Source organism: Chironomus tepperi, unplaced genomic scaffold (genome assembly GCF_022539635.2).
Source record: "Chironomus tepperi strain 1889 unplaced genomic scaffold, CSIRO-AGI_Ctep_v1 contig_123, whole genome shotgun sequence".
In the NCBI taxonomy this organism is placed as follows: Eukaryota; Metazoa; Arthropoda; class Insecta; order Diptera; family Chironomidae; genus Chironomus; species Chironomus tepperi.
In genome coordinates this window covers 626,854-754,685 of record NW_027226245.1, presented here as the reverse complement: position 1 = coordinate 754,685, position 127,832 = coordinate 626,854, and the positions used below count along the sequence as shown (strand labels likewise).

The 127,832-nt window shown below is 32.6% G+C and overlaps 1 protein-coding gene across 1 annotated transcript; it reads left to right on the top strand.

The window, feature by feature from the left end:
• The first annotated feature begins 7,461 nt into the window (after positions 1-7,461).
• On the top strand, positions 7,462-107,871 carry beat-Ib (beaten path Ib). The gene is made up of 9 exons (XM_070636292.1): positions 7,462-7,946; positions 23,501-24,239; positions 83,104-83,312; positions 83,498-83,573; positions 84,801-84,860; positions 86,583-86,716; positions 94,385-94,504; positions 95,640-95,808; positions 105,868-107,871. The coding sequence occupies exons 2-9, from the start codon at positions 24,149-24,151 to the stop codon at positions 105,993-105,995; spliced, it is 987 nt and encodes a 328-aa protein (XP_070492393.1). The 5' UTR covers positions 7,462-7,946; positions 23,501-24,148; the 3' UTR covers positions 105,996-107,871.
• Positions 107,872-127,832: the final 19,961 nt, after the last annotated feature.

Sequence of the window (127,832 nt, the reverse complement as noted above, 5' to 3'; positions counted from 1 at the left end):
TAAATAGACAACAACTCGATCGGGACAAATTATGATAAGGGATTCATATAGCGTCCAAGTTGCTGTCATATGGCACTTAAATGGCTGTCATGTGACGTCCAAGTGGCTGTCATATGGCGTCCAATGGCTGTCATATGGCGTCCAATGGCTGTCATATGGCGTCCAATGGCTGTCATATGACGTTCAATGGCTGTCATATGACGTCCAAGTTGCTGTCATGTGACGTTTAAGAGGGTGTCATGTGGCGTCCAAGTGACTACAATATGGTGTTCATGTGGCTGTCATATGGCGTCCAAGTCGCTGTGATATGTCGTCCAAGTCGCTGTCAAATGGCGTACAAGTAACTACCATATAAGGTCCAAATAGCAAAATTAATTTTACTGCCATAAACATTCCCACTTAGAAGCCATTGGACCACCATCTTGTGACCATAAAATACTTGTGACGATCAAACAAGTGACTCATCGATCAATAAACCAGCCTCAGGCCGACATGACTCTGACTTGATCCCGGATCCGGTTCAAAACCAGAACCATGAAGGGTCCATTAGCTAATTTGTGTAAAAGTCCAAACTCATCCAGGAACTCATCTGACATCCCTAACATAAAGGAACATCAATACAGCTCATCAATTCCTTCAAAACATCAACAACAATTTCCTTAAAAAAATCATGCAAATTTACCCCGCGCTGTAATCCAAACTTTGTTTGAAACCTTTCAATCCCAGCTTCGATAATCATCCATTGTTATTCAATATCTTAAATCACATAAACCAAAAGAAATAAGAAGAAGATTAAAGTTCATGACTTGATTTTCTGAGGGAATAAAATACATAAAAGTTTTGCTTTTTTTTTATAATTCTTCTTCATAATAAATTCTCATTAAAACTTTGATGATTCTTTCCCGTTAAGGCTTTTGTTACAGCTCTTTCTGTATCTATTACTCGCTCTTATTAGGAACTTTGTTGGGAGCTTTTCAGTTCTTATTCTATTTGTAAAACGTTGATCTTGATCTTGACAGTTTAGGATTATATGTTTGGGAATGTGTTATTTTGTGTGTATTTTGAGGTTAGGGCTGATATGGAGTTAGAAGAGGTAAATGTGGTTTTGTGAATTTGGTTTGTAGAAGACTGTAAAAGGCGGTAAAACAGTAAGACAGTAACTCACCAATAATTAACATAAACTCACCAAAATTGAACAAAAACTCACCAAAATTGAACACAAACTCACCAAAATTAAACACAAACTCACCAAAAATGAAAAAAGTTTCACCAAAATTTGACGATAAACTCAACTCAAACGAACACAAATTCACCTAAAATAAACACAAAATACAAGAAAAAGAGCATACATGAACACAAACGTAACAAAAATGAACACAAACTCACCAAAAATGAACACAAACTCACCAATAATGAACAACACTCACTAAAATTGAACAAAAATTCTCGACAAACCTGCAATCTACCCAGAATTCACTTTATTTTACAATTTACCGCTCAACCTTCAGAAATCTGCTACAAAATGTTCAAAAAACCTCCAATCAACATTTTGATCCATGCACAAAAGAGCCTGAACGAAATCAAATTAACTCCCTAAAAAGCAGCTCCTATACATTAATTAATCATCATCCTTATCATTAGCATCAACAGTGTTTCCAAGAACCTTAATGATGCTTTTCATATCAAAAAAGCTCGTCACATCATCATACATGCTGTATGCTTATGACTCTGATGATGTAAAATTTCTAGGAACATGTTATTATTAGTGACATGACTGTGGGGTGGAATAAGAAGAATGGCTGAATAATTTTCCAAGTCTGTCATTGTAGCTGCTTACGTAATTATTATTTTGGCTTCTAATTTTAAAGGAAAGGAACTTTTTTCAAGCTTCCTTTGTGGATTTTTCATTCAAGGATTTTTCACAGGAAGTATCAGTTCTTTTTTTGGGCCAACAGACTTTTTGTTAAGAAGTTGGCAGTGAAAATAAAAGAATTAAAAGGAAATGCGGCTTCGGGATTATTTTCATTCTTTTTCAATGAATTTTTTTCCTTACTTTTTTGGAGCTTCACAATTCGTGGATTTTTCTTGACCTTTCTTTAGGATTAATACAATGACATTGGGGTGGGATTAGAGGGTGACTGAATAATTTTGGATATAGGATTTATGATAAGCAGACAGCTGGATGTTAAGATGATTTGAAGGTTGTGTGAGAAAAATTTTGGTTTGATTAGTTTGATTTTGAATTTCGTATTTGAAAAGTTTTGTTCAATTTTGGTGAGTTCTGGTTCAACATTGGTGAGTGTGTATTCATATTTGGTGAGTTTGTCTTTATTTTTTGGTAAGTTTGGTTCAACTATGTATGACTTATGGTTAAAATTTTGACAATTTTGGTGAGTTTTATTCAATTTTGTACAGCTTGGTGAATTTTAGTTCATTTAAATGAATTTTGTTCAACAATGGTGAGTTTTGGTTCATTTATGGTGAGTTATTGTTCAACTTTGGTGAGTTTTTGCTAGCTTTTGGTATATTTTTGCTCATTTTTGTTAGTATTTGTTCAGTTTAGTTGAGTTTTGTTAAATTTCAGTCAATTTTATTCATTTTTGGTGAGTTTAGCTCATCTCATGTCCTTATAACTTTATGAAATTATCTTCAAAACCAAAAATAATTTCCAAAATCTCATTACTCATCCCCACAAAAACTCCTGTCATCACGAAAAATATTTCCATTATTAATTCATTACATTCAGATACAGTCACAGTCTCCCATACATGAACTGCGTGTATGAATAATAAATTTAACAAAAGTTTTCTCCTATTAAGGTAAGGCTTAACATATTACCATGAAAAATGGTTTATTTTAAAGCCTTTTTTTCCTGAATTACAGAAAGTTACATGCTGTGTGTGAAATGAAAAAAGGAAAAATTTTCAAGTTGAAAAAATAAATTTCACTTATTAAATTGAGTAGATTATTAACACATGTGCACGTTATGTAATTCATGCGAGTTGCTTTTGAAATCCTTAAAATGATTACTTGTGAAATTATAAGTGGATTTTTGTAATAACTCGCGAAGTTGTTCCTTGTTTTCTGGATGTGAAGCTCATTTGAGTGTTTTTGTCGATTATATTGAGGATTGAACTAGGCAAGCTAGTAATTTGATAGAATTGAGTATGTTTTTGAGGTCAGAGTCATTTGTGATGACTTGTTGCAGTCAACCAGTCATCTGGCTTGCTGCTCAGACACCTAGCAATCTAATTACTCATCTAGTCACTCAGCCAGTCAAAAAGCCTAAGTTTTAACAGCTAAACTCAACCAAACGCATGTCAATGCCCTCCATAGCCGCCCCACACCCCCTTTCCATCCACACCTTTCCATTTCCCCCTCAAAATTCCTCTTTTGTTCCTTTACAAACTAAAACTTCCATCCACATCTAGTCAAATGGTTAATTCCGCAACTCCTATTTCTCAAAATTTTCAATTTAATTATCAATAAATTAACACGAATCTGTGGTTTCAACCTTTACCCCCTCGACATCGTCATTAATGAAAGCTTATAGAAATCGAAAATTCATTGGCATTGGGTTTTTGGTTAGAGAAATTTTAGATCTTATAATTGTCGATAATTGTTCTCGGAAAATGATTTGGGGAGGTTTAAAGGAGGTGATTTTTCATCAGAATTAAACTTATTATCAAGTCAAATATTAAATTGAGAAGTTAATTTTGATTCAATCATTCATTATAATCGCATTAGGTTGATGATATCTTGGAATGGAATTATTGATCATATATCAGTTCTTCCGAGCGACACAGCGTGTTTGTTAGGGTTTTGTTACGTTGTTGTACATGTTGATGTATTAACGGTAAGATAAAAAGTTGTTCTGACGGCATCAAGACGGCTGATTTCGAATCCATTTTGACCATTTTAGTTTTGTAAAATTTTGTTCATTTTTGGTGAGTTTTTGTAAATTTTTGGTGAGTTTTTGAAATTTTTTTGAGAGTTTTTGTTATTTTTTGGTGAATTTGGTTCAATTTTGACGAGTTTTGACTAAATTTTGGGGAGTTATTGCTAATTTTTGGAAAGTTTTTTTTTTCAATTTTGGTGAATTTTGTTCAACTTTAGTGAGTTTGTGTACATTATTGAAGAATTTGTGGTTATTGCGCTTTAGCGGAGCTTCTAAAGCTTCATAGCAAACCCTTCTTCATTCATGTTGCTCGGGTCTAGATCTGTGCTGTATTTTTTCCCATTTTCTTAAAGTCCCTAAATAAATTCAATGAAAATTTAACTAAATTTCATGTAAAAACACGAAAAAACTTCATTTGAAGACTCTACTTTTATTTCCTCACATTGCTTCCGTTTTTTAGAATTTACAACAAAACAAAAAAAACTTTTGTAATGAATACAAGATAATTAATTAAATTTTTGAACGAAACAGGAGAGAAAAAAAGTTTTTCCTTCTTTCAATGCACTTCATTTGCTTAAACCTACACAGTTACATGTACGCATTTAATTATTTTTAATTTTATTTATTTTTTTTGTGCATCTTTTTGCAAACTTGTTAAATAGAGAGCAATGATGCATTTTGTTCGGTCGTTCGTTCAAAGAATTGGAGATTTTTGAGTTTTTTGCCTCAAAAAATCTGAAAAATTAAAGAATTTTGCTCAAAACTTATGATTTGACGTTAAATCCTCTCACCTGAATTCATCCCTCACTCTAGGACAGATTTGAATTATTAAATGCGCATCCAGATGCAGCCATGCAATTTTTGTTCACCCAGGCCAATGAACCCTGTTACAAAGTCACTAATGAGCGTCAAATAAGACAAAATAGGAATGTATTTCGTGTAGATAGGAATAAAAATTTACACTTTAATGTATTTTTCTCATCAACATACATGTGTGCATCGTTGCTCATTAATTAATGAGAAGTTGTAATATTTATTATACAAATTTACATTTGTGAGGGATTTAATTCTATGAATAGCTGATGTGCATAGCTGTATTTACTGGAGTGGTGGGGTTTAAATCGGTTTAAACTGGTTTTATGGGGGAATTTTTCTCAGAACTCCCAGGTATAAATCCATTAGGATAGCGTTGGCTTCTGTTTCCACTTAGCAAAGCCCTGAAAGCACTTACTTAAGTTGCTGGCCGTACAGATCAATTGTGATTCATTCCCTGCCATGGATATCGCCTAAAACTAGCCAACTGCTTATCAATTCGCGATTCCAAATTCAATATTACTCTAACAGCCAAAGAGTGTGCTTTCATGTTTCACTACGGTACCTAAAAACGATCTCTTTGCCTGCTAGGTACTGTTTCGATCGAATCTTCTTTTGTATTGCTCGGAATACCTTCCGGACATATTTCATCCTTTTCGATTCATAATCCAAAGAAATTCCACTTACAGCAAGACAAAAGCATCATCGTCGACAATAATCGTTATGCTCATTTACATCAGCAACATTACATGTCAAACTTTCCGACAAACTGAAAACAATCTAGCCTGTCATGTCGTTTCCCTCCTCCAAAAGAAACACTCGTAAAAAAAATGTTTAAAACAAAGAAAATTTGCTCAAAAAATTAGTTTATTCCTGTGAAAGTGCAATAACAATTTGCATTTTAACATGGCAGATGATGAAATCAATGTTATTAAGAAGGAACAGAAACAAAAAAAAAGAAGAACTGAACATTTTATGCACGAAACTCAAATGAGAAAGTTTCTACAGCTCATTTGTGAACAGAAATTTCTTTTCTTGTTATTGCAATTTTTTTTTTCATCCTTTTCAGCTCCTGAAAATGCATTGAAAATGGGCAGGAATGAAATGGGATGGAGGAGATGGAGAATTGAGTAAGGGGATGAAAAAAAAAGTTCATAATTAATAATTATGAGTTATGTTTTGTAATTAGTTGGCATTAGTGTAGCTAGCTGCTGTTATGTAAATTAAGTGCACTTTGTGACTTCATTAGCAGTTGCAGTTTGCTTTTTGAGTTGATTGAAAAAAAAGAAATCAGTGAAAGTTTTTTTATGGATTGAATTAGTTAATGGCCATGGATGTGATGATCATATTAAACTCTTTGTGCAATTAACGGATAGGGGAATACATGAAAATTATGTAAATTTTTAGATGTTCAGATCATTAATACTCAGAGCTTCTCTAGGGCGTTTCGCGGTTAATCATTGTCTAATGAGTGAAGGTGCGCCAGATCACATGACTCAGTGGGATCAGAACCACTCCTTTGATGACGCGATTGTCAGCTTACTGTCCTTAATGTACAAAAAGAAGCTGTGCTTTACGTATCCACTGCATATGATTTGAAAAAGGACAGGTGAGAATGTGCCTCTTGCCTAGTCTTGAACGCATAACCATTTGGTCGGTATTACAATAACTAGGAACAGAAAGACGAAACAATACCGCTTCCGATCTGCCCAAGGCATTGACACTCTTCATCCGTTTTCATCCGGCCTATAAAAATTATTCATCCAGATGAAATTTTTGTATGGAGATGAAAAATCCTTTCATCCGGATGAAACGTGTGTCAATGCCTTGGATCCACATCGACTCACCATGTGACATAAAATGACCATTATTGACTTAGAGAAGACCTGCCTTGTTAGAAGTGTGTGGTACTGACCCGGAAAGCACACGATGTAGAAATTGGCTGAAAATCTGGATTCAATGAAAATAAGCTTCAGTTTAGAGAAGTGTGCCGCCAAAAATTTATGAAAATAACATGAACCGTATGTCGTGGGTGGTTTTAGTCGAGGTTAACCACCAAGGTGTTCCGCGGAAAATAAAAGGTAGCCCACCTCTGGGCTGAAGTAAAGTAGACTTGGAGTTGAATTATCTAACAATTCCACGCCAGATTCTACGCCGAGTTGCTTTCGGGTAAGGAACTACACAGTCCTAAAGCTACATTCATAATTCTGTGTATTATCCAAGAATGTAAGTGAATTATTTTTGTTTAATTTCAGTTAAAACCTCAAAATAAATATTTTTCCAAAATATTCTCCGTACTTATCGTCTGCAATTGATTGCATTCATCATAGCAAAAAATGTAATTAATTTCTCAGAATTTCATGTATTTAATCTCAAATAAAAATTCATCATCAACATTTCTCTCTCTCAATTCTTCATTAAAATCCCCAAACATATTTCCATGTAAAAGGTTACAATCACTTTTCATACCTTCCACACACAAAAACCCGTACGTAATATTTTCCTTTTGAAGTTTATTCATGTAATTTTCACTGAAATTAATTAAATATTTATAAAGGATGCACAAAGTGATGCACAAAAATTTCTCTCTCAAAATTTCCAGCTCTGAGAGAGAAAAAAAGCTTCTCTCAAAAAGCTCTGCCTTCACATTCCATTGGAATTACTCAAAAGAGAATCTCATCATTCCATGAGCCATTTCCCTTCAATAACAAAAATATCCTGCATGCAGCATATAGTCTGTGAATAGCTCTCAAGTGTAATAGAGTGTTAATTTCTTTTTTGGTCGATCATTAAACTCCTCACGTAGAGGATATACCCCAATAAATAATAATAATAAGAATATTATATTAAAGTCGGTGCATTAAGCATCAATCAAGAATCTTGTGGACATAGCTAAAAGGCACATCAATAAAAGATAAAAAAAATATGGAAGTGCTTGATTGATGTGCTACACATTTTCAGCTTGTATTTGAATAAATGATTAATTAACGTTATCAATGAACTCGGAACTGAATTTTTAGCATTAAAAATCTCTCTCGTGTGTGTGTTGTGCTGTATGCTGGACTTTTTGTTCATGAATAATAGAATTAAATGCAGTTGTGAGGATATAAAAATATACAAAAAGTTTATCTATTTTTAGTGAAATAAATAAATATTAAAACTAGGAATTTTTATTATTTCGTGATTGATTGGACTGATTCGAATTGTTTACATAACAAATTAAATAAGTGAAAAAGTAAGTGAAGCACTAAGGTTGAACATTTAAAGCGCATTTTATTGGATAAAATTGGAAATTAATTTTTAAAAAAACATAAAATTTCATATTCAATTTTTAATGGAAATTTTGAACACTTTTTGGTGATAAAGAATGAATTTTTGTGAGCAGGTGTCCATGGTAGAGTTGGAAGTCATCTCAAAGTTTATATGCAATAAATTAAAATTTTGTTTAGTTTTTCATGCAAAGTATTCTTGGTCAACTTTGAGCTCTTAGTCATGGAAATCTATTTCTTCTTCAAAGTTCTACAGTATTTTAACTGTATTAGCCTCTTAAAATTCGAAATTTGTGTGAAAAAATCGACTTAAATTTACTCAACTCAGGAGTGTAGTCAGAAAGTCGGGAGTATTGTAAAATATGCAAAAATTTGGCAAATTGATTGGATTTTTAACTTCAGAACCTAAGAAAATTGATGAATTTTGATCAAAAAGGAGGCCGAACTTCTGAATATGTCGCTGGCTTAACTTCATTTGTAATTTGAATTAAACTTGAGGTCTAATTATTGTAGAGTCTAAAAATGACAAAGACCCTAACAGACAATGAGCATCCACATCTAAAAGAGTGTATTCATGAGTATACTTAAAAAATATAATTGAGCGTGTAGCGTTTGTTAGAGAAAATACAGAATAATATGTCCAAAATTCCAATTCATATTATTCGACTATACTTTTGTGTGACTAATTCTAATAAAATATTTATGGAAAAAGTCATCTGATTTCATAAAAATAAATTATTTTCGATTTTAAATATTATCCTTCTGGTATTTTGAAAGCATTTTAAAAATTTTATGAGCTGCAATATTTGTGATTTTTGTTCTGATTTTAGTTCAATAATAGAGTGGAACCTAGAATATTGAGCTATATGTAGGCGAATCTGCCTACATACTCCGGATTTAGTAACGTAGCCTAGATTGACAACAGACAGGATTTCTAAAAGACTTTCTGTTGTAAAGATGTTGGTTTGATTCCCACCAGAGGCGGTTTCCTCAATCTATTACAAAGTGTGCTTGTCGATTAGATGAGGACTCGCGCAATGCTGTTGTCATTTAGACAATACAAAATTAATGTATTTGGGAAAATTCTATATTCGTAAATTCCGTAGATAGAAGTTAGAGAGGGAGGTTTTTTTACAATTTTGTTAAGCATTGTTGTTCCACTCGGCAATTGCTCTCTGCATTAAAAAATTAAAATCCTAAAAATTCAAATTTCTTTTATTTAAAATCCCTTGTAAATTCTAAGAAACTCAAGAATATCCAGATTTTATTCCTAAATCCTGCTTTTAAAAGATTTTCATCATTCATGAAAGAAAATAGTTCTAAGAAATCAGCATCAAAAAAATCCAGCAAAAAGCATCCGTGATGCAGAATAAATATTATCTCCCTAAATATGAAATAAACTTCCAGGAAGATAAATCTCATCAAATAATATCCCTAATAGAGTCTGTTTTTCTAGGAAGTACTGATGAATTTTTGGTCTTTTGAACATTTTTTTCTTGATTATTCATAAAATATGTCAGATTTGGGAATTTTTTTGCTTAATAAAAGAGGAACAAATTCGCAAGAAAATGAAATCATAGAAAATAGGATTTGAGCCTTTCTGAGGAAATTTTTGTGTTGACGACTGTGATGAATAAGTGTTATTTAAGGAACTAAGAATAAATGATTTTTATTGAGATGAAAATTAATTACTGTCAACTTTTGTATGTGATTATGCTTATGGTAAGGTCGATTTGGATGGTATTTAGTTTGATTCCCGAGCAGCACAATGTAGCAAAAAGGCTGTAAAAATGGGTCGAAATCAGCCGTCATGGTATCGTCAAGGCAATTTCGCGTCTTATCGTCAATAAAGTGACGGACCGGTACCCAAGCAAACACGCTGTCCTTTTGAGACTCTAACTCGCTAATATACATACTAGAGCACTACATCGACGCCACACCAGGACATTGGTACGTCACTATACCTCACTACGTTGACAGTTAGATATGACGGATCCAATGATGGCTGATTTTGGTCTAATTTTTCAACAAAAAATTACATTTGCCGCATTTTACTGTTAAGGAAACATCCCGATTGACACATATTATCCATGGCAACCAAGTGGCTGCTATATGTCGTTCAAGTAGCAATTTTCATGCTCACAGCTACACAAATTGCCATTTGGCTGCTTTGTGGGGAGCCCAACTGGTTACCATGAAATACATGTGCCGGTTGTGACTATCAAAAATTGCATGAACTTTTATTAAAAAGATCTAAATTCGAATTCCACCAAAATACCCCCCATTTCTCACCAACCTATCGCTATCCAGCATAATGATTCCGAGTAACAAGCCAAAACTAATCCAATAACTTCAATCAAGTTTCAATTCCCAAAAAATAAAAGTTTATTCCATCGAATATCCATGAATATTTCCCAATCAACGCCCAATAAAATCCATCCAATGTATCAAAAAAACTTTCGATTAATTTTGTCAGCTCTACAGCATTTCCTAAAACATTAATCTGTATTCATGTTAGCTAGGATTACAAAAGCTGACAAATTCTACTGAATAAAAAAACTTTTTTTCTTGATTCCGCACAAAATAGCCAGCAAATATGAGCTTTACCATAAAGTCACAAATAATTCATAATCTCCACATAACATGCACGATGAGGTGCGTACAGTCGACGATATCTACACGCTATTGATTACATAATTCTTTAGTATTATGTTATGGTTTTTGATGAATTGCTTCGACTTCTTCATGCTTTATGTTTCATCTTATTGAATTTATGAAAAAAAAGGAAGAGAAAGAAAGAAAGAAAAGGCAAAAATCAAATCACACATACGCATTTTGGTCACGAAAGGATGTAAAAAGAAGAAATAAAAATGAGAAAAAAATCTTTTCCTTTTTACCTTTTTTCTTTTCTCTTTTTTTGATTTAATTTGTGTGTATCTTTTATGAAATCGCTTCCATGTCGAAACAGTTGTTCATAAATTATGTTTATTAAAAGTTCGGGGGGTCTTTAGATTGATGGACGACTTCATCACTGGAATGTGGAATTTTTGGACAAATATGTATTCAGTGTCAGTTTTTTGCAGTTGGAACCAAATGACACAGGAGTGTCTCTCACAACACTTCAAGTTCTTGACTAGCTCCCTAAGTCTAACGTTGCTCAGAGTGTCAATTTCATCTTGATCTCCGCTCCTTAAGTAACCGAAGCATCTAAATTTCAGAAAAATTACAAATTTTGGCAATGAAAATAATCGAACCTATGACTTTTAAGCTACTAAATATATCCACGACAGAAAATTGTTGGAGTCAATATGTGACGTTTGCCATTTGTACCTATAGGAACATACTAAAATGCGGAACTGATCAGTTGTGTACTTTTAGAGTCAAATCTCCTGGTATTAGTAACAGAAGCGTTTAGTACACAAGTCAACATTCAGATCAACTATAATTCATGTTGTATTCAGGCACCAAATATCATTGTAGCCCATTCAGTCTCACACTCAGTGAAGTGTCCATAACAGGCAAAGAACATGCCTTGATCATACAGAAATACCACTACGGTACCTAAAAGCGGTATTTTCGCCTGTTAGGGTGTCTGTCAAAAACCAATGCCATTCTCTTATCTGAATGTTCACCTTCATAAGCAATACATTGTGTCTATTTAGACCATAACCTGCAATAGCAACCTCAGAATTGAACACCATTCCCATTTTACATGAACTAACCCCATAAATAAATTTAGTTTCTTTTTGTGCTTCATTGCAATATGTTCATATTTTTTTGGTGATTCTGCTTCTGTTCTGCTTTTTTGATCCCTTCATATGGAACAACTTTTCTAATGGCTCATGCAATTAACGACAATTTTCACTCACTTTTTTATCGGTTCCTTCACCCTTGTTTTTTGTTGTGAGACCAACAAAAAAAGAATCTTTGGGCTCAAGTTTTAAAATAAGAAAAATTTTTTTGCTGTGCCTGCCTTGAGGAATACGAGGGTGGAACAAAATTATTTTGAGAAAATTGAGACATTTTTCTTCGTTTTTTTCTGTGAAAAGTTTTAAAGCTGATTAAATTAGCTTCAATTAAATGGAAAGTTTTTAAGAAGGAATTTCTACAGTCCTGAACGTCTGTCTACTTAATTAGTGTATTAATTCAGGATGAGGATGGATAATTGATAGTGAATTGAACAGATTTGGATGCTGATGAGCTTATGAAAGTTTTGAATTTTAAGCGATTCTTAAAATCTCTGCTTTCAAGTCCTACTTCCGGGTAATGCTTATGAAATTTCATGAGAACGCATTTCATTTTGAAATTTTCTTGAATTTCCCCAATTTTTCCAATGAATTCATTATTAATTCATGAAGGGAAAATGCTCTGTAAATTTAGGCTAACGACTGTGCCGTAAACTTCTTAAATGAACTGATGTTGCTTGCCGCTGGGATTTTTCATTTTGAATTATATTGTCAGTTGTTGACATTCGACATTTCTTTTTTTTTCGGGGAGTTTTGAGAATTATTAAAGATGGTTAGGTGGTGTCTTTAAGCTTGAACACATTGAGAGGTTCAGGTTGGAGGAAGTTAAGGATGAAGATGTTGCATATTGCTTGCTTGATAAGGGGACATTGTTGTCCGAACACAGCTCCAAACACTTTGGCAGTAAGCCTCAAATGAAAACGTACTCAGGATGAGGTTCATGACTTTCCAATAAAATTCGACGGCACGCCGCTCTTTGAGTAAGCATGGGGAAGCATAAACACTCTAACCCACCTCTGAATACTCCCCTGAAGTCTGGCGCATCAGACAGAACTCGGATCTGCCAGTATGAGAGTAAGGCCTCTGTAGTCGAGTGGTTAGATAGAAGACCGGCTCTCTGTTTCACTCATTTGTGAGTTCGTGGGTTCGAATCCCACTAGAAAACGATATCTGCCAATATGACGGCATATGGTTCATGGCATCTAATAGTATGTCGCGGCTCACAGGTTGCCTACCACTGATCTAATCCAGCTTCTTAAACTCATCCCAAATTCAAAAACATCCGTAACCCCATATCCTATCTCAAAAATCCCCTCAACCTTATTTAAAACTCAATGATAAATAACAGAAGCTGTTTACTTTCTTTCCATTCCTTAAAAAACTTTTTAAGGCCAATTTTGAAGTAAATGTCATAACAAAAGCATGACAGCTATTCATAATATTAATTAATATCATCAACAGCTGTTCCACATCATAAAAATTGGGTCAAAATAGGTTCAACAACATGAATTTATTATAACGAGCTTCGCCATCCCTTGAAATCAGCACCAAAAGCATTTAGCCATTTTGCATCAATTTTAAACTCGTTTCTGTGAATTGCATTAACAGCAACAGAAATAAATGGTGAGAAAAAAAGGCAACAGAAAATGGATATGGATAAAAAAAAAAGTCCTGGCACCAGCAGATTACTTTTGCATTTAATTTCCATTCGCTTTTTTTCTGTGCTGTCGTCCCATAAGCTCCCCAAAAGACATTTTCCCATGATATGTCTGTAAAGCACATAAAGTAGCATAAAGTACGAACATAGAGGCATGGCAAAGTACTGGATAATTTTGTGATTATATTTTATTTTCTGGACCATTTCCGATTTTATTTATTTCTTATTTTTATGCCTTATACGCAAGTGAATGACGGTGCGTGTGTCTGCCATTCCTTTTTGCTTTCCTTCGACGGAACCAAATATTTGCATAACTTTAGATACAGTATAAGAAAAAAAATTTTATATCTTGAATGATTTGACTCTTTGTGCCCTTTTTTGTGTGCTGCCTACTCCTCCTTTGCCATTTATTTCTTTTGATAGACTTTTTATGTGTTTTGATACGCATATTTTACTGCATGCCTTTCCTTCTTGTCTCATTCTATCGTTTTCTCTATTGCCTTGATATCTATGAGAATCTTTTTTGACTCACTGTGTCTAGATCTATTTCACTTGCTTTAGTCTTTATTATGAGGAAACAATAAGAAGACCAATAAATATTTTTTTTTTGTGTCATTCAAACAAATACCAGTGATGTGGTAGGGAAGTTATGGAAGGTTATGGTATAAAGTGCATATTTTTGACTTAAATTAAATTAAGGCTTAAGTAAGAACGGTTAATAAGAGGGGAACTTAATCCAGTTATCAGCAAGCGGTAGCCAGCGATAGAGCCAGCTTCAGGAACCGACAGAGGAAGGCCATGGATCACACTTGATCTGTACGGCCAGCGAACTAAACTAACTAACTTAATCCAGTGAAGTTCCAGAAATTTCGATCTTCAGTTGGTATAACGTGATACTTCGGGTCCATTCTATCAATATTCTAGGGGTCGGTCAAGAACTGCAGGTTTGCATTTACTGGTGCGCAGGCCTGTTGTCTTCGATTCCACCTTATAGCTCACTGGGACTGTTGATCTACATTTTTTTCTCTGCAGGCCTGTAATTTTGGACGAACCCTACAATTTTCCAATCTTTAAGTAGTCCAGTAACTCTTGTCTCTATGTCTCTTACTACACTTCAAGTTTCAGACCCGTTTCTTAATACAAAGCTGTCAAAAATTCTAATTTACGGTTGATCTCGTACATTAAGCAGTCGAAGAATCGAAACTTCTGAAAAATAACTTACTTACTTACTTACTTTGCAGGTCGTTCAGATCAGTTGTGATCCTTGACCTCCCACAGGTCAGGAGGACATGACCCCCTGAAAAAGAACAAATTTAGAAATGACAGGATTTGAACCAACAATTTAGCAGTAATTTTAAAGCCATACCTTTAAATGCTGCCTTAAACTGCATTCAATAAACATTTCCCATAAGTTAGCCAAGCGAACAGTACAATTAAAACTAAGCAGCTTCTTCTTGGCAATGAAAGACATCTGATAGTAACATGGAAGGTCGGAAATCATTGTCAACTAATTGGTTCCGATTATTGTATCCGCTTTGCTGCCGTGTGGACAATATTTATGTGTGTATGTGATGATTAGATCACAGCACATGAAGTTTAGACATCACACCCTGCATCAAACATGAATTTTACATGACTATCCTTATTTATATCGTGACACTCGAGTGTCTGACTTACTGCAATAAAGTCTGTGATTAAGTATTAAACATGTCTTCTGAAAACTTAATAAAATTTGACTTTATGCTCTAAATTTAACAATCCACTTCCATGAACACAAAACTTTACATACAGTAAATAAAGTACGACTTCTTACTTCCATCAATTTACGCAATATATTCCAATACCAACTTCTTCTTCTCAGATTAAATAACAAGCAAAAACAGCCACAAAGTTGTGCAGTAAATTCAAATTCACAAATCCACAAAAACTTTCATTATATCATCATTTCCTCCAGCACCATCTCCATCGCGCCCCGTCCCCAAATGAACTCATAACCTAAATTTTCAACAACAAAAAAGGAATTCCACCAAAAAAAAAAAAAAAATTATGGAATTTGTGTGCCTTTGTACTTTCCATCACAGTCGCTTTTGTGTTCATGTTTTCTCCACAACCACCACTGCCAGATTTTTTTTTTCTCTACATAAATCCTTGCTGTTGTTGTTTTTTTCGGTAGGCATGTGGTATGATAGGCATTATTTCACAGGAGCAGGCACAGAATATAGAAAAAAATAATAATATTTATCTGTGAATTGCAAAAGAGGAGACAAGAATGAAAACAAAAAAAGAGAATTGGAAGAAATTACCTCATGCTCAATGTCTGTCAGTGGTGTAGCCAGAAGGGGCACCCTGTGGATTTGAGGGATAATTGGGATGGGTTAGGTGGTGGACTTCTTTCTGGCAAGCTTAAATGGCTTAGAATCACTTAATTGCAAGGATATTTAGAATTTTGAGAATTTCTGCATTAAACCCTTCTATTAGCAGTCCTTACATTCACCCCTGACATCCCCGAATGTGTACCATGTGGATATGAAGAATGGAAGAGAAGGGAGGTTGGTCACTTCTTCCTGACAGTCTTAATTAGTTAAGAATCACTTAAGTCAAAGCATATTAAAATTTAGACCAAGTACCTCAATGAACAGCACCTATACCCACTTCTGACATTCTTGGAGGGACACCCTGTGGATATGAGTGATGAAGGGGTGGATTAAGGGCGATTTTCTTCCTAATAAGCCTAAATGGATCAGAATCACTGAATTCTAAGTACATTTCGAATTTTGAGAATTTTTGCACCAAAGCCTGTGGATATATCGGGAGGGGCACCCTATGGATGTGAAGGAGGGATGGTCTCTTCCTCCTGACAAGCTTAAATGGTCCAGAATCACTTAATTCTAAGAATTTTGAGAATTTTAGGAATTACTACATCAAATCCCTCTATCAACACCCCTAAACCCACCCCTGACATTCCCCATCATCGCCTTTTGATGGCACTAACGACAAACATCAGATGAGGGTTGCTCATAAGAAGGCACACAAAAACTGTTTTGATAACTTGAAAATATGCATATTACACAATTTTCGGTTTAATTTATTATAATTTCATTTTTTCCTTGTGGTTTTCCTTTACTCATATACATCCATATCTTCTGTCTATCGTCTTGTGCCGTCATTTCCATCACCACAAGAAGAAACTTTTCCTTCTTTTTATTTTATTTTTTTTTTTCATTTAAGAAGGAAGAAGAAAATATTTTTTTTTTGGTGCCAGCTCTTCGCTCTTTTATGCTTCATTTTATTTTATAACATTTCTCATCCATTTATTCATTCCATTCCATCATTTAACCGCCAACCAGCCGTCAGTTTGTCCCCCCATGTTCTGTTTGTGGTTTTTTATGTTTTTGTCTTCGAAATTTATATTTTCATCATTTTGCAATGTTGAGACAATTCATCTGCAATATTCATTCAATTTGACTTTTTTTTCTTGTCGTCGTTGTGATGTTTTTTTCTCCTTGTTGGTGATGAAGGGGAATGGAATGGGACTGAAATGGATGGAAAATATTCAATAAATTATTTTTGAATTTATTGAAGTCACCTGTTCAATTGTGTACAATTGAAATATTTAATTATGGACTTTAATGTCATTTTTGACTATATTGAATCCTATTGGATAATCTTTGATTTTGGATAGTCCATTTAATAAAGTTTTCTATGTACCCGAACAGCACGAAGCCGCAAATTTCATTCTCGACCTAAAAATGGTCCGAAATCTACCGATTCGCAGCCATTATGACACCCTTACGTCTTGTTGTCATCGTGATGACATAGCGGATCCTTGGAGACATTGGATGGTCGCTCTAATCATTGAAGTTGGTCCAAAAATTATAGAAAAGGAGGGAGCACATATCTGAACTTCCTATAGTTTAGATGCTCAAGTCTGTACATAGTTGCTTAGGTTTTGCGCTGTACCACATAGTTCATCACAGGCTACTGGCCTTCAGTTTTACATGAACCCTACAGTCTGCACTAATCTGCCTGTCTGTGGCTAATTTGGGGAAAATAAAGCAATGTGAAACTAGCATGACTGTGGTCAGTTATGAGTAAAATCAGATTTCTCAGGGTAATGAGATTTTTGACGCGAAAAACTCTAGAAAAGTGAAGAATTTGGTCATAAGATTTGAACCCTAACAAAATGGAGTTCAGTATATGCTACTAAAGTTCCTCCAGTTTACATTTCAGTATTTGGCTGCATGTAACATCCCTAAATAAGCGAGATATCATGCAACATCAAACGATAATCGCTTATCATTTATCCTACCTCTCCATAAAAGATAAAGCTTCAATCCCCACCTATATCAATTGCTGATTCAGTTTTATGAATTTTAAATCCGAAAATGGCAAGGAATATGTAATAAAATCAAGCATTTATTTATTCCGATAACTGTCATAGGTTAACAACCCTTATATTTCTTCAAATTGATGCAATTAAATGCTTCATTCCTTCATAAATTGTGCTTACTAAGCAAACATTTCGTTCCTGTAAACAGCATTTATATCCATTTATCGTCTGTTTTTCAGGACTTTTTTTTATTGCCACTTCCGTGTCAAAATTGTTTTTAAGTCAGTGATGGGCAACCTTTTTTTTTGTGTCATGGTACATTTTGGCGGTAAGTCACGACAGAAATTGCATTCGGTATGCTGTTCATACATATGGCATTATATTATTGTGCCGCAGCTTTATGGATGACAAGAGATCGCGTAGAAGACAGAAGAATTTCTGGATAGGATGTGTAGAAAAGGACGCTAGAGTCCCTAATATCCTGAACTGGCAGGTTCCAAAGGAGCTGTCTTTAGACATTCCCTACGTCCAACAATGGCCTCTCTTGGCTGCGTCCTAACAAGTAACTTACTACTTATTGGAACCATGTTCTGACTTGGAACCTAGGTTGCTACAAAATGCTTTCCATCTGACTCTGTTGCTGGTTGTATCACAAAGTTTTGACATCCAACTGCCATTCCTTCATTACCGTCTTACGACATGTTGCTCTTAGAGCACCTGGACGCCTTTTCCTTTGTGGATTCCAATAAAGGACAGTATAGCAAGCTTGTGTCTCTTCCCAAGCAACAACAATATTCCATTTTAAAACCAACATTCCTAACCAAGGAAGTAAGTAAAAAAAAATGTGCCGCGTCACACAGGTTGCCCACCACTGCATTAAATAACACCATAATGTCTTGCAATTTACCAAAAATTCTTCATCCAGAAAATTGCACAACATTTACCAGAAACTCCCTGCCATAAATGTGTCATTCCCCATCAAAACTGCCACAAATAAAATTAATGAATGAAGCAACTTCACAAATAATTTATCAGCCAGAAACTCCTCAAATTTCCAGACCACACCACAACATCAATCTATTGAATTTGATTGAATAAAAAAAAAGAACGGAAAATATGATTGAAAAATATGAGAAAGTTTTTTATGGTAAAATATCACTCAATTTCATTTTCGTTGCGACACATCCTCTGTCTTCGTACTTATGCCTTAAGCTTATGTCTTCGAAAAAAGAAAAATTTATTAAATTTAAACTCCCACTGCTTTTTTTCTCTCCTTTATTTCCACTTGTTTTTCTCCCTATATGTATTTTTTTTTACGGCACATACGTAGACACATGGAGTACGTACGAACAATATATTTTTCTTTATTTGAGTATGAGAAGACAGAAGGAATTTTTATAATGATGCGGTATATGGAATTTCATTTTTCTTTTTTTTTTTTTGCTACTCTGCGTTCATTCCTCTTGTATATGATATTTTTTTTTTCCATAAATCCATAAAGTATCAAGTTGATGCTTTCGCTCTTCTTATGCCATCGTCTTTCGCCTCCTAAAGAGTGCACACATGTTGTTGAATATAATTTTTTAATATATTCATTACTTTGAGATCGTTGAGAGTGAATTTTATTTGTTGTCGCCTTAAATAAACTCCTGGAGGGGATGATGGTGATGATGATTGTGTGGAATTTTTTTGTTCGGAGGGTAGATCAAATCTATTGAGAATTGGCAAGGAAATAGAACAATGTAGAAGCTTGTTTAAAGTTGGCTGCGTTTTAGCCTTATTCAGATCTAACGTGGCTCAATATCTCTCAGATCGAGCCAAGCTAAGCTGAGCGTGACTCTAAATCTCTTAGATCGAGTGAAACTGAACTGAGCGTGACTAAATATCTCTTAGATCGAGCCAGCTGAGCTGAGAGTGATTCAATATCTCTTAGATCGAGCGGAGCTAAGCTGGGCATGACTCAATATCTCTCAAATCGAGCGAAACTGAGCTGAGCGTGGCTCAATATTCCTCAGATCGAGCGAAGCAAACTTTAGAGTAACTCAATATCTCTTAGATCGAGCGAAGTTAAGCTGAGCGTGACTCAATATCTCTTAGATCGAGCGAAGCTAAGCTGAGCGTGACTCAATATCTCTTAGATCGAGCGAAGTTGAACTGAGCGTGACTCAATATCTCTTCGATCGAGCGTAGCTAAGCTGAGCGCGACTCAATGTCTTTTAGATCGAGCAAAGCAAAGTCGAGCGTGACTCAATATCTCTTAGATTGAGCGAAGCTAAGCTGAGCGTGATTCAATGTCCTTCAATTCGAGCATCGAGCGAAGCAAAGTTGAGCGTGACTCAATATACTTCAGATTGAGCGAAGCTAAGCTGAGCGTGACTCAATATTTCTTAGATCGAGCGAAGCTGAACTGAGCGTGATTGAATATCTCTTAGATCGAGTGAAGCTAAGCAGAACGAGACTCAATATTCTAACTTACGACTAGAGTGACACTCATGCTAACTTCCCACACATATCCGTATATCTTTCCCATTTGAATCGTTTAAAGTCTTCCAACAATCTTTAAGAATTCAAATACAATAAACAGTCGCTATTTAAATAAATATCTCCCAAGACATCTTCAGTTAATAAAAGAAGGAGGAAAAAATTCTATGAAATTTGACACAACTCTCAGCCCATAAATCTGAGCCTTTTTCTGTAGGCTAAAAACATTTTTTTCATCAATTTCAATTATTTTCCGACTTTTTTGTTGTTGTTGTTGTTTGCTGAATATCAAATATCAAACAAATGTCAATCCCAATGCTATGTAATTGAAAGGATATTCAGTTGAAAAGTTGTCTGCTTTACTCATAAATTTGATTTTATTTCATGTTGCTAGTAGTAAAATGATTTTTGTTAATGTCAAACTTATCGGATTTCTGCATATTTTTGTTAAGGATTCAATTTTTTGTTTATTCTTGGATAATAACTTTGTATCATCTCTGTAGGAGTCTGAGCAACATGTAGAGTTGAGTTCTTTGGAATTTGATGAGTCAAGGATGGAGAATTTCGAGTTCTTTTAAGGGTTGTGTGTCATTGAACTCTTTAAATGTGTTTCTGATGATGTAATGCAAAGTATTCACATTTTTGGCAATTTTAGGGTTATTTGAAGTCAACTTCAGGTTGAATAGAAAATCAACTACAAGTCAACTAGCGTTAACTTCAAGTCAGATAACTTCAAATTCAAGTCATTTGTTAACTTTTAATTTTACCGACAATTTGAAATTAATTAGCACTAACTTCAAGTAATTCATTTGATGCCAACTTCAAGTCATTCAATGATACTTTCAAGTTATTCAACGCCAACTTCAAGACATTCAGAGTCAACAACAAGTGATTAACCAATTCAAGACACTTAAAGCCAATTTATTGTCATTTAATTCCAATTTCAAGTCATTCAATGCCAACTTCAAGTCATTCAATTACCAACTTCAAGTCATTCAATGCCAACTTCAAGTTATTCATTGCCAACTTCAAGTCATTCAGTGCCAACTTCACAACTTAAGCTTAAACGCATTTGACGCCAACTTCAAGTCATTGAAGTTGAAGCTAACTTCAGCAACTTCTAATTTGCTTTTGATTCTTTAAATGGAAGTCAACTTCATGTTACTAAATGCTAACTTCAAGTCTATTTACATAATTGACTTAATTTGAATATTTTACTTAATTTCATAGCTTACAGCTTCTAGAAACTGATGTAAAATTCTAAACAATCCTCTTCATCATCCGAAAAAAATCATTCACTCCCACTGGGCATCCACAAAAATTTCCTCCTTTTTCCTATTTCCTCACATAATATACACAGTTATTGTATTTATATTCACATATATAACATTGCTAGTAGCTGTGTTATGGCTTATGTTGTGTCAAGCGGTAACTAAAAAGGAGCTATGAGCTGAGAGTTGTTGTAAGGAGGGGATGAAAGGAAAATTTCTGGCATATGAGCATGCTTTTGTCATAAATAAACTTCCATTCTGCTTAAAAAAAATTTTAATATTATTAAAGAAAAAAAAACATAAAATTTCCTAAAATATTTGCAAGAATCAACGAATTTTCATGTGTAGGAACAAGAAAAAAAAGTGTAGAGACATCACATTTTTAGCATGAAATTACTTTAATCCCAATATGTATGAATAAATTAAGTAATGAAATAATGTAAAACATTTCAGATCAGCTAGATGGGGAAGGAACAAGAACAAAAAAAAAAAATGAAAAGAATCTTCTGCTGAGCATTGTAAAAAAGAATTTTATTCATGTACGATATGAGGGCATAGATAGCAAATCTCAGCAATAAAGCTATGTGGCCCTTTTTATGCTGTGGAACTTGGCTACATATACATGTGTATATGGATGTACATATAGCACATTCATATTACATTTTTAAAATGGATACTGTAAACTATGCTTCATGTATGTAAGAAAAGTAAGAAGGATGAAAGATTTACATCAAAGTTTGATGTTTCTTAGGGATTTTGGTTTAAAGCGCATTTTCAAGCAGAATAGACTGATTTTGAATTTAGTAGAATATTAGAAGATACTTTATGATAATAATGATCATGCTGACTTTATAAAGCCTGTTGCCACTTTACACAATAATTATTAGGGTGGATCTTGAGTACTTGCTTATATTAGTCGATCCGATGTGAACTATATAAGCTAGATACATTTATGAAACTTCAATCTATGGCTGAGATATGCAATGGCCAAAAAAAGGTTGCTTACTACTACACCAGGGCAATTAACCCTAATGTACCTAACTCAATTGGAACTGACAACATTTGATCATGGAACATATCAGGGACATGAAGTATGGCTAGATAAATAGATCAAGCGACACCATGCGATGACTACATAGCAAAAGCATTCGTCACGACAGTTTAGCGATGACTAAAAAATCTTATCAACATTTAATAATTTCATCAAAATGACTTTTTGCTCTCGAACAATCCTAAAAGTATCACATTATCTCAATTGAAGCATGAATCAAGAGAATTGATAAGAAAAGTATTACTAATTATGAATAAACAAAATATGTAATTCTCTGGGTTATTCCGAAAGATAATTATGACAACTGCATGAATATAACACATTTGTGCCTCGCGAATAACACAAATTAAGATTATGTGGCTAGAAACAGAGAATAAGTATACTCAAGTCTGACTTTACGGTATCTGGGATACGAATCCGGATACTCTATCCCGATCGGCACAAAATACATATTCATGGCAGCTTAGTGGATACCAAATGGCATCAAAATTTCAATTTTTTTGACAATGAACATGAAATAGACACTTGGATGTCACTTGAATGCCATTTAATGACGGTTAACATGAAAATTGCCACTTGGATGGTATGTGACCACCATCTGGCTGCCATGAAGCATTCGTACCGATCGAGTACCATTTGGTCATCGCTTTTAACTAGTTGCTTTCTATTCCGAACTAATGTTCACCAAAACCTGATCAAGAGAACTCAAATTTGACTAAAATTTTAGTCGAGTTAAGTCGGCTATCTAACAGGCCAAAGACTGTTTTTAGTCAAGTGATCTTTCTGTATCATGAAAGCATTCTCTTTGTCTTTAGGGCTACGTCAACTTTAAAACTTTAACTGACCATAGAGTCAGTCACCCAAAGTGTTCAAAATTTCCTAACTACTTATAATCTTTACCAGTAATCACAAAACATCAAGCTATGTAAAATATTTCAAATTCCACTCATTTTTCTCTCTTTTTTTCTCTTTTCATCCATCTAGCACATTCCACACAGCACAAAGTACCAAGCACATAAGACAGCAAGCAGCAGCAAAAAGGAATAATACAATTCTTCTTCATATTTCACGATTAAATGTGATTTAATAAAACAAAATAAAATAAAAAGTGAGCAGACGAGATGCAAAGACATATTAAAGTCACTATGAGATGTAAAACAATATGTGAATTTGTGTGAGACACACAGAGAAGCACTAAATAAAGAGAGGAGGGTAGAAAAGAGGAGAGCTTCCTGTGAATAAACAACTAAAGTTTTTCATCTTTTATTTTTTCGTTCCTTTTTTTTATTTCGGTGCTGTAAAAGTGAATCATAAAATATGAAATAAAAGAAGTAAAAAAAAAGCAAGTTTTTCATCTTGAAAATGTGCAGGAAAAGAAGGCGAGGATGAAATATGAAATATTTTAGTATGTAGCACAAAAGTTTGTTGGAGAAACAAATGAAAACAGATGAAATAAAACATATTAAATAACGCTCATTGGAATCCCTTGGAGACGGGTTTGAATTGTGTGAGAAATCAGCAAACAATACATATAAAGGAACGGGAGGAAGCTCAGCAGCTTAGTGGCAAAAAAAAATAATAATAAATATAGATAGCAAGTAGCAACAACTTTATTTAAGTGTATAAGGTGATATGATAGCAATTGTGAAACTTAAAATGTTATTCGCTACACTAGCGAATACACGGATGCGAATCCCTTTATTATGTTTGTTTCTAGCAGCAGGTAATTTTTATTGCTATTTGCTTTTTTACTTCCTATACTTTTTTTGTGAAGATTTGTTCATAAATTACGTAAGAGAATTTATTGTCGGATTTTTTTTTCGACTAGTTTTTTATTGCATTCAGCAGCAAAAATTAGAATTGCTTGTTACAATAAATATTGAAGCATCTGGGACTGGATTTTACTATTTTTTGAGTTGAAACTTCACAGACATCTGTGATCCGGAGACTGTGATGAATATTTTAAGTTGAACACATTTTGCAAGATTTTTGCTGGGTTTATGGTCGAATTGTGAATTGAAAGTTGTGTGGATGAAGTTTTTTGAGCACTTAAGTACTGGAAAGGTTGGGTGGAATTAGAATGAGTTATGTCAAAATTCAGGAAGATTGAAATCCGTTCTAGAATTCATCAGGAACTCTAAAAAATTGAAATTACTTTTGGATTCTTTGTTAAGGTGTGAAAATGCAAAGATAATGAACTTTAGAAAATTTACACATGAAAATGTAAAAAATTACACATGGAAATGTAAATTTTACACTTATTTTATATCATTAACACCTCAAAATGTAAACGTTTCCCATTCATATGTAAACTTTGCACAGCCATATATAAATATTTGCATTTTAACCCTTACAAATGTAAACTTTACACATGAAAATGTAATTTTTTACGTCTGAAAATGTAATTTTTTACGTCTGAAAATGTTAATTGTACACATCAAATTATAAATTTCACGAAATAATCTTTCTTTTACCTAACAAAAATGAGCTTCAAAAATTAAAATGTGAACTGACATTTTTAAAATGTAAATTTTACACATGAAAATGTAAAAATTACATTTTACAAGAAAACTTCATCTCGAAAGCTAATTTACCTCAAAAAAATTCACAAAAGCTTAAAAATCTTCCACAACTTTAAATATTTCCAATTAAACCACAAAATCCAACAACAAAAATCCAAATCCAGCCCCAGGAAAATGTAAATAAAAATCTCAATATTCTCAATTCAAAAACAACAATTTATGCTCCATAGAATGCAATAAAGTTATCGTCTACATCATCAAAATCTCTTCGTGCATTGATAAAACCGAGTGATTCATTGCAATGACATTTTCATTTTTTATTTGTGAACAATTTAAAGTCATTAATAATCTTTTATTTTTTTGTTCCTTACCCTTCTCGTGTTTGTTTTTTTGTTTTCTTTCTCATGTCGTAATTTATGAAGAAATTAAAATAAATTATAATCGGTAATGTTGAAAATTGTAAGAAAAATACACACACATACATGGTGTGGGGGTTGGCTGGTTGTTGCGTAACCTGGGAAGCTACATGCTTCTGTCATGTGTTTAATGCTGCTTAATATGGATGCCCGAGTGACACAGATAAATAAAGCTCCACTGCGGAGCTTTTAAGGCTCCGCTAGACCTCTTTTACTAATACCAAATGGAAGCTGTCTTTATTTTGCAGCTATATGGACACCATTTGGCTTCTTCTTGGAGACGACCTTCGTTTAGCAGCCATGTGGACGCCATTTGTCCTCCAAATGGAGACGATTTCCATTTGGTATTAGTAAAAGAGTTTTGGCGGAACCTTAAAAGCTCCGTGGCGGAGCCTTCTTTATCTGGTCGCTAGGGATGATCAGAGATCTGAAATTGGTGATTTTGAGGTTATGTAACTTCCGCACAACTCCCAAAACACACATGGTGGGGGTTGTTTGGATGTTATTTAGCCTGGGACGCCGCTACTGTCTATAACAGCTGAATAATCTGATTAGTATGAACCAAGCTTGGATGATAATAACAGGCTTAAAATTGGAGGTTTCAAGGTTATGCAGATTACGTAATTTCCGCACAAATCCCAAAAACACACACAAACATTATAAAAAACAAAGAAAAGTCTGCGAACAAAGAAGATCATGTACGGTATTCACAAATTGTGTGAATTTTATGAGGTAGTTGTAACAGCGAGTCACACAATGGCGCTCATATGAATTATTAAGAGCACACTTGGTATAAATTTCATAAATCTTATCTCTCTTTTCACCAAAAAAAAAAAAAAAAAATTGTATATAACAACAACTTTGTTTTGTGGATGTTATTTGCTGAGCTTTTTCATTTTTTTTTTTCTTTTTTTCGGTTCCATAACCATAAGATTTCATGTTGTTGTTCTTGCCACTCGTTTCTCACTCATTTGAAAGGAAATAAAAATGTAGATGAGGATGTGATATACGGTAGTGAATTCAAATGGTGGAAATATTCATATTTTTTTTTGTGATAATGAAATTTTTTATGTTTTTTGGTCGGGGCTTTTTGTGTTGATAAGTTTTGGTGAGAATGTGATGAAAATTTTAAAGTTTTTCTTGAATTTAAATTTGATTTTTTGATATTTTTTAGTTTACGTAAAATTTGCTCAGTTTTTAGTGAAAGTTGCTCAAGTTTACGTGAAAGTTGCTCAAGTTTACGTAAAATTTGCTCAATTTTACGTAAAATTTGCTCAAGTTTACGTTAAAGTTGCTCAAGTTTACGTGAAAGTTGCTCAAGTTTGCGTAATAGTTGCTAGATTTTCAGTGAGAGTTGCTCAAGTTTACGTAAAATTTATTAAATTTTACGTAATATTTGCTCAAGTTTACGTAAAATTTGCTCAGTTTTCAGTGAAAGTTGCTCAAGTTAGCCTAAAATTTGTTAGAAAATTTACGTAAATTTTGCTCAAAAATCAGTTTCAAATCCTCAAACTCACCCCAAACCCCAAACCTGCACCCGCATCTATCATCTCAATTCCATTATACTCACCAACTTCCAATCTCCAAACAGCAAAAAGTAAAAACGACTTTTTTAAAAACAAAAAAAAAAAGTGCCAACAACGCGAAAAATGCCAGAAATATATGGAAATTGTTTTTGGCAGCAAAATTTCATTTGAGCACTTTTCACAAACAGTTGCTTAATTTCATACGTAGAAAAAAGCACAGCACAGAGCAAAAATCAGCATCAGAATTTGTGCTCTTTATTATGAGAATCATGATTATTGTGCAATGTCTGAAAATTATTATATTTTCTTCAAAAAATAGTAATTACCACTGCGAATGTAGAACGCACAATTTCCTCCCCGTTTGATGCACAAAACCAAGAGCCAAGCAAGTTGCATTCTGAGCAACGGCTTTAATGACTTTTAGTATTATTATTATTATGATGATGATGATGATGATGATCATGGTGAAAAGAATAACAAACAAGTCACACAAGCAAAAAAAGGAAAAGAGATGCTCGCAGTCACATAATGACAGCTGAAATGTCGCTGTGCCAATTGTTTCATTCATTCGTCGCCAACATGCACAACTTGCTATTGTTTTTGTTGGGTTTTGAAATGAGAAAAAAAGGGTATAAAGCATCGTACACACAAAAAGCAGAGAACAAAGCAAAGCGTCAGGCTGTGAAGGGAAAGTAAAATAAATGCGAAAGATCTTAAAGCTATTTTTGAAGCTGTTGAGTGCTTTGAAATAAATTGAAAACAATTTATTTTCATGAAACGTGTATGTGAACAAAACAAAAAAAGAATGGAATGGAATTATGGCAAACAGGGAAGACTTTTGGGTTTTTGTAACTTGAAAATTTTGTTGAGATGGATTTGGGTGTTGTCATGAGATCTATGGTAGAGATGGGCAATCTGTGTGATGCGACACATTTGTGTACTGTGAACAATCTCAAGTGACTTTCGAAACTCTTCCACAAATCTTACATGGACAATTATTAAGTCATAAAATTCCAGAGTTTGAGGTGCCGTGTCACATAAAATAATTTTGTCCGATGTATCATTAGAAATGCAGGAACAAGAATGATTCAGAAAATGTGAAATTTAAATATGGCAATTTGCCAAATAGTCGAATAACCCACGGCAGCTCAGGGGTAAGAGCATGCAACCGGAAATCGTTTGACGTGGGTTCGAGTCCCACTCGGAACTCGTAATTGGAATTGTCCTTTTTCAGTCAGATCAATAGTTCTTGACGAGCCTAACTTAATTCTACTTGTGCTCTCGGTTTGACATCCAATTCGACAATATTACAATAATTTGCCGACCGGATTTAAGCACCCTTAATATTGATACAGAAGAAAAATTTTGCTTAAAACCAGGGTTCAAATTGATTATTTTGCGGTGTGGTTTTCCTGTGTCATTAAATTTACCGGCTCTCATGGCTGCCATGCTACCTATGTCACCAGCATCAAGTTAATCTCTTTTTTCTCATTGCTCATAATTCCGTAACACAATATAAGAATCATTCTTAACCTCAAACTTCAAATAATTCAAATTAACCACAAAAACCAAGTCATCAACAAACGTCCTTAAACGTGAATTCCACAAAGTTCAATTCCCCCGGCACCAAGTGTTGAAAAGCTTAAATTTCTCAACACTCACAACAAAAACTGGAACAAGGATCTAGAATAAAAATGGTATGTTATAGCTGGACTGTAAAACTTTTAAATAATCGTTCTTCTCACTTTCCCATCCACATCTGAGCTTAACTTTGGTTTTTTTATTTCCATTGAACATAACTCAGTGAAATGAAATGGACGAGTGAGCCACAAATGATGCATTCCAACAATCTATGCATTTGTTGAATGCATAAAACTTGTATGTGCTCACACACACAATTTATCTTTTTTTTGTTGTTGTTGGTGGTGGAATAGATGTAGGATAAAAAAAAGCAAAGTTGGATGCACTTTTTTTGGAACATGGGAGGTAGAATTGGGGATTGTAAGGATGTTATGTGAATTTGAGTGCATATCGGAGGTATTGAAGTAGAGTAAGCATGCGAGTAGCTGATTGTATGCAGATTATTATGGTGATAATGTAGGGCGGGCATCTGCTGTGTCCCGACAAGGCCTCAATATGTCCCAATTTCTAGTTCTTTAAATATTAAGGCTACAAAAAAGACCAAAAGTATACCAATAGTGCCAAACTTAGAAGCGTCCCGATTTTTTGCGAAAATCCTCTGGCTGTTTCAGTCGCGGGTCATCACCAAGGTGTTCCATGGATTGGTGTCCTATGGATGATCTCAGATTAGTGAAGCCTTTAATGCTTCTTAACAGAGCTTTCTTAATTTTTGTCTCTTAGGCTAGACCATTTTTTCCATTGTGCTACTCGGGTTTATAGTATCACACTTGGAATTGTTAATTGGTAAGCGATAAGCAGCGATAAAGCCAGCTTCAGGAGCCGACTGAGGGAGGCTATGGATCAAACTTGATCTGTACGGCCGACGAAGTAAGTTAGTACTAGGGTTTAAGGCTTTGTTCTCACAATTGCCCCAAAAATTTAATCAAAAAGCTACAAAAAGCAACTGACTCTTCATCAATAAAGAAATTTGCCCAAAAAATAGAATTTTGTCCACAAAACAACACTTTTCTGTCATTTTTTGGACACAACACACACACAAACATAATAAAAGAACCAGCAAACATCATCGAGACGAACATCAGAACAGAAATGAGAATTAATTTATTGTATAAAATAAAAAAAAAAGCAATTTAAATTAATTTTTTTTTTATTCTGTATATGCGGTGAAAGTTCATAAGAGCATATTTTCTTCATTCGTACCTATCTATGTGCTGCTTTGTCGTCTCCTCATCTCTTCTCTTTTTTTCATATCATCATCACATCCTCACATTATGATGGCTGTATATGACATATGTATGAAAAAAGAAAATATTTATTTAAATGTCATAGATATGTATATGCTGAGATGTAAATGACTTTAGGATGGGGTATGTGAGTGTCCCACATGCTGAACAACAAAAGGAATGAAAATTGAAAATCAAAACAATAGATTTTGGTACTTAAGAGACATTAAGGTGCAAAAATTTTACCAAAAATACCTTAATATCATATTCAAGTAAGGTGAAAAAGGAGTCAGATTAGATACGAAGAAAATCTGTGTCAGATATGACAAAACACCTACATTACATTCTTGTGGTAAACAATTTTCATATTATAGAAGCAGTTCTTTTTTATTTTGGTGAATGTCTGAATGAGTTTTGGAGTGGATGGGGGCAAAAATGGAAATATTTTGATGTAGATATAGTGAAAAAAGGACTAAAGTTTGTTTTGAAAAGCTGTAATGGTTTCACTGACCCGTAAACCTCTCTCAGTCTTTCTCGTTTCTATCATTCAACAACAACAACAGCAGAAAATTTCAAGTCCTTTCGGCTTTTACATCTTGAAAGCTGAGGAATTCCTTTCTCTAGTTTTTGTTCAATATTTAGGTGCTTTTGCTGTTTGCAAAATATCAAGCTAGTATATGTTTGTGAGAAGATTGTGAGGAATTTTTCTAGAGATTTTTATAGTTACTATGCAAGACCTGCTAGATGAGGATAGGTATTGGTGTATCTGGAGGATGTCGGACCTTGGCCGGACCTTCACAACCACCCATTCTCACCTATTTTTGAGTTCTTCAACTCTAAGGCTATGCCCAGAGGAAAGGCAAATAGATAGTCAAAAAGTAGGGTCCAAGACCCATGCAAAGCAAGATGTCGCTATGTTAGGCAGCTCTGGATCAACACGCACATCTTTCCTCCCGATTTTTTTGAATAAAATTCTAGAGTTTGCTAGGGTTTTTTACCTTCCTCAAGAGACTATAGGCTACGTACCTGAGGAGAGGCTAGTCAGCCATAATTTAAATAACTGGATCAATAGAGCCCAAACTACGTAGTCCGTAGCTAAGATCCAGTGCACATGCAACATACTAAGTTATGCAGCTCTGGATCAAAATTAATTTTATGTCATATACATGGCATCAATATGTCTTATTTACTTACTTTCCTGACCATATAGATCAACTGACCAACTGTGATCCATATCCTCCCTCAGATGTCCTCCCACAAGCTCTCTTACCATCCACAACGTCTGATTTAAAGACCTTATTTAGTTGAGCTTCTACAGGTCTTCTAATAACCTGTCCAGCCCATCGGAGTCTGATTATTTTGACTCAATATATCAATATGTTATCCACTCAAAATGCGTCTCTTCATCATGACAATCCCAAACTTCCATTTCCAACTTCCAATTTCCAATCGCTTTTTTATCGAAGCTCACGCACAGCAATTGTGAAAAACCCAATGAATTCGAAAAATTATCCTACGAAAACAGCAGACATACAGAAGAGCGGATTAAAGGAAGCGTGAGGGAGTGCAAAAGAGTTCAAAATTTGGTGTATATATATTTTCCATTCTTCTGGTTAAACGCAGTATTGGAAACAAAAAAAAAAAAAAAATGTGGAAAACTGCGATATCAGATCAAGCCATCCAAAACTCTTTTTTCATGGGTTAATTTTTGAAATACGATCCGACTCGATGCCTGAAGAATAAAGAGAAAAAGGAGTAAAATTTTGAGGTTATGTTTGCCTTTTCTTACCCTATTATAACATTCGTTGGGTAGTCTAGGAGGGGCTATATGCTTATATCTTTTACAATATAAACCCCATCCATTAACAATTGGATGTTTAAACAACAAAAGCTGTGAGATGAAGGAACAGAACAAAAAGTAAAAGAACCCTTCTGTCAAAATAACAGTAACAGATAATCTTGCTGCTTTTCTATTTTCTAAGGAATATCATGATGTATCACATTACTAAATCTCTCATTCACTCACTTTAGTCCTTATCATTTCCTTCTCTATTCTCGTTCTTCATTTTGCTACTTAAATACTTTTTTACTTTGATTCCTATTTATGTCTATACTTACTTATGCTTCGGGAAGCTTCACTATTTGTGTGAGAATACAGCATATATATTCATGAAAATTAGTTGGGTCAGTTTACACATGTTTGGCATTTTATTGCTAGAGGCATTTTTCGCCCCTATAATTTTCGCATCGTATGAATGTGGATGGGATATGGGAAAATGGAAGAAAAAACCAATGTATTGGCTATACAAAGCCATCACTTTTATTCAATGCTTTTGAGTTAAATGGAATTAATAAAACATATTCTATCGTACAGTTTACAGCTGTAAACTATGTGTTTGTATGGCTTGGGAAACTTTTAGATGTAAATATTGCTGAGTATGGATAGTGAGAATGCAAAAGTGAAGTTGCTTTAATGCGCTTGTAATGCATGACATTTTAACGAGTTTTTAAAATTTGAAAATCAAACTTATACTTCAGTTACATGTATTTCATCAATATTCAATAAAGTATATCAATTTAATGATGTAATGTCACTTTTGCCACTTTTTCCAAGTCTCCTGCAGCATTTTCAAAGTCTAAATCTCTTCCAAATTCAAATAAAAAGCAAAAAACTTTTTGAAGTGAGAAAAAATTTACCACGTGGTGAACAAATGTTTTCGAATTCAAAATATCCGTTAAGTAACTCTAAAACTCACAAACAAACACCAAATCGACTAATACAAAATCCACTTCAAATCTCAAATTTTCAGCTATCTAAAAACAGTTTGAACAAAACTTTCTACTTTTTCCAACTCCATGAAAGAGCTATTGATTGTATGTAATCGTATATCCTAATCAATGTCAGAGAAAAGTTTAATTAAATGTTGTATGTTTTAGTTTCTCCTCTTTCTATTTATGTTCAACATGCTGTTCGGGATTTTTTTTTTTATTTAAAGGAAGTAGTAAGTTGATACATTATCGGCAGAATTCAGAAGCCACTGATAAAAAAGTTATTTTTTTTAACGAATGAGGCTAATTTGGATTAGGGGATGATTTAGAGTCGGTAATGCTACAGTGAGACAGAGATCAAGACCAGGTTGGAGTCCGATACCGACACCCACTGACACTGATATTGATACTGACACTGACACTGTGACACTGTGAGTCTGTAACACTATGACGCTGTGACACTGTGATACTGTAACACTGTGACGCTGACACTGACAATGTGACGCTGACACTGACACTGTGACGCTGACAATGACACTGACACTGTGACGCTGACAATGACACTGTGACGCTGACACACTGACACTGACATGGGCAAGTCTCACTCTTGAGATCCTCTAACTACAGTGTCCAAGAATTCAAAAATATCTGTCTTATTCCAAGCGATTACTTTAAGGAACCACAATTTATGGCTTCAAAACTTATCAACATTTTCAAGGGCGTCAATTAAAAAAAGGAAACCCAAAGTTTAATATTATTAATAAATTTATTATCATCTTACGTCACTCAATGCTCAATGAAGAGTAAATTAATAATCGAATTAGTAAAAAGAAAATATTTTTAAAGGCAGAACTAAAAAGTTTGAGTAAAAAAAATACAGAAGCCTTTCTACATACAAGATACAAAAGGATTATTTTGGGAGTTCTTCTACTTCCACATTTTCATTATTTACATAAACTTTGAAAAATAATGAGGCACAATCTTGTGTATGTGTAGATATTTACAGTAACACAAGAGACCTAAAAGATGAGCATCAATGCTTTTGGCAAATTTTCGAATTGACTTGTTTAGCGTTACGAAATTGGATTGAGATTTTCTTAAAGGCTCTTGAGTGAGTGGAGGCAATCTTGTGATTCTATTTTTGGGTTTTTGGAGGTTTTGAGAGTTATGAAGTGAAGAGAAGAACAATTGACCAGAATTTTTGTAGTTATTTTGGACAATTTTTTGAAAATTTTGATGAAATTATTGAGTTTCTTATACAAATTAAATGTTTATATGTTGTTTGCCATCTTTTTTAACAATAAAATGCACAAATTTTGATAATTAAATGCTTAAGTTGAGAAAAATCGACAAAAAACTTTTCGAAATGATTTCCACGTGGTTTTGGGAAAATTGTTTGAATTTCAATTAACCGTTAAATATTTTTGAGCATTTAAATTACAATTTCTATCATTTTTGTGGAATTCTATTCAAAAACCCAAATATATTTCACAATAAGATCATATTTTTCATCAAAATACACGTGCTCTTTTCCCAAACTAATAAAAACATTCCCAGAAGTCCTCAGATAACAATTTAAGGTACGAATATTCAATGGTTTTGACACAAAAGCACAAAACCTCTTTCATTACTGTTGGAATGAATTTCAAGATGGTTTCCAAGAAATAAGGTACAAATTTCAATACCGTGACATTCTTTGTTAATGTTTGCGCATTATGAATTTTTCAGAAAATTCAATCAAAAATATTTCAGACATTCCTTAGTTGTAAAGAAAATTGAGCCTCAAAACTTTTCACATTCACTAAAATCTCTATGATATCAAAAATCTTGAATATTAATTACACAAATACTTTCAAAAATTTTCAACCTTTTTTTTCTTATGGCTCACAGCATACTTACATATTAATCCCCTTTAAAATACCTTGTCAAATGAAAGTATCAACATTTTAAAGTCAACAGCCGTCATAATATTAAATGGCAAATGTTATAAAATCAGATATTTACTTGTAAGATAGAAAACTTCTCCGCCATAGTCATCTTGTGGTATTTTCTAAGGGAATTTTTGTGCTGCTTTCTTCAACCTTATCTGATGAAAATTTTGTTTGTCGCATGAAAAACATTTTTTTTTATCGTTGATTCTGGTGGAAATGAAGAGGTTTTTTGAACTAAAGTTTTAAGGATAAATGGTTTTGGAATGGATAATGTTGGGTTGGATATGAATTGGGGGGCAGTAATGGGTTGGACAAGGATATATGATCAGGGGACAGGGATTGGACAAGAATATATGAACAGAGGACAAGGATTGGATAAGGACATATGAGCAAGGAACAGGAATTGAACAAGGATATATGATCAGGTGACATGGATTGGCAAGGATACATGATCAGGGAACAGGGATTGGATAAGGACATATGAGCAAGGAACAGGAATTGAACAAGGATATATGATCAGGTGACATGGATTGGCAAGGATACATGATCAGGGAACAGGGATTGGATAAGGACATATGAGCAAGGAACAGGAATTGAACAAGGATATATGATCAGGGGACAGGAATTGGACAGGATAAGTCCTGCTTCAGACTTGAAAATATTGCGGAATTGCCGTTATTCTATACAAATTGATGGTATTTATGGATTTTGGAGGTGGAATAGCTTGTTTGCAAGCTTTAGCTATGTTGCCACAAGATCTTGGCCAAAGTAAAGCAAATATCACCAAGGGACGCGATCTAGAGTGGGAGTTTTGGGTTTTATCTCGAAAATCCCTAAGAAATTTAAGAACTTTGTCCAAACAAAGGCCGTAGGAGGTTAACTCCAACCATTCTCATTCCTTTTTTCATGAATATAATCCTGATTAGTATCATAATGTTATTAAACTCCATTAATATCACTCCAACTCCATTGATATCACCCCAACTCCTTCCTTTTGCCCAAATTTCCATCAATACACATCCCAAGCCTCTTTTATCTAGAATTACATCAAAATATTCCATAAACATAGTTACTAAGCAACAACTCCTTCACATCTCCCTTAAAAAATATTTCCAAAAACTTCAATTCAAAGATAAAGAAGGAAGCCTCCCCTACCCTGAGGATTAAAAATCATCTCCATCTCCTCTTTTTGAGTTTCACTTCCTTATTTCTGATAATGATAATTAAAATTGTGCCTTAGGTCACTCAATAATGTTTTCCTAAAAGGTTAACGATTGTATTTGATAACCAGAAAAAAGGTATATATTGAGTCTGTACTTATTGTTATCTACAAAAAACCTCTTGAAGCTCAAGTGGATAGATAATTGACAGCAATTTATAATCCATTAGAAAAGCTACACAAAATTAAGATAATTATAGAGTGCATTAACTTGTTAAGCTTTCAAATTCAACACATAGTCTTTAATTTTAAAATCATTGAACATTCTGCATGAGTGCACTAGATTGATGTGATATGCAATAAATATTCATAGCCACAAGATGTTTTACCTGTGAAGATGTAAAAAGGTCATAATGTTATGTTTGAATATGAACCCAATTACAGACATAATATTTGCATTGATGACTTCACAAACATGATTATATATTTGAATATGGATGTGGATATTAATGAGGTATGAGGATGATTACTAGTTAGGGATGCTTATTGCATTTCTTTGGTTGTAATTGGGGTTGATTTGGAATTATTTGCAATTAATAATTCAGGATGTTAATACATTTGACATGATGTCTTGAAGACGGTCAAATGACTGTCATAAGACGTGTTTACACGATGTTTTGCTCGGACCAAAGAATTCCTGGATTGGATGTGTTGAAAAGGACTCTAGGGTCCTCAATATCCCAAACTGACAGAAGGTTTCGAAGGATAGATCGGTCTTCAGACATTCCCTATGCGTAGCAATAAGCCCTCATGCGCCCTAGCCAAGGAAATATTGCTCGGACACAAACTTACTTACTATTCAGTGCTTTAATCCTATCAGATACTATATTCCCAATCTTAAAGTGAATCTTGAATCGACTTGCTCAATAGGATGCCAACACCCCTTGATTTGCTCTGTCTCGAGTCCTGAGTAGAGTAGCTTAGTGTCGCATGTAGATGAATATTTTGACCTTTTGACTTCACTCAGTCGATCTTATTACACTCAGTGCAAGTACTTACTTACTCCTTTCTTGGCGAAGGCGCACGGGGCCTATTGGATCCAAGTCCAAGTACACCGATCTTATATCTACCGGGTTCTTTGTTTTTAAGAGGTTGGTGCTTTGGATTTCTTACCCCTGCATTAATACTAAGCAGGACTAATGAAATGAGCATGCTCCTGTGAGATTATATTGAGATTTGAGAGTTTGGGTTTTGTTGGGAATCGAACTCACGACTTAAGAAGACATAACTGGAGAATTCCGATCTGATGCTAACCTATTCGGCCACAGAGGCCTTAAAATTGCACTGGCAGATTAACCTACATATGTCTTAATCATCAGATACATTGTACTTCAATATATCACACAGAAATCAATCTTGTCAGTATATCCACTCAATTCAATTAAATTCACCATCTCATCCATCCACAAACAATCCAAAAGTCAGCATAAACCACTTTAACTTCAAAATTCATTCCCACCGAGTAATAGCAAAGCTCACACTTAATCAAGCCAACGAGAGAATCCAACAGTTGTTTTTATTATGGCACCTCTGACATTTTAATCAACATTACAGCATTACACAATTCTCCCATGAGATACAGAGCAGAACTCCATAACAACCAACCTCAATAAGTTATTTTTTTTTATATTTTATATTCCACACTTCTACTGTATCTAATTCTCTTATTCCATTTCCTCGCCTTTCATTGTTTATCTTTCTCACTCATTTTCATGGTACCTCATTTTCAATGCCTGCTATACAGCAACAGCAATGAAGAGAAACCAATTTTCATTTTCATTTTATTATAATGATTAATCTTATTACATCAAATTTTGATTAGATTTTCAACGCTTAACATATTTTAAGCAGATATCTCTTCTGTTTTTTTGTGTTTCTTGAAATTATTATAATATTCAATCGCTCCATCTCACTCACTTAGCGTGCTCTTTCTCAACATTTTTTTTTATTGCCTGCTTATTTTTCGTCTCTTCTTCTTTAACTTCCATGTGAAAATTTATGAGGGTTTTATTGGATGTTTGGTAATTTTGTGGAAGAATGGATATGCGTTGTTGTTGTTGACTAAGAAGAAATCAAATGGTGGGTATTTTGGGTGGATATGGCTTGGGATTGAGCTGTAAATAGAGATATTTTAATTTTTTAAGGCGGATGTGTTCATTTATATTTAACATTATGTTATGATGGTTTATACAGGGTTTGTAGAAATGTTTCAAAATATTGAAAAATTAAGTTGATTATTCAGGGTTCGAATCCTAGAAAAGTTGATGGAGATCATTGCAATTTCTCTATGTAAAATAAGTTTTTAGACTTATTTTTCAGAGATATTTCCAACTTAAGAGGATCGGACTTGAAAGCGAAGACTTTCCTGTAGTTAGAAAGGATATCCAGAAGCAATGAATCATAACTTCAAACAGAAACCAGGATGTGACCAGGATATCCAAAATGAGCGTACTTATGATTATACTCAATCAATATAGTAGAAAATGCTCAATTTAATGAGGATATCCGATCGGCAACATATTGGAATGTTGCCGGGATAGTAATGGATACTTATGAGCATGCTCTTTGTCTGTTCAAGGCATCCTATCCTCGGCATCCTATCGTACTAAACAGATCAATTGTGATCTATGGTCTCCCATAGATGTCGCCTAAAACTAGTTCAATCCCTGACTATTAGTAGCTTATTCCCGATTCCAAATTAATACTGTCTCGATAGACAGCAGACCTCTAAGTTGATGCAGTTGAGATGACTTGATCCGATTCAAACCAACTCGACTTCGAGCTCTGATAGACAGCTTCCTTCCATGAGTTATTTGAACCTCCGTAAACCCGGAAGTCTAAAACCAAACAAAATCAATCAGAATTTCCTTAAAATATAAATGAAGAATGTCTTCATCAAACTCTGTGTGTCGAACTGAGGAACAAAAATAGAGACAGTAAGGAAGGAAGTCTGATGGGGGAGAAAAAGAAATTATTTTTGATTAGAAAATTTTCGTCTTAAAACTGAAGTTAACTTTATTAAGCTTCCTCAGATGTTAAACTCCCTTTACCTCATCTGATAAGAGAATCTCGCATCCTTATAAGCATACGGTTGGGAATTTTTAAGAAGTTTTTGCAGTAGATATTTTAAATGAAGATGGATTATGTATTTTAATTAGTGGGAATATTCATTTCACATTTTCTATATCATCAAGCCAACCCCTCTCGTTTTTTGAGAGCAGAAATAGAAACGAAATGATGAAAGTTTTATGAAGGTCTTATGATAAGTCATTAGAAAATTCCCATATATGTAATTCAATTTCATTTCATTTTCTAATTTCTAGAAAAAGATTTTTTCTATCTTCAATTTTGAGACTCATTCATTGACATGGAAGAAGAAGGATTGAAAAAGTTTTTTTTTTTTTCTCCTTTTTGTTTGTGTCGTTACTTTTTGGTTCTGGTTTTGGAATGGAAGTTTGGGGAGGATTTGGTAATATTTAAAATAACATGGATTAATATTTAAAAATTTTAACTTGATAAAATTCAACTTTTTTTTGAATCTTAAAATTAAATATAGGGTAAAAAATATAATTTCTTGCGCAAAATGCAGTTGAAATTTTTAAATGTCCATAACTTTTGAACGGAAGCATGAATTTTACCAAACAAAGTTTAAAAAAAATACGAATTTCGTGAATTTTCAGATTCTGTAAGAAAAATATTTTTTGGACGCTCCAATGCTTCAAAAATCGATCATTTATACTGTATATAATTTCTTGCGCAAAAAATATAATTTCTTGCGCAAAAAAATATAATTTCTTGCGCAATTTTGGACAAGTAGGCGATGTACTTTGACGACACAAAACTTCAATTTTCGGACGATTTATCCTACTATCTTACGTTATTTTGCTTCTAAATGGTTTGAAGATGCTCCTTGATTATTTTAAAAATATTTTAGACGTTGAAAACGCGAAAAAATTACCAAAACAAAATTTCAAAATTTTTGTGTGCAATTTTGGACAAGTAGGCTAACACAAAAAAATTTTGTCGTGATAATTTTTTCGCATTTTCAACCTCAGAAATATTTTAAAATGATCAAGGAGCATCCTTAAACTATTTGGAAGGAAGACAGCGTCGTAAAAGAGGGTAAATAATCAGAAAATTGATGTTTTGTTTCGTCAAAATTAATCGCCTACTTGTCCAAAATTGCGCAAGAAATTATATTTTTTTGCGCAAGAAATTATATTCAGTATAAATGATCGATTTTTGAAGCAATGGAGCATCCTAAAAATATTTTTTCAGGGAATCTGAAAATTCACGAAATTCGTATATTTTTAATCGATTTTGGTGTCAATAGAGTTTATCGCTGAGAAGACATAAGCATTTAAAAATTTCATGTCTGAAAAAAAATTTTTTTTTGGTGAATTTGTTCGCGCAAGAAATTATATAACGCAAGAAATTATATTTTTTACCCTATTAAATATATATTCAAATTAAATTTGAAATCTTAAAATTATTTTTTAAGATTAAACTTTTAAGAATCAAATTTAAAAGTTAAATGAACTGAATTTTAAAATTGAAAATTTGCTAAAGATGTTAAAAATTCAAATTTGAAAGGCTTAAAAAAATTTAAAATTTAATGAGTTTGAGAAAAAATAAATTTAAATGAATTTAAAATCTACAAATTTACATTTTAATGTTTTTCAAAAATTTGAAACTTCAATGGTTTGTGAGAATTTAATTCAAAATTTTGAAAAAATAAATTTTGATAGATTTTAAAGAAATTTAAATTAAATTTTGATAGATTTTAAAGAAATTTAGATTTAAAAGAGTTTTAAAAATTTAAATTTTGATAGTTTTAAATTTTTACAAATTTTAAAGCTGTAACTTTTTGGAAATTCTCAATTTGAAAATTTTTAAAATTTCATTTCTTTACAGATTTTGAAATTTAATTTTCCTTGTTTTCAAGAATATCAAAAAACTAAATTTTAAGGATAAAGATTAATTTAGATTTAAATAAGCAAACTTTTAAACTTTATTGAGAATTTTATTTTCATTCAAAATTCTAAAATTTTCTTAAAACTCAAATTTTAAAAGATTTTGAATATTTAAAATTCTTAATCTGAATTAAATTTTTAAAAATCTAACAAAAATCAGTTTCAAATTAAACATTTTTAAAAATTCTAAGTTTAACAATTTTTAAATAGTAAACTTGAAAATTGTTTTGAAAATCAAAATTTCAAAGGATTGCACTAAACTTTAAAATTTAATGTAATCTAACAAATTAAAAATTCCATTATATGTAGAAATCCACGTTAAGTCTTTACCCACAAAAAGAGGAAAGGCAGGAAGGATGACAAAATTTTACGACTATGACAATGTAAAGCGTAATAAAACCACAAGTCTTCATTAAATTCAAATTAAGTTTTTCTCTTATATTATTCGTGTAAAAGATAATAAACTTTCATCATGTTCTGTTCTGTACGCTAAAGATAAATACCAAAAAAAAAGTAAATTTCAATTTTTTTTGTGTCTGATGAGAAAAAGTCTGTCTTATTTAAATCAAAGATTTTGAATGTCTTGAAAATGGAATTAAAAACTTTTTTTTTTATCTTGAATTCATTCACGGATTACAAATAACAGGAAGTGCTTAACAGCTAAATCAATATTGTGAGAATTGAGTAGAATGTAGGAAGCAGGAAAAAGTTTAATGAGATTTTTTTCTGAGTACTTTTTGTATTGTATTGGCGTGATTATTGCTAAGTTGAATTAATTACTGTATCTTGTATTATAAATTGAATTGTATTAAAGCACTAAGCATTAACAATTATAGAGATTTTATTAAGTGATTTTATTTTGTTCATCGTTTTGTGTTTTAATTGAGGAATTTAGGAAATTCGCAAGTTTAAAAATGGAAATTAACCAACAAAATTTTGAAATATTCTGTCAAAAATTCAAAAATTTTTGAAATTTCTTCGAATTAAAATTTGAAAACTTCAAAAAAATTTTAGAATTTAAATTTGAAAGTTTCAAATCTATAATAGTTTAAATTTGAAAATTTAAAATCTTTTAAATTTAAATTTGGGAATTTTAAAATTTAAAGATTTAGATTTGCCGGAAAAGATTTAAAAATTGTGATTTTTACAATTTTAACAATTTTTATTGCAATTTTAAAGATTCGCAATTTTGTTTAACTTTAAAAATTATTTTTATTAGGTATAATAATAGTTTTGTAGATTTTAAACATTTTACAAATCAATATTTTTGAATTTTTTGAAGGAAATTTTAATCGTTTTCAGTTTTTTACATTTTTAATCATTTAATTCATTTAGTGATAATATTTCAAACATAAATTAATGAAAAATAAGTATCAAATTTTGATAAAATAAACAAAAAAATAATTTTAACCTCAAATTACAAACTTTCACAACTAAATTAAAAACAAAATTAAAAGCTTACATTTTAAATAAAATTACATTGAACTTTCATGAAATGCTTTAAAAACTCCATTGATGTTAAAATAATTACAAATATTAATTAACGAATGCGAAAAATTTTCTAAAATTTTAATGAATTTTCATGATTTTAATTTACATGAAAAGGATCAAATTCCAATAGAAATTTGAAACTATTGTTGTGTATTTGTTAGTAAATTGATAATTAATTTTCATTCATGCATGGAAATTATTTCTGTGCAATTTTGTAGCAACACGCTGCTTTCATTTGAGTATTGCAAAACTTTTGTTAAATCAGCAATTGTTTGAAGAGCAAAAAGAACAAAAAATAAACAGAATTAAGAATTTTGCTGACCTTTGTTGAAGGACATGGAATTTAATTAAGCATTAGGAATTGAATGAGAAGATTCTTTGTATGGTGAATGAAATTATTAATTAGAAGTTCAGAAGAATTGAAGATTTGGGAGCTGATCAAAAAGGTTTCTAGTGTATTAAAGCATATGTATATGAGAATCTGCCATTTCAAGAATCAAGCCGAATAGTTATGCAATAGATCGGAAATCTCTAATTTTCACTTTTTTTAGGTCTTAAGTTCGACTATCATTGTTACAAGGATTCTCAAAATGAGAATGTAGTCTCAATATTGAGGAAAGTGAAAACATTCAACTTATTGTGAAAACTCATCAATGTATGAGGATCGGGGTTGACAAAAACTAAGCACCTCTATGTTTGTAAATAGCCAGATCTCAAAGTTGACTCGGATTTGGCATTGAAAAGTCGGCTAAAGTCAGATCGAATGAAGAGACTTAGAGCTCTGGTACGTGTATACACACATATTTCATTGGATAGATCTTAAATTAATCTATATGTTGCTGCCTACATATTCCTGAATTTTCAAAACGTTTCTAGCAACTCTGCATCCGTTTATACTCATTGAGAAATTACGGACTTACGACAAAAGTGAATGGAATTATTCAATTAAAATATAATAAGGATGATAACATTTAAATTATAATGCTAAGCTTGCCTTAGTTGTGAATGAGAAATTCTACAATCACACAATCAGCTTTTCAATAAAATCTTACAGCAATTGACCCATAAATATTTCAAATATTCCATACAAATCTCAAATCCCGAACAGCACACTGAGTACAGCGCTATGTCGCTGTATTGAAGGCCAGACTCGATGTTGCCCTGACGGCATCGTGACTGAGGTTTCTTGAACTTTCGGTCTCTATAACTCGACTAATGGGGAGGTTTCGGTCTTGGTTTCGATCTCGGCACCGGGAATTGTTAATTGTGATGGCTGATATTCCCACAAATCTCAAATCCCGAACAACAAATCGTGAGCATCATGACGGTGGATTCCGGAAATCTTGATATTGACAACTCGACTAACCGGAAAGTCTCGGTTTCTGGTCTCTGTCTCGTCATCGAGAACTGCTAATTGTGATGGCGGATTTCCACCCAATTTTACGGCAAACAATTGAATTAGCCTCATTGTGCTGCCCGGAAACAAAAACAAATCATTAGCTATTTATTTAATTTGTGAAGAGGACGTCCTTAAAATTTTCCTAATTTACTTTACATGAATCAATGAGCAGTATCTAAATTAATAAGATTTACTAAATAGCATATTCCTCCTTCGTACATACACATTATGCATCACATCAAACTAAGTGAACTGAAGATAAATACTTGTTGATGTTAATAATATCAACTGATGCGTAGTATGTCGATGCATACGAAAGCTTCAATTGCCCCCAAATATTTTGTCATTATTCAATATCCAACTTCCTGAAAATTTAATCAAAATCATTGAATATAATGTTTATTGAAATAACAAAATGTTAAATTAATTTTAGTATATAATGAGACTTTATAGACACAACAAGCTCGAATTGCTAATTTTCAATTTTATTAAAATTGCTATTCATTATCCTCAATTCCTATAAATAGGACTTGATACGCAACACAGTTAAATTGAAATGAATTAAATCATTAACAAAATGCAAATTGTCACTTAATTAAAATGTTTAATTTAATCATACGTGTTGTGTTACATGCTTAATAAACAGAAATTGCTATCATTAGGTCTGAATCAACATGAAAATGAGCTTTTGTGATTATATATTTGAAAAAATTGACAAAAAATTTATTGAACGTGAAATTTTTAATTGATATTTTTTGTGTGGATTCGTCAATGGAAGTGATTGACTTTTTTTGGATTGGAAATTAATGAGTTTATATTGACAAAGTTTTAATTGCAATTTTGATAATGATCAAATTTGTGTTAATATTGATAACAATCTAGTGAAGTGGCATGAACAAATATTTAAGTTGCAGAGCTATAATAGATGTGATTCAAATTGACTGTATGTGACTCAAGTTGACTAGATACGATTCAAGTTGACTAGATACGATTCAAGTTGACTAGATACTACTCAAGTTGACTAGATAATACTCAAGTTGACTAGATAATACTCAAGTTGACTAGATAATACTCAAGTTGACTAGATAATACTCAAGTTGACTAGATACTACTCAAGTTGACTAAATACTATTCAAGTTGACTAGATACTACTCAATTTGACTAGATACGACTCAAGTTGACTAGATGAGCCCCAAGTTGACTTGATACTACTCAAGTGGACTTGATGTGATTTTAATTACATCTAAAAATCCTAAAATTTAATTCTAAATTTTACTCCAATTCAAACTAATCGCACTTAAAGTTGTTTCATAAAACCCACTTAATCCCCAAATTTACCTCAAAATAATCGGTTCTGATTTATGAAGCAAAAACGAAACATTTCAAAACTTTTCAAATCATTCTGATTAGCATTTCAAAAATGTGGAATTAAAAAGTTGTTGTTATTCAGGTTTAATTGAATACATTCAGATCAAAAAATATGGAGCAAAAAAGTGGCAAAATGTTTACATTTGTTGCTAAAGTGAGAAATGGAAAGAACAACACCACACGTATATAAATACATCAACGTAATAATTTTGTTTTCATAAATTTTTTTTCAAATTTAACATTTTACTTACTTACTTATGTAAATATTTCATCATTTTTTTGAAAGAGCACAAAAAAGTTATGGGGAGCAAAGAAGAGGGGTGAAAGAAGCATAACGTTGAATTTTCATCTTTTTTTTTTTTGCTGTTGAAAGTGATTGGCATATTGTGATGTATCAAGTTGACATGCAACATTTGGCATTTCTCAGAGTACATAACAAAGTTAAATAAAATGTTTGTCAATGACATTAACATTTTCGCATGTTCACACATATGAGCTGATGCTCTTTGAAGTAACAAGGAAAAAAAGTGCGGAGAGGAAGTTGGAGGTGATGTAGGTTGGAGGTTTTTGAGGCGCATTTTAGTCAGGATTCATCAAATTCAGTCAGTTTTGTTCATTTACTCAAATCTGTCAGAATTGTATCAATTACACTCATGTAGTCAAATCCGCCAGAATTCAGTCAATTTTCCTAATTCAATCATTTTTAGTAAAATCTGTGAAAGTTCTGACATATTTTGCTAATTTTTCTGATCTTTGATCAAATCCGCCAGAATTCCGTCCATTTAAGTAAGTCTTCATAATATTCGCTAGAATTCTGTCGATTTGGCTAGACTTTGTTAGAATTCAACAACTACTACATCTGCGGAGACTTCAATGCAAAACATCGAGAGTGGAATTGCAACGTAGCAAACAAAGCCGGGACAATACTACAGGATATGTCCGGGGAGTTCATGATCTACTACCCCGATTCACCAACGTATTATCCAGAAGATCCGACGAAATCTGTATCAACAATCGACCTGATGCTCTCAAATTCCAGTCTGAACACTACAGAACTAAAATGCACAGAGGCAATGAGTGACCATTGCGCTGTGTATTTTCAAATCAGGACGTCCAAAGTTGACAGAACAGACAACACAGTTTACAGATATGACTACAGAAATGCCAACTGGAAAAAATTCAAATCGTATATAACTCGTCGCATCGAAGACAGCACTCTGGAAAACCCATGCAACACAGTAGAGGAGATAGAACATCATATCAAAGTATTCTCAGAACTCATCATGGATTCCAGAAACAAAACTGTGAAGAAGAAAAAGATCAACTTTGAATCGACAAAGCTCACACCAGAAATCAAAGACTTAATCAGGACGAAAAGAAGTCTTCGACGAAGATGGCAACGTAGCAGAGATAATCAAATCAAAACTGAATTAAACATTCTACAGAAAGTCATCAAAGACAAAATTAAGGAACTCAAAAATACAAACTGGAATAAGCGGCTTTCAGAAATCCAACCATCAAACCAAACAGTCTGGAGGATTGCAAAGCATTGCAAGAAAGGTTCAAAATCGATGCCACCGTTGATTGATGCAGATAGAACGTCCATCACTAATAAGGAAAAAGCCAGCGTTCACAGTGACTATTTTCGTAAAGCACACGAAAATCCACTTGAGGACAACAACCCAGTACATACCCAGGAAGTAGACAACGCAGTGAAGGAAACATTGGAAGGAGAAAATAGTGACTGCACAGAACTTACAAATGTAGAGGAAATCTCATACATTGTAAGAAATCTGAAAAATCCTAAAGCACCAGGATTAGACGATGTCAACAACATACTCCTCAAAAATCTTCCACCAAAAGGCTTCGAATATTTGAAGTTCATCACCAACACGTGTCTCAAACTTAACTATTTTCCGAAAGTTTGGAAAAAAGCTAAAGTAATCCCGATCCCAAAACCTGGCAAACCAGCAAACGAAGTGAGCAGCTATAGGCCAATAAGCTTGCTTAGTTCCCTAAGCAAAATATTGGAGAGAGTATTGCTGAATAGAATAAACGAGCATCTGGAGGATAACAACATCATTCCGACTCAACAGTGTGGCTTTCGCACAGGACGATCAACATCTCACCAACTCATCAAAGTAATCAAAACAGCAAAGGAAAACATAAGCAGGAAGAAATCAACAGGAATGATCTTCCTAGATGTGGAGAAAGCATTTGACAGAGTCTGGCATAACGGACTCTTGTTTAAAATGATCAAATTAGGGTTTCCACTACCACTTATAAAAACTGTAAGATCTTTCCTAAGTGAAAGAACTTTCTCAGTTTTTATTAAAGGTCAGTTCTCAGAAACCAATGAAATCAAATTCGAGTACCACAAGGAGCAGTGCTTTCACCAACTCTCTACAACATCTACACATATGATATTGTAAGAGAAACAACCAACAATATCGCACTCTTCGCAGATGATACTGCATTGTATCATTCTGCAGAAAACTCAGCCGATATTGTAACACATCTACAACACACTGGAAGAAAAGTACAACAATACATGAACAAATGGAAAATAAATCTCAACAAACAGAAGACTCAAGCCTTATTCATCACAAATAGGTACTCCAGGCAACTTCCAAGAGACAACATCAAATTCCTCAACGAAAACATCAAATGGGAAACCGAAGCTAAATATCTGGGAATGATAATCGACAAGAGAGTGACATTAAAGCAGCATGTAGAATATGTGACCAACAGAGCTCACACTGCACTAAGACTACTTTATCCCCTCATCAGCAGGAACTCACATCTCGACGTTCGAAACAAACTTCTCATCTACAAGCTAGCCGTGAGACCCATCTTCACATACGGCTGTCCAGCATTTGAACGGATGGCAAAAACACATCTACAAAAACTACAAGTACTACAAAACAAATTCTTGAGAATTGTTCTCAACAAAACAAGATATGAAAGGATATCAGATCTACATACTGAAGCAAAAATACCCTCTATTGAGGACTACGTCGGAAAGTTGCAAGCGAATTTCAACACTCGTCTTGCGTCGCGAAACACCGAATAAACCATAACATAAATTAAAGCAAAACAATTTCAAAATAAAATCAAAAACTAAGTGATGAATGCGATAAGCCAGAATCCTTAAAAATTTAAATACAAATAAAATGTATCCAAACTTTGTACATAATTAAGTTAAAAATTTAATGAATAAAAAGTTTATTTAAAAAAAAAAAAAAATGTTAGAATTCAACATTATTATCAACCTTGACTCTACTACAAAATTTCATATTTTCTATTCTATCAGTCATGCCATACTTCCAAGAATTCTCAAAAAATCCCCATCATTGTCCCACAACGACAACGCAATTTCATTAATTATTCCCAAAACTCTATTTCAATTCCTCAAAATAATTTACATTAAAACCACAAACATATCCAAAAACTCCCAAACACACAAATTTTCAATTCCTCAAACAGCAACAGCTTGCATCAAACAATTCAATTTCGCGAACACTTTTCGAACATTTTCTAAATATAATCTATCGAACGAAAAATCACACACATCACTAACTGCATTCAATATGATCACAAAAGCCTCTCATTATTTTGCAACAAAGTCAGCTAAAAAGGAAAAATTTCTCATTTCGTTCGATTTCGCTGTTGGGTGTCGACTCGTGTACATTTGTGTTCACTCACACACACACACACACATGCAACACATCACACACTGATGAGCAAAATGAAATGAAATAAAGAAGAAGCTTCATTTAGAGATAAAAGTTTAAACGGCAATGGTGATAAGCATGAGGAAAAATTGAGGAAACAGGAAAAATGAACGATAAAGAAGAGAACATCAAACTACAAACTTGATTGAGTAATTTGTTCGCTGTTCTAATTTCCCATAGCAAAATAAAAATAAATTTATCAAAATCTTCATCTTCTTTCATTTTTTTTTCATGTCAAATGGCTTGGGTATGTCTCGTAAGTGAAGATGATAATGATGTTGATGGTGCGAGGATGAGAGAGGAAGTGAATGACACAAAAAAATAAGAAAGTTATTCGTTCTATTTCTTTTCGTTGATACTTCTAGTGCCATTTATAAGGCAATAGGAAAGTCTTCATGCTCTTGATTTTGAAGCGTTTGTGTTCTTATTGCTTTTTTGGCTTGTTGATTAGCTTTAAGATAAAGTTTTTGGTGTTATTTCTAATTGGTAACTGGATGGATTGTTTGTTGTTTGACTTTTGCCATTCTGTAGATGCTTAATGGCACTTAAAATGCTATTTCCGTGGTGGAAATGAAGAATTATTCAATAATTAAAGTTAAATATGGGAAATCCGGGGCAGACAACTATGATTTATTTGTAGATTATTTAGTTCGTTGAAATTTGAATTTCAAAAGTTCGTTAAATCGTTAAAAACAGATAATTTATGAATTAACTGCAGCAATACATCAAAATGCGCCATATTTGACCCAAATTACCCTCACTTCCTCCAAAACATTCTTTTTTTGTCAATGCAAGTTTCTTTTTTTGTCAAATTATCATCTCTACTTTATTTCTTGTTCTACCATTCTTTACATGCTTAAGATGAAAAATTGGGTGATATTTACATAAAAGCTCATATTGTATTCCTTATGCTTTATTGGGTGTATCTTTTTTCTTATTTTATGTATGCCATAGAGCACAAATTAGCATCAAGAAAAAGACTTTTTTTTTTTGGCTGACAAAAAAATAGTGGAAATCTACATGATATATGAGACGCTTTTCTCGTTGAACAAATGCATTTACTTTATTTCTGAGAATTTAAGAATTAATTTCAGATAAATTTGTCCTAGATAGATAAGCATGACATTTGTTTTGTGAGAGATTTAGTGAATGTTTTTGTCTTTTTTTTGTGCTTGTGCAAATTGAGGATGAATGAATTGTCTAGGCAAATCTAGAGCTTTGTTTATCTAGTGGAAATGTGGAGATGAATGAATGGTAGATTTGGGTGCTTATAAGCAATTTGTGGGTTAAATCTTGAAGACAAGAATTTGTTGGAACTGATTTCTATGTTATCACACTGAAATCAACCTTAGTATGCTCTAATTATTGGATTGACTGTCAACTCGGATTTTGTATGGAAAAATCAACTGAATTAAATAAAATTTGAGTTGTATGAAGCCATAGTTGACAGGGCTTCAATGTGAAGACACTTACACTGGATTCTGAACCAGAGTTGCAAAAACAGGTGTCTGCGACAAGCACAGTCAACAGATCTGTCACAGTTTCTGCCTGTTTACAGGCAATGTCTTTTACAGTCAACACTCAGACTGCAACACTGCTCTGAAATTAATTGAAGTCGGGACTTCAAACTTTTATTTAGATTCCAGGCACCTTTTTGAACTTTGAATCTGGACTCTTAAATCCTGTCAACACTACTATGAGCTTAACTCCATTCAAACTCGAGAGTGAGCAAACCCCCATGATCTCATCTTGACAATGTCTATGAGGCATAGTTTTACTCATGGAACTTCTAATTTGCAGTCGAGTTTGAGCTAAAAGTTGCAGAACTTTGAACTAAATATACCTTTGTATCAACCTTCTTCTTCATATCTTTGCTGGTCATGCAGAACAACTATAATTTAAGGCCTCTCTCAGTTTGTGTCTAAATCTGGTTCTACCGCTTTATCATCTTTTTACATTTTAATAAAGTGTCTTCCTTCTTAAGTGAAAAGGTTTTTCATGTTCCACAGCTCACTTTGGTGATAAATCACGACTTAAACCTTACATATCATACAGTTCATAGCGTTTCCAAAAGCTTTTGGCGACTTGGCAACACAAGTGAGTCATACACTGCCTAGTACTGATTTAAAGTATAAAATCCTAGTCCCAAGAGCAAACTAATCCATTCTTCAGCAAGAAATCAGCTGATATATATTATGACATCTCAAAATTTTGTCAAAATACTTCAAAAACAATTTAAACTAACTTTTTAAAAAATTCCAATGACATATTTCCTTCATATATTTTAAACAATTGTCGTGCATCAAAACATGACCAACTTTGAGCAATTTATTTCTCAAGCTTTCACAACAACATCACACACAAAAAAAAAGAACTCAAAGACAAGACACTTCAGGAAATTTATGCTCCAGAAGCACACAAATCGTTCAAATAAAGTATATATATACAAAAGCTTGTCTACAGCATTTGAAATGTTAGCAATAGCAATTTAATCATACACATAGTTCATATTCAAGTGTCTTCATACATACCATACATCCCACAAGATGAAAAAAAGCTCCTCCGATGCATAAAAAATTCTATTTTATTTACTTGTTTCATTTCAATGCCACATGTTTATCATCTTATTAGATACAGAGTCATGAAGTATCAAGAGTAAAATTTATTGCACCACTTATTTTCGTAAATGGAAGCCAATAATACACACTTTATGTTCTCTATGTAGATGTGTACGTGGGTGGGTTGTAAGTTCTTACTGTTCCTTACAATAACATCCGTATTCCATACGCACATTCAATTCTACAATTGGGACTATGAAACGAGTGGAAATGAAAGTTTCTTATTTTTTTTTTACAGCATCTACACACAATATCGGAAGTAGAAGATGTCGCATCTAGTTTTTTTCTTTTGTTTTGCTAGTCGAAATAAATACATAAACAGGAAGCAACAAACACAACATTTATGATTATGTTGTAAAATATTCTTGTTGCTCCACCTCTTTTATTTTCAAGTGCGATGATTCTGAATAAAAAAAGCTGTGTATATGCTATAAGTAAGTTATGGCAATAACAATGGCATGTCGTATGCCTACATAGAGAAAAAAAAAATCTATTTTCAAATGCCTTTCATGGGACGCATTTATGGCACAGCTTAAGTAGATAGAAATGTATGTGGGAGAATTTATTTGAAGGCAGTGACACAAAAAGGTTTTCTTATTATTTTGTTTTGTTCTGTTCTTTGCATTTTTGGTCAGTTTCTTTTTGGATACACTTTATGTTTTGTGGCCTTTTGGACCTTCCTTGTAGCTTCGGCCTCTGACATACTCGAGAGAAAGAAAGATAAAAATATTCGATAAATGGAATTTATTTAGGTATCTAGGAAAATTGAAATGAGAAGGGAAGTTAGGGGATATGCTGTATTGTGACGCAGTTTGTATAGGGGATGTTGTGAGTTTTAAGGATGTCAAGACAGTCATATAAATTTGAGAAAAAATAAAAAGATGCTAAAATGTAGTATCAATCAATCATCAACAATCTGGAAGTCACACGACACCAAAAAATGTTCAAAAATTGGAGCAGCCACGTGTAGACTTGTTGCAGGTTCCACGATGAATTGTGCTTGATTAGAAAATGAAAAGTTAAGCAGAAAAGATGCAAAAATTAAGTTTAAGTGATGCAAAAATAGAAAATGATGCTAAAGTTTACTTCATTTGAAAAGATGCAAACATGATATAAAAAATATGCAAAAGTGAAGTATCAAAAGACGCAAAACATTTTGGATGATTTGATGCCAATTCTATTCCGAGTATAATAGAAAAGATGCAGAAATGAAGCAAAAAAATGCAAGAATACAGCAATAAAGATGCAAAATTAAACAAAAAGGCACCAAAAATGATGCAAAATAGAACTAAACCAGAAAAATGATGCGTGAATTTAAAAGAAAATTGACATTGAATTGTTCATGAACCAAATCAAACGACAGCCAATCCAATCCCAACACTCCTAGCTCCTCATTCTTAAAGTTACGCTTTAAAAGAAAAGTGGAAATAAAGGACAGTAAAAGGATGTCTCAAAAAATATAATTGTTTTATTTCCCTCAAAATATATATGTGGACCCAAAGTACCGCATATGGATATGAAATACTATAAACATGTCACAACAATCTTTTGGCATTTCCTCTTTAGCTATTCACTTTTTTTTTCTTCGTCTTCATCTCCCACCCTTAGCACTAGTATAAAAAAAGGGAAATCAATAAGCCTAAATTTATAACGGGGGTTAACATGTATGTGCCGTTACATCTGCTATTTTATGAGCTCTTTAGGGTGATATTTAGAATTATGGGTACACATACATAATCCAAAAACTTGTTTTGTAACTTTTTCATCTATGTAATGCTTTTTTATTTCATTGCCATAGTACTATTGGACCCTGATATTGACACATTTTATATATATCCAGTGAATACATTAACAGATGCGAGGAAGTTTATGTTATGGCCTATTATTAGCTCTCTGGATTTGTACGGAAAGTCCTAATTTTCTTCCTTAATAAAACCGAAACAAATACACACATTTTCTGTTCATTTCTGTGGAACAAATAAACGGAAATTGATGTCGCATTGACTGTGCTGTGTTGTAGATATGAACCAAGTTTTGTGTTTTGTGGACTAGTTGGGGAGACAAGTCATTGATTTTTGCTCAGTGATGAGAAACGTTTTCATTAACTTATGAGGTTTAGATTTATGAGTGTTGACGAAGAAGATAAGCAGTCATGTGTTGGGTCAATTTTTTTTGTGTGTGTGAGAGGATTATGGTCGCCGATGAGCATGAAGTTTGTAATTTAAAGAATTTATTTTTGTAGCTTGAAATTTGGCTTTGAGCTTTTAGATAGAAATGAAGTTCTGAATTTTTGAGGAAGGTTATTAAGAGATACAGTCATGAATTACATCCATTAATAGTTGTAGTCAAGATTCTAAAGAATCATACACTTTCCAACTATAGAGCTAGTGAGACTCTAGCACACGACTTGTTAGTTACATGTTAAATGCTCTAACTTCTTGATCTACTGCAAAAAATGACACAATGCTTACCTAATACAGCAAATTTCAATTATCACCGTCACATAGCCTTCCGCAAACTGTCAGGGTGTCTTCAAATTATGTCATCAACGGAATGATGCCATAGTTACAACACTGTACTGCTTAGGTTACTCAAATTATTAGTATCAATATATAAAAATCCATTGTCATACTGGAAAGATGCTGTCGATCGAGATGTAAATGCAATTGGCAAGCGGTTGCCTGCAATAGAACCAGCTTTAGACGCAAACTTTAAGTTAGTAAATCAAGCTTCAAAATCAGAAAATTTGTTACTTCAGGTTAAATAATAAAGAATATTTGCATCAATGCCTTCATTATTTACTGATATTGCTGGCCATACAGATCACTTGTATGATCTCCTTTAGATGATGCCTGAAGCTAACTCTACCAATGGTTAAGCTTGCAAAATTGCCAATTTAAGCAACTCAATTTCTTAACACAAGTTTCTCGGTCGCCCATGCAATTACATCCTTCCAATGTCTATAATTTGTTCATTTTTAAATGACCCCTAATTCCAATAAAAATTAAGGTCAATTCCACATTGCCATATCCATTAACAAAGCAAACCTTCTGTTGATATTTCTGCCTGATTGAACGCAATAACTTCAATAAATTTCCATTACTATTATTAAAATAAATGGGTACCGACTATTACAAGCCATACAGACATAACAATGCGACCCAACTCCCTCCTAATAAAAGCCATTCAACCAGGCTTTACATCTTAATTCAAGCCATTCTCAGAATCACTTTTATGGATTTATTCCATAAATTAACACAACAACAAAAAAAAAGCACAAATTCCATTTACCCTTTTTAAAAAATTCATTCAAAGTCCCATTAATTCCTTCTTTAACATCCTTATTCATGCACTTTAGTAAGCATATGTGTGTGTGCCTGATAATAAATACGAATCAGAACACAACTTGTGTATTATTCCAATATAAAAGAAGAAAATAATCCATGATATAAAATAATGTATATTGTCATGATGGTAAGGAGTAAATGGACAATGCATGTTATTGGAGAATGAGAAAAAAATCTTTGTTCATTGATATCGCATGAAGTTGTGAGTAACTTCGTCCGAAAGAAAGTTAAGGTATTGAATCCAGTGGTGAGCGACCTTATGTCTGTGGTGGGACATTTTGGTGGTTAGGCTCGACCAAAATAGTACACGATATACGGTTTAGGGCAGGCAAAAACCGTTCAAATTCATGGTAATTTATATGGTTTTTCTTATAAAACATACAAATCATCAAGAATTTGTACGGTTTTTGTCTGTCGAGGTGCCTGCTCATTCATAGCTTTTTGGCGACATAGCACTTTTGGTGCGTCGAAGTGACTCGGTGAAGGACTTGGTACTAAAATACAAACTGAAGTTCACTGAGTGTCTGACTCGTCGTTAACCTCAAAACGCCTTAGTGCAGCTCTGCATCTTGTCTGGATCTCAATGATCTGAATAACTTAAGGCTTTTTTTTGGCAACACAGCAGTGTACCACGTCACACAGGTTGTCCACCACTGGTACATCCACAAAAAAGACTTTTATTCCAAATTTCTTTAAGGAACTTTTTCATCTAATAAAATTTTCTGTGGATTTTTCTTTATCCATATCTCGACATCAACGCTCTCTCTCCCCTCCACCCAGTCATCATTATACTCGAAAAAATTAGGAAGCATATGTGCTGTAAATAAATATATTTACACAAAAGTTTTCCCATAAAAATGAGGGGTGCCTTAAAAATACGGACGGCACAAAAAAAAAGAGTGCTTTTTACAATTTAATATTGATATGTTGTAAGCTACAAAATTAAGATTTATTTATGCTCGAGTTAGCATTAGACTCAGAGACATGAAGCAACAAAGTTTAATGAAAATTGTGTTTTAATATCAATGATGGTCGTAACTTATGAGCGTTAGAATGTAAATAAATTTTATGGATTCTTCTTTTTCGTCTGTGTGTGTGTGACTGTGGAACTCAGATGGTCCTTTTTTCGGTTTGTTTAATTTTTTAAATAGACACAAAAAATGGTAATGGAGCATAGATGATGAGAATTTAAGGATTGGACGCACTTTTTTGGGTGATTTTAATGGGATTAGTTTTAGTAATTTGGGGATTGTTCATCTAAATAGTAAGAATGGGCAGTAGTCACGTAGTTGTCAGGGTAACTTCATGTCTAGTCGTCAATGCGGTAGCGTAGTGACACCCTGGCGACTACATTGTGGGCTTGGGTCATATATGAATTTTTTGGGGAAATAGCATAATTTGAGATAGTAAATAGAGCTTTAATTCTCATCAGAACATCGAGTTCGCCAAGGGAACGTTATGTCGCCATGTAAATGACAAGATGCAAAGTTTCCCAGGCGGTACTGTGACTTCGACCTACTTTTAAGATAAAATATGTGCTTCTCCACATCGTATCGCTCGGAAGTTTTATTAATGAAATCGGAAAATCTTAATATCCAATAGGAATTCAGGTTGACTGTAAGGTTGCTATAAGCTAGCTTTTTAACTGTATGATTCCTGGTTTAGTGGTCTAATCAGGAGTTCAGTGATATGAGCAGTTAATAGTAAAGTATCCTAACATGCAATCAACATAATTGAGCATAATCAATTTTGGGACCATATTCATGCTCCATTCCTGTTCCAGTATTGAGTACACTCTTCAAAAAATGTTGAGTACCTCAAGTACTAAGAATTGAGGATGAGAAAATTATCAACCTCTGGCTCCAGACTGTATGTATCTTTCATGACTAATGAAAGTTACACAAGTGCGTGCTTGCCTTATCTAAGCACTCAAATTTAAAGCCAATCAGTCCTCTACAGTAGGATTGAAGCCATTATTTTGATGATATGTCGGTCTGTAGTATTGTGAGATACAGTATAGATCTAGCAAAAATTTAACATTCCTGACTCTGCATGTAGCAATTAAAAACCGAAGTTCTTGAAGCTAGATCTGTGCTGGAAATTACGGCAGTAATCAATCTCAGATTTAGAAATTTATGGAACAGAGACTGCTCCTACATCTAGCATATTCCATCTGTTCAATATCACATCTCATGCCAGAGCTATAAGTTAGAAAAAATCCCATCCATATGGCCAGTCAAGTCTTAAGCAAATGACAATTTAATCTCTACATCACAGAACTAACGTTTGACATTAAAAACTTTTCCATCATGTTAGCTATTTTGGGAATAATGTAATCACTAGCATGTAATTTCATTACCTTGACATTCAAATATGCTCACATATTTTTAGAAAACTCATTTTAGTAAATGATGGATGGAGCGTTGAATGCTTTCATCTATTTAAATATATGCATAAAGCCCACATATAAGGCATTCGCCTACACAGTTGTAGCTACTTAAAATATCATTTTTGAGATTTTAGAATAAATTCCTTAATTTTTGACATACTAACTAGATACTTTTGTGTATTACTGTATCATCCTTACTGTCCTCAATCTCCTTTGATGATTTGTGATAATAACAACAGCACAGATGGATGTGTGTGTTCATATGCGTCGAAGTCCTTCTTGTTCCTTTATTTGGAATGAGTACAAAATGTGTTGAAGCACGTACAACAGATTATGCTCACACTTTTTGACATTGATGGTATAAATCTAGATCTCAACTCTCATTCCTTAAAACTTTACTTACTTACTTCTAATATTTTGTAACATTGTGAATAGATATTCATGAATTTTTTTTTTTCTTATGGCTTTTTGATTTATGATAAAGAAGAATGGATGGGAGTGAAAGGAAGTGAGAGAAATTTTTGGTCAGTGTTGGGGTAAAATTTCATGCTGAAAGTATATTTTAGCATTTATCTTTGTTAGAGGATGTAGATTGTGGAGTTATGGGTTGAGATGTGGATAAAGCGCAATCTGATGAGACTAAAGTATTGGGTTCAATAAATTTGGCATGACGGTCTGGCAATATCTCATATGTTGTCCTTAATGAGTCTCAATTGATGGCTTTAAAGAGAAGCACTTGAAATCTTTAAAGAGCCTCACTTGATGACCTCAAGCAGTCTCAAATGACGGTCTTAACGAGTTTCACAAGACAGCTTTAAATAATCTCACATGACGGCCTTAAAGAGTCTCACATGATGTCCTTTAAAGAGTCTCCCATGGCTGACTTAAAGAGTCTCACTTGAAGGCTTTAAAGAGTCTTACATGATGGTCTTAAAAATCCTTGTTTGATGTCCTTAAACAGTTTCACTTGACGGTCTTTAAGAGTTTAAATTGATGACCTTTAAGAATCATACCTGACGGTCTTAAAGAGTCTCAAATGTCAGCCTTTAAGAGTGTCACTGGATAGTCCTAAGCATCTATAATATCATGAACATAGTGCAAATACTTGTCATGCAATCAAGACACTACATAATGATTGAGAGATTGGTCTTAGGTTGGAATTGAACCGAAGTTTCCGAGAGTACCTCCATAAAAGATGTTTGCACAAGTATCCGGTAACCAATCGGTCACAGAGGTCTGTTTTTCGCACTGGCAGATTCGTCTACACATGACTCGATGCCGTCAATTTCCCTCTTCTGCTAAAACGACAATATCAAATGTGCCAGGCAAGTGCCAGGTTCTAATAAGCAAGCAATCCTGCTCAAAATACACCAAATCTTCATTCAAAAATGTCCAGTCAAAACTTCCTCAATTTTTCCTCTCAAAAAAAGATGCTATAAAGAATCACAATAAAGAAAAGAAAGTCAGGAGGATAAAGAAGCTGTAAAAGCTAAGAAGAACTGTAGTTAATATCAAATGCCAAACAAATGGTAACTTAAATTATTACATAAATTATTATTCCACTGTGTAATATTTCTCTTTTCTCATGTGTGACATTTTTATGAAATGAAAGTTAAGAAAAATGTTGTTTTGGCTCATGCTGATACTATTTGTTACTAAAAATCTCTCTCAAAAAATGGATGAAAAGAAAAGAGAAAAGTTTATTGTTTGATAAATAGGAAAATTTTCAAATGGCACCTAGCAAAAAAATGAGCACAAAAGAAAAGTTTAAAATGGTTTATTTTTGAAAATTATGAAAAATTTATTGTTGCTGCAAATTGACACCATATGTCACTGGGGAATCGTTTAGAAAAGTTTTAACGTTTGGCAATGAAAATGTGTTCATTTAGAAAAGCACTTGCAGGACGACAAAAAAAAAATGAAAAGAATTAATGTGAACTGTTTGACCTGAAGTTTCATTTTTGTTGGATTAATTGAGTTTGTTTTGAACTGTGTGAGGTTGGGAATGTCACGAAGATGCAGTTTATAATTGTGCTGATTGTGAACTTTTGACTTTGAAGGGAGAGGAAGTTAGAATGAAAGTTTTTCATAATAGTGTAACATGCTGTTGAGTTTTGTGGAAAGAATTTAAAATTTTATTGAAGAAAATTGAGCTGGATAAATGGATATGGCTAGTAGGGAAGGGATTGAGAGGCAAATTATCTTCATTTTGTTATGGTTTTTTGAGCAAAAATTGTCGAAAAATCTCAAAAACCTCAAAAAGTCTAACTCAATCAATTGCTACCAATTGCTAATTATTGTCCTAAAAAGTCCAAACTTCTTGCTTAAAAATTCGTTATATAGAAACTCTATACGTCGAGCATTAACAATAAGTCAGAAAATGCTCAGTTTTACACAGCTCAAACATTGGTATTTCAAGCATTGTGCCATCTGAGATGAGGTTCATTACCACGTTCACCAACACACCTGCAGTTAATACATATTGGTACAGTTTTTTCAACCCATTTTTACCACAAAAAGCATCAACCATTGCTTATTGACTTAAATTTTCAATGTTAAGCTTCACAGATATCAAATTTCCAACAATATTCCTCAAGTCTACCAACAAATCTATTGTATAAAAGCATGAATCCTCTTAAAAGTTCCACAAAATTATTCATCATCCTTTGAAAATATTTCTAAAGACTCTCAAATTACCAAAAAATAAAAATTTGTTTTAAAATATCGCATTTCCTATTCATAATGTGCTTATTTTCATAATGGTTATAAAATAAATTCAAAGTCAATTTTTTTGTAAAAACTTTTGAAAATTGAGAGCATTCTTAGATGCAAAGCCAATGTAAATATTTTAGAAGCTACACAAACTCTTCTTACTTAGCGAAATTTCCAACGAAATTCATCTAAAATTATGCTTTTAAGCAGTGATGTTGATTTTATATTATTAGATTCATGATTATGTTGATGTCATATTTTGAGGTTAGGGGGGCGTAATGCCAAGACTGAGAATTGGTGGTTTCGAGAATTCGGACAACTTTAAGTAAAGGGAGCTTCCCCCTGTCTAAGTCTCGGTCTCAAGAATCAATCCAGACTGATACTTCTGGAAGCTTTAATTCGAAGTCATTGGTGGAAGGTGGCAACTTACGGAAAGGCTCACCGACTGGAGGTGGTCACTTGCTGAAAAGACCAACGACAAAAGAGCACCACAGGAGGCCATCGGTAGAAGACAACAACTAACAAAGGGGACTATCGGCAGATGAAAACCTACGCAGGCTATCTGAAGACGACATACTACGCAGGGGCCATTGGCAGAAGATCACCTGGATCACCTGGATAAGATCGGAAGCCGTTCTTCGACGAGCTTTCGCAGATCAATTCTACCTGTATCCTTACTATAGTCCGATACCAGAATAACAAAGGTACTCAGTACTATCTATACTATCAGGTATGACTGAATAACTAGATTCAAACATCAATTCACGTCTGAATCTATCAGGTTTGACCCAGTTTCACTAATATTTTGTACATCCATTTCTATTAGATAGCTATTCAGCCATTCAGATAGCAACACTGCTTTAAAGACATCAGTCTTTATACAACTTCCAAGAATAAATTTCAGACTAAAAAGCAACATAAATTTTCATTTCCCCGTCAAAAAAACTTTTGAAAAAGAAAAAAACTTTTTACTTTATGGATGATGACTGAATATTACAGCAATGACTTGTCGATCTCCACCCCACACACATTCAATATTCGTCATGTAACAACGATGATGTAATGGCACCCGAAAAAACTACAAATGCTGATTTCTGATTTTACGCATTAAGCAGTTTTTTTGTGTGCTGCTTGCCTGCTTTTACTGATCCATTCCAAATGAGAGCACATCATGTGTTCTATTGCTAATATTGAGCTTATATTAAAGGATAAATGTTTATGTTCATAAAATAAACTTCCATTGAAATGGAAAGGGAAGAAAATTTTCTATTATTTTTTTTTTTGTTCCTTACTAGTCCACATGATCATTCATAACAACAGTCGCTCATCTGCCACATATGCTTCACACACAAATACGAGAATTTTTCTTGTTTTTTTTTTTGTGTTTCTGGTGAAAATTTCTATTTTTTTCGGTGTTGTTGTTATGGGTTGCATCGCTCACATCACTAAGGAAATGGGAGAGAAATGGAATAAGATGGAATTGAAATTGTGTGACAAGTTGGAAAGGCACATTGGTTAGATTTAAGGAGAATTACAAGTTTGTGAGTTTTGTGAAGTTTATGTGGAATTGAGTCGAATTTCCCAACCAAAACCAGAATCGACATCAAGATTCACTTTCCTGACTGGATAAAAATATTAGCACTAGTCATTAACAAGACATTGACTTGCCATTCACTAGTTATAACGTATTCTTGTCCAATCGGGCTTAAGCTATGGAAAACTGCAAATTAGACTTAAAGATTCAAAACTTATTGACTTTTGCATGATCTAGTGCCGTCAGGACGTTAGTGCAACTTCGCGTCTTACTCCTTGTCAGACACTAATTATACCTTCATGGTCCAGTAATACCACTTAGTGCTCTTTGTCTATTGGGTACCGTTAATACAACAACGAAGCTATTCCTTAGCAACCACACTGTACTGTCCAGAACAGAAGCTACAAAAAAAAATTACAGCTTACAACACGATCAATATTAAATCGTTTAAAAATTCGAGCCTGTAATTTGATGTTTATTGATTTATTGATATTTTAACCAGCATTATGGAGTCACTGATAGTCCAATTATTTTGATGGTAATTTATATTAATTTATAATTGGCATATTTTTGGTAATAATATTGAGTTCTTGGAAATTTGGTGGTGGTCTACTGTTACAGCTATACTTTAATCGGCGGGTGGTTTTGTGAAATTGAAAATTGTTTATCCTAAAATGTCAATAAATTAGGAAATTGAGAGTTTTATGTGGAAGTCATTCGGAAGCCACATTCCGAACAGCACATTATGTTGCCCATGTCAATGCTTAGTCACTGTACGCGACGTTGTCTTGTTGGCATCGTTACGGCGGATTTCGACCCATCTTTACAGTGAAAATTACGGTTGGTAGCATTGTACCGCTCGAAATACATATTTTGGAGGACAAGAAGTTTTAGTTTTTGTCGTTTGCCTAACGCCGAACTTAGTAGCAGTCAATTGACGACTTCCTCTAAGTTTGCTGATATCTCGACGCCGAGGTAGCAATATTTGAATAAAAGCCGATCAGTTAGAGCTCAAGTCCAATTTTCAATGCTAGTATCAAGCATAATTTAATTCTAACTTTGTATGTAATCAATTTGAATTTCCCATTCAAAATTCAAGACGTCCAATCACTGTTCCTTCAAATCAACCAAATCAACAAAAAAATCAAAGACAAACTGCATTCCCAGAAAAAACAATCAGCACCCCCATGGTAGACAAAAATTCAGTAAAAATGTGTAATATTCTCGCATTTTCACACACAACTCACACTCAAGGCCGGGGGTACGAAAAAAGAGAAAAAAAAAATTGCGAACCGTACAATATAAAAAATAGCAAATATACGTTCACAACATGCTTAATAGCCTTATGCCACTTTAACATAAAAAATGAATCAAATAATGCTTTTATTCATGCGTTGTAGTTACTACAAAATAAATGAATTTATATAACATTCACTTTGGACGGGTGAGCACACAGTGAACATAGAATATGTGTTTGAGGGTGAGGGCTGGGGATATGGTTGGCATTTTGAGAAAGTACACATACATCCGGATACACAACATAGGCAGGCAGTAGGCAAGAAAAAAAAATAACTAATGACACCAAAGTGTGTGATGTGTGTTGAAAGTAAAAATCATGAAACTGTTACAGCACTCATTCGTCACCATAAAATATATATTAGTTTAGCTTAATATAATATCCACAAAAAAGAAATACCGTAGCCCTAAACATTCTCATGTGGGGAGGAGTGGAACCAAAAAAATATATAAAAATTGAGAGAAAATTTCCTACAATTCATTACTTCCATTATGCATTGTTGTTCCTTTTTTCAAAATGGATAGGGTTTATTTGTTTTATAGTCCAGGGGGTAGGAATCCATCAATCTTTATTAATTTTTTATTACTTTTATTTACGAAAAAATGGTTGCATGCCTTTTTTTCTTTCGTTTGCTTATTTATCAATTTTGATGCTGAATGATTGCTATTTTGTGGTGTGCTTTATGTCGATTTACAGTCTTTTGAAGTTGTTGTCAATGGGGTTTTTGATAGATTCTTCTTTTATATGAAAGAAGATGGTTATTGGTCTTGACTTCATATTGTTCATTTGTCTTCTTTAGAGAGGGGTTTGTTTTGAGGTTCACATCCGTTTCTTGAGTTTGAAATTAAATTTCTTTCGATTTTCTAGGAGGCTTCGCTCAAAATTACGGGCCTGCTGTCTTGGACTAATTATATGGTACAGCTGAAACTGCAAGCTTTTGCCTGTTAAATGCAGGCCTGATGTTTCTAATCGAATCTCATTTTCTAGTGATTTCTAGGTTGGAATCTCGTGAAGTATTTTGAGGATTATTCAATTTTCTAGGAGACCGGTCTCTTATAACTGTTGGAAGTATAACCATTTATCCAAATTTTTCAAGTATTTTCTGTTTTTCATGTTCCAATACTTAATAAGGGTCCCGATGTTGAGATCAAAACTTCTGCACCTATATTTGTCAATACTGGGAGTTTTGGATTGATCTCTGAGTGCAGCTCTGCTGACTCTACTGACTGCTGGCTCGTTCTAAAGAAAGCTTCAAAATATTCAAGCATTTACATTCCTACCAAGGTTTCTACCTTTAAATAACTCTTTAAGCATTAAATTATAATTCAACACCGTCTCCTTCCCTAAATTTAGAACACTATAAACAAAAAGCTTTTAAAAAATCATTCCAAAAAAATATCCCCGAGGATAAATCTTTTACCTAACAGCATGTTGCAGCAAAAAAAAGAGAGAATAAATAACTCATCGTAGTTGAAAGCATGACTAAGTAACTAACCCCTGTCTTCCTATTCCAAATTGCCTCAAAATATACTCTCGAGTCATGAAAAGGATGAAAAATTTCCAGCTATGAAGAAAATTGAAAATTTCACCCGTACTGCCTCGTGAAAAAAACAACACAAACAGCATTAAAAAAAGAACTGAAAATGATCTGAAAAGTAAATTTAAAAACACGAAAAATGTGATTTCCGGTGATATAATAACATTTTATACCTGTACGTGGCAGTTAATTCGGATAATAAATCAGAAGAAAATGATTGTGCTTTTATGTGCTGTACGTTTAAAAAAAATTATGAAAAATGGCAAAATGTATGTTAAATGGATTAAGAGATGAATTTATGAAAAAATTAAAATGCACACGACTTAGTAATGTATGGTGGGACATTACTTTGATTAAGAATGAATGCGGCAGGTAATCTGTGTGGAATATTTTTGCTTTTTTGGATTTTCTTTGATTTATTTGCGAGCTTTTTTGGTGAAAATTGAGATTTAATGAATTTTAATAAATTCTGCTGAGGGAGGACGCTGATTTGAATATATTCGATGTTTAATGGCATTGATATTTTGTATTAGGTCGTTGGTGAGAGTCGGAGTGACATGGTGGCCGAATGGTTTATTATAGCGGGATCTAATTATTGCAATACTGATCCAGTAATCATGAGTTCGAGACTCAACAGGAGAAATTTTTCATTTGTTCTTTTTCGAATCGTATGAAGTGGAAATGAGGCTCACAGCTTAATTTTGAAAGCCTCAGACAGTAATGTAACCAAAAGGGTAGTACCGGATTCCACTATAAACTGAGCTGCACTTCAAATAGTGAAAACGGATCAATGGATTCCTCCCCTTTAGCCCTTTTCCCTCCTCTGTGTATAATCTAATCCTAATGGAATTCAACCCTGGAGGCGGACAACTCAGGTGACGAGTTTTGTCGCATTTGCCACATTCTTTTGATCATTTTGTCCTATTTATGGCACTTTTCTCGTTTTTCACTTAAGTTATTCAACTCTTTCCGCTCATCTCCACCTCTCCTGTTTCTGCTCAGCAGTTAAAACTATTCGCAGTGTCGTAAAAGCATAGCTATCGCCCTACCCACTACATATGACAACATTAACTCAACCCAAAAGCCCATAATACTGCCTACACCTTCAACATCCTCTCAAAAGTCATATTACTGTAAATTCTACCACCTGAACACACCTATATCAATTCCTCAATATATCAACCTTTTAAAAACTTACCAATTTACAGAGAATAAATCAAATATGGAATTACAAAATATCACCAATTTTACTCCATTACAATAAAAATAAATCTTTATCTACGTATCTGTGGATATATCAAGTTACTATCATGTTTATTTCACTAATGAACCAAATGCTTCCGGGATTTTCTGCTATTTCATATTAGAAAATTTTCTCTCTCCTTTAGTCATCAAATACAGCAACACATATTTAAAGACATTTTCTGTATTTGAAGAAAAATATCATGGATTGGAAGTAAAAGTAATTGGGAATTAAATAAAATAGAATGTGAGGATTATAGTTGCATGTCATGACTTTTTCTGGAGGGAGAAAATTTAATTAATTTTATTAGATGTCGAGAAATGTGCTGTAGATGAAGGAAATTAGGAATCTGTTTGGGTATTTAAAGGTAGATGGAAAATATTGTGTGGATTGTGCTTTTTTTGGATGTGGAATGTGATTGAATGGGAATGGATTAAAGCAGTGGTGGACAATCTGTGTGTTGTGGCACATTAAGGCACCGCTAAAAATTTCGGGAAATGTTGTGGCCTGTGTGACATTTGCTGGTTTTGAACGAGGTTTGCCAAAGATTTGCCGCGAAAAATGGTTGTCCAAAACTGGATTTTCCAGGAATTTTGTGATTTTTCATTACAATTTTCAATCAAAATCTTTAACAATTTATTCAAATAAAACGAAAAGTCAACTTTTTTACCCGCACCGGGACAGGATGTGGGGATATACTTCATCCGTAACAAAATCTGCAGTAATTCCTCTTCGGCACTCCAGTATGGACAACACTGCCCAATAACATCCTCCGAAAACCCCAACAAACTCCAAAAAGCTCTCTAATTTCATCCTTCATAAAACTTTTAAATTAAATCAATTGGTTTCTATACTATATGCTGATACTGATTCATAAAATACCCTTTATTTATTGATTCTATTGCAAAAATAATCAACTCAAATCCAATTTTCAATTTGAAAATGCTCTAAATTGCATGAGATTATCATCTATATTTTATGTGTTTATTTTTTATATTGGTGGTGCTGTGTGCTGTGCTCCATTCTTTTGAGTGATTATTGAAACAGTAAAACTTATTTGAATTAAGCTTGATGATTGATTACTCAAAAAAAAAAAAATGAGAGAGAGAAATTTAATTTTGTTTTAAAATAAAAATTGATGAAAGGCAGATGAGTTGTGAAAATATTTGTTGAGTCATGGTATTTAAAATTTAAGTGGACTGGAAATTGTTTTGTGATGGAATTGTCATTGAGCTTCGTGGGAATGAGCGATGGAATTGAGAGTGGATGATTGCCAATTTTTTTCAATTATTGACATAAAAAAGATTCGATTTTCAATTTGAGAATTTCAAAAAAATTAATTTTGAACTTTTAAATTCTACAAAAATTCAATTTTAAATTTTAAAATCTTAAGAATTTTAAATTTTGAAAATTATTCAATTTTAATAATCAAAATTTGAATTTTAAAAATCAATTTTAATGAGATTTTGACTGAATTTTCCAAATTAATAAAAAACAAATCTCACAGAACAAATTTTTTAAATAATTTATTCATATCATCATGAATTAAGAATAACCCCCTGCAGATCCAGGTCAGATCATTCATTGTAAACAAAAACAAAAGTTCCAATTAATTTTCTTTGGACATTTCCTTTTTGAATTGTTCTGAATTCATGTAACATTACATATTCATGAGATCTCTTTTATTCTCTCATATTCATTGTATTTGGATGTTTACTCAATTTAGCAACAACAGAAACATCAAATCGTCTTAAAGGAATCAATTTTTCATTAGACTAAATCAGTTGCAAAGAAAAAGCATTGTCAGCATACTTTAACAAGTTGGGTAAAAGGGTTATTCACTTATTACGGAACGTGAAAATCTAGCTTTGAATCTTAACCGCTCTGACTAGATGCGACACATAATATGTTGATACAAAACTGTGAATTTAGAATCTAATGGTAGCTAAACAGTGATTTTATATTATGTCTACAAACGGCCGTCACTTGGTTGTATGTCTGCTAATTGATCTCACCAAAACTGAAACTGGCAATTAAAACTGACTTTTTGAATCTGTTGACCTAACCAGGTCTAATTGACACTCATTGATACAGAGTTGGCAGGACTTTAATGTTGAGGCGCCGTTATTTGAGTCCGTACTACAGTGGAGACTCTATTTTGGACTTTTGGAGTCCGGACTCCCGAATTTCTGCTAATTTTGCATTGAAATATCGCAATATTGCCGACGAGATGGTACATTTAGAACAGAATAGAAGCAAATTAGCAGATTCGGTAATTTTGATAGATTCTAAGTATACTGAATTCAAATTATGCCGACCAAGTTAGTCAGAAAGTCAAAATTCGGAAGTTATTCAACCTTTAACCCTCAAAATTCACTACTTCCACTCAACTAACTTTCTTTCATACGCAACCAACTCAAAAGAGCATCAAAACTTTTTTTAAATTCTCAAAAAATTACCCATCTGAACGAAAAAGGAAGTAAACTTTATTTACCAAGCAAAAATCCTTCACCATAACTCATCCGCAGACATTATTTCAACCAGATTCCCTCTTATTCAAGCTATATGTTGCATAAGCCTAAACAACAAAAAAAGCAGCAGCACCAAAAGAAAAGAGTAAGTGACGAATGGATTGCCTGAAACAATGTGACAAGTTTGAATAGAAAAGAGGAGAAAAAAAGGAAAAAAAAGGTCTTTTTTTGCCTCTCGTTTTTCAATTCTTTCCATGAATAATACAAGAATGAAAAGTAAAGAAAAGGAAAAAAAGGAACGAAAAAATAATGTAAAAATTTTTGGTTGATGGAAGGTCCTTAATACATTCTAAATGTGATGTATATCAGAAACAATTGCTTGGAAAAAAAGAAGATGAATTTGTGAGACGAAAAAAGTGCTTAATGGATTAAAATTCTGAGCATTTTAATTAACAGGCTTTTACTGTATTGTTGTTTCTTTGTTTGGGGATTCAAGATTTTTGAGAGGGATTTGTGACTGAAAAAAGAAAGGCTGAGAATTAATTTGGTTTATATAAAATTGGATTATTGAAGTATTTTTCGTCTGAATTTTAATTTAAAGTGGATGTTAAAGTTCAGTTAGGGCAGGAAAATTTGTGCGATAGAGAAAAATGCAAAGGAATCTTAATGAAATTCACATAAACTGCTTTAAATGACACATTATCTTAAGAGTGGGCAGTCTGTGTGCCGTCAATGTTTTTTAAGGTTTGTACCATGATGCCGCGAAGAATAAACAGTTGCCTACCACTGCCTTATCTGAACATATCGAGCAATCGAACTTAAAATAATTATTAACATGTCTCCGTCGATATTAATTGTTCACTATTCTGCCAAATTGAGAATTAAAGTGAAATAGACTGATTGATATTGCTCTGAAGTTCAGATGATTCAAGACAGTCATGATGGGTTCGAATCCCGATTACAAAATGCGTATGTTACCATATTTTGCAAAGACTTTTTTTTATTTGCTATCTTTTTTTGTAGCAAGTTAGATTTTATAATATTTCTTCCGTTTTTTTGCTTTTGGTCTGATGTTCCGTGTGACAGAAAGGCTCTGTTGATAAAAATTCCGATGCTCCTTGTGGCAACTAAATTGCTCTCAAATTGTTTCTTCCCCTTGGTGTTAATAAAAGAGCATTTTTGAATTTTTCTCCAAAAAGGTAGCTTAATAAGCTGAGACTTCCGGATACAATCAAAGAATTTCAAATTCATTCTCATCTCCTTTAAAACTTCTTTAAAGCTTAAAATGCTTAATCGAAGCAATGACAGCAAAATAAAAATTCCTAAATTTCTTTCTTTAAGCTTAACATCCCATTTAAGCTATAAATTTTGATGCCAAAAAGAAGGAGAAAAAGGAACAAAAGAGTGAAATCAAGACTGGGAGAATATTGATTACCGAATAATAAAATAAAATGAAAGGAACTACAACTTTTTTTTCTTCTTCGTCATCGTCATCAACATCCCCCAAATTTCAAAACTTTCTTTTTGGCATTGCCACCACCCAAATCTTTCTTTAATCTTACGACTGAATTACTGTCAGATGAAGTGAAATATATATATGGGAAAATTAGAAGAACAGGACTTTAGATTGTGAAAAAAGAGAGACTAATTCGATTTCATATCGTGTTCTTCAAATATTTGATTAATTGCAATGAGCAATGGCAGACATGATCAATTACATTTTGAGCATTTTCCTCGTTTTTTTCCTCCTTCTTGTTCTTTGTGCTTCTTTTTTCTTTTCCTTTTTTGCTGTGTTTTCATTTTTCTTCTTTTGAGTTATTTTCACTTTGGGGAGGTTCTGAATTTGGTGTTACATATACAGACATATTCATCGTGGATGGAATGTCTGATTGACTGGGTTCGAGGGGGATTACTTTAGCATTTTTCATTAAAAATATGCAAATATCAGTTCAGAAATTCAGCAAAACTAAGCAATGCTGATCAAATAAGCAAAATTGTTTTGAAAATAACCAAAATTGAGCAATATTGCTCAAAAATTGACAGCATTTAGCAATCTGGATGATAAAGTGAGCCAAACTGAGCAACGTTGCTAAAAAATTGACTAAATTAGCAACCCGGCTAATAAAATACACAAAACTGAGCCAAGATGCTAAAAATTAATGAAACTTTGCTGCCCGAAAAGTAAAGTGAGCAAAACTGAACAGGTTGCTCAATTATTGATGAAACTATGCAGCCAGGATAGTGAAGTGAGTAAAATTGAGCAACGTTGCTCAAGAATTGATGAAAATTTATAAATTGAACGATCAAAACTTAGCAACCTTGCTCAAATAATGATTAAATTTACTAATATAGCTAAAAATGAACAAAATTAAGTTTAATTTGGCAACATTGCCTAATTAATAATCAAACTCAACAACATGATTAAGAAAGTGAGCAAAACTGAGCAACAGTGTTAAAAAATTTGGATGTTGTTCAAAAATTGAACAAAATTACAACAAAAGTTCCAAAAGTAAGCAACAAAAGCTTTAAAAGTAAGCAACAAAAGTTCTAAAATTGAGCAACAAAATCTCTATAAGTGACCAAAACAGAGACAATTTCCTCAGAAATTCTCAAATTTCACCAAACTTTACAAAAAAAGCTTCTCTGACTTATCGCCCACATCAATCAATCTACACCCAACTTCCCAACCAGATATCCGAAAAGGTTGACACCGAAAAATTACTTGCTGTATGTATTCTGTCATCGGGTATTGAAAATGAAACGAAACTTTTTAATTGGAAATGAAAGTTTTTTCCTCCTCTCATCTGTCTTGTTTTCTTCATATTCTCCATGTATGTGCCAAAAAAAAAGAACAGCATTTTCCATATTTGCCAAACTTCTCACGAAAGAAATTTTCATCACATTGAAAAAAAAAAGTTTGATTATGCTCGTGTGATGAACTGCAGTTTCACCTTCTTCCTATTTAACTATGAAAATAGGAAAAAAATTATTGAGATTATTTAATATTCAAGAGCCGATGTCGAATGGAAACCAGGCACTGATTGAAGGAAATCGTGCACGCTTTGAATAAAGAAATAAAAATGAGCTTTTTTTCTATGGCTTCACATCAATATTCCCAATTGATTTCTTGCTCCTTTATTTCTTTTTGCCCAAATAACCGAAAATGTAAATATTGTAAACTTTACGCTCCAATTTTCACATCTCACATTTGGCTCTGCCTTTGTACCCCTTGAGGCATCTTTGCTTTCATGCTGGGTTTTTTTTTGAAATTTTTGCTTTTGTGAGCAACATGAGATTGGTTGGGATGTTTTGGTTGGCATAGTCAATAATGAGATTCTCTTTTTTACAGCTTGTGTTTTGAAAATTTTAAATTTAAAATTTAACGGCTTTTTAAGAATTTGAATTTTTAAACTTCACAACTTAAGGAATAATTAACGGATTTTTAAAAATTTTAATAAAATTATTGCTGAAATTTCAATTATTTTCCCAATTTCAAGCATAATTTTAGTAAAATAAGATTTTGAAGCTGATTTTCAGTTTGAAATCTAACGGAATTTTGGATTTTGAATTCAAATAAAAATTATTGCATTGAAATTTGAAAATTCTAACTTCATTTTGACCACAAAAATTTTAAACCACATAAAAATCAAATTAAAAATCCAAAAATCACATCAATCTCTCCCAACGTAAATTAAATTTTCAAATATTTTTCGCATCAATTGACGGCAAATTTAATTTACTTTAATCAAAAACAAAAAAAGTTGTTTACGACCTCAGAAAAAAAGGAAACCTTTTTCTAAATTAAGAAGATTTTTATCGAGTTTTATGAAGAAATTTATCTACAATCTGAAAGATCAGACATTTATTCGTCTTTATTGGACTGTAAATATTGGTATGAATATAAATTTCATGGTTTATTATTGCTTTGATGGTGAATTTTAGTTAGAAAGAATTAAGATTTACGAAGAGAAGTAATTGATAGTGTAGAATTTTGGGTAATTGATATGAAGGCGAATTTGTCGATGCTCGAATAAGGTTTTTGTGGCTTAGTGGTTAGTCCAGAGACTGAAAAGCTGTTTTGTGAGATCTTGGGTTCGATTCTCACTTCCCTGAGAATAGACTGTGCTCGCTATGGCACCTCTACGTCGCCGTATTAACGATATAACCCGATGTTGTCCTTAAAGCACTTTAATGGCAAATTTGGACATTATTTTCATGTAAATAATGGGGTTCGTTGCATTATGCTGCTCAGGAAAAGCCTCTAGTAACCAAAACCGCTTAAAGTTAATCAAAAGTGGACTGTAGCTAGCTTACAGAGAGTGATTAAAATGTCATGCCAGTTTGGGAACTGATCTAGACAAGAATTAGTGTTTAGTAAGGTTTGAAGCTACACAGAAGTCTTGTGGATCTCTTTTCCAATTCTATGGATTTATCTACATGATCTCACAGTCATTCAAAGCATCTACATCCTTAAATTTTGCAATTTTAGTCTTTATGGTTTCATTCATAAATCAATATTTGAATCTAGTTGAAGTCGAACTTATGAATGAGTTCAAACCAAATAATAATTCCTAAACAAACACATGCTTAAACCTAGCCTAACCAAAATACAGAAGATTAAATTCAAATGAATCTGTTAAGTACACTTTATACTTCCTATCAATACAATTCAACTCCAAATTCTCAGAAAAATCCATCAAATTTATGATCAAAATTTACTCTTTAAAACCTTCTTGTAAGGTCTGTCATCGTCCATAATACACAAAAATATTCTCAGAATTTCTCATCATATCCTTCATCCTATAGCGACTAAGCGTTTTGTCCAACAACTTTTTATCATGTTTTCTTCATCTCTTTACATATTTTTTTTTTTATCATTTCGTCATGTGACGCAACAGAAAATTCAAGAAGAATCGACCATCATCAGCATCATCATTGTCGTTTATATGCTAAAAAAATATATCCAAGCTTCCTTTAAGCTTTTTCTCGTTCCCTCAAAAAATAAAGAGAGTACCCTTGAGTCTTTTATGTAATTTCATCAAGCATCTCTCACCCGCTTCTGTTCTCCTCGTTTCCTTTCATTCAAAAACTTACTTTTTTTTCTTCTCAAATGAAAAAAATCTTATGGACGGGATGAGAAATGAAAAGGAGAAAGAAGCATAAATGAAGTTCGCAAACAAGCACATTTTTTTCGCCTTTTATATCGTTACATTGATGGTTCCAGATTATCTTTATCGCTTTTATCAATTCCAATTTTTTTTTTTTCTCTTTTTTAAGATTCTTTACAATAAGACGCTGAATTTTTTTACTTTCGTGAATGGTCCAATTTCCCTTTTTTCTTTCTTTTGCTTTTGTAATGTTTGAATATGTGTGGATATGAACATGGATATGTACTCATGGTTAATGTGTGTGATGAGTATTGAGGTCATGTTTGGTGGATTGGGGTGAAATATACTTACTTACTTACTTCGCTGGACGGACAGATCAAGTGTGATCCATGGCCTTCCTCAGTCGGCGTCTGAAGCTGGCTCTATCGCTTGCTATCGCTTGTATCACAGCTGCGTTTAAAGCTGAATGAGATAAAGGAAGTCTCTGAACTTTATGAAGTTAAAGACATTTTTGAGTTTGTTGTGACTTTGAAGCTATGTGGAGCCATTTTGAGGTTATGGTTCTTTTTGAGGTTTCTGATATTTTTTACACGATGCTCAATTTATAGTAAATGGTTAGAATTTTCTATCCCTGGATTGAATTGTATGTGATTCTGGAATCAAAATCGAATAACACAATTCAATTAATTGATTCAAAATCCGACAACAGGCTGGCGTGATTCTGATTTGTTGCTGGATTTAGTTTGAATCTGGAACCATGTCAGAGTCACAAATACCTGGGAACAGATTTTAGATCAATTGACTGATTTATGCTATTTGGAGGATACACACAAAAAGTTTCACACAATTTTGTCATCACTGGCTTCATCAAGGACACTCACGGATTGAAAAAATCGGAAATTGCCTCCAGAGAGACTTGATAATAACTTCGAATCAGATTCGGCAAGATTTGGCTTCTCCTAGTGTCAAGCTAGCTTAGGACATTTTTTTTTCATATTTTCATGCCGTGTGTTTTTTGGGATATAAGCACTTCATAGATGTTTAACAGATCATCTATCGAAGCATCGATTTTTTCACCAAGCAAATCATACATTATATCTATTTTATATTCCATCGACCTTCCACACTTCCCCTCTTTGATTCACTCACAATAAAAGTTCCACAACCTTCAGACTCATCCAAATTCAGCAGAAAAAATTCCCAAATTGACCCTTGAGCTCACTCAGCTCATCATATATAGAGACATACATAATAGAAAGTGAGTGTACAGTTGCCATTTCATCTTATCTATGTAAAGAAACCATTCCCATTCTTCATCATCATAATGCCCTTTAATATGCTTTGAAAAAAATAAAAAGAAGAAATTTTTTCCATTCGGGTTTAGTATTCAAAAGAAGATAAGGATGAAGGATAAGGGGGAGATGAGGGAGGCGGAAAAGAAAGGGAGAAAAAAAAGAAGCAAAATTTGATTACATTGAGAACGGAATTTTTATGGATCGGAGAAAAGAAAGTTTTATGAGTTTAAGATAATTCTATAAATGTTGGGTGCGTATATGTTGAATTTTTAGGATTGTTAGGAATGAGATTAAGCTTTTACCACAACTTAACAATCATCTTTTCCTTTTTATATTATTATTTTTTTTTTTCTCTTTTTTTCTCTCTAGATAATCGATGAAAACAAATTACATAGAAAAAACATTAAAAAGTTTACAGAGAGTTTCTTCTTGTTGTTAAATTGTTTATAGAATTTTCGGCAATTTTATGGAATGAATATTAAAGATCCTTTTCCCGTTCACATTCAAAACTTTTTTTTTTGTTGTTGTTCGTGCACGTTTCAATTTTGGAAATTTTTAACTTGTAAATTTATTGATTTTATGGATATTTCATTTGCATTCAAATTAGAAGTTTATCAGTCATTAATGCTTTTCTATTACTTTGTGTTCAATGTTTGTCAGCAATTGTTAGGGACTGAATACTTTACTCGTTTGATTTTATTGTTATTGTCTGTTGTCTATTGTTTGTGCTGATTGGAATTGTTTTTGGAGGAATTTTGATTGGATTTTGCTAAATTGATGCAGAATTTCTATTGAAGAGTCAATTAAAAGTCAACAAATTGATGCAAAATCATAAATAAAGATGCAAAAATTGAAATATTCAATAAAAAGATGCAAAAATTGATTCAAACTCTTCAAAATTTCACAAAACTCAAAAATTAAATTTGTTGAAATGAAGCAAAAGTTTAAGAAAATATGCAAATTTGATTTGAGCTTTTTAAATTGATTCAAAATGATGAAAAATTTAGAATTTTATTCAAAAAAAAAATGCAAATATTTAGAATTTTTCTTCAAAAAGATGCAAAAATTAAAAAAAAAAATTCTAAAAAGAAGCAAGAATTTAGAAAAGTTCTCCAAAAAGATGCAAACATTTTGAAAATTCGTTCAAAAAGATGCAAAATTTAAAAAATTTCTTTAAAAGGTGCCAAAATTCAGAAAATTACTTCAAAAAGTTCCTAAAACTTAGAAAGTTTTGTCAAAAAATGCAAAAATTTAAAAAAAATTCTTCTCCAAGATGCAAAAATTTAAAAACTTTTGTCAAAAGTGTGAAAAATTTTAGAAAATATTTCCAAAAAAATTCCATCTTAAAATTCAAATTAAACTTTAAATTGTCAAAACAAAATGCAAAATTATCAAAATAATTGAAAAATTATCCAAACAATGTCGTATCCATCAAATTCGCAATTTAAACCCCAATCAAAATACAATTTAAAATATCGTCTACAGTGGATATTTAAATTGGAAATTCGATTCGATTTCATCACTTGAATTGAAAGTCATTTGATACATTTGACGCTTACATAATGAAATGAAAATATTAAAATATATTTTAAAAATTGAAAATTCAGCATTTAAAATAAGCTTTTTCGTCTTTAAAATCGTTAAGCAAAAATGTCACAAGACATTAAAGCTGTGAAAACTTTTTTTCACTCGAAAAAAAAAGTTCAATGAAAATAAAATTTAATTTCTTAATTAATTTAAACGAGTGCTTTCTGCAAGGAGAGCTTTAAAGGTTTGTATTTAAGAATGTTTCGTTGATGAAAGAATTTCAATTCACATACCAGAATTTCTCTCAACATCACAGTGCTTTGAATGGAATGGAATTCTAATTATTTAACGTATAATGAAACATTTTTCACTTTTATTGAAATATTTTTTTATATTTTTTTGTGAATGAAATTCTCTCTTGAATCACCTGAATAATTTGAATGGCTATTTCAAGCAGTTTACTTTATTTCTCGAATGCTTGGTGCTTGGTGTTTTTGAACAAAGGAATTCGCTTTAACAATAGAATTTATGATGTTTTCAATATTGTACAAGAGATTTTTATGTATTATTGAGGTTGCTGACCGTTGTCATGTGAATAGTGGTTAGTGAGAGAGCTTTGTTGACAATTCAGACTGAAATTGAACGTTTTGCATTTACAACTGAGAATTTTCAACTCATTTTGACAAACTTTTGACGAGTTTTTGCATCTTTTTTCGACTTTTTGCATCTTTTAACGCAATATTCACACTTTTGCATCATTATTTCTCATCGTAGCTTTAGATTTTGAAAGTAAATTGTTGTTTTGATGCTATTGTGGATCCATGTGTCCATGTCCATGTGTGTCTCGAAACCAAACCGAGTTAGTGCCACTAGAGACAGCAAAAAAGCTCCAGAAATCCGCGGTTTTGTTGCGATGACACCCATTTGTGTGTCTTGAATACACAAAATTGAGTTTTTTTGACCAGAAACTGTGAAAAGGAACTCAAATTCGACTAGAATTTCCCTAGAATCGAACCCGAGTCGTTAGGTTTAGTTGCCCGACGCTCTAACTACTCCGCTACTACTGCCTTTTTGCCGCATCATTGACTCAAACAATTTAACTCTTAAAAAGCTCGATAAATTCCACAAATTCAACAATTATACTCCAAAAATAGAGCAATGATGACATAAATTTATCAAATTGTGGATTACCATGCTGTCATTGTTGTAAATCCAAAAATTTATCGGATGTAAAATTCATTGTGGTTCCAATAAACAATTTTACTGTCCAAATGAAAAAGAGCTCAATTTATATAATTTGCCAGCCCAGAAGTGATTGGAATGTAAAGTTTGTGATGAGCTATTTCCTCTTAAATAATATAAAATAGTTCCAAAAATGACCAATAAAATTTAAAATTCTTTGTTTAAAATAGATTTAATGTAAATATCAACAAAATAGAATAAATATTCAGGACTGTAACTTCTAAGAAGCTCCTCCTACTATCCATCTTCTATTTACTCTCCATGACTTCTCCTAATATCCACAAAGAAGAACAAAACCAAAAGAAGGCAAAAAAAAACTTTTTGCTCAATTCAGCTTCCGGTCATTGCATGTCAAAACAATTTGCCTTGTTCTCATACACAATTGCATGTTCCTGATCCTCATTTTCATTCTCAACTCAATGAAAAAGTTTTTTTTTTTTTTTTTAATATTATTTTCATCTGTTCTGAATGTCACACACAGTCAAATGGTTAAGCATGTGGAAAAACTCATTATACAGATAATATTCGTTCAATATTTCGAAATATATAAAAAAAAATTCCTTTTTTGCATACTCTGGGAATGAAAATGAGTGTGAGATAGCAACAGAGAGGAAGTAGAGATGTGATGTCGCGTGATGTTGATGTCAAGAGCGCATATTGATGATTTTTAAAATTTAACGGTCTTTTTGAATTTGAAATTTTAAATGTCATCAAAGATTGGATTTCGAATAGTTCTTGACCGTTAATTTTGCAAAAAATTGACATGAAACTATGTCAAAGTTGGTATCGACTTAGATCAGCATTGACACTAGTGTGTCGATGTGTACGGTCCACCGAATGTCATGGCTTATCACTAAGGTGTGCAAGTTTTGACAGCAATGATTAAGATACATGATCCATGCACTTTCCAATCACCCAAACCGATCATCCATAACTTCCTCAAATAATTTCCCAAGTGCAAACTTTTCTATGCTCAAAAAAACTTTTTTTCATACCACGAACAGCGGACCACCAGCGAACTGTAAAGTCGAAGCAAGCAGATGTTGAACATGCCTTTCATTTGCACAAACATTATTACGCTGTCATGATGTTCCTCTACATATTATTATCTCTCATATTGGATCTATGCTCTCGATAGAGTTTATTTGGCTGAAATTCATTTTTAGCGCATTTTTGAAACTTGTTTTCAAAAACGTAGCTTAATAATGCACTTTGTTCGTTCGTTCGTTCGTTCGGCTGGAACGCGAGATCTCGAAAACTAGACATCGTAGAGAGCTCTGGTTTGTTTTAATAGCTTCGTTCTATCAAGTTATTGGGTTATCGGTCATTTAGAAGTCTCTAAACAAACGGATAAATACTATAATTAACAGTTTTTCATTTTCATTTACAACAACAACAAAAACAACAACACGTTTTTTCATTGTTTTACAGTGTTTTTCAATGTTTGTCGATGTTTTAACAGTGTTTACTGAACAATGTTTGAATTTTTTTTGACCGTTATGAGGTTTGAATTATGAAAATCCGTTAAATGATGAAATTCTTAAATTTGTGGAAGTTTTATATGGATCTTGTTTTTAAGATCTGGAAGTGACCTGGATCTTACTGGATCATGTGTTTTAGTTCTGAAAGTGAACTGGATCTTACTGGATCATGTGTTTTAGTTCTGGAAGTGACCTGGATCTTGGTTTTTAGGTCTGGAAGTGAACTGGATCTTACTGGATCTTGTGTTTTAGTTCTGAAAGTGAACTAGATCTTACTGGATCTTGTGTTTTAGTTCTGGAAGTGACTTATTAATCAATTACTGATCGCTGGGACAAAAATGCGCTTAAGTCCCTCGATCAATAACACGAGGACTTTTGTAATTTTTTTCTGTTCTTCCTGCTCTTCTGCTGTTCTTGTACAGTCGACATTGTAATATAAACATTCTGCGAATTGAGATAAAATGTATTGATACTTCATAAAAGAGAATTTTTTTTATTCCTTTTTTTGTCAAGGGGGTTGAGAGGCTTGAGAAAGGATTAAATGGTTTTTTAAATAGGAGGAGCTGATGGGTATGATGGGGTATGTGAAGGTTTTTGGAAGGGATTGTTGAGATAATGTCTATAAATTGCTTCTATTAGGGATATATCCATAACCTTGCTTGGCCAAAAATTGCTAATATGCTAAGGCTGCAGTGGGCAACCTGCAGTATGCAGTGGTTTGGCTGTGGTAGGCAATCTGCAATATCTAGTGATGGGCAATCTGCAATATGATGTGATTTGCAACCGCCATATAATTTTGGTATTGCCATGAATGCTGTGCTTTCAAACCTTATGTCTAAGAATATTTCTAACTGAGTCTCTGGTTTCTTGACATATTTGAAGATCAGTTTCTATTGATCCACTATGGACTATGAATTCCTAACAGACAGTGAGTATCATGATCGAATCACATTAGGGCTATAGTTACCAATTAAATCGGATATACAGGCTATATTGTGCTTTCCTAAACTCTTCATCGCAAGTGATGTCCTACTAGCTCTTGGCTGAATAACAAATAAGATTGTAATGAGTGGATACACCAACTCTGCCAATTTTTACAAAGAAACATGCAGCAACAATACTAAAAGACTAAAAGTCAAGGCTAGCTCCCTCAACCCAGCTCTATTCCATACCAAACCGACCAACTTAACTTAAGTTCCCCCTAACATTTATTCTCCACTTTTATTCACTTCACACACAATCGCTGTTTTGCTATTCTCATCATCATCATAATCATTCGAAGCCATACATAAGCCTAGTTTTAATCGCATGATATCGATAATCAGAAACATGTCGTGTTGTTATGAATAAAATTATGGATTCTCTCGTCTATATTTTGTACACACATACACACATACTAGTGTGTATAGCCTAATGCTTTTCGATTTCGATGGCATTGATGATCCTGACAACTGTTTATGCTTTCACAATGAACAGCTTATTTTTAATGTCTATGTATATGTGTCGATATGGAAAGCTATGATTATTATTATTCATGTGTATTGCCATAGTTGTAGTGAGAAAAAAAAATTGGGAAAATGAGGCAGAATAACTCTTAAATTGTATATCTGCACGTCTCATGAATTTTGAAAAATGCTGAAAAATATTTAATGATGATTTTTTTTCGTTCTTGGCACACTCACTTGTGTTATACAAGCAATATATATTCCAATATTATTATTTTTCCATTTTTTATGATTATCATGTCGTCGCGAATTTTGTTAAAGCATAGAGGAACGGAAAGGAGCAGAAAGCAAAGTCAAATCTCGTTCATTATGATTTTTATCTCCTTTTTTTTGCTTGCTTGCAAAGCATGATGACTTTAATAAACATTTATGTTGAAGTCGGAAACAGTCGTGCCTTGTGTGCTTCATTGCACTTTTTCATTATCTTACTTTAGTTTGTTGAGGATTTTATTTTTTTTTTTTTCACATAGTAGAAAGAAAAAAGCTTGTTAGTGCAACGGAATGGCTTATTGTGAATGTTGTTTAAAATATGATTGATAAAAAGCTTCTTTTCTGTTACTTAGAAGTGAAGCTTAATAAAGGAAGAATAGTGATTTTTGACATGGGATGTCAGGAGCGTGCTTAGGAGAATGAGGGTAAGGTTTGACTAGCCATCCCTAACTATTGGCATAAATAAGCTTCTGCTGGCCAAAGAATCGACTGCTTTGATATCTGTTATGGTCTAACTGCGATCAACTTGCTATTTATGCTATAATTTAAGCGTCACCTAGATTTGACTTTAAGTCTAACTGAGATAAACTTGCTATTTTTGGTATATTTAAAAAAACACCTAAATTAGTCTGTATTTCACCTTAAAGGCAACTTACTTAGTTCGTTGGTCGTACAGATCGATTGTGATCCATTACCTCCAACAGGAGTTTCCTGAAGCTGGCTTTATCGCTGACCTCCACATGCCAAATTCCAATAACAAGTGCAATACTATCTTTATCGACAGTATCCTTCCACCAGCTTTTTTACCGTCCAGAAAGTCAGCTTTGAAGACCTTACAAGCAAAGAGACCACTTTTAGGCACCTTAATGGTCTCGGTTCCTATCTCTGTCTCAGTTTCGGTCTTTATAATGATCTCGGTCCCTGTCTCTCCCTCGGTTGTTTTCTCTGTTTCAGTCACTGTGTCTGTGTCAGTCACTGTCTCTGTTCTAGTCACTGTCTTTGTCTGAGTCCCTATCTCGCCTCGATCCAATTCTCAGTAAAAGAAAGCAAACTCTTTGCTTCTGGCTTTTGCAATCTTTCTGCCTGACAACCATCTTTGGTACCACGTATCACTGAGGCTTTCTTGGAACATGAGACCACTTCGGTAACTTAAAGCGGTCTCTTTACCTGCTAGGGTCAGTGGTATGTTACGTTGCATCCATTAGGGAAGCCAGGCATGAAAGCTTCCCAGCCCAGAAGCTTTCACTTCAAAAAATCCAAATTTTACGCAACACTAAAACTCATAAAAATCATGAACTTTGCCGTATCACAATTTCTCATGTGTATTCAACAACAATTGAGTATGACGAGAAATTGGTGTGAAGTCTACACGCAGATACGATGAAGAAAGTACAACACACACAAATGAATTAAAGTGGAAATTGTTCTACCGCGCGCGTTATATGATGATGAAAATTGTTGATGAAACAACAAAGCCATTTATACTGTCACTAACAATTTCATCATACAAACTTCAAGTGCTATTGAGTGCCGTTGAAAGTAAGCGACTTGCTATTCATCCACGATGATGATAGAACACAACAAAAAATACTGTCAGTGAATATATATTTTTTTCAGCATGTTGTGACATCGAAAAGCGTTTTTATATCTTCATCATCATCATCACGATGATTATAGTAGCATATATCATATAAACAGAAAGTATTCAAAACGTTAATGCTGTTGAATGATAGAAATTCAATAGTAAGATTTTGAATGGTGCATTTAGATGAGAAATGTGTGGTAGCTTGAGGATAATGAGGTGATGCAATGGTAGTGATTAATTGTTTGTGGGTTATAAGGAATTAAGGTTTCGTTCGCTTATTATGTAACGTTCTTGGTGGATGTGGGAGGGGATATAAGGTTCTAAAACTGGACTGCAATAATATTTGATTCAATGATATAAGAAGGAACTAAGGTGAAAAAAGCTTGATATTAGTTTAGAAGTTCTCGAGGTCTCTAAGACTAAGACAGAGACAGGTACCGGGAATAAGACAGAGACAGAAACACGTACTTAGACTGAGACAGATATCGAGACTGAGGCAGGGACTGAGACAGAAACATAAACTGAGACAGAGACAGGAACCGAGATCGAGACTTGAGAATTGGATTAAGATTGAGAAACAGACTAAGACAGAATCAGATACCGAGACCGAGAAACCGAATAAGACAAAGACAGGAACTGAGATAAAAACAGGAACCAAGTTAAAGACATTGCCTTAGATCGAGTTAGATACCGAAACCGAGATAGCGAATAAGACAGAAAGAGGTACTGAGACAGAAACAGGAACCAAGTTGATGACAGAGACCAAAATTGAGTTAGAGACCGAGATCGAGATTAAGACAGAGACATAAACCGAGATCAAGAAGCAAAGGGAATCCTTCGAAGTCTCAGTCTCGATTTCGGTCTCAAGAACCTAACGAGAGCCAATTTATCAATCTAGTCGATTTTAAATCAAACACTGCATTAATTAGTATCATACCGACTAAATTGAGTATGTAATACATAAAATCTGATTTAAAAACCGTACCAAATAGACCAATAAATCCATCAATCAACCACAAAATCTCTTTTCATAATAAATTGCACGAAACTTCAACACCACAAAATTATATACAACAATAACTATACAATGATCTCACTCTATCATCAACTCAGACATTGTAATAATTTCCGTACGAATGCTTGACAATTTTCAACATTATTTATTTACCAATAACTCATAATTGAGAATGATGACTCAATGTCACGTTCTCATCACCAATTTTCTTTACATTTAATTCTTATTGTTATCATTTCTTTCTTTTTTTTCATTTCAGATATATCAGTGGGATTGCGTGATGTTCGTGTCACCATTCCAACAGCCATAAAGCGAGGTGATAACGCTCTATTAATTTGTAATTATGATATGGAAGGAGATTCACTGTATTCGATAAAATGGTATAAAGGCAAACGTGAATTTTATCGTTACACACCGAAGGAACCACAATCCATAAAAACATTTCCCGTGGCTGGCATAAATGTCGAGGTAAAACGCAATGATGTGTAATGAATGCCCGAGAGCACATGCACATCATGTATATACTTTTTTTCCCTTATATCTCCTCTTTTTTTTTGTGTGTGATTCAGTTAGCCGTTGCTACATACATATGGTGTACATGATATAATGACTTTTTCATATCTCGTAATCTCTCATTCTTTATTTTTTCACAGACTAGTTTATCGAATGCATCACAAGTCGTAATAACAGAAGTAGATACAATCATTTCGGGAAAATTCTCATGTGAAGGTATGCCGAGGAGTTTTGGTAGATTTACGATTAAATGAAGGCGCAATTTTTTTTAAAATTGAATCTTTTTTTTACATTTCGTTGAATATTTATGGAGAGATGTTTATAAAGTTTATGATAGGTGATGTGAATTTGTTGGAATTTTTTAATGCTTCGATGGTTTAGATTTATGATTTTTTATGGAATTTGTACGAAAAGTTTGGAAGTTTAGTCGAAATAACTGTAATTGTGAGAATTTAAATTGTACAAGCAACTGAAAATTAAGCTTGAAGTCGACATGACTAAAGTTATGTCTGGAAACGTGATTTAAAATAGAATTCTAAGTAGAGATGAGAATGCAATCTGCTCTTAAATTGTGGGACAATGTTTCAAAACACTGTCACAGAAATTGATATCTACAAGAGATTTTAAACGGGTAAATGGATTGGTAAAGCCTGCGCACACGTATTGTAAGTAGGTACAATGCAAAGTACATCAGTACATCAGGTCTTAAGACGTACTAGTGAATTTGTAATGAAGTGCAGCAAGATCTGTGGTTTGGATTTCACTGAAAAGCTGTAGGTCTCAAGGATGTGATACAATAAATTATTAATCGTAGTGTCTCCAGGTAATTAGTCTGGACTTTCGAACGTTACGGGATAAAATTTAAATTTCCATATAAAATGTGTATAAATTCGATTCGATTTAGAAGAATCGAATAATAATTTACATAAGAACCAACAGAACATAGCAAGGACTAAGTATAATCTATCCCAAAACATCTATATGTTGGATATATCCAACCAACTATCAACTCTACTCACAGCAAAGAGCTCCAGAAAAATCTCTAGAAAAACTTAATATATCCCCGAACTTAATAAATTTTCCTCAACATTCTCAACTCCATAACTCATAAATTCCTATCAACAAAATATCCGCTTTCCAGATTTTTTTTTTTACACAAAATTGCTTCAATAACAAGAACAAAATCTCATCCCACATGTTATTTATTTGTAGTACTGTAACTAAATCAATATACATCGTGCCACAATTTATTAAATTTTTCTTCCTCTTTTTTTTCGAAGCTCGACAGCATAAGAATAGGAAGCAAAGAAATTCCAATAACATCTCGCATAAATTTTTTTTTTCATCTCCTCATTCCTTAAATTTATTTAATATTTTTTCATCGCATATATGAAAAATTTATTTCAAATTTTCCACATATATATTTATATTTATAATACATAGTATCTGCCGATGCTCCACATTTCAATACCATGATCGTTTCTGGCGACATGCAAGTTGTCGGTAAGTTGAAGTCATTGAAATGGAAAAAAGCAATTTTTTTTTGCTCCTCATATTTGCTTAACGCTATTTTTCCGCATTTAATTTTATTGATTTTCAATCATTCATCTCTTTCTCGGCTTTTCACTTCCTTTTTTCGTCTTGAGACACTTTTTTTCTCTTTCTGGATGATATAAATAAATATAATTTCTATTCTTAAGCGTTTTCATCATTATTGAGTGAATGAAGACATTTGTCGGATACACATATTGACCTGATATTTCAACTATACGATGTGATTTGATAGACAAATTTGTTCATGCGTTTGTACTGTCGTACATTATAGAAATTAGTTTATATGCTTGTCAATAATATCTTGCTAATCTTGTGTCAATCGACATTAGGATTATCAACTGGATAGACTTGTCTAATTTTAGATGAAATTGATTGCTGATATCATTTGCGAATGCTTTTCTGTCTGTAGATTTGTAAGGGATATATTCTATAAAGTTGAATGACATCATGTGATGAAATGTCGCATTTAAGTATGAAATATGGGAAGCAATTCAAGTGAATCAATATAATTGTGATTTATAGCTGCTTTAAATTTACAATTCTTGAATCTGACTATCGATTTTCTAATAAAAGAAATTTGGCGCAGTTCCTACATATGCTTTAAAATTAACTCAAGCCAAAAAGCTTGAAGTTGTCATGAATTTTGGATAATTTAGAGCCTTGAAGGGTAACTTGTGTGCCATGGCACACTGATGTGTCGCTCAATTCTTCAGTCAATGCCATGAACCTCATGCAGTATACGATTTCGATCGGCACCAAAGTTTGCCGTTGCACAGAAAAAGGTTGTCTACCCAGTGGTAGATTCTAGAAACAACATGACTCAACATTTCAATTAAATCAGACTATTGGCTTCCAGTTTTGGCTCATAAATCACATATTTACACAGATTTATCTGTTAGAAGCAACCTCAAGACACTTTCATGTCATTTTGGAGTCTACATGGCAATGTGACGCTGTCCTAGCGTCTATATGGTGTGGATAGGGCCATCTTCATTGTTGGATGCCATCAATGAATAGTCCAGTAGTAGCTTCTACACTTTTTAACTTTGTAGCCGTAAATTTGAGTTTGAATTCCTTATTTCATGAAGAACAGACAAAGCACATGATAGAGCAACACCTCTTTGGTACCTAAAAATGTTCTCTTTGTCAGAGTCACCTTCTGCATTGCTTGTATTAATGCAATAAATGATTTACATAATCCAAGGATATTTTAGGATCACTTTCATCAAAATTCCTTCTTAAAATACCAAAAAAACGCTAACTTCATCCTCCTCGTATCATCCTCAAACTTCTTTCTGGAGATAACACAAATTGTCACTTTAATCCAATCGAAAAATGTTCGAACAGAATTTTGTTATTTCACTCAATGTTGGTGTTGATCTGCTTTTTTTTTCTCTCGTATTTATAGCATTAAATATGTTCCAATTTGATGATTCTAGACTCTGTTCCATGGCGATAGACAATTTTATGTTCTACTTATTTTTGATGAATTGAGAAAGTGAATGATAAATTAATTTATTACATTTAATGGCTAAACTTATAAAAATGCGGGTAAATGAGAGCAAGCCAATCTGTTTCACATTTTTTATAGCTTTTTCCATCTCAAATTACATTGGCTCTTCTTTTATTTTTTGTGGATATAAATAATAACCTCCCACAATCTATTTACAGAAATTCCTGAAGCGAAGCCATTTATTGACGGTATCATGGCAAGGTATAGACCCGGCGATGAGCTGAGAGGAAATTGTAGTAGTCAATTTTCAAAACCAGCTGCTAATCTTACGTGGATGGTGAACGATCTTCCGGTTAGTATGAAAAAAAATATATAAAAATTGAATTAAGGGATGTAAATTATTTTTGTGCTGTAGGCGGATGATGAAACAGAATTTAGATTAAGGCAAATGGATGAAATTCGAGGATGTCGTCTAGACACGATGTTTTTGATATTTGAAGCTTTTATCGGAATACCTTTGAGAAAATGAAGTCAATTTTAATTAAATTTAATGATTTAAGGATGAAAATGTCGAAAAAATTACTGAAAATATGCTTTGAAGCTTGGTTTTGTTATCAAGGTTTAGCAGCTGCTGTTGAAATATATGAAATTTAGCTTCATAATGTCTTAAAAATTGATAAAAATGTTAAATGTAATTGAATTCGAAACGTAAACAAACAGAGCTTTTTGCATCAATTGACGCTAAAATGATGCAAAAAATTTGAATTTTTTATATTCGTTAGATCGAAATTCATAGAAATTACCATAAAACTCCAACTTAAAGCAACAAAATTGAAAAAAAATCACAATCTAAAGAAAATGAACCCTAAAATTAAGTTACTCCTTACCGCAGTACATCCATCATCTCCAACAATAACTATTTCCACTCGATCTAATGCAAATTAATGTTTCAAATGCTTCAACGCTCTATTCATAATCGATGTTCATTTTAGAGGGTATGACCAATCTCTATTTTTTTCTCGGGCACTGCTTCTTTTTATTCATCCGCATTCAATAATCGAAACTTTGGAACATGAATATTTGAAGGAGTTTTATGTACTTTTTTTTTATCTTCTCGATTATGTTCAGTTCTAGTTCTATGCATGTGCTGCAACCATATCGAATCGTAGGGGAAAAGAGTCGAGTTCTCATCATTGAAAATGTTTGAATAAACTTCCATTCTGGCAAGCTTTTCATATCGAGATTGAATAGAGATCTACTACCTTCAATATATCATCATTCTAATGCAGTTTTCATGTTTACTTAAGCATCGCTTTATTTTTTTACATTACATTCTCTCTCTCTCTCTTTTTTTTTCAATACCATAAACCATAAATTGATGATGATTTTATTTACGTTGCAATTTAAGTGAATGATATACATTTAAGTGAAGCCCTTAAAATAGATTTTTTTTTTATATTTTCACTCTCTTTTATGTCTTTTACCACCTCCCACTTTCAATTTACTTGATTTACTTGCTTTAATGCTGTGAAAAGCTTTTTGTTGTCTGGTGAATAAAAAAAATTTTTTTTTTTGAAGGTTGAATGCAGTGTTGCTATATGAATTGTATGGATGTGACTATATTGACAGTTGTTTAGTGCGTCCTACGCTTAATATTGCTAGGTGGGATTTGTTCTTAGTCTTTCTTAGAAATTATACTTAACCAGAATGGAGCACGATTCGATTAATCGAGTTCAATCAATCTGACATTAAGCTTTGTACTTTCACTTCAGTCACACACATAACTCTCGCAAGAGTCGGCTTAAAAAACCTAATCAACTTATGCGGGAAGTAAAATTCTGCCATGATGTCCCATAGCCGTGCCCAATCGATTGAAAAACAATACAGAGATAATGAGTTTTAACCCTCATCTTGTAACTCTTCTGAAAAATTCACCTGATGTTGAATATTTGATCCGAAATCGATGGCTGTCACCTAAAGATGCGTAGAAACTTATGATTACTTCCTTAAAAAATCCCAAAGTTCTAATGAAATTCCCGAGCAAAATGCAAGAATTTTCTATTTTAATGCAAATTTGTATCTGATTTTCAGGATTTTTGAGATTATTTGGGATTAATTCTGAGTTTCCATGGCTTGGATAAGTTTAAGTAATCAGTTCATTATTACCGACATTTGAAAAGATCATAAGATTGTCCTGATCTGAGTTTAAAGTCAGAAACCCAAAACCAATCAAAGCCACTCTGGTTATTCAGGAATAATAAAGAAATCTTGATGCAAATACCGATGCTGACATTGAAAACCCCTTATCAGAATTAAGATATTTAAAATCACATACATGTAACTCACACCTCTCATTAAACATCACCTCTGATCACATAAAACTGATTGAAAATTTAATTTCTAATTTTATGGCTTTCTCTGCATTTTTTATCCAAATTGTGATTTCTTCATCTCATTTTTAATGTGCCGACACAAAATTTCTGAATCCATACATAAATTCTCTCCTTAAATCTCATGAATCAACACAAAAACTCACTTATTCAACATTTATATTTCGCCATAAGCTCAAAACCTTCTCAATAGCTCACACCCTTAAACACATCCATTCACTTTTATTTCATTCGATTTCAAACAAATCTACACAAACATCGATGATGTGCAATTTGCACAAATAAGTCTTCACATTTTTTTTTTTTTATCAAAATAATGGATATGGATATATGAATTGTATTGAATGAGTTGAGTTGAGTGAAAGCTTCTCACAATTGTTATCTCAATCCGATTCAATTTGATATTTTTTTTTTCTTTCTCTTCTCTCCTACTCTCAATTCAATTCTTTATTATCATTTTTCAACTTATTTTTATATGTACTTATTTTCTATTTCTTCTTCATCTTTTTTGAAGATTGGTGAATTTGTGTGAGAGGGTTGGAGGGTGAGATGAGAGATAGAGCGCATTTTTTGAATTTGTGTAGGATTTTGTTGGATGGTTTAATAATATTAAGACGTCATATTAATGAAATTATAGGTTCTAGGTAGCGTTGGGCCAAATTGTATTCGAATATAAATCCAACCCTTGTTTCAGGTATGATATCAAGTAAATTCATACGCTGGTTCTAAAACATATTTTCAATTCTCTCAGCTCCTCTTTATCAACCTAAGGCATAACTTTAGAATCAGCTGAGTTATTTATAATAAGCTCATTACAAACCAATTTGTAGTACCCAGAATCTGAGTTCCATCATTTTATTCTATTTTTAGTTTCTATTTAATTCTCTCATTCACTTTATTAAATTAAAATTAAAAAGAGTCGGTTGGTGGACACTGTAGGTGTTCGAGACCTTCTTACTTCTTGGATTCTATAGAAGAAAACACACTTTCCCACACGGTTCAAGACCGAGTGGGATTCGATCCACCAACACTCTCTTTATTATATGTCAATGTGCTGTGACTTACTGAACTATAAGAAATTTTTAAAATGCGTGGCACAAAACAAACTGAAACTCAAGGTGACGAAAAATGAGGTGACAAAATTGACATAAGTGGCAAAAATAACGAAAATGACCACACAAAAAATGACAAATTTTACCACGTGAGCTGTGTGCTCCCTGTTAAGCCTTCTTTATGCAGTGCTCATTACAGTTCTCTTATTGTTGTATTGAACCAAGATGCCCTAGATACCGTAAGATATTCATTGAGCATTTGCTTGTATGTTGAGATGGAAAGCCTTTTGTTGTAGCCTTAGCGCCACTTAGGAGCATGGTTACAGTAAGTAAGCAATGCTTGTATGTTAGGGCTGTAAATCCAATACTAATCACCAACCAACAACTACAAATTGATTCCCTTCAAAAATTCTCACAAAACTTCACAAACTTCTCTCAATCACCATTCAACATCACTTACAAATAATCCCAATGATCTATGAAAAAAAAATCTATTGTTTTTCGAACAAAAACAGAACAAAACAACAAGTAATATTTTCTTTAATATCCCCACTTCACATAACAAACTGTTCTCAATATCACATATCATTCAACAAATTTGTTTCTCAAGCTAAATACGACTAGATGAATGAGAAGCAATTGAATGAAGAACAAATTTTCAATAGATTTCGAAGTTGATTCTAATGGAAAAAAACAAAACTGAACACAATCGAGCGAGGAAAAATTTTCGAAATGAGGAATAAAGGAAGATTATAGCATACGAGGAAGAATAAGAAAATTTTACGTCTTTAGTTAAAATTATTTTTTATTATGATGAAACATAAAATTAAAATTTTTCTTTCATCTTCGTGTTTGATGAAATTTTACATTTTTAGAGCGGAAATTTTTCCACGTCGATTATGAATATAAATATTGAGTGGGTCAGGGTAATTGATTCATAAAAGCTCCTTCGTGCCAATTTTTTTAACAGCGAGAAAAAAGGTGAAAAAATTTTTATGAACCTTAACGTAAATTTTATGGAAATTTTTTTCTACGTAAATTAATGATTGTTAGTCAGTGTTGTTGTTTAAGTGTTTGTGTCTGGATGTGAATTTGGAGGTCTAATCAGAGAAAATATACAAATTTGAGTCCGGCAATATCTTGTCTTTCGGGTAATGTCAAATTTTAAACATCAGGACTGGTTTGAAGGAAAAATCAATGGGTCTATTCGTTGACCTCCCTTAGGCGTCTTTTAAACCTGGCTCCATCATCGGCAACCGTCGGCAAATTACCGATACCAAATGACATACTATCTCTATCAATAACATCATGGAAAGAATGAGTTATAGGACCTTCCACGCGTTCTTTGTCGCTTGATACACTCACGAGTATCACAAAATTATACTCGAGATATCGTCTAAGGTGGCAACTAGCAAATTTTGCTATAATTAGACAATTTGCTCCTTTTTTGTTACAATACTATGGACATATGATTAGCCTTAAGTAGACAATCTGAGATAAACAACATTAATTTGATCCAGACCACTCAATTGACAGGCTTTAGCATACATTGCAAAATAAGGATAAAATCCTCTTTTGTGTCACGAACTCACGATGCCTCAATCGGTATTTTCGTATTTAATGTCCCAATACACTAGGCTACTGCGTGGCTGACTCTCAATAACCCAAAATTAGCCTTAAAATATAATTAACACAATCCTCAATTATATTTAGCATACCCAGACATTTCCAGCCAACACTGCCTGCTTACTACAAAATTCATGGATGAAAGATTTTTTATAATAAAATTGATTCATCGCTTGTTCTTTCATGCTTTAAATTTTGATCATGCCAGTCAGGTTAATGTCAAGGTGCGAAAGCATTTTCACGAAGCTTTAAGAGAAAGTTTTGGTTGTAAATAAACAAACTTTTTTTCGTTACAATTCACGAGATCTTAATTATATTACAAACTTTTTGGCGTGCCTTAACAAATTTTTTTTAAAGCTGTACCAAAAATTTCACCTTTGAAGTTGAAAAAACGCACCGTAATTAATAAAAAATCTTGCTCAAATATTCAACAAACCTCAGAAAAAAGTCAAATCCCTCGGAGCTGTTCCTCACTCTTTAAAGTCGATCAATGTTTTTTTAAGAAAAGACAATCCGAAATTGAAGGCGTTGAAGGAGATAGAAAAAGTTTTTTAATTAAATATTCAATGCTACATCTTTCAAAAAAAAATGTAATTTTCCTCTCATTCTTGTCTGATGTAGTTGACTTGTTCTTTGCGTCTTGTCTGTGTGAAAAGTAAAGGAATGCTATGAGAAATGATATGAAGAATGATTTTGAAAAGTGGATACAACGTGAAATGATATTTGTGATGATATGAAAAAATTTATTTATTTTAAGAAGAAAAATGTGTTGATGGAGATAAGTCTTGATGACTTGCAGGATGTGATGGTTTTTTGGGAAATATTTGAGCATTTTTGGATGAATGAAATTGCGTGAGGTTATTTGAGGATTTTTCTTGGGTAATTTTTAATTGTTGAAGATAGGATTGGAAGCTTTGGATTGAATTCCTGGGTTAATGAAGGATTTCAGAAGGTTGAAAGAAAGGATTGAATCAAAAAATGGAATTTTGGTTTGGAAATCGAAGATTTTAGAATTTTTCATATGAAATACACTTGATGCGTATGCATATATGCTACACAGCCTCCTTTCAAGAATTATTTAGCAGCCCAGTGCTCTTTTTGCATCTACAAAACTCCAAAATCTAACAAAACTAATATATCTCCAAAAATATTCAGCAATTTCTCACTCATATCACAGCCATCCAGTCTGACAATCTACAAAACATAAATTCCACTTCTCGCCAACCTCAAAACTTACACTTTAAAAATCATCAAAAAAAAGTTTCATAGCAAAAATTTTCATGCTGAATGAGAAACAAAAAAAGAGATTTTTTTTTTGCATGCAAAATGTCTCAAATGTACTCTACATTACACCTTATCCTACAAGCACTTCTGATTCACTTTCCTTCCGCGTATTGTTCCGAAATGAAATGAAATTAAATTGCAGAGAAATTTATATTTTCCTGCTTTTTTGCATATTTTTGAAAAAAAGAGAAAAAAAATTCTTTTCTGCTCATAAAATTTATGAGCTTTTTTTTCTAGTTAAAATAATTCTCAAGGTTTTCTTTTCTTTTCCCGAAAAAAAGAAAGAATAATGGCAAGAACACACAAGAAATGGAACAAAAGGAGAAAGAGAAAAGAAAAAAAACTTGAAGATGAATTTAATTAAAGAAATTCTGAGCGTTGAATTTCATTTGATTTATGGGAAATTTTGCAATAAGAGCTTAAAAAGAAGAAGTAAAAAAAATCAAAAACTTTTCTCATAATTTAATCAATCACCATAAATGAATGGAAATGAATGAATGATTTAAGGAATGTTTTTTAAAGTTTTACTTTTTTTTTAAGAGGAAAAAGATTTTTTCATCTTTGAATAGTTTATGAGAATTTTCGTTTTTAAGCCGTTGTTGAGGTTAATATTGAGGTATTTCCCGAGCAGCAGTGTTGTGGTTCAGCATTTCTCAGTTGGGCTTTTAAAATTTTTTTTTCAAATTTCCCAGCAATCTCTGACCTGATGCTTGATAAATCGAGTGATTTCCACCTGATCGACCTTTAATTGGCTACCATGAATATTTGTGCTGATCGAGTGTTTCTCGGACCCAAACTTCCAGCAAAAAATTCAACTCAAACGAAGTGTGAATATCCGTGAATATTCATCAGTCTGTCAATCACTTCTACATGTTTGCTTTTAGTTATTCGGAAATAAAAAAAAATTCTAAAGCATGAACTTTCATAATTTACATAGGAATTTATGAATGAAATCATTCTCAAACTATTGAAACTATTTTCAACACTAGAACGTTGAGGATGAATCTGTAGAATTTATGTGAAATATTACAAATTCTAGAAAATGATTGACATAATGGAATAGATAGGAAAAAGAACTTTATGCTGAACGTGAATACTTTTGAAAATTATTTTTTATGAATAATTTTGAATTTAGTTCAGATTTTGCTTAAATACTTTAAATACTTTTATATTTGATCCCTTAATGAATGAACTACGCTAATTATCCTTAATTAGACAATAACCTTACAATGCATTACTCTAATTAAATCAAATTGAATAATCTCTTATTTCATTTAATTCAATTTGAATTCCGAAATTCCAAAAATAATCGCAAATTCTGTTTCAATCATCCTGATTGATTGATATTTAGTTCTCACTATTCATATAAAACTTAATCAAATTCAAAAGAAAAAATCTTGAAATGTCAAAAAAAAGCTTTTTTTTCTAAACAAAATTAAATTAAGTTTCAAGTATTGAAATGAGAAACAGCACAAGCAGCAAGCAAAAAATATCAAAATTCAATCAAATTTTCATTAATTTTAGAAATGAAATGTTAATGTTCATTTTCTTATTTTTTTTTGTGTCTCCTTTTCATGCTTTGAAAATGAATGAGTAAAAAATTGAGAAAATGAGCACAAAGCATGTTAAATATATCTATAAAATTGATATCTATTCTATATTCTCCAGGCGTCACCATCACAAATGATATTTTATAAATTATCGAAGAATGACAGCAATTTAGAATCAACAATTTTAGGTATACATTTTCCAATTACTCAGCAACATTTTGTTCGAGGGAAATTGAAGGTAAAGTGCCATGGATTATTTTCTCATAAAATTGTTTATCTTTCTTATATTTATCGTCCCACTACTACACTGGTTGTAGTTGATACATAGACTTGGATGGAGTTTGCATTAATTGACAAATAGAGAAGAAATTTGGATTTTTTGAAATTTTGAGCAATTTTTTATGGATTTTATTGAATTTTACAGAGTGTAACTTGAAGGACAAATCATAAAAGCTACTAGAATTTATGAATTTCATGATTTAACGACTTCTAGAGACTTAGCCAGAGGCTATTGCAACTTAAATTCGAATTTTATTTATACAGTATTGATATTAGTGTAATAGACATCACTAAGAATGGAGAAAAGATTTTAAGATTTTTGAATTTATTATAGACCAAATCCAAATCATGCTTAAGTAAAGAGCATTGCCAAAAGCAAATATCAAAATCATAATCCAATCAAAATTCACCACAACTCCTCCAAAATCATATTAATATAATGCAAACTTCCATCCAATTCCCATTCTCTTCCCAAAAAATACCCAAAAATACTCCAATTCAATTAAATTTGGATGACGATGATGACGGCGATGACGAGAACGACAAGAGTGAGTAGGGAAAAATTGTGTTTTTTGTACGTATCAGGTGCGTCATGGACCGTGTACATTCAACCTGTGTGTGTATCACATTTATTTATCCATTCTGCACAGTAACACCTCATTAAACTGAGGGGAAATTTTTCGGGTGAGATTTAGAAAAAAAAAAGACAAAAAAAAGAATGTTGACATCGTGAAAAAATTGTAAAGTCTGCGGAAACTGACGCGTTGACATGAGATTTAATTTTGTTTAATTCCAATTTTTCATTCTAGATTTGAAATTATTTTTTTAATTTTAAAACTAGATGGAAATAGCTTCCATTTTGATTATGCCTGCACGAGAAAGCAAAAGCGTAAATTGAATTAAAATGCCTTTCATCTTCTCACTCTTGTACGTTCTTCATTTACTTTTTTTTTTTGGTCATAGCATGTCGTCACATTTCTCGACCAAATGGCGTGAACTTCTGTCACCATGAATGCTTGATAATAAGGAATTTTTTGTTTTAATTAAATAACTTGAATTTTGTGGCTTCTTTTTTTTATAATATTCAATTTTAGCTCCTATGTACAGCACAAATTCACGACATTTATCATCAAAGTGATGAACGACTGATAGAGGAAGTGAGACCGAAAATATTGGCTACGGGTACATCAAATATGAACATGTATCATAGTATTAATGAAGGAGAATTAAGCAATCCAAATGTTGGAATGACCCATTATAAAGGTATTTATTTATTCATTTATTTTGTGTCGTCGATAAACTATAGCTATTATTTATTATCACATCCACAACACACAATTCAATTTCCCAATAACAATAATCAAATTATAATGGTTCCGTTGTCATATCTGATTGGTGTTATTACATTTTAAACGCATTTATGCACCAGTGAATTGCTTCGACTGAAATTTATTTTTTTTTCGACTAGACATGGTGTCTGTATTTATGAGGCACTGGTTTGGTTGAATGGGCTGCTGATTGATAGAGTAAATAAACTACAATGTTGCGAATGCTGTTAAGAGAAGAAGTGAGATTTTTTGGAATTTTAAAAGAGATTTTGAGCAACTTTTGAGGTATTTGACTCAAAATTTAACCTAACAGGCAAAGAGACCGCTTTTAAGTGCCGTAGGGGTATGTCTGTGCCATAAAACTATGTCCTTTATTAGCGTACAGCTGAAAAACAGAGATTTTTAGTGAACTAAGTCGAATTAAGCACTATCTAATGCATAATTTGATCTAGAACAAATCGGTTTATCAACCAGAATTCCAACCTCAGTTTGGCACGACTCTGGCTTGATCTTGGATTCGAATTGGACACCATGTCAGTGTTATGCCAGCTTAAAGCTTATTTTGGATCAATTAACCAATTTGTGCTATTTGGGACGTTTGACAATAACAGAATCTCGTACAAAATCAGTCCAGCTGCTCTATAAATAAGCTACATATATTTTAAAAATACATCCTAAAGTCTGTAACAGGAACCAATAATTTATTCTAAAAAAAGCTGTTTGAAATCGAATATTTTAGTCATCAAGCCGTCAAATTTCCCAATTTCCCCATAAAAATGTATCGCCTACATAAAGCCACAAGAGTATAATCCAACAAAAATAAAAAAAATCATCAAAATATTCTAAAAAAAAATTCAATATTTTAATTCAGATTGTTTTGTTTTCACAGATTTGATGAAATTTTTATAAATCCCCACGCAATTGTCTGTGTAAGGATCCACTGTGTAAATTCAAATGCGAACATTTTTTAATAATTTTTTTTTTTTATTCCGCTCTTAAAATAAAGTTCATGAATTTAATTGAATTGTTTCCTGCCTGATATACAGCCTGATGGCAATAGCCTCATCCGTCGTATTTTGTTTCAATAAAGCAATACCTCAAAAATATTTACGTATTTCCATCAAAATCATCGAGAGATAAAATCGATGTGGGTATCGATGAGAATTAAATTTTCTATATTTATATGTAGATTTTCGGATATATTTCGCGAAAAAGTGTGGGATTCTAAATTTTTTTCACAGTCAAAATATTTAATTTGTTTACTTGAAGGGAAAAATCCTAATGGCATATGTCTTTATAATGAAATTCCATCATGCCAGAGCTTTGAGTTGAGTCAAGTCGACTTGGTTTGAGTTGAGTCTAGTCAAGTAAACTTGGTTTAAGTCGAGTCAAGTCGACTTGGTTTGAGTTGAGTCGATTCGACTTGGTTTGAGTTGAGTCAAGTCGACTTGGTTTGAGTTGAGTCAAGTCAAGTCGACTTGCTGTGAGTCAAGTCAAGTTGACTCGATCGACTTCCAATGTGTCGACTTCTCGCTCTGTTCTTTATTTAATTCTCGATAAAGAAGGCATAAAAAAATGTTGCTTAAAAATATTTAGAAAATTGCTTTTTTGACGGTATTTGAAAGAGACTTATAAGGAATTTTCATATATGCGAGGTTTATTTTTAGATTAAAGTCTTAAAAGATCTAAAGATGAATTCTTAAATATTTGTGCTGTATAAAATTTAAAATTTATAAGATCAAGGATTTTAACAAAGCAGTTTTAGAATTTGTATATCTGGATAATCTAGATTTTTCGAGTCGTGTCATGCTTTAGGCGTGACTCTGTTATTCATGATGCTATGCGACTGTCCTATGATTATTCTTGGAATTTTGTTACGTTTCATTCTATTGTTCCCGAGTAGCAGAAGTCTGTTAATCGATCCAACAACAGTCAGACGTGATAGAGAGGCTTGGTTGGAGACCTGGACCTGGATATTTGCTCAATTACCCAATTTGTGCTATCGGGGCCCATATAATGAATCCCAGAAAAATTCCAAGAATATACAAAAATAGACTCAAGCATAAAATTCCAATTTAAAACTTATTGGATTCAACAACAGCACACAATAGAAAAAAAAATCCCATATTAAAGTCATTAAAGTATTCACCAACAAGCTCAATCATTGAATTTTTCTAAGAATTCTATAGAAAAGTAAGGCACAATGAACATAAAGCTCAACAAATAATAAAAAAGTATATCCATCATAAATAATATTTTACACTATATGTGCTTGAGTGTATGGAAATAATGGCAGGTACATCCATTGAATTTTTCTCTCATCTTCAAAGGGATGAAAGGAACGATGAAAAAAATGGCATCGAATAAAAAAGCTACCCTGAATATTGAAAAAAAAGGATATACACACATTGATGAAAATCCCATCTGAAAATCACAATTCAATTCTTTATTTACATACGGGAGCTTTGGCTTCTGTTGTTGTTTATTTAAAGCATCACAAACAATTGTGGTGGATGTCATTTTTTAGGAATGGGAATGGATGCCTCCATAGTATGCAAGACACATCAATGATATTTTCACGATCATGCGTATCTTTCTAAACAAATTCTTTTTCTAATCTTTTTTATATGACAATAATGTACTTACATGTGATGGAAAAATGTCACACATTCCATAGCATATCTGCATAAAAATTTACGTCTCATGAGTTAAGGGGTAGAAAGAAATACATTTTTATGACCTTTTTGTTGTCATTGCTACTGTGTATAAAAATAAGATTTTTTTGCTTAAAGAGCTTGATCCTGAAGATTTTTTTATGGAGATTTTGATGTCTTGAGAGAATTTTTTGGAGATTATTGGTTTTAAATTGAAATTTATGAAATTTTAGTTTTTGAATTATTTTGGAATCGATTTTATATAGTCATGGGTAGTTGAGGCTATTGACATAGACCCAAGTGGACAAAAATGTATTAGAGTTATAACGTATTTTTGTCCACTCGGGATAGACTCGCATTTAAAGCTCATACGTAAATTTAGAAAGTTTAATTGTTGTACTTAATATCCCTTCTGTCTTCGATGGATTTACCGAGCAATTGTGATCTGTGAATTCCTTTAAATGACGCCTGAAACTGGTTTGTAGAATGAAAGACGTGATTCCATCAAATCTGAACCAAGCCTTAATTCTCTTTAGGTATATTCTAGTATATTTCATTTAAAAAGTGTGAGTCGAAGTGACTCGGTGGCAGAATGGTTTAGTACTTCTGTATCTAAGTATTGCAACACTGACTCTGCGATAATGGGTTCGAAACTCGGCAGGAGAAGGTTTTAAATTGTCCTTTTCCGGATTATATGCTCTTAATTTGTGACTCCAGGCAGTAATGCCATTAAAATAGTCGATTTGATTTCACTATAAGTGGTCGGTCTACCGAGTACAGTAGTCTGGCGCACACTCACTCGTTAAGCAATCATTAGCCCCAAAACATTCCATTATAGCTCTGGATCTCAATGATATGAAGACTCAAAAGGCTTTTTCCTTAAAAATATTAAAAATCCTTCAAAATGACCTCAAATGACAGTAAATGACGACTGAGTGCTCCAATGCCATTTAATTCAATCAAAATAATTCCAAAATCCCAAACACCCACCCACACTGACTAGAGTGTCTAAGCACAGTAAAAAACTTCATTAAATTACGGAATTCACTCTCATTTTTATTTTCGTCAACAACGTCAACCAAAAAGAAAATCTTCTTAAAGGAAAAAGCAAAAAGAATATTTTTTCAGCTATCTTTAACGTGTGCTCTATCTTCTTCTCCCCACTACGTTTCCTTCCTCACTCACACTTCATTATGCTCATGTTTTTTTTTATGTACCTCCATACCATTCAACATATTGTAGCATTTCACATATGATCATGCACTTAAAAATTTTCCTTCATTTGCCCGTAAGCGATTCAAAATAACTTTTCAATATCTTAAAAAAGTGACTTTACAAAACTCATAAGTTGGATGTAAAAAAAGGGTGTTTTTTTGTGTGAGAGGAAATGAGGCTGTGATAAATATAAGAAGCGCACAGACTACAGATGTGGATGGTGCATACACACATATGATGGGAATTTATGAACTAAAATCTCAAATGTTACAGTTTCACCTGATTTCAAGCTTATGAGAAAGTTTTTCTATAAGAAGTTAGCAGAAACACATTTTGTTGGAATTTACTTCACGTAAAAAAGTATGAGAAGCCAAAAATATATATTTTTTTTTGCTTCTTCCTTGGTGATAAATAACAGGAAAGTTTTCTTTGCTTCTAACCAATCCAATCATGATATTGAGCTATGCTTTTACTTCTTTCTTCGTTTTTGTGTTATTATTAAAAGTTTTTTCTTTTTCATTGGTTTAGTGGGATAATTTTTCTCATGGTTTTCTGGTTTAGCTTTTTAAATGAAGTAAATAAACACATGTGACTCTTTTTTTGGGGAGTTTTTGTTGGGGAAGATTTGGAAAAAATTAAATTAAAGCTTTATGAAAAATTCAATGATTTTTGACTAAACTGAAGCTTTTTGACAGATTCAAAGCTTGTTGACTAAACTTAAGCTTTTTGACAAATTCTAAGCTTTTTGACTAAACTTAAGCTTTTTGGCAAATTCTAAGCTTTTTGACTAAACTTAAACTTTTTGACAGATTCAAAGCTTTTTGACAAATTTTAAGCTTTTTGACAAATTCAAAGATTTTTGACTAAACTCAAACTTTTTGACAAATTCAAAGCTTTTTGACAAATTTAAATTTTTTGACCAAACTAAAAGATTTTTACAAACTCGAAGCATTTCTTGCTAATTTTCAAGCTTCTGTCAATATACCAAAAAGTATTTTAATAATAATTTTCCAGAATTATTTATTATCTTCTTACTTTCAATTATAACTTCCAAAACAAAACTCAAAAGTTTAATAATATTTATTTGAATTTCAATGAAAGTTATTGAATTTTAATAAACATTTTAAAAGAGAATATTTGAAAGTAACATAAAATCTCATTTTCATCCTCAAAGCTCATAAAACTCATAAAAAACTTCAATCTCATCTTACCCATCTTAACTTTATGAAAGCACGTAGGAAATGCAAACAAGAAGAAACATAATTTCTGTAAATAAACTACTAAGAATTATATTCAGTTTGTGTCTTACTGACATAATAGAAACACAATATTCAAAATTACTGTAAATATGGATTCATTGAACCATAAATTATTACATAAAATTTTATAAAGTTTACTTTCGAGCTATTTATATTAAAATAACATAATAAATATAGAATCACGAAGAGAGAATCTCAACAATATCCACATTAACCATACCACATGAAATATCTTTGTATGTTCCGACCAAAAAAAACAAAATTATTTTCCATCCATAATCTCAACATCATTAATATTTTGGCATAACGATTGAGGGAGAAAATGCTCATATTTTTAGCATAATTTTTGTGTTGTTGGTGGCATTTGAGCGATTTTTCTGACTTGTGCGGCTGATTTTCTGCATGAATGACGCATTTATTTTGGTATTAACTAGAAATATGTATTGACTGTGGGAAAAAAGTTCAGTTATTTATGGAACTTAATGCGATTGCAATGCTGATTTTGATTAATATTGGTAATGAATCTAGACATCTTGTGGAATAGAGTTATTTAAATAGAATGATTAGTATTTTGTGAATGGATTAATATAGGATTTTGGTGGTTAATGGTTAATCTGTGTCTTTTTATGACATTTGGAAAGTTTTTCCGGGGTTAATCTTTCGTATGCTATTAAATATGAACAGAATAAACAAAATGAATTCCATTTGGATCAGAGTTGTCTAAACCGCATGCCACAGCACACCAGTGTCGCGCGAGTGTGTCGGCGAATGCATTTGGCAATACCTTAAGCTGTATAGCGATGTGCTTTCAGTCGAGGCTTACCACTAAGGTGACTCTTGACTAACATTAGGCAAAAATGTGTTCGAATATTTGCCCAACCCTAGCCGTGGCGCAAAGGAGTTTGGATAATCCTGGGGGAACTAAAAAGCCTCAATACAACTATGAATGCCTCTTTGTTTGTTACATATTTTCAAAAAGTGATTATTCCAGTTGAATATTCTTCAAATAGTTCAAAATTCCTAAAAAATTCAAAAAAATGCGCTTTAAAACCATTCAATTCCAAACATTTTCATCCTCAAAACTCCCACATTCAGCAATTTTTCAGTATTTCAGTAATTTCCACTTTATAACTTACTAGATGGAAAATTTCATATTTATTTAAAACAAACAGCAACAATATATTGAAAATTTATGAACCAACAAAAAAATGCTCATAATAATAAAAAAAACATCTCATCTTCAAAAAAACAATGTAAAATCTTTTATAGTCTGAAAAAAGCTTTAAAGTTTATTTTAATAGTAAGGATTTTAAGTTATATTTAAGTAAATATTTTTGCTGTATCATGCTTACATAAGCAAACACATTAACTTTTATTTTGTATTGTTTAAGTAAAGAAATGTTGAGTGGGAGAGATTAGTTTTACGGAGAAGGGATTTAATTAGATTTTGGAATTATTTTGTTGACATTCAGCAAAAGTCAAATTATGACATGTGTATTTTCGGGTCAAGAGTTTTTGAGTTGTTGTGAAGCTGGTTTGATTTTTTGGTGAGGTTTTCTGGGGATTTGGTTAAGCAAGGGGTTGTAAGATGGAGGAGGACTCGAAGTTGACATTAATTTTGGTTTGAGACATGTCGACTGGCTTGGCTTTTAAATACGAAATTCGAGTAGACTCCCATTTCCGACGGTCGATTAAGCCCAAAAATTTTAAATTAATTTTGTATGGAGCACAAAAATTTAAATTTGGAATTATAGAAAAACCTAGAAAATTTAATATTTTTGCCGACTGGAGAAGAGGCAAGCTGGTTGACTCCTGGATATGCCCTTGCAACCTTGCTCCGTTAGACCTTGCTCTAAATTCAAAAATCGACATTTTCTTTTTAAATAATTCAAATCCAGCTTCAAAACATTAACAAAACCTTTCCAAATTGTTTCCACAACTCCAACAATTTCCATTGAAAAACAAGAACACGACAAAGCAAGTAAATTACATTTAAAAAATACAAATTTCGTTACCAGGCATATTAATGTGCAAAACAACTCTTTTAAAGTATAAGGAGGTAAATTTCCTGGAATTAATCTTCTGTTATCACAACAGATGCGAGGAACAAAACAAAAAAATACTTTTTTGATGATGAATTCCTCCGAAATGAAAATTTCATGTTTGATTAATTCAAGGAAAAATTTGGATGAGAAAAATTTATTGAAGTGCATACATGCTTGATAGATTGGAGGCATACATGGATGCTTTGTTATTTGAAGTTGTTATTAAATTCCTTTGGAACACATGAAGGTTTAGGAGCATGAAACACTTTCAATGAATTCCAATCCCGAGTGACACAAATTAGAGAGGTTCCTTTGTGGTTCCTTTAAGACAGAGTTGATTTTACTCTGCTTTGGGCTCTGCTTCAAGATTCTACCACGGATAAATTTTTTGACAAAGCTTAACAATGAATTTTCGAAACCGAGATCTAAACTGGGAAGTCTTGGACAAGGTAATGAGAACGCTTATTGAACTGCCAAATAGAAACGGCTTCCATTTGGTGTTAATTAGAGATCCGGCTTAAATCGACTTTCCCAAACAAAATCTGTTATCAACTCTTATAGCTCTTATCCGTGGCTGAGCCTCATAAGATGCCAGAGCCCTCTATTTGTGCAACTCGGGACAATCTACAAAGATCCAGAATTTAATTTCAACCTTAACTCCCATATCCCATATTCCCAACCTCAAAAGCCTCAGCAGAAAAAATTTCAATTTGATTTCTTTTTTTTTCCTGTAAAATTTTGCTAGGTTTTATTTCCATCATGAGATCTGTCACAATAAATAAAGTTTTATTTCAATCAGAGGCTAAACATAAAGACTCGAAAATTGTATTTCTTGAAAAAAAAAAAAAAAAAAATGCGGAATTGAAATCAAGAAAAAACAAAAAAAGAAGAAGAAAAACCTCCTGAAGAGGATTTATTGGGAACAACAAAAAAAAAAAATTCATTTTTTTTCAATAAAAAGCTTAAGAAATGAACGAAAATGCTTCCGCATGCCTTGGTTGATAAATATTTTTGAGAATTTTGATTTAAAGCAGGGTATTTTATTTAAATAGCATTCTTAAAAGGTATATTTGTGGCCTTATGATGCCTGCGAGAAAATTTATTATGTTATAATTGAATACACGACTTTAGACTTCCAAAAAGAAGATGCATAGACAGTTGAGATTGTAGATTGCAAGTCTGTGTTCTATGTTATAGTCTTCATAGGACATTTTTGTCGTTTACGAGCAGCACGACATAGTCATTAGAGCAATACTGCGTTGGAGAAACGTCAAAAAGCCGTGGGTGCTCTGTAGGCGCCGTAGTGGCTAGTTTCAACCCCTTTGAGGGCAATTAAATGAGATTTTGTCAAGAATCTGTTGATTTGTCAAGTGGTCTGTTGATTAAAAAGTGACCACAAATCTCATAATTCTGTCTAATTTTGGTTGATCTGACTTTAATTGATACTAAATTTATTGATCTACAAATTATAGATGTAGTTTACTCGAATCAGAGCCTTACAACGTCATTTAGATGGTTTAAAGTCAGTACAGCGATGGAATGGTGCCATTTACACTTATTTAGTGTTATTTAGCGACTAGAGCTATAGCAATCAGCTGAATAAACAATCACTGAATCTATAAACTACACGGACTAGTACAAGTTTATTAATTTATTCAAAATCCGACACTAGACCGGCGTGAATATGTCATGGTTCTAAATTTAAAGCTAATCTACCACCAAGACTTAGTCTGGGTATGCTTTCCCGATACCGGGACCGGGACCGGGAAATCCCGGGACTGTCCCGTCCCGGTCCCGTCCCGAGTCCCGAAAATCTTCCGGGACTGGTCCCGCGGGACCAGCTTTTAAAAATTTTCTTATAAACTATTAACAAAATTAAAAAAATAAAAATTAAAAATGTTTAATTTGTAATCAAAAATTTAAAATCAAAATAAATTATTTAATTTTATCAAAAAACATGAGAAATATTTAGCTATAAATTCGTATTTTGAATGTTTTTGAGTTAAAAAATTTAAAATTTATTTTGGTCTTCTGATATTAGTTCTGAATTGCAGTGGCTACTATTACAAACTCAAATCAAGCAAAACCTTTTAAATAAACTATAGAGACTTATCGATTTCTAGCTAATTTGAGGTTTCTCAAAAATTTTTAAATTAAAAAAGTTTCAATGATTTTTAAATTGATTACAAAAGTTAGAGATTATTCCTCATAACTAAGATTTTTTTCGTAATAATCGTATAAACGGTGAATATGATACTTAAATTCAGAATTTTTTTAGTGTTTTTCTATTTTAAAATCATTTGAAACTAGTCAAGTTCAAGAGTTCTGAAAATTTAAAACCATCATTAAATTTTTAAAAATACATATTAAGCTTAAAAACACTGAAAAAACATTAAAATATTGTTCTTTTTAGCACAAATTTTGTTTCGGGAAATCCCGGGATTTCCCGGTCCCGTCCCGATCCCGTCCCGGTCCCGGAAAAGTTTCGGGACCGGGATTTCGGGAAAGCATAAGTCTGGGTCGAATTTTCGAGAGTTTTGTCGATTTGTGCTGTTCAGATACAGACAATACAATTCTTAGAATTCCTCATTCAATAAGATAATGTCCTAAAATAATCTCACACTTCCAAAAATCAAACAAAAAGCAATGTCTACATCCATATTTTACCAATTATTATCATTATTATCCACAACCACACATTCACAAACATAAAATAAAAAAATTTGTCGACACCAAACAATGCTTATAATAATAATGTTACTGCCATGTTTTCTCATCTTTCATTCTTTTTCTTTATATCTGTTCTTTTTCTCTCTTGCAGCCGATATACCATCATCATCACATTCCAAAAATCTCGTTCATTCATACTTGACAATATGTTGGATTACATTTTACATTTGCACAATTTGCACGATATTATTCTACTCATTACGTGTCGGAATTTCCTGATTATACTATTTAAAGGAGGTCGTTAAGATATAAAATAATAAAGTGACTATATCTGACGCACTTCCTTCAACAGACTGCAACACAATCACAACAACAACAACAACGACAGTGACGGAAGAGAGCGAGAGATAATGATGACTAAACATCACCAAAAAAAATAAAAGCCAGTTATGTTGAAAATTATGCTGCGGTAGCCAAAAATATACATAAAACATAAAAAATAATAAAAAAACCAAGCAGAAATCCGCAACAAAGTTGTTACATTTAGTCAGTAATTGCCCTAGTGAATATAGAATAAAAATCCTATGTTAAAAAAAATAAATTTTTTTTGTAGATAATCCAACATGAGAAAAAAAATTGTAAATAGCCGAGACCACATATAAGCGTATATATACATAAAAAATTTGTTGTTAATGCCATTGTAAGAGTTTGTAAACAAAAAGAAAAAATATGTCTATAAAAATGTTAATAGGATTTAAATTAGTAACTTTTTTTTTCTTGCATTCCATCTTGTAGCTTATTCAGTTTGTATTCTTTATGGATTTGAGAAGAGACATGAAAAAATATAAAAAAATAATATGATGACAAATGTGAAAAGTAAGAATTGTAAAATGAAGGAAAAAACTTAATCTGTTAATTGTCAGACTTTTTTTTTGTGGATGAAAAAAACATAAATGTTTGTTATTTTTCCAATGGATGAACTTTTGGGGCGAATTTATATGGATGGAAGTCTATGAGGGAATTTAAACTTTTTTCAACACGAATGTGCTTTTGAAAGATCTAAAACAATTAAATTTTTATATGACAATTTCATTCATTTTTAAAACGAATGAGAATTTTAGAAGTTGAAGGCAGGGGTGTAGCCAGAAATATAGACTCAAAAATTGAAATTTAAGAGTTTTTCAGTATTTTAAATGATACAGAATATTAACATATATTTATGAGCGAGGTATATTTGTAAACGTAGTGAGGTCGCGCCAAATTTTGCCTGTCCAGACTACTCCAATGCTAACATAAGGACATCAATGGCCTAAATGAGCGTAAATGAGCGTTGCCCTTACAAGCCAAATATCCTTGGGTCAATCCTAGGTCATGTCTAATTTTCGAAGCTTTTTTTTTTTTCAATTTTACCGTTCAAGTCGGTTCGTGAGTTGGGTGCAGTTTTGAGGTCCTTGACACATAATGTGTGTCATTGCTTACAGCAAGGATCTAGATGATTTTCTTGACGAATTCTTGCATGTACGAATTGTAATTGGGTTTATGAGCCTGGCAATTCAGATCTTATGACGTAAGCGTTCTAGGTCCTTCAAACATTATATGTAAACATGGTCAAAGATTCAAGTTTACTTGGATTTCACATGAAGCGCTAAAATTCCATCTTTCCTCGCTACACTCCTTGCAATACTATTCCAATCTGAACAATCATTTCAATGCCTTTCCATGCTTTAATTTACGTCATAATGTTGTCATATTTCATAAATTCCAAGAAAAAAAAAATTACTCAAAGCTATTTTAAATTTGCAAAAAAATGAGAAAATTAAATTCGATCACACAAAATTAAAAATAGACTTCATATTAATTCTGTTTACCCATGCAAACGTTAAATTTCCATGAAAATTGCTAACTCCAAAAATAAATCTTCAGTCTTTCATAACATTACCATTGAGAGTTTCTCAAAAAAACAAACCAAAATTCTAAATAATCTTCAGAGCTAAATTTCTATGTAAAAAAGAGAATTTTTCACTTCAGATTTGCACTTACAAGATAAGCCACTTAACATTCAGATGTAAATAAAACACAAAAATTTATTTTGTTTAATTTAAACATCACCCACAAACGCCTAATATAATGACTTAATTTTCATATACTTCTTTTCTAAATAATCTGTGTAATTTGTGCTTAATGTAAATAATTATCAGCTCGTGGGTTTGAATTTCAATAATTTCTAGATAAATATTTTTGAGATTTTGATTGTTATCTCAGATGAAAATTAAGAAGTTTTTTTTTTTGGTGTTTTGTGAAAATTAATTCAATTAATTGTAAAGATTAGATTGAATTTTAATGAACTTTTAGATATTTTATTTGTAAGATGTGAGCTTAATGAGGAGATTTATGAATCATTAAAGTAATATTTTATTTGTTTCGTTGAGAATTTTAGTTTTTTTAATTATGAATGACTGAAGAATTTAATATTTGAGGGAGTTTTATGATTCCGAAAGGCACATGGGGAAGAAAAAATTGAAAAGCAATGGATTTTCCCGAACAGACAAGCAGCATACTCTTGGATATGCTCGCAAAATTGAACACGTTCAAATATATTGATTGAGTATACTCACTTGCGATCATTTAGATGAGTATGTTCACTGTTTGTTAAGATTAAGCTGGTGTGACTCTGGAGAGGAGTCAAATTCAGGAAATTTGATCAAATCTCGTGAGGATTGATTGGGAATTTCAAAAACAAATCCTGAAACGTACCCTTAATACCCAAAAATTGGGATCCTAACTAATCTACCATAATAGGCAAAGAGACATCGTCATGGTCTTACTGTACCATGAAAGCATGCTCTTTGTCTGTTAGCGCTAGAAATAAACTGAATAATACAGGTACATGTCAGGACTTGAGCTTGACACCCATAAAATTGATCAAATATGAAGATTTTTAAAATGTAACCAGATTAACTTCAGGTTTACATGTCTATGGAGATTACGCAAGCTGCTCAATCAGAAATCGATTGCTTAAAGTATGATTTAAGGTGGACAGATAGCCTAAATTAGAACAAACCTCAATTATTGGTCCAATTCTTACTGATAATTAACTTATTCTACTAAATTTCAATATAATTAAAGAACATCCCTCAACCGAATAATTGAACTAATTACCTAATCACCAGTCTGCAACAAATTTAACAATAAACTAGGTTAAAACCTTCAAATTCATTGATTTCAACTCACAAAACATTAAAACTTATTCTTTCATACCCCAATAAACGCGGAAAAAAATCCTATAATAAACTTAATATTCGTTAAATAATATTAAAGTCCAATCAACTCGATCGGAACAAATTAAATTTTTTCGTTTACATTATTATTGGTTATTAACGTAAATGAACATGAAAAAAAAATATTAAATCAACTCGAAAACCTTTCACTAAAAATATCAACGAGGCTAAAAGACAGAAAAAAAAGAGTTGCAGATGAAAACCATAATTCGGTAAATTTTTTCTGTTCATTTAACTCAAAATCATTAATCATTTTTAATTATTTTAATAGGGCACCAAACTCAATTATTTCCAATTAATTTTTGTTTCCTAAAAAAGTGGACCGCAGACGAGTCACTCATGTCAAAAATGACCTTATTGACAGCTCAATAAATCGTTTGTTCAAGTCAAAAATGCTTAAATGTGTAAAAGGAGAGAAAAATATGAATAATTTGAGAGGCAATTTATATTTATAAATATGCACATGTATACACTCAATGAGCTCTTATCAGCTATCGATAATTTATGGTTATTTAATTATTATTAAATGCTCTTGATGGAAGAGAGGAGAAAAAAATGGAAAAATTATTAACGTTTCATTAATTATTGAGTCGCATTATGAGAATGTCTGTAAATTTTCAGTGAAATTGTTGATCTTTACAAAAAGGGGAATTGAGGACTTTTTGAGGAATTTGAGTTTAAAGTCAGTTTTAGGCCATATCTGAGGAAGGCAATTGATCCCAATAGGTCTGTACGGCCAACGAAGATGAAGAAGACATTCAAAGCCATTGCAAACTTTAAATCGGAGCTTTATTTCAGGTTTAAGACTCAGGCAATCTATTCAACCCCACGAATCCTCAAACAGTCAAAATCAATGTCAAACAACCCCAACAATGCATCCAAAAATCATTCCAAACTCAATAGCATTGAATCAACACGTATATCTTTCAAAAGAGTCAAGACAAAAAAAATCTTACAAATTCATGAAATTTTCACTTGTTTAATATGCCCACTCATCATTCTCAACAGCACATTTCCATTCCCCGTTATATGTAAAATTGTGAACAATTTTTTATTCCTCTTTTTATAATATTCAGCGGTCATATTTGCGAATTTACACAGTACACATGTGAGTGAGTATATCAAATTGACTGTAAATTGATATGAATTGGAAGAGAAATGTAATAAAAAAAATGGAACGATTACATCCATAGGATTATTTCCATGTCCCGAACAGTACAATGTGATTGGTAGGGTGTCATTAGGTCGATGTATTGACGGTGAAAGGCAAAGTTGCTCTGATGGAATTTTGATGGTTGAGTTCGACCTATTTTTAGTGGGGTTCACCGAATTGTGCTGCTCGGGTCACCTCCAGCCAATGGGAAAAATATTAATCAAACTTAAATCAGCAGGAATTAACTGCGAAATGAAAGAATTGATGATTTTGTAAATAATAAATTTAATTTTTACTGAATGAATTAAGCATGTCTTGTCGCTCATCCACAGCATATATATAAAAAAGGTTTATTTATAATTATTTATGGACATGGCGAATAAGTGTACAAAAAGAATGTCGAATAAAAATAAAAATGCAAAAATAATAATTTGTATGTATGAAAAAAAATAAAAAAACAATTTTTTTGATGATAACTGTAACTGTATAATTAAACTGTAATAAATTATAAAATAAAAGCCAAAGGCTAGTAATCTATGATGAACAATTTATAGCAAAAAACTAACAAAAAATGGTGAATGGTTTTGTAATTGCTTTTTAATTTGATTTATAGCATTTTGTAATTTATACTAATGTGTGTTCAAATTGAATTGTTTTTTTTAGGGATGAAAATTATGGCGAGCTACCGTTATGCAAAATATTTTTTTGGCAGCAATAAACATTTGTTTGTATTGGAAAATTGTGGAAAAATTGGAGATAAACTGACTTGATGGAAAATTAAGGATGACAATTTGTGCAGGAATAAAGCGAAAATGTTCATGCTAATTAATTTTTGGAATCATTTGTTTGTATGGAGTGGAAAAATGGAGCAGTTTATGTCTAAATCAGTAGATTATGCTATTTTCAAACGTTTTAGCGACATACAAGTGTTTCTCGACACACATGTTGCTCGCCTTTGGTCTAAATGACATTTTTAAGGATTCATAGTTCAAAGTCGAATTAGAATTTGTATGAACATGTGGATTTAAGTTGACTACGTATAAAATTGAGCTTAGATTTTGCAGTTTATTCAAATCATATTTGAGAAACTCAAAATATGGAATTTTAAGACAGAATAAGTCAAAATAGAGTCAAATATAACAATAAATCTTGTTTTCAGCTTTTATTACCTTAAATAAACCATTTGTAATTAGATCATCTTTATTGTCATGTCTGTATTGATTTAATAAAGTCCCGAACTATTTCCTTCTTCTTACAACCAGATCTAGAACTCAACTTGAATTTTGCATGGATTTGAGTCGATTCAAGTCGACTTTTCCATACAAAATCCGAGTCGACTTCAAACTATGCTTGCAAATCTCTAAGAAATTCTAAAAAAAAATCGTTCCTTATTTCAAATGTCTTTAATAATTCAAAAACTAACTATTAAGGAAATAATTCAGACAAAGATTAAACCATCTTTGCTATTAAATAACCCTAAAGCAATCAAACTTATCATTTATGTCATCCAAAACTTTTTCAATCATCATAAAATTAGCAGAAACATAAAAAAAGAAATTTTCTCAAACAATTTCATGCATGAGAAACGAAAAAATTTCGCTTTAAGTCTATTAAGTCACCATATTATACTATGCAGTATTAAAAGAGAAGTAGTCAGACAAATCTGACAGTATTAAAAGTCTTTTTTTGAATCTTTATTTCCTCTATGCACCTCCAAGTTTATTGCATTGAGTTGATATTCATTCAATTTTCTATCATTGAGTTCTTTCTGTTCACGATTTTGGCTATTCACATTTTTTTCCTACCTGTTCTTCCGTTTGTGACTGTATCTCTAATGCTGTCGTCTCTATTGAGCACCAACGAACTGTGTATTTTATTGTGAATATTTCTTTCTTATTTCATAGATTTTTTCTTCTTTATAGGATAGTTGGAGGAAGATTCTAATGGTTACAGGGTTGGAATGTTGTAGGATTGTGGAGAATGCGACACTTTGGATGTAGAACTAGACGTTTTCAGAAAAATGCAATATAATATACATCCAGAGTAAGCAGGATTTTATTTGACTAGTTGTAAGTCTAGTTTTAGCGATGTCTAATCGCACTTAAGTGGCATTAGTCGTCCATAGGTGACATTAGTCGTCTTTAGGTGGCATCAGTTGTTCGTAGGTGACATTAGTCGTCCTTAAGAGAGATTAGTCAGCCTTAAGTGACATTAGTCGTCCTTAGGTGACATTGGTCGTCCCTAAATGACATTAATCGTCTTTATAAGACATTAGTCAGCCTTAAGTGACATTAGTCGTCCTAACATACAAAACTATCCAATATAGAAAACAGCATTGCGACGATTGATTGGAACATCTATTGACTCAAAAGGTAGATGTGGAAATTTATAGCAGGATGTCTTATGAGATTCTTATTGATAGAGTGGTGTGGTAGATTCATTTTCAGATCCAATAGCTCCTTACTCTCTAGCTCCTAAGCAGCACTTCAGCATATTCTAACAGTCATCCAATTCAACCATCCAACAACTCTGCAGTACACACAGAACACACATAGAAAATTGCTTTAAGGCTTTACTGATAAAGTTTCTTCTCCTTCTACTAAATTTTCATGTGCACATGCTACAATATAGTTTCCTTCATGAAGCGAGAGAGCAAAAAAAAAAGAATTCTTTCCTACATCAATTTAAAATTATACATGAAATACTGACATTAAGCCTTTTTTTCTCATTTTTTTCTCTTTCTTCCTCTGCTCTTTCTGTTTCGATTTCTGCAACATTGAATAATGGAATTACATCCACTCTCTCAACAAAAATTATGCTACCAATTTATTCTGTCTCGTCTGTTTATCTCTGCCATATACTACTACCACTGTCATCAAGAGCAACTGAATGAGATGAAGGATTTAATGAATAGCACAAGAGTTGAAATGTCAATGTTGCAGACATGTGATTATGTCATACAATTTCACAATTGTTAAGTTCATTATTAAGATGTTACGAAGATGGAAACAATAAGAGGATTGAGAAATATGGCTGCTGTTTGTCTTTGGGGGGGATTAAGGGATGTAAAATGTGGAATGTAATTGAAGGATATAAAGGGTTTGAGAGGCAATTTGGATGAGAATAGCTGGTTATAGGGATGACAATGGCTAGAGGATATTTGCAGTCCAAATGTGGACAACAGTTCATTTCTAGTTGTGTATTTTGTCAGCTAATATCATCCAGATGCGACTAGTCAACACAAGTTGTCCAGTTATTACAAATTTCCAGCTAAAATTGTCAAAAATTACTTCGATTGTGCTTATTTGATTGTTTTGTACGCTATGCATCCAAATCTGAACTTTAAGCGACTTGCCGTTTCCAAAATAAAATATTTTCACTCTCTGATTCAGCACATAACACAATAACATTCTCAATACAATTTTATTACATATAATTTCCTCGATAATCCACACAAAAAAAAAAGAAACATGAAATAAATTCACAATTTTCAGCAATGTGCATTCAGATAAAAGTGCTCCAGCAAAAAAGCTCAACACAAAATTTCAACAATATTTTCACACTTCATTGTATGCATTTTTTTGTTGCAATAGAATAAAGCTTTTGTGCTCTAGAGAATTACTTTCGCATAAGTACTTGCATTAAATGTTCAATTGAAATTGATCCCGGATTTTTGATCCTTTTATGAAATTATTTCCGAATAAATTGAATTTTTTATTTTGGAAAATACTCGAATAAAATTGTTATAGATCGGTCGATAGTGAGTGATTTGTGTGAGATTTGTGGTTAAATTGAGTTTAAAATTGGAAAAATTAAGATTTTGAGCGCTAGGTATACCAGATGATAGCTAGGAGTAGATTTGAGGGCAGCATATGAACAAAATAGCAGAAGTAACAATGATAAACATGGCTGAAACTTGATCATCTGCTGTATTAAGACCCTAACATTCGCAGAGGATCAATAGCATATCCCTATTGAGTCCTAACTAACCCGAATAGTTTCAAATCGACTTCAGAGTGGCGTTATTCTCACTTGGTGCTGGATTTAGCTTCTAACTTTAAGGAATTATCAACTTAATATCTAAAAACCAAAATAAATTCAATTTAACACCTTTAAAGCCTTTTATCACCACCCAAAAAAATCACCAAAACCCCTTTAACAAAATTTCATCTCTTAAATTTAAATCAGCACACTCATGAAAATGATGAAAAATTCATTTTCACCCAATATGAATGAGAAGCCCACCCTCATCAATATGAATTTTAAAGTCAAAGACGTCTGACTTGAGCACAATAAATGATTCCCAGAAGAAATTCAATGCACAATCATGACACGCAAGAAATTTACAATGTGAATAAAGATTATTATGAATAAGAATGTTGAAGAATGAAAAATATATAGATATAAAGAGCTTTTTTCCTCATCTTCCCCCTTTTTTTTCTCGTTTAATAATATTATAAAGCAGTTCTGAGTGATTTCATCTCGTACATTTCCTTATACAGAGAAGAAAAATTGCTTTATAAATCGAGGAGAAAATTTATTTATTTCAAGTGGATTGAAATATTTACATAACATGTATGCAATTTACCCATTCCATTATACGACTGCCATATTTAGGAGCTTCTACGTCATGAATTTTTATTTTGATAAGAAAAAAAAGAAAAAGTTGTAAGCAGAGTTGTCGTTTGAGGTGTGATGGGGTTAGATAAACTTGTGGATTCTGGGAATTCATTGCTTAAATGCACTAAATTTTGGAATTTATTCAAAGGTGCCGAACAGGCTACGTAAGTGCTCTTACGGAAAGTTGAGAGAGGGAGTCCTTGTGATCTGTAAACAGCCTGACAACGAGAATCGAGATCCGACAATGCTTGTGATCTGTAAACATTCTGTAGAAGCAGATCGGACTGTTTTGTAGCAGTTAGACGATGAAGCCATCCGACAGCACCTGTGGTCTGTCAACAGTCGGACGAAAAAGAGAGACAACGCCTGTAATCAGTTTGGTCTATTGCCATGTTCAACCCCTTCGCCACCCGGTAGTAAAAAACTTCCATCTCTGCTTTTCCTCATCGCTCACGAGTAATGCGTTTTAATGCTGGTGTTACAATTAGATTCGTCTTCTCTTTTATTTCATTTCTTCACACAAGTCTCCCCTTTTTTTTGACATTTATGAAATTTTAAAGTAAATTAAATTGACTTTATGTGATATAAGCATGAGAAGCTTCTCTAAATGAAATTTTATGATGGATTTAAAAACGTTAATAAAATACATGAGATGAAGTAAAAGGAATATAAAAAATTAACAGTTATGTTTCTTTTTCGGAATTACTTATATTGACTTATTTTTTTTGTTGGATGGGATTTGTATGTTTTGATGTCTGAGACGAGGTTCATGATGTTTGGATGGAGCTTTTTAGTACAGATAAATCAGTTTATTGGTCATTATGATGTTTTATCATTAATCGATTCGATAAATACGTGAATTGAAGGTTAAGTGTATGGGTTGAAAGAGATTGAAGGAATGTGTTTTAGGGTAATATAAGAGGTACGTGAAAATACTAAGAGATAGTGATTTAGTATTGTTAGTTTGCAATTACTAGAGATAGAGAAAGTGATATTGATAATTAGCAAAAGGAACTCAGAGATAGAGCCAGTGTCAGGGACATCTGAGGGAATCTATAGATTTGATTTGGTTGATCTGTATGACCATCGGCATAAGTAAGTCTAGAATCATGTAAATGTTTATGAAAGTTTGCAAATATACATAAACTTTTATCGAATTATCTAAATGATTTAGATTGAATTTACTGTTCCGAATGGTAATAAAGGTCTTAATCCATCCAAAAGTCAACGATACAATAAATTCAATTATTCCAAATCTAATAAATTCTCCTTTAATCACATTCAAATTATCCTTTGAATAATCATTCAAAAATTACTTTTATGGACACAGCTTTAATCTCTCCTTTATAAAATCAATCTCTTATGTAATTTATAAACGTGCAATAAAACTTTAATTAAACCTACTCATTGTCCAAATATACCAAAAAAAAATATCTTTCATATTTAATCTCCAACTATTATCTCCAAAGTAACCGCAATTAGTTATGATTATCATTGCTTTTTCATTTTCCATCTCATGAGTCGAGTGGCCATTGCAATGTTTGTGGAACATAATAGAACAAATCTGTTTTTTTTCCTACCAAGCTCTCTTTCTCTCCATGAGTCTATTCAATCATTATTATTGTGTAGTAGGAGATGTGGCTTTTAGGGGATTTCATCGGTCTGTAAACACACAGAAGAGTGAGGGATGCAAAAAAAAAAAAAATTGGATTTTTTTGACTTTACTTTTGTCTGTGCTCAGTGTGAAGTTCTTTAATTGCTGGATGGAATAACTACAGCACACAAAAAAAATAACAATGTAAACTTTTTAGAAAATTGAATTGAATTGTATTTTGCAAAGTTAGTCAGACAATATTGTGTGGATGAATTAGTTACATAAACATTTTTGTTGATTTGAATTTTTGGAGATATTTAAGTCTGAATAAATTTTTAGGAATCTCTTTTGGTTTTGATAGTTGATGAAAATTACTGTCTGTTGAAAATTAAATTATTTTTGTATTTTATTCTGTTTGCAGATGATTTTAGCATTGTATGGCTTGAAGTCCCAATAGAAATGACTATTTATTGTATTGTTTGATTGTTTAAGATAGAGAAAATTTGAATTTTGGGCTATAAATTGTAAAATTGTAAGCAGAAATGGCTTTCAAGTAAGATTTGTCCGACATTGTAAGTCTGGAGACAAAAATACAGACCTAAAGCCTTAGACGAACTATAAGAAGCAATCTTAAACTACAAGACTTGGCATTTACCATGTAGAAAATACAGGTCCGCGATTCATGGTCGAGACCTATGACCTATTTATCAGACAGTGTAGCACTTGGTATTTGCTATTGGCAAAGGAGCCAGCGATAGAGGCAGTTTTAGAAACGTCAACTGAGCGAGGTCTTGGATCGCTACTGATTTGTATGGCAGTGAAGTTAGAAAGTGTGTCAGACCACACTGTACATCCTTCCCTACACATTATATTCTTAGCATTCATTAATATTTTATTGACTAAAATAGATCAAAAGGCGATTTTTTGTGCTATTTAATTCTCAAACTACTTCATCCCACGGATATTAATTCTAAATATTTTCTAATTCCTCAACAATATTCCTAAAGCATGTCTTCTCTCACTTGTTAAGCCAATTAAACGAATTTCTTCAGCAAAAATTAATTTTCCGTCTTTTTTGGACTCCCTGAGCTGTTTTTTTCTATTTTTCATTCCAACAAAGCAGCAAGAAGAATGTAAAAAGGTAAAGTGGTGGGCATTAAGCATTCAATTTACAACCTGTGAATCATAAAACAAAATATTCTTTTTCTTTGTCTTCATAATCAGTGTAAATTTATGGAAGGGATTTTTAATAACTTTCTTTATACATCTTGTGTAATAGCAAAACTTTTTCCTTGGTCACAAACGTACTTGACTCTTATGTGTTTATCCTCTTTATAAAGTGACGGTGGAAATTGTATACAGGGCGAACGGATGTACGAGTCGACTAAGAGGCAATAAATTGCAGTAATATCGCTCGTATAAAAAAAAAAGGCGTCTCGTAATTACTCAAATGAATTAAACTTTACTCCTTCACGACCTGCGAGAAAATGCTAAAAATACAAGTCGAGATGTTGAGAAAGACTAAAAATGGAAGGGAAAGATAAGCTCATTCATGTAATGAAATTGTCAAAAGCACTTATCTGTTAGTCTTATCCTTACTCTTACGTCTATGTCTCTCGTTTTTAAGCAAAAAAAAAGATTTAATTCATCTGTGTCTCTCATCTTTCGAGTGTTTCATTCAATGAGTGGATAATGAAGGTGTAGATTATAGAAAAATAAAATTTAATTGCAGTTTGATGTAAATTCATATGTGCTAATGAAAATTGAATGAATGACACTTGGAAAGCATTTCATAATTACAGCAAATTATGAATGAATCTATGTAATTTTTATGGAGTTGTAAAATATCCAATAATTTAGATAGAGACGTGGACAGAAATTTGAGAGCATTGGAGACGATGATTTGTCGTGATGACTGTTTTTGTCTTAATGGACATATTGCTTTTGCCAAATCTGGACGCTGCATGACCCAGGGTATATCAATGCAACGTATCTTGCAACTATTTCAGTCACAAACTGAGTTGGTGTAACTAGAACAGCGAAAAAGCAACTGAATCCAACTAGACTTTCCCTGGAATCGAATCCGGGACATTTGAGTCGATTGCCTGGCTTCCTAAACAACATGACGATTGTCACTTTTTTGCTGCATCGCCTGCATTCCAATAACCTTTCTAAATATCTTTGATTCCGACAAATTATAGCTTTTATAATTGTCTACTGTTTTACTTGCTTTCTACTTAATTAGCTAACCGTACAGATTAATTGTGAATCATGGCCTGCCTAACATGACATCTAGAATTGACTTAATTGCTGACTATCGGCTTCCAATTTAAAATAACAAATGTAATACTGTCTCTACTGCCTCAACAAACCCAAAATCCTTATTAATTTACAATAAACAATCATTTCCCATCATTTCCATTCCCCATGAATGATTAAGGCAAAAAAGAAAAAATTCCAGTCGTGCATTCCTAATCGTACACAAAATTATTTTTAATAGCTTAAATCAATTGATTTCATTTTTTATATCTTGACAGCATCCTAAGCATTTTCACAATGCCATTCAACATGATGAAAAATCAGATATTTTGTGGATTCTTGAAGAAGTTTTCTCCTCAAGATTATCGAAGGAACGACGAATATTTTCATAACGAAGCGCACAAGAAAAAAAGAAAGATGGAAAAATGAGAATTATCTCAATTGCCATTCACCACTTTCACACAAACGAGTTATAAAAACAACGAGCATGAAAATGGCTTGTGGTAATGATGAGATTAATATTCAAGTCGTTGAAATTTTTTTCCTCTTTTTTTTTCTCTCCTTTCGTGCAATGAAAATGAATTTAAAATGTTATGAACGAATCATAGATTTTTGATCATGATCTGGATGCTTAATGACGTTAAGGAATACTTTTCTTTTGGCTTCTGTGATGTGGTGCTGTTTAATTTTTCTTAGACTGGAATTTTAAGTTGGTTTAAAACAAAGACTTGATGGTTTTTTTATAACGGGTTTTGACAAATTTGCATAAAGGCTTTAGTTAAATTATTAATGCAGTTTGTGGCCAAAAGCAGTTTGTCGTAGGACGGTAATGAAGGCCAATTAGATGTCAAAATTATGAATTTGTACAAGACTTAAGCTTCGGCCAGCAATAAGTTCAGATGGTAAGCCTTTTGAAGCAACCCAGGTTTCAAGTCAGATCAAGATTCCAGTTAGTAGTAAGCAAGTTGGTTACATTGTAGTTTTCATCCTGCAAAAGCATCCCTTCTTCCTTCATTCAAGGAAATTCTCAATTTAAAATGATTTTCCATAGAAAACCTTCATTATATTCCAAAAACGACGTAATGTTTTGCACAACAAGCATCAAAATAGACTGCATCTTAAGAAATCTACGTGTCTACTCATCCGGAAGTACATAAAATTCCTTAATAAACTCAATAATTCAAATAAAATTTTTCATTTCATCGATTTTTTTTTATCACACAATTTTTATTGAAAAATCGACAGAAGTATTGCATAAAAGTCAACAACAAGCGGAAATTTCATCTTAGAAAGTACGAGAGGGGTTTTTAAAGAAGTTTCCAACGGAAGGAAGAACCTGAAATGATTTTTTTTTTTTTCTTGTCTGCTGCATTTTTTCCGCTTCCTTATTTTTCCGTTCAATTTCATTATTCATTATTCTGTTTGAATTCGACTGGATGGAGGTTTTGTAAGACATTTGAAGTCAATAAGTAAAAAAAATTTTGGAGCCTAGAGTCTGCACAACATCCTTAACAATGACAAATTGTATATTAAATAACACGGCAAAAAAGAAAAGAAAATGATTAAATTAAATGAGATAAGAGAGCAGTAACAAAGATGATGAGAATGAGGATATATTCATGTCTATACATTTTTTTATATTATTACATCAGAATCAAAGAGAAGATAAGTGGGCAGTTGAATTGACGTAGTCATTTATGGTGTATGAAAGCGCATTTTTGGTTCTAAAAAGAGGCAATTTATAGGAAAATGACTTGGACATGTTACAAGAAGACTTAAAGAAGCTTCATTAAATATGATCAAATATTCTAGACTTTATAGATGGCACTCAAGAAGCACTCATGGGGATAAGCTGATGATAGAGACAGTATTGCATTTGGAATTGAAAATTGGAAAGCGGTAATCAACGATAGAACCTTTTCAGACGTCATCTAAGAGAAACCGTGCATCACAATTGATCTGTATGTCTAGCCATACTTTTAATTCCATTCACGACTTGCTCGTCCTCTGGCTAATCCTTAGATACATGTTTATGCATTATGATCGACGTCATAAACTTTTTCGCATGCTCGACTTAAAAACCTAAACTTGAGACTTAGTTGAGCATCAGACAGGTTGACAGCCAGACATTCTACCCATAGACAATACAAAACTCCATCAAATCTAGCAGAAGAAAATTGAATAAGAAAAAGTAGTAATCCACACAGCTATTGTGTATCTCATGAGCCATCTTCTTGTCTTCCATGCTTCTCCATTCATTTGACATCTCAAACAATATCCCTTTTTAATTAATCATTTCATCGTAGATTAAAGTGAGTCTCTTTCTGCTTCCTTTGTCAAGGCACTTCTTCCTTGATTCTCGAGACTTTTCTTAAACAACATTGAAGACATTTTTTCTGTTTCTGTTTGATTTTATTTGAATTAAATTGGAAAGAAAGCTTTGATCAGAGAGGAAAGAAACAAATTACGTTTGTGTAATTGAAAGTTCCAGGTATTCCGTACGAGAATTTTTTTTACTAGTAAATTTAGCTTCGTCTTTAATTTTATTACTTTTTTGCTGCTTGCTGTTTATACTCTGTTGATAAATTAACAAGTAAGAATTTCCTGACTGCCAGCAATTTTGAATATTCGATAAGCATGAATGCACAACATTTCTCTTTGATATTACATCAAGAAGACTTATTATTGTTTACAGCCTTTACATCACACTTTTCACCTCCATTGTACAGCAGTGTAATGTCATTTCATACAATTTAAGCAGCATACTTCAAATGTTTCAGAAAAAAGAGAAAAAGTGCTTAAAAGTGCCTTTCTAGGATACTCATTTCAACCTTAATGCTTCCGCACTTAAGTAGGCATCGCATTTCATAGCAACAAAAAAGAAAAGTCTGGTGCTCTTTTCAACTACATCACTTGAGGAAATATCATTAGATGTGGAAGGTTTCCTTTGGTTGAGTTTTGTTAGATTTTAGCTAGAATTTGACGAAAATTGGAGACATGCAGATGAAAAATACAGGTCTGTAGACTTGGACGAACTGTAAGGTACAGATGAAAATTGCTGGACTGCAGTTAGATTTGACGGATTCTGGTAATTTGATAATTGTTGAATTTATATTGGTATAAGAGGAATTGTCAAAGATCGAAGCCGAAATTGAGTTCGCTAAACACCGATTGGGACTTGTATGAAATGTTATACTTCACAAGAGCCTGCAGAAAAAATCCATGTCAATTTTTTACGGTTTTCAGCGAGCCGAAGCAGTTTCTCAAAAATTCGATTTTTATACTAAATTTTCAATATATAAAGCTTCATTCTAGTTCAAAAAATCCCAAAGTTCCACAAGATAATCGAACAATTCTCAAGAGAAATAAAATAAACACATTTTTACAATATTCTTCATTCTTATCATTCATAACCAAACTTTCCATTCAGTTCTTATTCAAAAATACAAAATTCTATCCTTTAATCTGATGAAAAGTCTTCAAGAATGATCTCAAGGGAAAGTCAAAAATAGAAGAAAAAGGAGGCATAGAAGAAGGGAAATTTCATAAAGCAAGAGAAAAAAAGGAATACTGAATCTATTATTCCGCCTCAAAGATATGAAAAGTGTTGCTTCTTATACTCAATAAGAGATATAAAAAAAGTGAACATCAAGAAGAATTTTGGCAAGAATCATTGAAGAAAATAAAAGAATCTTTGGGTTAAATCTTCACACACAAATATTATATTATGACGAACATTATATTTCCTTTTATGAAAAATATCTCCTCTCGGCATCATCAAAAATACTTTGGAGGATATTCCTCTTTAACCAACAAATGCCATTAAGAAGTGCTCAACCAAGGCAATAGAATAAAATGTTTAAAAAAGTCAGATCGGTTCATTGAGATAGAATTTGATATCAAATTCACGTAATAATGGAGGCGGGTAAAACAAAAATGATAAAAAAAAAGTCACTGAATTGAGAAGGTTTAAATATTTTTTCCAATACACATGTCTGTCGATTTGTTACGACATTCTAATCTCTACATGGATACCAATTAACAATGTTAAATTACATTTTTTTTATATTCTTTATCACATGCCACGATACATGATTGTTCTCAACAATGACATGACATATAATGTTAGTTGTAGCAAAAAAAAAAAGAGGAAATTATCGATGTAGACACGTCGATAACGACACTAAGAGAATGAGAAGAAAGAGAAAAAAAGTTGTAAAAATGGCCAGATTGTGGGTATAGAATTCATTCAACTGTTACTTCTACACTTTTCATTCTAGAGAAAAAACAATTTCTCACCTTCATTGATGACAATGTTGTGGAAAATCATTTATCAATGTATCCCCAATGATAGAATGTAATATTGAATGGAAGAAATGGAGAATGTTGAAAGTCGAAAGATCGATTGAAGTGAGAAAGAGAGAGTTAGGTGAGGAAGTAATCGAGGATTGAGTTTGGTATAGATGCATATTATCAAAGGTGTTTTGCTTGCTTAGGGCAATCTTCAGGAATACCACAAGAGCAACGTTGTCCAAACTGTGTCATAGAATACTATTTCCCTAGTGCGGCACATCATTTCCCTAGTGCGGCATATTAATTTCCTAGTGCGACACATCAATTCCCTAGTGCGACACACTAATTCCCTAGTGCACTAGTGCGGCACATTAAAAGTTTGAACAATACTGCACTATAGAAAGGAGTTCCCCCAACAACGACACAAAACTGTCTAAGCTAGTTTAAAGGTATGATCCAAAATTCCTAGAAGTACACTTTGCTCACAGCAGTCTAGTCATTCTCTAACTCAATCAACCTCGATCAACCAAAATCAAAAAAGGGCAGACTAATCATTAAACATAGTGTATATCCAATTTTAACTAAACCAACCGTTAATTAATCCCACGACAAAATGAATCATCTTAAACTGAAGTCCTACTCAAAAATTTAAAGCTAAAATTAAAATTTCATTCTGTTGAATGCCAATTGTAGATACAATTTTTGATATCAACACAAAAGGAAAAATATTGAAGAGAAACAGTAAGGGCCGTGGACGAGTGTGGGTTGGAAGCAGCATGCAAAAAAAAAGAATAAAAAAAAAATGAAAAATGAATGAAGAGGAAAGAATGAAGCATGGATAATTTGACTGACATATATATTGACAGTATCGCATTAATCGAGAAAAATAATATAATTGGAAAGCTCTTCAACATGGAAATATCAGCAAAAAAAAAAGGGGAGTATATACAAGAGTTTTATCATGTATCAATTTTCATCATCATCATCATTGTATTGTATTTGCTTTTTGTATGTTTTATATATGATTTGGGATTTAAAAAAAGGAAAACAATAGAGTAGCTGCATATCCACATTCACAATCGACTTTTTCTCATATATTGGGTGATGAAAGTGAATATCTTGACTGTTGGGATTTCGATTTCATACTCACTTTACACACAACATAGAATTTCAATTTAATTGCAATGAGAGAAAATTCAATTTTTTTTTTAAATTCTTGTTGGATATGAATTGAAACTTTAAAACTTTCGAACATGTTAGATTGTGAGTGATTAATGGCAATTTTGTTTGTATGTTGGATGCTAAATTGATTGATTAAAAACGTATTGGTAATTTTGCATGCAGATTGTTTTAAGGATATTTGAGATGCTTTTTTGGATGTTGATAAATTAGATTCAGACTGTTTACAAGAATAGTACAATTTGATAATAGATTCAAAATCCGGCAACAGACTTGTTATGCAAGTGCTTGACCACGTGTTGCTAGATTCAATTGAATCCGAGCCCGGTACTAAGTCAGAATCGTACTGATTTCAGACCGGATTTGTGATCGATTAAACGATTTATGCTTTTCGTGTTGAATTCAAATTTGATGATATATGAAGACTACTGACCTTAATGTTATACATAGCACTAAGTAAATAATTGATCTTCATTACCAGTAGATTAAGACAGTACTTTTGTCTAAATTCAATGAGTTCCCGAGTGAACAAACATACGTTATAACAAGTGGATATCAAGTTAACGTCCAGTTGATGATTAGTTCTAACGCATTTTCTTCCAATCATGGTTTGGCCAAATACATGCATCAACCAGGATAAACAAAGAAAGTCTCCCGAGAATAGGAAACACAAATTATTTTTACCATAGATAATCGTCTTAATCTTAAAATAATTAATTAAGTGTTAATCAAAACAACTAATTAGACATACTTTACATGACATCCAATTAATACCTTTTACATTTGTTTACATCCTAAAATAATCATAATCAACAATAGTATTTTTATTTTTTTCTAATAATTAGGGAGGAAGTGTCACAATGGAAACTAATAATTCCGATTTAATCAACACTTTCTGGAAAAAGCTAATTAGGTCGATTTTTTGTCAATAACTTTGGATATGAATACTAAACATTGAATTGATTGTTCCAAATTAAATGCTTTGGTAATTGCTTACTGGAACCATGCTCCGACGTCGAGCCTAGATTGCTACAAAATGCTTTCCATCTGACTCTATTGCTGATCAAATCATAATGCTTGTACAAATTTTTAGTTTTGACATCTAGCCTGCATTCCTTCATTACCGTCCTATGTCATGTTGCTATTGTAGCACCAGAATGCCATTTCTCTTGTGGATGCCAACAGATGTCAACAACCGGAAGAGTTTTCAATATAAATTTTCAGCTAAGTTAAATTTTCCTGTCTGGTTCAATTCTGAAAATCCAACTTTCCATGATTGTGAAGGAACTTCCATAAAATTATTAACTTACTCGTCTAATATTTTTATTAAATTATCAAAAATCCTTCAAATATTGAACTACAAGCTCTAAAGCTCGTTCGAATCTATTTATTTTCCATGTCACAGGAAGAAATAATTAGAAAAAATAAGTAATCTGAAGCTTAATTAATTACCAAAAGCAAAAATATTATTAAGAAGAACATTTAATTGATTTTAGTGCTTTTTTGCGTAGCAGAAAATTTTAATAAATAAAAGTAATTTGAGATGATGAATTAGATGGACTATTTATATAAATAATCTGAGCAATAAGAAGTATAATTGATTATAATATCGAAATACGTAATATTTCCTAGAAATCCTCATTAGTCTTTATTCTATAGACTTCAGTAATGGATTAGCTTTCTCAATCACCGTTGAACAGCCTTCTATTAAATAAATTCCATTGTAGAGGCTCTTGAATTTAAGGTAAATATAATCTTGATGTGGATAAAATATAGCTAATATCCACTGTGTCTAAAATCTAGGTCGGTTATTGTGTATTGTTACTGTGGTCAATTGCTGAATTTTCGATGTTTGATCGAATTTGTATTGTGAATTAGTACAATAATCTGTCAGTAACGAATAGCCGATTCCAATCTTATATGTATATGTCATTGACTTTTTCATTAATAAGTATAGAATGAGCTTTTTAAGAGTTTTGATTTCGTTTCTTTTATGTGTTTAACAAGGCTTGTTGTTCGTTGATTGACTTTTGTGAATCGAGCTTTTAGATTTAATTTTAATTAATTCCGCTGTCGATAGAGATGGTAATGCACTTTGCGTCGGAAATTGGCAGGCGCCTACCAGTCAGATTCAGATGCTAACAAAGGGAGGCCAAGAATCACAATGTTCTGATCGGCAAGCAGAATTAGTCAGTAAAAATTCTGCTTTACAAGGAAAAATCTTCTTCAACTTGCAACAAATCGGTCGTTAGCCTCGACTGAAACCAAACAGACGTCTAGTGTGCCACATTGCACAGATTGCCCACCACTGAATTAAACCAAAAACTCGTTTGTGCCTCCCTCCAGAAATAACTAATTTCAATACAGTATGAACTGTTACATCAGATCTTTTTCCATTTCAGCTCTAAATACGAAGTATACATCAAATATAACAATCCTCAATTCAAAAGCAAATTCATCATTATTTCACGTGACATACGTCTACAATGTTAAGGAACATTAAAGCATCATTAAGTATCTGTGACATAAAATTCATCATTACTGACATATTTACAATAAATAAAGGAAAAATATCAAAGGAAATTTAATATTTTCAGTTATTTCTACAACTCATCCAGCATCACCAAGTCAACGCAACATCATCATCACCCTTTAATAAATGCAGTCATGATTGAAAATCACAATTATTCAGAAGAGATTCAAAATGACAAATTTTAGTCCATATTAATCCTTATTCCATTAAAATTCAAGAACAAAAAAGATAATAATTAAAGCTTAATTCAAGCAGTAGCATCAGTCCCAAGTAATTAAAAATCATTAATCTAATCTAAACATTTTGTTTTGTTCCTTTCTATCACAGAAAAAAAGGCAGCAGTCGAATCATATCTGTGGCATTAATCTCATCTCATCATCCTCTTCCTTATCGTTATTATTATTATTAAGCCAAATAAGCAATCCTCGACGCTAAAATATTTATAATGTAAATCTTCCGACATTGGATTTTTTAAAGAGGAACAACCTCAAAAAAATAAGAAAAATATTTTCCACATTGAGTCACTGTGACAGCATCAGCGAGAGTGAAAATAAAGAACCTTTCCAAACACAACACAGAGGAAAAATTTATTTTTATGGAAATTTTGGAAGAGACATTTTTTTCTGTTGCTGGAGATGAGAAATGGCACACGAAATAAATATAGGGAAGAGAAAAAATTTATTTTTACTCTCAGAGAATGTGAAAAAAATAAAAGTTTTGTGTCTGGAAGAAATTATGAGCTTTTTTGCGCAAAAAAAAAAGTTTTGGATGATGAAGAAATGAAGGAAGATGAGAAGAAGAGGATGCGGAATATTTTTGTGCATAAATCTTCACTTTATTTTTCTTTTCTCCGAATGATGATTTATTTACAATTTCTACACAAAATTTCCTCACTCTTCTGCGCTTCCACTAAGTGGATTCTCTTTTTTACTGGCATTATAATAACACTTTGCGTTATGAAGAGGCGCGAGCGAGTGGGCTTGAATAGCCTATAACAATAACAAAAAAACACAGTCGTATCCTCTTTCAACTCGCTACTCTCTAGCGAATATTTTTATATGAATTGAAATATTTATGGATCCTTGAGCCGCTTTTGTTGCTTACTTACTTTTTTTTTTCTGTTGAGCACCAATGGAATTTTTATTCAAAATAATTTTTTTTTGTTGCCATTCTGTATAGAACAGAGGGAATTTTGAGTTTATGAAGC

Coding starts and splice junctions, on each gene's coding strand:
- beat-Ib (XM_070636292.1), top strand. CDS start 24,149: ATGATAGCAATTGTGAAACTTAAAATGTTATTCGCTACACTAGCGAAT. Junction 83,313..83,497: donor TGGCTGGCATAAATGTCGAG/GTAAAACGCAAT, acceptor ATTTTTTCACAG/ACTAGTTTATCGAATGCATC. Junction 83,574..84,800: donor GGGAAAATTCTCATGTGAAG/GTATGCCGAGGA, acceptor TATAATACATAG/TATCTGCCGATGCTCCACAT.